This window comes from Cydia pomonella, chromosome 8, assembly GCF_033807575.1.
Source record: "Cydia pomonella isolate Wapato2018A chromosome 8, ilCydPomo1, whole genome shotgun sequence".
Lineage (NCBI taxonomy): Eukaryota > Metazoa > Arthropoda > Insecta > Lepidoptera > Tortricidae > Cydia > Cydia pomonella.
The window spans coordinates 4,600,082-4,742,039 of NC_084710.1; the positions used below are offsets into that span (position 1 = coordinate 4,600,082).

General features: G+C 36.9%; 10 protein-coding genes across 11 annotated transcripts; 4 read left to right on the forward strand and 6 right to left on the reverse strand.

The window, feature by feature from the left end:
- Window positions 1–17,700: 17,700 nt before the first annotated feature.
- LOC133520408 (uncharacterized) lies at window positions 17,701–18,590 on the reverse strand. The gene has a single exon (XM_061854801.1). It carries the CDS (start codon window positions 18,527–18,529, stop codon window positions 17,792–17,794), a length of 738 nt encoding a protein of 245 aa, XP_061710785.1. The 5' UTR covers window positions 18,530–18,590; the 3' UTR covers window positions 17,701–17,791.
- Window positions 18,591–20,085: 1,495 nt separating this feature from the next.
- LOC133520272 (dnaJ homolog subfamily C member 9) lies at window positions 20,086–24,487 on the forward strand. Its single transcript, XM_061854648.1, has 5 exons — window positions 20,086–20,289; window positions 20,367–20,636; window positions 21,610–21,737; window positions 22,282–22,423; window positions 23,531–24,487. Exons 1-5 carry the CDS (start codon window positions 20,199–20,201, stop codon window positions 23,704–23,706), a joined length of 807 nt encoding a protein of 268 aa, XP_061710632.1. The 5' UTR covers window positions 20,086–20,198; the 3' UTR covers window positions 23,707–24,487.
- Window positions 24,438–34,115, reverse strand: LOC133520265 (26S proteasome non-ATPase regulatory subunit 5). Its single transcript, XM_061854641.1, has 7 exons — window positions 33,810–34,115; window positions 31,504–31,648; window positions 29,962–30,183; window positions 28,641–28,893; window positions 27,494–27,682; window positions 25,364–25,678; window positions 24,438–24,707 (listed from the first exon to the last, which is right to left on the reverse strand). The coding sequence occupies exons 1-7, from the start codon at window positions 33,992–33,994 to the stop codon at window positions 24,511–24,513; spliced, it is 1,506 nt and encodes a 501-aa protein (XP_061710625.1). The 5' UTR covers window positions 33,995–34,115; the 3' UTR covers window positions 24,438–24,510.
- A 793-nt stretch (window positions 34,116–34,908) lies between these two features.
- LOC133520271 (zinc finger protein 830) lies at window positions 34,909–41,631 on the reverse strand. The gene is made up of 4 exons (XM_061854647.1): window positions 40,895–41,631; window positions 40,166–40,293; window positions 35,624–35,793; window positions 34,909–35,080 (listed from the first exon to the last, which is right to left on the reverse strand). The coding sequence occupies exons 1-4, from the start codon at window positions 41,361–41,363 to the stop codon at window positions 34,936–34,938; spliced, it is 912 nt and encodes a 303-aa protein (XP_061710631.1). The 5' UTR covers window positions 41,364–41,631; the 3' UTR covers window positions 34,909–34,935.
- LOC133520270 (ATP-dependent (S)-NAD(P)H-hydrate dehydratase) lies at window positions 35,869–40,110 on the forward strand. 2 transcript variants are annotated; one of them, XM_061854646.1, is made up of 2 exons: window positions 35,869–36,256; window positions 39,046–40,110. In XM_061854646.1, the coding sequence occupies exons 1-2, from the start codon at window positions 36,149–36,151 to the stop codon at window positions 39,784–39,786; spliced, it is 849 nt and encodes a 282-aa protein (XP_061710630.1). In that variant the 5' UTR covers window positions 35,869–36,148; the 3' UTR covers window positions 39,787–40,110. The 2 variants fall into 2 exon arrangements, with proteins under 2 accessions (XP_061710630.1, XP_061710629.1); XM_061854645.1 differs by having other exon boundaries at window positions 35,884–36,489.
- Window positions 41,632–41,997: 366 nt separating the features above from the next.
- LOC133520261 (uncharacterized) lies at window positions 41,998–59,173 on the forward strand. The gene is made up of 14 exons (XM_061854637.1): window positions 41,998–42,376; window positions 42,564–42,768; window positions 43,186–43,382; window positions 44,361–44,613; window positions 47,033–47,207; window positions 48,090–48,229; window positions 48,512–49,058; window positions 50,170–50,348; window positions 51,813–52,090; window positions 53,692–55,585; window positions 56,159–56,406; window positions 56,748–56,844; window positions 57,479–57,648; window positions 57,963–59,173. The coding sequence occupies exons 1-14, from the start codon at window positions 42,249–42,251 to the stop codon at window positions 58,129–58,131; spliced, it is 4,680 nt and encodes a 1,559-aa protein (XP_061710621.1). The 5' UTR covers window positions 41,998–42,248; the 3' UTR covers window positions 58,132–59,173.
- Window positions 59,033–60,429, reverse strand: LOC133520268 (tRNA (guanine-N(7)-)-methyltransferase non-catalytic subunit wuho). The gene has a single exon (XM_061854644.1). It carries the CDS (start codon window positions 60,321–60,323, stop codon window positions 59,196–59,198), a length of 1,128 nt encoding a protein of 375 aa, XP_061710628.1. The 5' UTR covers window positions 60,324–60,429; the 3' UTR covers window positions 59,033–59,195.
- Window positions 60,430–60,588: 159 nt separating this feature from the next.
- On the forward strand, window positions 60,589–62,690 carry LOC133520274 (signal recognition particle 19 kDa protein). The gene is made up of 4 exons (XM_061854650.1): window positions 60,589–60,750; window positions 60,832–61,009; window positions 61,764–61,903; window positions 62,555–62,690. Exons 1-4 carry the CDS (start codon window positions 60,695–60,697, stop codon window positions 62,622–62,624), a joined length of 444 nt encoding a protein of 147 aa, XP_061710634.1. The 5' UTR covers window positions 60,589–60,694; the 3' UTR covers window positions 62,625–62,690.
- Window positions 62,640–77,953, reverse strand: LOC133520263 (uncharacterized). Its single transcript, XM_061854638.1, has 8 exons — window positions 77,820–77,953; window positions 72,649–72,741; window positions 71,674–71,769; window positions 70,607–70,693; window positions 68,006–68,101; window positions 65,159–65,260; window positions 64,957–65,025; window positions 62,640–64,615 (listed from the first exon to the last, which is right to left on the reverse strand). The coding sequence occupies exons 1-8, from the start codon at window positions 77,872–77,874 to the stop codon at window positions 63,441–63,443; spliced, it is 1,773 nt and encodes a 590-aa protein (XP_061710622.1). The 5' UTR covers window positions 77,875–77,953; the 3' UTR covers window positions 62,640–63,440.
- A 37,799-nt stretch (window positions 77,954–115,752) lies between these two features.
- Window positions 115,753–119,197, reverse strand: LOC133520409 (uncharacterized). Its single transcript, XM_061854802.1, has 2 exons — window positions 116,672–119,197; window positions 115,753–115,961 (listed from the first exon to the last, which is right to left on the reverse strand). Exons 1-2 carry the CDS (start codon window positions 117,074–117,076, stop codon window positions 115,929–115,931), a joined length of 438 nt encoding a protein of 145 aa, XP_061710786.1. The 5' UTR covers window positions 117,077–119,197; the 3' UTR covers window positions 115,753–115,928.
- Window positions 119,198–141,958: the final 22,761 nt, after the last annotated feature.

A 141,958-nucleotide genomic window follows, 5' to 3' on the forward strand; every position in this document is an offset into this window, starting at 1 on the left:
CGGATCAAATAACGATTCATAAGTAACGGCTTAACAAAAAGTGATGTCTTTAATATAGAACAACTAAGACCGTAAAATATATAGTTTTGAACGTGAATTTTAGAAATTTATCTACGTTTGGAAAGGTTATCTGGGATGTCAGATACTTTTGGCGCGTTGTTTCATCGGCTACTGTTAATGCTGACTGTACATACAACGGCCTGATTCGAAGAATGAGATACGATAACGATAAGTTCAGTCTGGTTTAGATAAGTTCTCATTTAGATATCGTTTGTATGTCATCTAATTGACAGAAGCAGCTCGATTCGGGCAACCAATGGCACTTTGACGTTAGAAAATGACATTGCAATGGGGCAGACGCCGCAGAGGGGCATACGGGCTTTAGGGTGTACCTGTACCTGCCTACGCCCATATTCAAGCTTGTCAATTCAGTGAAATCTAGAACAGTGGTATCCGCAAGTATAATCAAAAGAGAATGTGCAAACGTGGAGGAAACTGGAGACGACGAGTGCAATGAAGCAAAGAGTCTCCTACTGATTTCAGTCACATGGGCTGCCCAAGAAAGGGCGATACATGATAATGCCTAAATTACTGATGGTAAAAGAGAAAAGAATGTGTGATCCATCCAAGATTATTCAGGCATTGTCACTTCAGACAACTTGGAGATGAGGTGAGGACTCCCAATCAAAATTGTCTGTGATTTTTTCGCGTAAACCATAAGGCCAAATGATGATGCCCAATCGCGGATGGAGTCAATATCCCGGTTAATTTGGCTTATTAAAGATACCTTCTATGTTCTGAGGTCTCAAACTATCTATGCTGGCCGTAGAGTAGATTTGCAAATCATTTACATTTAGATCTAAGTGAATCAGTAAACAATCAAAAACCGTTTCCAATCGTGACAAGGAAGTCGAACATTGGAAATCTGTTTTTTGGGTTTTCCAAGCGCAAGTTTACTTTTTAGTTAGTTATTCTCTAAAATATCGCAGGAAATACCAATTAGATTAGGCAGTGACGCAGGGTTGTCGGAATCGGAACCATGTGATGAGCAAATGAAACGAGTCATTGTCATGTGAGTGCGACAGTGCTGAACTATGGACGTCGTACCATTGCCATGAGGTAATGGGATGATGTTTAACTGTAACAAGGCTTTAACACGTGGCTTAAGCTAGGACTTTGTAGTGGGAGATGCGTTATATCTAGGAGTTATCGTTAGGTATTTGATTCAATCTAAGACTAAGTCTGACTCGGTCGGTATAAAGTGCTCTCAAAAACAAGAATCAGTAAATCAAAATTCACAAATGAAACTATTTGGATTTTGGTTGATGCATAGTCTCGAGTCCAGTTAATACATAAAGTATACACTCATGCCATTGTCATTTAAAATTTGTAGCTTATTTTTGGATTCTGAACAAAATATAGGTATAGGGAGTATTGAGATCCTCGTTATCGACATTTTCAGTGACGTCCAATTCCGTAGCCACCAGGAAGGAAAGGCTGCGCTGGCATCCGAAAAACTCGGTGTCCGATAAAGCGAGGCGATATTTACTCCGGGGCAAAGACTGCTGCTATATAAATCGCAAGTCAGACCCCATATGGAGTATTGCTGTCATCTTTGAGCAGGAGCACCTGCATGCCATTGACTCAATCCAAAGGCGCGCTGTACGAATCGTCGACGATCCCAAACTTACAAGCGGTATTGAACCTTTAAGTCTAAGGAGAGACTTTGCCTCCTTGTGTGTGTTCTAACGCTTGTACAATGGGTTGTGCTCTGAAGAATTGTTTGACATAATGCCAACGGCCGCTTTCACCGCGCCGTGCTATCACCGCACCGCTCGCCGTCGGCAGAGTGTTCTTCCTCACACCCTAGAACCTAAATGGTCGCGTACTGTGCGGTTTAAGAGGAATTTCCTCCCGCGGACTCTTCGGCTGTGGAATGAGCTCCTTGCCGAGATTTTCCCGAGGGGCTACGATATGGGGTTCTTCAAAAAAGGAGGGTACGTAAAGGGTTGGCATCGCGCAATATCTCTGGTGTTGCATGCGTACATAGGTTACGGTGACTGCTGACCATCAGGCGGGCCGTATGCTTGTTTGCCACCAATGTAGTATTCAAAAAAATCGCCTAATCCCTTCGCTTTAGTAGATTCCTTAACACATTTTGAAACTAATAACAATATACTGGAACCAAGTAAGCAAATAACAGTTAAAAATTAACAATCTAAAAACGGCTAAGACTTTAGGACTCTTAGGTTAGTTATTTGAGCAAGAGACTAATATTCATACCAAGCAACTTTATCAGCGATTCAGCACAAAAAAAAAACAGTTGCTAAGGTACTTGTATCTCTTACAGTAATTAATACGTTTCTAGCAAACTTGTATCTGCAGTGATGCGTCACGGCCGCAGAAGGAAACGCGACACCCAGCGGCGTGTAATTAGACATCGATGTCGCCGATCGACACTGAAGATTAAAGAGGACGTTATCGCTGTCATGTTGTTATACATTACCCTTTGTGAAGCTCAATTAGCAATTTGGATGGTAGTATAATTTTAAGGCGTATATTATTTTTGCCAACGTGATTATGCTAGAAGTCTGGCTAATGAAAGTAAAGACTAGAAAAAAGCGGCAAATATGAAAAAATCGCAACCTGGTAATACTAAATCCATAGCAATGACAAGTACTTGTATAAAGTGACAGCTTGCTTTATATGAACAATTGTTGCCATATAAAGAAGTTTTGCTTTTTTCTAGTCTTTACTTTCATTAGTTTTAGCAGTGGTACTAAGCTCACTTCATTGACAGTAGGTTTCTTCTAGCCTTTAATTAAGAAAGAACAAAATTAATTTATTCGTAAGCACCAACACAGAAGAGAAAATTATACAAAACAGAAAAACATAGGTACCTAAGACAAAGTACTTCCACCGCTGATTTTCCTATGAAATCATCCGGTGAAACAATCACGACAGCGGCGGCATCATGGTTCCATTTTTATCACTTGTCACTATGCCCGCCACTTTCGCACTTACATACTTGTTAGAACGGGACAGGTATGGAGACAAATGATAAAGAGCCGACCATCTTAGCCCTACAGGTAACAAAAATAATCGACACAAAAGAAAATAGACATGCAATACGCAGAAATAAATTTACATACATATAGGTATGATGATAGGAGTAAATACTTACATATAGAAAAAATACTATAATTCAGTTCGTTTTAGTATTGGAAGTGAAATTAACTAAGTATGAAATGGTGCTGTTTTGTCGTCGGCTATAGGTACATTTTTTACTTGCATTAAATGTTTACTTAGGTATTTTCTTGATTTATTTGATATTTAGTGATTTAACAATTATAATTTTTTTTTGTATTTAACGTAAATTGTAACGTAATAATGGTTAATGTTTTTTTTAAATATATTATACTATCGTGCGATATAGTCTACATTATTTTACTTCCTATATTTAATCCAAAAATCCATGGGGCTTGACAGAATATAATATGGCTAATTTCACAAAAATATATATTATTGTTTAACCACTTTTTCAAAGCTAACAGACCAAGAGACACATAAGAGAGTTATGTAGGACTATCGTATTTCTATTTCCTTTATCTTACGTGCGCTAAACATGATAACTGTATATAATATGGGTAATTTCACAAAAATATATATCTTACAAAGTTTAAAGAGAGGTATGGGCATTGTGAATGTCATCTCGCTTTGTGTGGTAGGGCACAGCACAGCGGATGTCATTCCAGATCTAGAGCAGAGCCCAACTGGGGAAGTAGCTCCACCTTACAGAGAACCGCGGCCAAATAACACTAGACCCTACTCATAGTGTTGTGTTCCTGCCGGTGAGTAAGGTTGCCAGAGCTCAACGAGGGAGGGGGGGGGGGTTTAGGGTCGGCAACGCATTTGCAAGCGTACATAGGCTACGGAGACTGCTTACCATCGGGCCGCATACTTGTTTGCCACCGACGTAGTATACAAAAAAAAGCTGACAGATCGAGAGGCACATAGAGAGTTAGGTAGGTACTACGAGTATCACAGTTCTATTTCCTTTACCTCACGTGCGCTAAACATGCTAATTCTTGTTGCAACTAGCTAATTTAATCCCTAATTCTTATCTCTCGACGCACGGGCCAAAAATCTACCTCACAACCTTATCTGTCGATTTGGTCGTGTGAAACGCAAAGTCTGGGGCGACGTACCGTTCCATTCGCACCCTTTTGTTCAGGCTCGATAGGCCGGTTCGCATCATTTGAGTTCCAAGTAGTCCCGATAAGGTTGTGTGAATGCCTGGGCAGGTTCGGAGGTTCCCACTGTTTTATCTACCTATGTGCGATAAGAGTTTACAAAAGAAATTGCGTCCATGGGCCATGCGTGCTGGTTAAAAGCAAGGAGTACTTACTTAGGAGTAGGTACACAAATAATAGGGTTGTTTCCAATTTTTTGAAACGCTTGTATTACGTTCTATATTAACTAAAAGTTGCCCTAAAATTCAACTTTTATACTAAAAACGGCTTTAAATATATTAAATTAACAAAATATATTTTGACAGATGCTTTCGCGCCCAAAACGCTCTTTGAAAATTGTGTGACGTCACAGTTTACGGCTTGACACATAACTACATACATACGTAGAAGATACAAACTGTCAACTGACATTTGTCATTTGTTGTTTAGCGCCTTACTTTCAACAGCGTCAATCCGAGAGTTGTGACGTCATCAGAATCTTCAATGACGTTTCGAGTTTGGTCACGTGACGTGTGCCAAAGGATATATTAAATTCAATATTTACAAAAATATGGTCATTACAGGTCCCTTAAAAGTAGTTTAACATGTTCTTATAATCCAAAAGAATTTATTAGAATACAATTCTGCCCTAAGATTTGTAGATGGAAACAACCCTATTTTATAAACTGCACTCCGGTCCGTCACATATACACATGCACACCAATCTAACTTTTACTTATTTTCCGCTTCCTAATGTTTTTGTTCTGAAATGTTTTTCTTATGTTTTGTTTTTATTACTAGGGTCCAACTGAAAACCAGCGTTGCAGTACATTTACTGCAACTTTATGCTGAGTCGAGCCCCTTTTTACATCACGCTGTTTATATGTCAGTCAACGCATCTTAGTATACCTATAAATTGTTTTCATAGTTCTAAGATTTCATGTTCAAATGTACCACTGTTATATTTGTGATGTTAAATAAAACTTTCTATGACTTACGTGAAGTAGATTTAGAAGTAAATTTATAATACGCATGTAATTTATTTATTTTTTCAACAGAATGAAAAACTAGTAGAGTTTACTATTTTAGTTTTTACTCGACTGCCGAAGGAGGATGGTTTTATTTTTATAACAGAGAAATCTCAAAACATGGTGCACGTATCCAAACGTAAACAAACCAAATCCAAACCTTATGTATAAAACAAGGAATAATACAAAGTACATACTTGTGGTACTCGTAGGTATTACTAGTTAGACACAGAATTGCTCACGTCCGGTGAGTAAGGTTGCCAGAGCTCAACGAGGATGCGGAGTGTTATGGTCGGCAACGCGCATGTAACTCCTCCGGAGTTGTAGAAGTATATAGGCTACGGAGACTGCTTACCATCACGCGGGCCGTAGGCTTGCTTGCCACCGACGTAGTATAAGAAAATGCCTTCAGGGTGCGTAGCCAACATGCCAATCGTTAACGCTCCGTAGTGAACGAAACGCAACTGTCACTGCTGCACTAATATGTGATAGAGAGAGATGACTACGCTACGCAGCATATACGATTGGCACGTTGGCTAAGCACCCAGATATTCATTTATTTCGTGCCAAAACACTCCATAAATTGATCGAAGTGACGCGTTGTCACTAGATATTGCATCACATTTCATTTCATCACATCTCAAGTGTGATGTGATGTTATGTTAATAGCGTCCGTGGTCCCGTTGTACCCCACCAGGACTACCGGAAGAAAACAAACAAGCATTGCATACTATGACTTACGAGCTGATTATACGTTCCCGCATTTATTATACTGGATGTTAGTCTTCGCAATGCGTACAAATTATCCTCAAGAAGCACTTCTGTTATGTAAATGAGTCATAAATCCTCTAAAACAATCCCTTTCTAGGTCAAAATTGAAAGAACCTTCGCGTTGTTTTGTTCGAGAAAGTAAATTAATGAAATGGGTATCTTGACCTCTTCCGTGACTAGATGCGCTCGCCTTGCGTCGGTATTGAACTTCGTGTCCACGTGTTATGACTGGTATTCACTTTTGAAGTGCGCAGTGTTTTAGCATATTGAATGCTGGATTCAGACACAAAGGGACATTATTGATTTTCATTGAAACGTTTCTGTTTGTAAGCTGAATTAAAGTAGACAAAAGTGTTCCTTTGTTAGAAGTAGCATTGTTTGATTGCATGCTTTCTGGAATAGGCGATAGTTGACTTAGTGTTAAAGTTAGTTTTTTTTACTTGCACTCATGTGCAAGCACAATTTTTTGCGATGTCAAAAAACCGTACAGAAATCTCTTGCTTTAAAACCTGTCAAGGCATTCGGCAGTCAGACATATCGCAACAAAAAAAGAAGATGTATAATTAAACTAATGTCTGCTCGCAACTTCGTTAGTCCAATATGTCCATCCCCGGGCCTCAAAATGTATCTATACCAAATTTCATCTAAATCGGTTCAGCGATATAAGCGTGATAAGATAACAGACAGACAGAGCTACTTTCGCATCTATAATAATGTAAAGAAAGTCTCAAGTAGGTAATTACATTAAGTCTCTTTATCTTTCCTTCTGAAGAAATCCTAGCACCCATTTATTTTTATTGCCTTTTTGTTAGGCAAAGTACAAAGTTGAGGAGGAAGTGGCTACGCAACTTTTATTGCAGAGGACGGCGCCTGTGGAAACAATTGAAAACGTACTAGTTCCCACAAGCTAACCCAATAATTATTACCCTAACTACATGTTCATTCATAACTTTACTGGCGTCAAGGAAAGGGAACTTTACAGTTCCATAATCATTGACTACGTTAAGGCCTGGACATTTGAATATTTTTGTTTATTTTGTGACTAATCTGAAATGCAGGTAAAGGCCGCATCTCTCTAGTCTGGAAGATAATAATATGAATGGTCAAAGGAGAACAGTTATGTATGGAATACGTAGTAGACATATAGTTATTTTGTAGCCGATTCAATAGACATCTTTTAAGTAAGCATGTGCCATCATAGACTGCATCGGCATCGGCACCATCAGGTGAGATTAAATTGCAGTCTATTACCTTTTTCCAATAAATAAAATAAATCAACTGCTTATCGATTTTTTCTCATAATTCAACCATAAATAATAGTTAACAATGAAAAGTTAAAAGAATTGTAAAGTACTTTTACCTACCTATTAATGCTGCTCGTTCAAACCGATTCAAAGTAGAACAAACAGGCTTTCGTGTGAATGAATATCCAATGAACATAAGACGTTTCGCCATCAGTGGAAGGGTTTCGCTCTGTTTTCTGAAAGGTGATGGCAGCGAGCGCCTGGCAAATCCATGTTATCTGAGATGCGTCACGTACCATAGGACATTAACACATTGTTTAATAGTTGCGTACACACTACACCTGACCGCAACCTGACTCATTTGCTGCTTTACTAGAAAAAAGCGGAAAGTTGTTAAGTAGATAAAAATAAATTTAATTTCTATTTACAATGAGGTATTATGAGAGTTTTTGTAATCGCATTGTCACGAAACAAAAGATCGGCCATTCGACACTTCGAGTACAAAGGACACAAAGAAAGAGCAATAAAGGAATAAAACGTTAATAGTTCGCGGTAAAAGTGCAATTAGCACATGGTTTGTAGAGTGATATGGCATGATTTTCACAAATTACTACTTACCGCCTTTGCTATACAACCACCCTCTTAATGTTTTGGTCTATAAATAGTATTAGAGCAAGATTCCAGAGCCGCCAGACTTACTTATTTTCTCATGAATAAAATGTATGGGATAATATAGTGTTAATACGTACTTTTAATGTCTACATACAGCTATATCAGCCCAACGGCTAGTTGTCCGGTACAAGGTGCTAAAGGTAGGTAAAAATATGACTAACTTTTCTTAAATTCTCATGGCTGATTTTAATGTATGTTTTCTAAAATATTATTAATAATTGATAATCAACATTGCCAGACCATTTCCGCCGGCGGTAACTATACCAGACGCTATGTTTACTAACATTTAGCACTTTGTACCGGACAAATGACAGTCTGGCCAATATAGCCAGTATGCAGACATTAAAAGTACAATACTAACACTATATTATCTCATACATTTTATTCATGAGAAAATAAGTAAGCTCTGGCGGCTCTGGGATCTTGGACTTTATAGGTATATAATAGTATACAGGACGGCAAAAAGGTTAGGTAGTAGGTACAGTCATAAAAAATATTAGCTTAGCAACAAATATGTATGCAGGGGTGCTAATCTAATTGTTTTGCTGACTGTAACAAAGTTCATAGATCTTGACGCGCGTCATTCTTAAACAAATTCCTAGATACCTGGTAATAGGTGTTCGTATCAACATAGGTATGTTTACCCAATGCTGTGTGTATTTAAAACTTACAATGTCATAGCCAAATATACCGTTTTCCTGCTAGCGTAACTAGTAACTATCTAGTCTATCTACATCCTACATCACTTACCTACTTGCATCGTTAAGGTATTTATGTAAGATAATTGCGGTAATTTCGAAAGCTGGTAATTTTGTAAATTAAAAATATCTCCTAAATTTAAAGCACTTTCTTCTGTAGGAGCAGTGGGAAAGTTGGTAATCGTTGCAGTAGTGTAAGTGTTGTCAAGGTATGAATTTCTAGTTTAGAAGAAATCTGCGATTTTATAAAATACTCCTGTTGGCGCAACACAAATACTCCTACGAAGACCGGTTGACGACACATGACGACACACACATACGTCACGGCTCCTTGCTCCGTGTACCTACATTAGACTGCACCGTACAGCCGAAGCGGCTAAACATATTTTATATATTATCAAAAATACATCAACGATACTGTATATAGTTATTAAGTTAATAAAAAAATACGATAGTACTATCCTGGAGTTCTTCATTCTTCATCAGAAGAGCTTAATTTGAGGAGTATATCGAACAACTCCATTGCACCTTCGTTTGTAGCAGGTATCTTGAAAAAAGGAAACTCATTAAAAATGTATTCAACTGCAAATTATTTAGTTTGTTTATTATTGTGTAGTGCAGTGTTGGCCGTAACGTTCATGCAATTGACTATTAACCATTACAAATTGAACCCTAAACTGTAACTGTCCGTTACAGTTTACGGTTCGATTTTTAATCGTTTATTATAGTACACGGTCTGTGACACTGGTGTGATGTATTTCTATTTGTCCCCGCCGGGCACATATGGGAATAGGTTAATAGGTTTGAATTATTCCCATCTGTGCCCGCCACCTGTATTGTATGGTGGCTGTCACGTGGGGTGGGACAAATGAGAATACATCATTTTGGTCCATATGTACAGTCAGCATCAATAGTAGCGGATGAAACAACGCGCCAAAAGTCCCATCCCAGATAACTTTTCCTAATATAAATTTCTAAAATTCACGTTCAAAACTATATTTTTTACGGTCTTAGTTATTCTGTATTAAAGACATTACTTTTTGTTAAGCCGTTACAGAATTTTGATGCTGACTGTACGTATGTATGCAAAAAAATGTTTAATAATTTGATTCGCAGTTCAATCTGAAAAATCCGATAGTCATAATTATTATGATTTTATGACGTATGGTACTAATATCAACACAGTTAACATCTAGACCATAGATCTATTGTGGTTATGACAGTTGTGCCTTTCTGGAGACCGTTCTCTGTTTACTATTGGGAATATTTTCGAGCGAGAACGTTCCGCATATAAAACAGAGGACGTTCTCGAGAAATAAGGTCTACGAATTATCCAATTGTCAACAAAAAAAATTGCCGAATGGGAATAAGAACTAGGAGAGTTTCGGCACAAATCTAGTTCATAGTCGTCCAATTGAGAAAAAAACAAGCCGAAACCTTAACCCATTTCGCGCCACAGTTACAAAACTGGTCGCTCCCGAGGGACCCTAAAACCAACTTAGTTGAGTTATTCGGAACCGTGATGGCGTGTCCGGGCTCGCTTTATGGAAGGGTAAACAGTTTAAAACACTACAGAGCCGATGTTGGCCTAGCACTCTCCTCCATTAGGCCGCAGCCGACACCTCGGGCTTCCAACGATGTTTGCTCGGTGGTACCGTGACACTCGCCCAGTTGGAAGTTTACTTTGGCTACCCAAATCGGATTGGAAATTTAATACGTTTTAGGTGCCGTAAGTTTTTGCGGGAATGACAATAAGTTTTTTTTTTTTTTTTCATAAACCCGACTACAAAAAACTTAAGTATACCTAGCCTACTAGCTGTTATTGATTTTTAACTCTAATTAGAAGAGTGTGGCTATGACCAGTTCGTCACTGAAATAAACGCTATCGAGAACGTAACTTACTGTCTATGCATCTCGCTCGTACTCGCATATAAGTGCGAGCGAGATGTATAGAAAGTAAATTACGTTCTCGATAGCGTACGAGTATATGTCAGTTTTGACACTGTCAGTGACTCATGGTACAGGTACTTAAATAATTGGAATAGGTACTCGTAATTAATTGTATTCTAATTTTATAGAATAGCGTGCTTTCTTAAGCATAAAATAAAGAGAGTTTACCAAGCTAAGTTGGCAGCGATATTGATAGCGCAGACGGTGCAAGTATTAAGTAAACGTCATAATTTTATAGAAGTTTGATGTTTGAAAGAACACTTGCACCTTCTGGGCTATCAAATCGCTGCCAAATTATCTTGATCTGACAATATTTCTTTATGCTGCCGTACCATCGGTAAATTGTTTTTTTTTTTTTTAAAGGTTATGCTTCAGTTATTTAATTAATTGTTTTTTAAGCTTAAAATAAATTTTAAAGTGGAAAAATTACAGTCTTGGGTGAGACTTGAACTCACGGCCTCTGGACATGGCCGTGAGTTCAAGTTTAATTTTTTTTATAAGGTTAATAGGATCGTTCGCAGACGTTTCTGCTTATTAAAAATTTATTGTTTTTTATTTGCAATTTAATAATAATGTGTCATTATGCAAAATTTCCACTTAATAAATATGGGAAACATCTCGTGCGTTTCGAAAATTCCCGTTTCCAAAATGATGTCCTATGAATATTTCCTGATATTTCCGAGAAGTTTTTCAACTTTTTTGAAACTTGCTGATATAGTAATGTCAACTGATACACCACTTCATAAGCCACACGACACCTCGTGATAAGGTGACAACAGGAACCTATACTATCGGTTATTGAGGGTTTTCATATTCATAACCGTTTCATAACAAGAAATTAGACTTTGAATCGTGCTCTAGGCTGGGTAGGTACCTACTTATAGCGCTTGTAACACTGGATCAGGTACACTACTTAATGTATCTACGGTATTCTGAATTAAATTATGGATATGATTTTATTTCAAATTAAATTTTAAAAGTATGGTTTCCATACGTTTCTGGATATAAATTTTAGAAGTGCAGCGTAAATACAAAGTTGCAATAACTCCTCGCTTAGATATCTCCCATTAACTGCGTATAATTTAATATTCTACTTGAGTCCATTAGGTACACTCAATAAATGCGATATCAATGTGGTAAACAAAAATAACTATGTATCAACAAAAACCATTAGATAGATTAGATAGATAGATAGATAGATAAATCATTTATTTGGCAGCTGCAAAAACACACAATATAAAGTTTAAATCGTCATAAAGAACACAAATTATTACAGGAACAAAATAAAAATGGCACAAAAGAAAATTGAGACAACAAAATAGGAATAATTAATAAACAATACAATAAAATAAAAGTACCTACCTACATACTGTGTGCATTGCAGCGGGACAAAAAGGTCACGGCTCAGTGATACTCTTCACTCTTTCGAGTAAAGCACTGGTTTTCTTCTCTGGGAACCCAGGTCACAACAGATGTACATTAAATAAAATGAGGGTATGTGTGTGTTACATGTTTTAATTACGTAATAAATATGTAAGTATATTTATATATATATATATATATATATATATATATATAATACTGAGATAATAGATAAGTCGGCAAGGGTGTGCACAGGGTGTGAACATTAGTTCCCAAATATATAACATATATATATAATATTACATATATACATATATGTAATATTAGCAAACACATTGGTTAAGGATTTTCTGATCTAACCACATTTCTGCACTTAATATATTGCCAATATACTTATATAATTTGGCCGAAAGCTTAGGCCCTAGTCATCTCGTCAGTTAGGTCCGTCCAAGCCATACTCAGGAGCAATCAAACTTGTAACCAAGACACCAAATTTCAATAGATAATAGTAGCGAGTTCTCCAAAAAATCGACAATTTTTATTTAATAATAATGGACACCTTCTTTATGCCACGTTCAAGGCGTCAAGCTACGACTTGAAGAATAAGATCGCTCCAGTATGCCCAACAGCAAATATCGACGCACCATCTCAATAGGTAGGTATAAGTAATGATAGTTGGGTATCGGGGCTATAACCGCGAAAAATCGAAGTTCGTCAATTGCGGGCATTTTTGTCTCTGTCACTCTAATTACGTCTTAGTGAGAGTAAAAGAGAAAAATACCCGTAATTTGCGAATTTCGGTTTTCGCGGTAGGCCCCAGGCCGCGTAGCCAACGTTACAATCGTTAACGCTCCGTAGCGTAGCGTAGTCATCTCTCTCTATCACTCTTTCATATTAGTGCGACTGTGACAGTTGCGTTTCGTTCGTCACGGAGCGTGAACGATAGGCACGTTGGCTACGCGGGCAGGTGAATTTTTCGACTTGGAGACCGATTCCGATTTATCAATTTGTCATGGTTTGGATCCTGTTTTGATACGGCCTTTATTATCGTCTTGGCTAATGCTGCGCATCTCAAGCAGACTTACATAGTATTTCACATGCACCAATCAGCGGCAGCAATCTTTAAGGTCTTATCAAAACGGAAACAAATTTTTAATTAGAACCGGCCTGTTATACTGAGGGAGCGGAAAAAAATCACCAAAAGCTTGACTATGACTACACACGCTATTGGGTCTTGGAATAAAGCTCATATAAATGTTAAGAAATGTCAAGCAAGTAACTTTGGACCCGGATACGTCCTTAAACTACGTCCCAAGAGAGGTATGGGCATTGTGAATGTCATCTCGCTTTGTGTGGTAGGGTACAGCACAGCGGATGTCATTCCAGATTTAGAACAGAGCCCAACTCGGGAAGTATATATTACCTCCACCTTACAGAAAACCGCAGCCAAAACACTAGACCCTACTCATAGTGTTGTGTTCCTGCCGATGAGTAAGGTTGCCAGAGCTCAACGAGGGTGCGGAGCTGCGGAGTGATAGGGTCGGCAACGCGCATGTAACTCTTCTGGAGTTGCAGGCGTACATAGGTTACGGAGACTGCTTACCATCGGGTCGTATGCTTGTTTGCCACCGACGTAGTATGAAAAAATTAAAAAAAATCTAACAAATATGTATAACTTTTTTTGGATAGCTACTTATCTAGATAGATTAGATTAGGTACGTGTATCTTGTTTTATGTGAGTTTTTTTTTTTGTAATAGGCTGCAAACGAGCAGACGAGCCGCCTGATGGGAAGCAGTCATCGCCGCCCATGGACATAAGCAACATATATAGATTCTAATAGGACCACAACTTGCGAATCCTACTTAGATTTGTTTTAAATGTATTTCAGTCTTTAGTTTGGAAGTTGCATAAAGAAGTCAAACCAGTTCTCATGCGTTGCCCTCTAATTGATAAATTGGAATCTTATTAAAGTCCGTCTGAATAGCCTGGGTCATTCCGATCGCCGTCGAGAATAACGCTCAAGCGAGCCAGTAACCACGATATTTATTAAGCATACTTGATTAGGATCTTCATGTCGCGATACATTAGTTTAACAGAGATTAGACTTGCCTGGGCTCGTGCCAATTGGAATACATACCCTGATTTGGAGCTCGATGTTTACAAATACGTTCGCGCTGACTCTTTCGATTCTATAAAATTGATGGTTTAGATGAAGGAGACGGAAAATTCGAGATATCAGTATGTATTCCCCGTGAGTGTTATTTAGTAGTCCCCTGATTCGATAGGGTTATTCTCAGTAGTGGCTATTATGGTGATACCACGTAGAATTCATCTTTCGATACCAAATAACTTAGTGCTTACATAATAACTTCAGAACATTAATTTTGTTTGATAACAGACAATAATAGTAAAGTTATCATAAAACCCTTTTACTTGCAATAAAAAGTAGAGTAAGTATTTTTTTATTGTGTTTTAAGATTGCTATAAGTACTCCGTTTTGTAACATCATTAGCAGTGGTAATGATAATGATCTTTTTCTTTCTAAATATTTTAGATTCGAAGAATGATTAACACATGTTTCAGATCTTGGAAAGACCTTTAAAAGATCGATAACTAAACGACATGTCAAAATTGACGTTTATTTCGATTCCTCTGTGATGCCAATAAGATCTATCTACGATATTTCTAACGTCAAAGTGACATTGGTTGCATCGAGCTGCTTCTGTCAATTATACGACATACAAACTATATCTAAATGAGAACTTATCTAAACCAGAACTTATCTTTATCGTATCTCATTCTTCGAATTAGGCCGTAGGGTTCCTTTGATACCTAATATTGCGGTACAATAATATGTATATGTAAACAACACTATATAGTTAAGTGCATAAATAGTTACTCAGATTTAATTTTGGAGGAAAAAATTTCTAATCTGAAAAAACGGACTATAAAATGATTAATTCAAGTACTATCAGATATCAAACGCTCAACAGTTTGCAAGTAAAAATCAGAAGACCGAAATTGTAATCGAATTCAAACCTAATTTCAGAGATATTTAATATGTACCTATTTCATTTCCCCTTTTCTAAACTGAAGCCCATGTCCAAGAATCTATACGATTCTTCCGATACAAACATAAAATTATAGGAACAATTAAAAAATAAAATTAATAAAATTCCTGGAAACTACTGGGAATAACCCTCCAAACACGATCGCAAGCGCATCAGGCGCGCTCATGACATGACGTCACCGTCGGAGCCTCCAATCAGCGGGCGGAGAGTGCCGAGCGCACACGAGCGGGCCGGCGCGGAGCAATAAAAAGCTCGGGAGCATTCGAAGCGCGTGCCTCGACGTGTGTGGTCCTCTGCGGCGGCCCTCCTCAGTTTCTGATTTATTGAGTCCGATTTTCTCACTCTTTATCGGCCAATTTGTATGGTGAAAATGTTTAGATTTAATTAATGAGTGTTAAGGTACGATAAGTAGTCAGTTTGTATTATGGTCATTTTATAATATTAAATAAGTATTAAGTTATTTGTTTGTTATTGAGTACCATGTTGTTTCTAAAGGTATAAATACAGTCGCACTCAGATATATCGAAGCGACGAATGTGCGAAAAAATATCTGAACAATAGAGGAGTGTTCAATTATTTGTGAGCACCTTGGCCGCCCCGATGTATCTGATGGCGACTGTCCACTTCTGTATTGACTGTATCTTAGCTGAGTTTTACCTGTTATTTGTATTGTACTGTATTGGATCTCGATTTCGTAGCTCTTTATTTTCTCAATACATTATTATATAAGCAATACAAATGAAAAAGATGTAAGACTACCTACTTAAAAGCAAAACATTTAATAAAGTAATTTGGCTTGTTCATTTTATACGTTTTATTAATTAGCTATCTTTAAACTATAACAGGTAGGCTATTTAGCTATTTCTCTGTTTTTAGAGTTTCATAGTAAAATAGGAACCCTTATAGTTCGCCATGTCCGTCGGGTCTGTCTGTTCGAGTTCGCTTCAACCCTACAGTGTGGGATATCGTTGGATAGGTCTTTCAAAACGAATAAGGGTCTTCAACAAATATTTTTATAAAGTGAATATGTTCGGAAATAATCGCTCAAAATAATAAAATAATTTAATGTTTTTTCGGTATGTGATTTGCTCTTTGCCTCGTCCGTTTATTTTGTTTTCACGTAGGTATTAGATATGAAAAGTTGACTGTTTTACTCGGGTGAAAGGCAGCAAACATAATTTCATCCCTTTGTTAACAATCTTCTCCAAGCTCCAGTTGAGCCTATTGTGAAGGAAGGATATCTACAGAACGCTATGCTCTTGGCCAGTTTAATTTAGTATTATTAATGTTATTATACAGTCTCGTTTTTACCTAATTATTATTATTGCCTCATTTATTCCTTAATAAATTAAAATACAAAACAATTCGTAAAACCTTTTGAAATACCTACATGACATAATTAAGATTTGGTAGGTAGGTACTAGTTTTGCGGGTGTATTCCCGTCTGTCCCCGCTGGACACAGATGGGAATAGGCGCTACATACAAATCAATTTGCCCGCCTTTTGTATGACGTTGGTCACGTGGGGCGGGCATAAATAGGAATACATCGTTTTGCGTAGATATAAGTACCTAGTACTTTAAATTATGTTTGTACTCGTAGTTACAAGTTGCTGCGTATTAGGTAATGTGCCTTCAAAATACTTACAGCTGATAAATCTTGTCTTCCTGGTTATCAAGTAAAGTTGTGTTCTTCGTGGTAGGGTCCTTAGAGCTCCAAATCACGTAGAAGGTACAGTTATGAATCACTAGCCACACATTAGCACAGCATTTTCTCATCCAAGCTGTCAACACCACAAATCTTTAGTCACATGCCACTTTAGGGAATTAGCAAGCAAGCGGTCAAGCACTCACTAGTGCCGAATTTGCGAGCAGTCAAAGCCGGTGACTGTTTAACGGTAATACGCCATGCCTGCCACCATTGCGATTGAACAAATAAATTATAGATATATTTCAGTAACATAAACGTAACTTTCTACCTCCAATATGCAGTAGCCAAGCCAAGATCGAATTAGGAACTTTTAACGTCAACTTACTAAAGCCTGACCAGTAATATATGATCAATTGATCACACGCCATATTGCAGAATTTCATTGGAACTACATTTTTCATACTAATCGGAACTGTCACCCTATACAAGATAAAAAAGCGCCCTCTTGACAATGATCATATATTTCTGATCGGGCTTTAAGTAGACAGACATTAGGCCTTCCAAGGAGCAAGGAATTCAAAAACGACCGGTATTGCGCTCCACCAAGTACTCTTCCAAACGATTTTATGTGATCTATACCTTCCTTGGGGCCAGTCTACAGACCAGTAGACATGTGGGATATGGGTAAGGTATAACCGCATATAGTTTGAATATTATTTGCTCCACAAATTTTATTTATCAGGTAAAATAATTATTAATGTCATTATTGATATAAAAATTGTTAGGTATCTGCCTCTATATCAATAATATACAGAGACGATCGATCGATTATGATTAGTGGTAGGCCTTCTGTTATATAACAAGCAAAAGAAACCGTCCGATCCGTGAAGGGGATCTTCGAAAATGAATCGAAACATGTCGAGCATCTTTTCAACTTAATAATACGTGAGTGACCCGTTTTAAAATAATTTTAATATGTTCAAGTCTCGCGGGAGTTTTATACTAAATAAAGGACAACAGTATTCGTTATCAAAGCAGTAATATTAAAATAATAATTTGAAATCAGGAACTAACAATTCGTATCTATGTATTCGTATCTAAAGGGCACTCGGTCTAAACAACGTTTTCGTTATCCACTTTCAAGGAATTTACGTCACTTCCCGATGTTGCTTTCAACTCGGGATATCTCGGCATCAATACAAAGTTATTAGCATCATAAGTATTGTCTTCCACAGTATTCTTCCACTGATTGACAATCATCTTCAGAGGTTCCAAGCACTGCAGGCTTTGCTTTACTCTCAACAATTCAATGTTGCACTGATTCTCAACCTCAAGAAGTTTTAACTTAAAAGCCTTCGCCAACATCTGCTTTCTTATGGCATTCTTCTTTTCCATCTGGGCCATGTTAAGAGTAGTCTGATACTTTTGTAATTGCTTTTCGTACTCTATGAGATTCTCATCATAGTTTAATTTAGCATCAACACACGTCACATATGGGTTTGAACTGTCTTTGAAACTTTCCTGTAGACTTTGGGAAGTCGAGACGCCGTCATGTGTGTTTGAATAAGCAGGTTTGGTATCTTCAACTACTGGACTATGGGTAATTTTACTCTCCATTTCTAATTTTGACTTCTCTTCGCTGAGCTCAAATTTTAGTGACTCTATTATGCTTCGGCATTGGGCAATGCGTTCTTTAATTTTTGTCTCGTCGTCAGCTTGAGATGCTGACTCTTGATCATCTTTGATTACTTGAGCTTCGACTTCTTTCGCATCCTGCTTATTGGCTTCGTTTATTTTTGAGGGAATATGTTGAGATATGTTGTCTCCTGAGGCTAAATTAGACGAGTCCATTTTAAATAAATAAAATTAAGTAAATTTTTTCACAAAGTGACAATTAGATGTCAGTAGCAGTAATTGAATAGAACGTAGTGATTATATGCTCTTTGTAATTGATGTCAAGGACCTTGTGGTGTTAAAACTTACGACGGCAATCAACGAGAATCAACAGCCAGTGCAAAGTTCTCTATAATCTATTGAGTCATAATTAATTTAATTGAATATTTCGGAAATCATGGACGTACTTTTTTTTTTTTTTTTTTTTTTTTTTTTTTTTGGACGTACTTTGAATAAGTATCTATCAGTGGAAATACCTAATAAGTCGTACCTATAAAAAGTTTTATTAAAAAGGTATGATATGTTTTTTTTTTTTTGTTTTTAATAAGGTATGTTTAGAGAATCGGACTCATTCTGGCTTAGACCTTCAAGTTTTGAAAAATCTGTGTTGCAATGTTATATGTATTGGGTCGCGACATATTGAGGCAATATTCTTCAGTAGCATTTGATTTCGGAGGTAACTTGCCTCCCTTAAAAGTGTTCGCCTTAGAAGAGGCTTATATCGACCCCGTCGATTTATTTGCCAATATATCACCTAAATTCCACCCGGTTGCAGTGAAATCTCGCAGATATGCGCCTCAAAAAAAGTTCATCGAAGATGAAATTAAGAAACTTCTAGCTGACGGAATCATTGAAGAGAGCAATTCGCCATGGCGCGCCAAGTCCTCCTGACAGGCGGCGCTGTTGGAAGCCGGTGTTGCTCGAAGGGCGGCGCGCATCACAAAAAACGTATGTGTATAGACTACTCGCAAACTGTAAACAAGTTTGTGCTTATCCTCTTCCTAACATCGAAGACGTTAAAGGTTTCGAACTTCAAAGTATTCAGCAAAATCGATCTATATTTTTTGGCCTATCACCAAATTCCTGAAAATAAGCCCTTAACAGCGTTTGAAGCAGCTGGCAATTTATATCAATTTCGTCGTATCCCGTTCGGGGTGACGAACGGTGTTGCATGTTTCCAAAGAGTTATAGATTCAATAATCCGGAAAACAAATATTGATGGAATCTTTCCTTATTTGGACGATATAACTGTATGTGGGAAAGATAAAAAGATCACGACGAAAATCTAAATAATTTTTTAAGTCTCAGAGGCCTGAGAAACAAAGAAAAGAGTCAGTTCGCTTTAACCGATATCAGTATTCTTGGACATAATACAAATAACGGAATTGTAACACCCGATCCAGACCGACTACGTCAGCTCCTCGATTTCCCATATTTTTCCCTACTTATTCTGTGCCGAAGTTTTCGACAGAGGGGTAGGCTCTTAAAGGCGACTCCAGTTGTTAAATCCTCCAAAGTCTGCACCAGTCTGCACCCGCACAAATTCGACCGCGGAGGTACAAAATGCAAAATTTATTTCTAATCGTGGCATCCAACATTACAACTAAGATCAGGCTGACCAACATAACAAAAAAATCAGCATCAACCATAGACAAACGCTGTTTGAGACAATATCCAAAGCGTTGAAAATACGTACAATCGTAGGTAGGTTTTACAAAGAAATGTCATTTCAATGTCAATGTCACAATCGATAGTTTTCCGAATTTTTCGTTCCGTTGGCGCGTAAATTTCTTTGTTATTTGATAGCCCTAGTCTGCATTTGATTTATATAATCTAATAACACAAAATGGGTCTTTTGGAGTTGTGTGAAAAATATTTCGAAACCAAAAATCTATACGAAGTTCTTGGAATCAATGAAAAAGCTACGGATAAAGAAGGTAAGTTGATAGTCTAGTAAATAACCCTAAGCATAATACCGGAATATTGTTTTACTGAACCTGTTGTTTATTTACAGTTAAAAAAGCGTATCACAAGTTATCTCTCAAAGTGCACCCGGATCGTGTTGGTGAAAAAGATAAGCTAGAAGCTACTGAGAAATTTAAAGTACTCGGAGGTGTTCATGCAATCCTTAGTGACTCACAGAAGAGAGCCACCTACGACGAGACGAAATGCGTTGATGATGATGATGATGTAGTAGTTGACCGCGACTGGACAGTATACTGGAGACTGTTGTTCAAAAAAATAACAGAGGATGACATTATTGCCTATGAAAAGGAATACATCGGTGAGTTGTTAATAGGACTCATTGGTTTAACACATTCAGTGCCAGCGCGACCTAGCCGCTACGAGTGTAGCCGATAACATGATATAATGTGTATGTAGCAAAAAGCGCCTATAAACAGGTTGCTGGTAGTAAATGTGTTTGAACAGTTTCAGTGTAATATAAACAAGGCATGATGATGATGTAACATCATGTCAAGATCCTCAGCATTGAGGGACCGACTGAAGAAGAAGAAACAAGGCACATACATGGCACCATGAAAGTGGCAATTAATTCTCATCTTGCTGTATTTGTTTACTTTCTCATTACTGACAACTCAACTGAGATTTTGTTATTTTATGCTAATTTGGCCCTTCCTCTATATCACGAGACCATTACATAACATTTACAGCTCGAAATATGAGAAGAAACCTTTTAAAAAATTCTTTAATTTGGAACACTACTGCTGGAGTAAGAAGTTGTTGATTCTTATACAACAGCCCCCAGGATGGTGTAATAATTAATAATATTTTTTTGCAATGACTGCCAAGTCCAAGCATAGGATCCTCAAATCATCATGCAATAGGACAGTGATCTTTAACCTTTTGAACACCAAGAATACTTAAAGGTGTCACTACTGTGGGCATGACTGCTCACAGCTCCAAGGACACCTATAGGTGTTATGGCAGACATTGTCAAAGTAACCTTCACACTTTTGAATAAGGTTTACATTAGCTCTCTTGTGCTTGGGATCTTGGCGTTTGAGTGATGTTTGTCTTTATGACATAGCATTCTAAGGATTAAACTTTTTGAGCCTGGCCTTTGGCTATCCTGCTTCCTTTTCAGGGGCATTTGCATGTTTCCTTTTTCAGGCCATAAGTAAGGGCTTTTATGCTGTAGTTTAGAAACAAAAAAAAAAGACTCCAAAATTAAGACTGACATTTGCAGATTTCTTCTCAGTAAGCTAATACTCAATATTTCTTTAATTTATTTTCAGGATCTGAAGAGGAACGCAATGATCTTAAAGTAGCTTATTTAGCGGGTAAAGGTGACATGGACTATATTGTTGATCAAGTGCAGTTTGCCAGAAGCGAGCATGAAGATAGACTTAAGGGCATCTTGAAAGTGAGTAAAAATCCTTGGTCTGACTGCTAACTGACCTTTCCTCCTTGAAAGAAAACTATGACTATCATATATTTTCCAGGATTCTACAGGTTTTCTTATGCAATTCACTGTTTTGAATTGTTTTCTCTAAAAATAACTTACTAGATACATCACCAACATCAAGAGCTCAGTTTAACTTTGGGAGTATAAAGAAAGGTCATCAATGAACTCCAATATATACACATTGGCATTTTCCTCACCTGAAATTGTGTGTGTAACACCACTGTACTGGCCCCATTCTTATTGGCCGTAAGGCCTGTCCTTAGATATATGTCAATGGCTTCAAAGTAATCTTTGCAACAAATTCATATAAACAATACTACCCAAGTTGTTATAAGTGCCTTAGTCTGAGGCAAACCAATCAATAAATATGTAAAATATTTAAAATTGAACATGTAACCCTTAAAAATGTCTTCAGTAACTATGCCAGCTGTGCCTAGTACACTTGTAAGTGTTATGAATTGACTCGTCACAGGGAATTCTAGCAACACTCAATTTGTTCCAGGATATGATTGACAAAGGAGACATTCCAGCGTATAAAAAATTCACTCATGAGCCAGAGAAAAAACGCCAAAGGAGGATTGCAAAAGAAAACCGAGAAGCATTGGAGGCTGAAGAATTGAAAAAAGAATTGGGAGTTGGTTCAGGTGAGACTTCACATATAGACGGTCAAACAAGTTTGTCAGTCGAAAAAGGCACGAAATTAAAATTTTCTATAGGACAATAACTCTTCGCACCAATTTTTTTTAAATTGTCCGCTGTTTTCTACTGACGGAAATGGCTTGACACATTATGAGTATACATACATTTTTTTCGCTGAATTAGACAGAAGACATACAATGTCAATACGAAATCGCGATCCACCAATAGTCAGGTTACGCCTAATCAAGCAGGTTCACACAGAACAAGCCGCCTCACCTGAAAATTGCCGCACACACAACGCAACAGGACAGTCAACGCAGATATTGGGTTCAGCAGCGCCATCTAGTGAACAGAAGTTATTTTGAAGCAGGTCTGAATAGTGGGGAAGAATGCTAGCGACCCCACGATGCTCCCCGAACCGGCAGGAGGGTCTAACGCCGCAGAGGGTTTAGTGGGTAGTCTTCTCTCCCCTTTCTGATCAGAAAGGTGCGAGAGCTGTGAGTCCCACATACCCCCACTATAGGCCAACACCCCACGGCCTGGGGATGATGCGTAAAAGCATTCCCTCTGCGTCAAAAAAAAAAAAAAAAAAAAAGGTCTGAATAGTGGAGGATCGCTATTTTGTATAGATATTGTCCATCATCTTGTTTTATTAGTTGATGATAGGATATACCGAGATAGACGGACAGGTTCTTCAAATCACATACTTATTCTTAAACACGTCCACTGGACCCAGGCTTCCTCAAGAATGTTTGAATACCCCTGTGCCATGGCAAAGGGGTATTCAAAGATTGTCTCAAGAGTGATAAGTGTGATAACAGAAGCATCTTCTAGTCAAAAATAATTCTAATGACCAGACCGGCTAGCATGACTCGCGTTCTCGCGCGCAACTCCGTACTTGAAGCTTGCGAGAACGCAAGTCATGCTGGAGTGGTGAGATTGGTAGCGCCACTATAAACGCCGCTTTTATAGGAATTTGACCGATTATGTGAAGGGGGACGACTTTCTTCCAGGCTTCCATATTTTGTCGCTTGCCAAATCGGTGCAGCTGCTAGCTTGACAGACTCTATAAGTCTACATTCGGAGTATTAGACGTATTAGTCTACTTTCAGGTCCCAATAGTCTGGAACTCATGATAAAACAAAAGCAGCAAGCACGAGCTCAACAGATGGACTCGTTAATTGATAGTTTGGCAGCTAAATATGGTGGCGGAAATAAGCCAAAGGCTACGAAGAGGAAAGCCGCCACTAAAATTGAAAATGCTGCGAAGAATAAGAAAAGAAAGTAAGATGCAACGGGATTGGCGTAAGGCCGTATTTACACACGCGGAGTGTGGCGTTGGATTTAGGCAGCGCAAGGCGCACTAAACGTATGGCGATGTAGGAGCATTCTTGTGTAGCTATGAGCGTCCTACTGCATCCAAGAAGAATGCAAAACACATGGTAGCACGTAGAACTGAAATTTGAGATATTGAAATATGACCTTAAATTACTTTATTCACTATTTGCCGTCTCACCGGGGCAAACTTCAAACTCTGATAGATATAAATGTCAGATTTTGGTATATAAAGAAAAGGTATTAGGTGGGTCCACACTCGCTCAGGCGAGGAAAACGCGCGACGTCTCGGACGCACGTCCACACTGGCCGTTTTGTGCGCGAGGAAATTGGCTCGCGCGTATGCTCGCTCTGTGTGGACCCGCCTAATAAGGTAGATATTTCCGAAGAATGTGGATTTATCCGAGACATCCGAGTTTGAAGTTAAGCAACTCTATTTATCCTCACTGTTTGCTGATTGTCTCATAGAGAGTGAAGTAGGTAATTCAAGGTCATATTTCCTTGCCTCATCTTTATGTCCTACTTGCAAGAGACAGTGTTTTATCTTCTACGCATCGCAAATGGCCACACAAGTCGCAACGCGCCGCGTATGCAAAAACTAGGCCTAAAATTTAATTGTGATGATGTGTCAGTTCAATTTTATTATTGATTAGTACTAAGTAAATTATTGTAATAAATACTGCCTAATTTTATAATGTGTTTAATGAACAATAAAACCTTTTCTTTGAAAAAAACATTATTTTGAATCCTCAAAAGTTTAATCTCCCTCCTCAGTGGCGACTTGCATTTCGGTTTCGGGATAAAATGGACCTTGTTGCACATATACTTGCAGTCTTAAAATAATACTATCATCAAACGCAAGTGAATTAGAAAGTCTTCTAATGATGTCATATTTTACTTCTTTCAACTCCTTTGGGTAAGTCACTGAACGGTCCAGTAGATATTCAATAAATCCTGTAAAAAAAATTTTGAAGTTACAGAAATAAGTACGTCTTGGACATATTAATGAATCACGCACAGAGCGCAACGGAATCGATGAATAGTTTATTTAAAATTTGATGTATTCTGTGTATTCGTTACTTTTTAGGGTTCCGTAGCCAAATGGCAAAAACCGGAACCCTTATAGATTCGTCATGTCCGTCTGTCTGTCCGTTTATTACAAAGCTGAGTCATTGATCTGAATCATCAATAGGGAGTATTACTGCAATATTCTGCCGCCGGAGAGCAGCACTATTACATATTCTTAACCATAGTCACCATAGAGTAACTTATACATTCTATCCCTTAAACAGTTTTTTGAGAAATTTTCGCTATTATATTGATGCATCAAGGCGGTTTGTTTACACAGGCGTACCCTACCGCGTATCGCGAAAATCGATTTATCTGCCTCTTTATCGCTCTATTATGCAGGAGTGATAGAGAGGCAGATAACAAACTTCGGTTTTCGTGTTTCGCGGTGGGTCCTCAGTAATCCTGTTAAAGTCGTGTATCATGAGAGTGTATATTGTCAATGGGATGGGATTGTGAACCGAAGTCAATGCCGATGAGGCTCGTGAAGTCGTGGGCAGTTACTAGTTTAGATATATGGGAAGTTAGAACTAAAACAATACCTGCAGTCCTTGCTACCAACTCTTCACCCCACTGATGTTGGCACACCGCATCCAACAGTGTAAAAGCAGCCGACCTTATATCCGGGAACGGATTTTTACATAACTCCAACAACGTAACCATAGGTGACTGGCTCAAAGTCCTGAACCATTCTCTCGTCATGAGAGTGACTCTATGGTCAATGGGACGGGGCAATGGGGAGCCGAAGTCTACTCCGATGAGGCTCGCGAAGCAATGGAGGGCGCGGACTTTGATCTCGGTTGAGGCGTTTCGGATTAGCTGCGCGACGGCGTTGACGCCTTGGGTGTACTGGCTACCTGTAATAAAATAAAATCAATAATTTGCAGGTGAAAGAGAAGGTGACAAGAATTTAGTATTAAGAGGATTCCTACAGACAAGCGTATTTTGTAAAATGCTTCCTTTTACATTCAAGATTGCGACGTAACTATTAGTATTTGTTCAAATCTAGCCATAAGCGCATGTTCTTTATTTATACCTGCAGTCGTTTACTATTTCATTTTCCATTGGTGTGAAAGAGATAGAATAAAGAGCAAGGGTTATAGTATAGTACACTACTACTGTGCATATTAGTACATTACGATACAAGTGCGAAAAATAGGAAATTCGAAACGAGTGGCGATAAATTAAAACACGACCGAAGGGAGTGTTTTAAATCGACACGAGTTGCGAATTACCTATTCGCACATGTATCGTACAACGTTTTACAGTACATATGGCCCTTTAAATGTTCGACACAGTAACGTAATATGCTACTTCTCGCACTAGTGCTATAAAGTAGCCCCATATGTACTGTAATAGTACATTACGATACAAGTGCGAAAAATAGGAAATTCGAAACGAGTGGCGATAAATTAAAACACGACCGAAGGGAGTGTTTTAAATCGACACGAGTTGCGAATTACGTATTCGCACATGTATCGTACAACGTTTTACAGTACATATGGCCCTTTAAATGTTCGACACAGTAACGTAATATGCTACTTCTCGCACTAGTGCTATAAAGTAGCCCCATATGTACTGTAAAATCTTTATTCTATCTTACATCTAATACCACTTTTAAAGTTTTATTTTATTAACAGTGCCCATATAATATAACACTAAAATTAATGTTGCTTGAAATTATATTGAAAACTATCTTGTCTGCATTGAAACGTGCGTCGCGTTGCCGACGCTCGCGTACCGAGCGTCAACGCCATTTATCGAGCGTTATTTCGTGAAATCGGAAAACCAAAACGCTCTAAGGAATAAGAGCTCTTAAGTACTTATTTTCAACGTAAGTACAGTTGCCATCGGATATATCGGAGCGGCCAAGGCGCTCACAAATATCTAAACACCTCGGCGCGAGCGGGCGGGCGCTCCCATATGTCCCATATGGCGACTGTACAACAGTGTCTTTAGGTGGCAGGTGACAATTGGTTGCTTATACCATAGAGAAATAAGTATAAGCATAGAGTGCCCACTCCATACATCAGTTTTTTTCCAAACTAGCGTCAAGTAGCGAAATGATTAGTACAGCTACTTGACACTAGATGTCACGAGAGTCGCGACTGAGGAAAAGGGCTTAACAATTTACAACTAATATTACATGCAGAAAGTGTTGAAAATAGAGCTCCGGTTATAATATTGGCTGAAAATTGTTGAGCATTAGACTTCTCGTTCGTCGCGACATCTATTGTCAAGTAGCAGTACTGATAAATCCGCTACTTGACGCTAGATGTCGACTACGAAAATAATAAGCTTACTTTTTTTCTCTATCCTTATGCTTATTCTGCTATTTGTACTAAACAGGTTGTACTAGCATGCAAGAATCTCAAAATAACTGTATATCTAAGTATATGTATATATATTAAAATTTTGGATTCAAAGTGCTACTAACCCGTCGTCGTGTACTTAAGTGATAACACGTGTTTTCCGCTTTGTAGCGAAAAACTACGAACAGGGAACCGGCCTAGCGGGCGCTGGCAGTGAATGTGTTCAAATTTTTGTATAGGGATAGACACTTAAATTTGCTTAATTAATGTAAGAACTTGAAGAAAGAATTGGTAACTGACGTTACAGTCTCGTGGAATTACCCTTACTATTTTTTTTGCGATGTCTGTGTTAATACGTACCCAAAGCAGCCAAACACAGTTTTCCCTCAATAGTCGACCCAATGAAACCTAACGTATCCAACGCTATGGGCAAGGTGGCTTGGTCCTGGCTTGCGAACGTGTCAAACATCAGGTTCAGTAGTACAGGGTATTTCGTGAATATTTCCTGGGGGTACTTGTGGGCGATAGTACCGAAGAATTTCATGTAGCCTGAAAAATAAGATATTGTCATAAAATTATACTACTCGTAACTCCTCGTTACGTTACGCAGTGTTACTAAAACTCAAGGGAGTAGCCAGCCAATGAACTGAAGGGGGGGGGGGGGGGGGGGGAGTTAATATAACCGGAGGCGTAGGGGGGGGGGGCAGAGGCTGCATACATTGTATGTAAAATTTGAGATTCAGGGGCGGAGGGGGGCAGCCGCAACTTCATTACCAATCACCTGCCATAAGGTAAGATTGATACATAGGTACATTGATTAAGATGCGTAAAATCTAAGACAATTACGTGCTTCGAATTTGACATGTAAACGAGATGCCGCTGTACAGCTCGATACATTTTGCGTATGGAGTGTGGAATTAAGAGGATTGGCATCTCTTATGGTAGAACTGTTGCAAAAGTGTCCAGCTGTCAGCTATAAATAATAGTTCCAAATCTAGAGTAGCTAAGAACCAAGGCGTTATTGACGGAGTGAATTGCGCTGTCTATCATTTGATTTTTTGTTCAAGTACTCTAGGTATTGTAGCGCCATCTATTTAAAGTTTTTTGATGACACTTTTTGGTACATGGAGATTCCGTTCCTTATCTCCACCTTCCGTAATTTTGCGGTAACTCTTAATTGTCAAAAGTTGACGTTTGACAATTCAGTGACCGCAAAATATATGGCGCAGTACAGCGCCATCTAGTTTTGGGTGTCAACTTAAGGGGCGCGTTTTTTCTTAATTTTTTCTTAGACTTTACCTCTCTATTGTGGTAGTATATCAGTGAAAGAATAAGGATCAAAGTCAAATGGCGTTCTAAAAGTTTTAATCATGTGTCGAAAGATGGCAGTAAATTTACTGTGTCTACAACGTTTTCTTAGACAGTCCACCTCGATTTCAAAATCCCTTTGTATTTAGGTAGATAGACTGCATTTATTTTACCAAGTCAATATTAAAACAGCTCTTACCTGGTGTAAGTAACGCGCTCAGAGGATTATTAGGAAGTGCAGCCACCAAGTCGCTGACTCTCTTCAACACCCCCGTTTTCACAAAATGGCTGATCCCATGCGGCGCGACCGCGAGACGGGACATCAACTCTAGTATGTTCAACTGGTAGAGGACATCATCTGTTTCTAACTCGGAGACCATTACATCGAAGTATTGGTGGTCGGCGCATAGTTTGAGCAACTCTGGTGACTTTGAAGCGACGTTGACAACCACCTGTAATTATTAAATTTGTTTAGGCGCTGTGAGTTCAGGGCGCCGCTCGGTAAGGACAGCCGTGCGGGCCCGGGATTGCGGATATCATTGTTATTAAATTATTATTTTTCAGTATTTTTTTACCTTTTGAACGCTTTCTCTCTCGCATCAAAATGTGGCATACACGCGAACATCTCAACTAGTGAGAAACGAATTTAAACCTTATCTGTCAACAGTAAAATGCTTTGACAGCGTCTGCCATGACCTCCTTAGTGGTCGTTTGGTGGGCACGACAGCACACGACCTCTTTAGTGGCTCTTGGCGTTCAAAGGGTTAACAAAATAGTAATTGATGAATGAATAGCTCATATCATGCTCTTTATGACATTTAATGAGTATGAATGAGAGCGAAGGCGCCGCTCGTAATAAACGAAATGAAGTAAGGGTGCATGTTACAAAAGACAAAGAAAAGGTATAATCTTCTTTAGAATAACCTAGCGCATCGCAGGAAGTCTATACATATATTAATGTGATAATCAGACATAGGAATCCGCGGGGCAAAATTGTTTAACAAGTAGGGAGTTCCTGTATCGATAAACTCAACTATCGATGCTAGTTACTAGTGATTACAAGGGTTTGCTTGTAAAAATATGTTTTTATTAAGAGTAAAAAAATAATTAAATAACAACTCAATATACTCTTCTTTGTTTTTAAGACAAGACAATTTTATAATTTTACTCATCCCAATTCCCGAAAGTATGGAACAAATTCTGGTCGTTTACTTTAACAATAGTAAATGGGGCATTCACGAAGAAAACAATTGGGATGAGTAAAATTATAAAATTGCCTTGTCTTGTCTTAAAAACGAAGAAGAGTATATTGAGTTATTATTCAATTATTATTAATATATAGAACTAGCATCGATAGTTGAGTTTATCGATACAGGAACTCTCTACTTGTCAAACAATTTTGCCCCACGGATTCCTATGTCTGGTGATAATAGTACATAGGACCAGCTTAAAATGAATACTTTTATTTACCAGAATCCATATTCTAAAACAGCATGTAACTGAAATGTGTGTGAAATTACCTCAAACGCATTACATTTAGAGCTGCTATCATACTCAAGTGCAATTTTCATTTCTTCCAAGACTTTCGGGTAAGCTTCATAGGGCAGGTTAGACGTAACAAGGATGGCTTTGTTGGTAATAGCCACATCTTTGTCTAGCACCTGCTGTGCTACTGCCACAAACACGTCAATGTACTGTGGAACGGGAAGTAGTGAAGGGTCAGATATTACCACTTTTGTCACCTGGAAAATACAAGTTATGCATTAGTTTCTTGAGGACCAAAGGTATCATATTTATTGCAGGGAAAGGTGAGATGTGTACCTTACATTGTTTTGTTTAATATTTGTTAGAAACAGTAGAATCCGGTGATTGCTGTAATCTGGGCCACAGAGGATTTGAAATAGAGGTGGATTGTCAAAGTAAACTTTGTAGCCACAGTAAATTTACTGCCATGCGCCATCTACTAGAGCATAGGCCAAAGGTTGTGGCACTTATGGCGCCATCGCTCGAAAAAATGCCGCCATACCTTTGGCATTATGGTCTAGTTACTAGACTCTAGTAGATGGTGCCACCTTTTGATATTTCCTTAATAAATTTAACACATATCAGATATCAGTGAAAGAAGAGGAAAGGATCAAAGTCAAATGGCGTTCTAAAAGTTATAATCATGTGCCCAAAGATGGCAGTGTTTTACTAGTACTTAGTATTATTTTTAATTTAGTAGTAATTAGTATAGTAATTTACTGTGCCTACGAAGTTTACTTTGACAATCCACCTCTATTTCTAAATTCTCTTTGTCTGGACGACTCGGATGTTTTTCACATTCATTTTGTATGGGCTATGACTGCTATGAGTACTATGACATAACAAACTGACTCATGCGTTTAATACGAAAACGTCAGTCAACAAAAACAGAATACCTACATCACATTTGTTATGCCACGTTGAATATCCAGATGTTCTCATGTGCAGGTAGCATTTCTCAACTTCTGTCAAATGTTTTTTGGCAAATGTTCAAAATAGTAATATTGGCATAAATGACCAAGTAACATTGGACCTATGGCACTTAAGACCATTGTGAGTTTGCTGTGATAATGATTCAAACAAAGTATTTTTTATTTTTACATTTTTTAAGCTTATGAAGCTTATCGCGAGGGCTACAGCTCACAGAGCCATTAAGTATTATATGTGTAGTGATAAAAAATCATGGGTTCATATCTGGGTTGTACTACATAAGTATGTTGAGCAGAAAAAATTGTTCTCGGAATTCGGGCAGGCTCTTTATCACACACAGACAAGAGGTTAATACTCATGAGCAGGAGTCTCCAATCTTTTTGGCTTAAAGGGCCACGGCAAGATCTTAGGCTCCCTCGCTTCGCTTTCATATGCAGTATTGCATGGCATTAGGTCCTCTGTTTATTTTCCAGAGGCCATAGTTTTGGCGACTGTGCGCCTTTAATATGTTTGTTTGTGGGTCCGTGGGCCACAGTTCATTACACTTTAGCTGTGCAAGACAGGAAGAAGGGAACTAAACTAAGGAAGGTACTAAACTGTAACTTTACCTCATCAACTGCAATCTGACGAACGCAGCTCTTTTCATGTCTCAACATGAACATAAAATGGCCTGTGTAATTTCTGATGATGCCGCCAAGCTCAAACTTCTCACAGCACAGTTTCAGCACTTCACATGTTAAGTGGAATTGGGTCCTGAAAATATTCATGTGTAATAAAACATTACAAAATTTTACTTACATACAGTTAGTTCAAAATAATGTCATAATTATTATACACAGTGGGCACAGGTAAAACCTGATAGATTTTAATCATGCATTCCTGAGGTTATAAGGAGCAAAAAATTTTATATGAATTTTGGTCAAATTTGGCACACAACATGTTGTATACACATTTTACATCTTGGTGGAAAAAAAAATTACAACGCATAAGTATAGTTTTTTTTAATTCACAAACAAACATTGCGAGTATCCTTTAAAACTTTAAGGTATATCTAAACGAAGTCACATAGTGGGGCATCAGGCATCACAGCTAAAAAGCCGTTTTTCAGCAAGTTATTATAAACACAAATTTTCACAAGAATTAAGGGATAATGATATCTCTAAAACAAGACCGATTTCAAAACACTTTTAATAGTATAATATTTTATACTTTATAAAGTATATAATATGTTTTAAATAAAAAAACAGATACAAATTATTAAAACTTATTAAATTAATAAAGCTTGTTAATTTAAAAAAACACTTTTTATGACATTTTAGTCTCTTAAATCAGGTAAAGAATACACCTTTAATATCTGCCGTGTTTCACAAGCCTATGGTGTATAATAATAACTCATATGAGTTACAGTTTTTACACAATTTAATGTCAGATCCAGTAGACATTTGGAGTACTTCCATAACTTCATTGGCTAACATGGAGCTGACCTGATGTTGCAGTTGGAAAGTAAGCACAAGAACTCATCAAAGGAAAAACACAAACACATTGAGTTTAGGCCAATTAGAAAGGTCTCGAGGAGCACTTTATAGACATGCAAATCGGAAGAAGTGCAGTTAGCAAGAACAGGCAGTGTCATGTCACCACTAAAATAGGGTATGATTTCAGGATTATTAAATTAAATAGTCATTTTGATTACATTTATTTATACATTAGACTTAGAATTAGAATAAAATTACTTTCACTCATAGGTTCGGTATGTAGATTTTAAGGAACTAATGGTTGTTTTGGTATGTTTACTTGATTCTTCGCAAACCCAAAAGAAGGGGAGTTTTTGTATTTGGTAAGTAAGTACTACCCCCTGTCCCATGTAAGTATATACAAATTCGTACAAAACATTCATTCGTACAAATTCGTAAGAATGCTACAGAGCTAGCATGAGTTGCATTCCCGCGCCTCAAGTATCTGTTCTTAGCTATTGCATACCGGTTTGGGGCGGGGCTACAAAGATAAAATTTCTTGAACTAGAGAGAGCTCAGAGGTCACTACTAAAGGTGATGTACTCTAAGCCCTTTAGATTTCCCACTAAAGATCTTTACGAGGTCTGTGATTTGTTGTCAGTTAGAAGACTTTACATTTTAAATGCAGTCCTAAAACGCCACAAAACATTAACTTATAAAATTAACACTAATAATATTAATAAACGGAAAAAACCAAATGCAATCTCTGCGCCACAAACTAAATCAGTTTTTGCTAAAAGACAATATGAGTTTCGATCAGCTAAAGTATATAATAAAATTAATAGCGATATTGACATTTATTCATGCGTGTATAGAGAGTGTAAGAACAAAGTATGTAACTGGCTAAAAAACCTGACTTATAATGAAATTGAAGAGATGTTAAATTAATATAATATATTCACACACACACACACACACACACACACATACAGACAGACACACACACACACACACACACACACACATATACACACACAGACACACACGAAAAGATAATTGTTGTACATTCTACCTTAAAAATATATATACATAAGTTGTTGCAGTTGTTATAATTCTATTGTTTTGTTTTTATTAAGTAAAATGCTAAAATGCAATATCATCGAAAGATAATATATGTACCTATACGAACATGTTATATTGTAAGCAAAACATCCTGTGGAAGAGCGGTGTTCTCTTAACACAAGTATCTTAAATACTTACAAAGAGGCACCAGCACAGCTACTGTATACCAAATCATAGTTACTGAATAAAAGTATTTTTATTTTTATTTTATTTATTTTTATTTTTAAGTATCGACTCGCGCCCAAGAACGCAACTCATGCTCGCCGGTCAGGTTTGGTTGAAACAAAGATTTAACATGACCTAACTAACAAAAACAATGTTGTAAAATAGTAACTTACTTGTCTGGCACATTAAGACACTGAACTATTTCTTTGATTCCAACATCTCTAATCACGGCTGAAATTTCATTGGCAGGCTTCAACGAAAGTAAGTTTTTAATGTCATTTAGGGCAGCCGGTCGAGATTCATCACGGTGCAAGCTATTTAGAAACTGACGGTATTGATCTGCGTCTGAGATAACCATTTTGGTACCTTTTTAAGTTAAGTAGTAGAATAAATAAAAAATTAAACGCTAAAAGAAATAAACAAAATTGTCAACACACTTCAATTCACCGCGGCCTAGTGATGTACGAATATAAAATAAAATCGATGTTATAAAATGTCAAATCATTATTTCATGCCATAAATCAGGTAACCGGCAATATAATGGTAATAAAATAGTATTAACTAAAGCCTTTAATAATATCCAGTAAAATAATCAATAAACTGCAAAATAATGTTTATGAAATCACTCGATACAAATCGTGATTGCATGTGCAACACTAGAAGGTACAAATATGTCAAGTCATTAATGCTATATCTACATAGGTGTAACTAAACGTCCAATTCCTTGAAACAAGTTAACATAGTATATCGACCGAGTAGTAGTAAGGTCTTTATGAACTATTACGCGCATAAGCGCGAGCGTGACTTGCAAATCTAAATTTGGTTTTGAAAGTCCGGCAGCACTAAACACAGTAGAGCTGTCCAGAAGAGTTGTATTTAGTAACAGTTAGTAATTAAATATTCATGAAGTAACTTTATGAAATATTTTTGTCAAACATTTTGTTATTTACTGGTCCACAAGTGGCCCCATGATGTGCATGAATAGAAAATCATCTGATCATGTCTCCAGAATCTTAAAATGTTCTGAGCAAGCTAAGTAGGAAGTAGTAATAGGAATTCTAACTTGCTACATCCATCGCGCTGAGTATGTGCTATTTATTTGAGGTCTGTTTTTACAAGTGTAAACCGGTAACAGGCCCTACCGCGAAATGTTAAATTTCTTTGTCGCTCGAATATGCAAGAGCAGTTTTTCGCGTTAGTTCCTAGTTATCGCTTTAGACTTGTAAAATTATTAACAAATTGCATTTTTAAATTCAAATGAAACATAAGGTGTATTTTCATAATATAAATGTATTATCATTAACTGTATGCTTTCTTAGCTCGCCAATCCAAAAATTCGTCAATATCACCTTCATCATTTGAATCTTCTTCATTTTCACTTTGTTGTTCTGTATCTAATTTGTTTTTCTTTGTTTCCTCTTTCTTCAATTCTAGTTCTAAGACCCTGCAAAAATAGGAAATATATGATTATATACTTCTCAGCATGGCGTATTGCCAATCGCAACCTAGAAAATCCCAGGAAGAATTTGTTCCCACTCAAACCTTTTATTAGACGCATACGAACAATATTATGGCGGTTGTAAGAGCACAGTAATCCTAAAAAAATCCTAAATTTATAAATTATAATTACCGGTAATATCCGTACGTAACAAATACGAGGCACAAAATACTAGCCGGTAATCTCCGGCCTCTGTAGATAGAGGGGTGCATTTTTTCGACAGTTTGGAAGAAGACAGAGTAAAGCGACCAAAAAAGAAAATTAGCCTTGTTAGAATTACTAAGACCATATAAATTAAATAAACATAACAAAACGACAAACAACTACCGGGATTACTGGCCTACTTGCGTCAAATCACGTCACTCTTCCTATAAATAACTAACCATCGCGGGCGATGTTGCTAACTGCTGTAAAGTAAGTAAAGGAGCGCGCTTGCCAATGCAAGTATTATTTTCCCAGGAAAAGTATAACTACAAAATAAGTACGTACCTGTTCCAATTTCTCATCTGCTCTTCTATTTCATCAATCTGTCTTTCCGCCGTGGCTTCTTCTTGTTCCCCAGCTATTATTTCAGCTGAAGCAGTAGCTTGTTCCTTTATTTCTTTTTGAAACTTTTCCCATTCCTCTTCTACTGGGTCCTTGTACTCAATATTTCGGACCTGAAATAAATATGAGAAGCGATTTATTACGTCAGTGTACCTTACAGCATTATCTTGTCCAGTATAAACGTTCCGATAGGCAATCTAATTGATCAATAACAATTTGTACTCTATGTTTATATAATATTGAATAAAAAGACATTTAGATAAGGAAAAAGCATGTAATAAATTACGGTTCGGTCACACGGACGCGGATCTGCGGGCTGCAACGGTGAGCAAACGGGACATCGCTATATAATGTTCATAGCGCTATCTCGCGCACACAGCGGTTCCGCTTCCGTGTGACCGAAGCCTTGACATAAAACGTAGTGATTATAATATATGCTCTTTGCTTATAAAGTCGATTTTGTTAACTATGGTAGTACCCGAACGATCCCTACCATTGTCATTTGTGAAAACGTCAAATGTTGTCAAAACCTTATCATCATTATTTTTATTAAAAATTATTATAAACATCGTTTTGGTATGTTGATATCGAGTCATATTTTATCAAAAAAGTTATATAATTGGTGTTTAAAAGTTAATAGTTGTCGATACAAAGCCACAATGAATGAATCACTGTTGAAATCGGTAAAGGCTTGTATACCAACGTTAGACGGTGGTAAACACAAGGGGCAGGCCGGTAGGATAGGAATAGTTGGAGGATCCTTAGAATACACGGGAGCGCCTTATTTTGCTGGGATAAGTGCTTTGAAAGTGAGTTTGGTCTATTATATATTATGGTTTGAATTATGTACACTTAGCCCACATTTTAACACACCATGTAGGTAAGGTAATTCCACAGGTAATTCATATTTTATGGAACTTATCGCAAGTATCTGAAAGTACTCTGGACTTTGGCCTAATTTTTAGACTCTACAGATGATTCTGAAGACATAATATACCTAATGGAAGTCACTATAATGTCCTTAGATTTATTAGTTTGTTCTGTAGATAATTTGAGAGCACACTATTTGCCAACAAAATATCTTCAGTTGGCGAAAATGTACATATAATTTAGCAGTTTAGTACTCTAATTTAGCAAGCAATTTCCGTTAGTATAAAAAAAGGTGGCAAATTTGAAAAATGTAGGTGCGAAGTTCTTCCATACACAATTTAAATTTCACACTTTTTCTCCTTACAAAATGGATTTGCCACAGTATAGTTTAAAGTATTTTTTTAATAATAAAAATATAAATACAGTGGAAACTCCATATAGCGTAACTCTATGTAACGAAAAACTCGGTATAACGTAGAAAGTACGTGGTTTTGTTTGGTTTACATTGTTATTCCTATATTTGAACACTCTACATAACGTATCTGCCACTCTCTTTAACGAAGTAATTCGAGTAGCTTGGTAACGAAGTTTTTAAATCTATCCGTGCGGCGGAGATGGCCGCATGTCCTTAAAACTCACACGATGGTCCCAAAACGTAGATAATAAATAATTAAATGAGACCTGAGAGCCTAATTACTGTGATTGTCAAATTAAGCGGGAAGATGCAACGGGTAAAATAAAAAACCCGTTACAGCTTTTACTCCCACCGTTACCTGAAAAATGCCCTATATAAGAGATATCATCAACCAGATTCACTTCAATCTGAACATTGTGCTTCTATAACGACAACTGCAATAAGACACAAATCGCTGAATATGGCTACCAAAAGGAAATCATTGTGTTGTGTTGATGAAAAAGTTCTTTTTAGGGTTCCGTAGCCAAATGGCAAAAAACGGAACCCTTATAGATTCGTCATGTCCGTCTGTCTGTCCGATTCTGTCACAGCCACTTTTTTCCGAAACTATAAGAGCTGTACTGTTCAAACTTGGTAAGTAGATGTATTCTATGAACCGCATTAGGATGTTTACACAAAAATAGAAAAAAAACAATAAATTTTGGGGGTTCCCCATACTTAGAACTGAAACTCAAAAAATCTTTTTTCATCAAACCCATACGTGTGGGGTATCTATGGATAGGTCTTCAAAAATGATATTGAGGTTTCTAATATCATTTTTTTTCTAAAATGAATAGTTTGCGCGAGAGACACTTCCCAAGTGGTAAAATGTGGGTCCCCCCCCCCCGTAACTTCTAAAATAACAGAATGAAAAATCTAAAAAAAATATATGATATACATTGCCATGTAAACTTCCACCGAAAATTGGTTTTGAACGAGATCTAGTAAGTAGTTTTTTTTTAATACGTCATGAAATTAAAAAAAAAAATTTTTTTTCATCATACCCATACGTGTGGGGTATCTATGGATAGGTCTTCAAAAATGATATTAATGTTTCTAATATATTGTTTTTCTAAACCGAATAGTTTGCGTGAGAGAACCTTCCAAAGTGAAAAAAAGTGTGTCCCCCCCCTGTAACTTCTAAAATAACAGAATGAAAAATCTAAAAAAAATATATGATATACATTGCCATGTAAACTTCCACCGAAAATTGGTTTGAACGAGATCTAGTAAGTAGTTTTTTTTTAATACGTCATGAAATTAAAAAAATTTTTTTTTTTTCATCATACCCATACGTGTGGGGTATCTATGGATAGGTCTTCAAAAATGATATTAATGTTTCTAATATATTTTTTTTCTAAACTGAATAGTTTGCGTGAGAGAACCTTCCAAAGTGAAAAAAAGTGTGTCCCCCCCCCTGTAACTTCTAAAATAACAGAATGAAAAATCTAAAAAAAAAATATGATATACATTACCATGCAAACTTCCACCGAAAATTGTTTTGAACGAGATCTAGTGAGTAGTTTTTTTTTTAATACGTCATAAAATTTAAAAAAAAATTTTTTCATCAAACATATACGTGTAAGGTATCTATGGATAGGTCTTCAAAAATGATATTTAGGTTCCTAATATCATTTTTTTCTAAACTGAATAGTTTGCGCGAGAGACACTTCCAAAGTGGTAAAATGTGTGTCCAAAGTGGTAAAATGTTGAACAAGATCTAGTAAGAAGATTTTTTTTTTAATACGTCTTAAATTGTACGGAACCCTTCATGCGCGAGTCCGACTCGCACTTGGCCGCTTTTTTTATAAGAAATTCTACTTGATATACTTATCCCTCGTTTATTAGTTACTCGGATACGTCATCTCTCTATATAACGAACACTCTTTATAGCGTACAAAAGTATCTGGTCCCTTGAAATTCGTTATATGGAGTTTCCACTGTATATATTAAAAATACCCAGATATTTTTTTAAGTTTTTGAGTGTTTGACCTTTGATAAGCCCTGTTTCATGCAACAATTGTTAATTGAAAATTTACAGGTTGGAGCTGATTTGGTGCACGTGTTTTGTGCATCATCAGCAGCAAGCGTCATTAAATCATACAGCCCAGAACTAATAGTACATCCATTACTGGACCATCCTAATGCTACCGCACAAATTTCTCCATGGCTGGAAAGACTTCATGCCTTAGTAATCGGTCCAGGACTGGGACGAGACACTGAAACCTTTAATGTTGTCACAGATTTGATCAAAATTATAAAAGAGAAGAAGATACCCTTAGTTATAGATGCAGATGGACTGTTTCTAGTAACTAGCAAACCGGAAGTTATTAAAGATTTCTCATCACCTGTTATATTAACTCCTAATAAAATAGAATTTGAAAGACTATGCAGCAGCCTTGGCGGGGCTTCAGAGTTACGAACCCTTGGGGAAAATGTAACGGTTTTCAAGAAAGGAGAAGAGGATCAAGTTTATTCTTCACTTCTGGAAGCCGAGTGGAAGTCAAATGTTTACGGATCTAACCGAAGATGCGGTGGACAAGGGGATGTTTTATCAGGATCAATTGCCACATTTTTAAACTGGACTTTGAGTAATAAGGATAAGATTGAGATTGGTTTGGCTGCTGATCCTCGGACAGCAGCATCCTTGGCCTGCTATTCAGCATCAATTCTTGTAAGGTTATGTAATGAGAAGGCTTTTAAAGTCAAAGGCAGAAGTATGCTGGCTGGTGATATGATTGAATACATCCATGAATCTTTTGAAGAGTTATATGGACAATAATATTTTAGGCATGCAAGTACAGTAGATGTCAAAGACGTGTATTCATTTTCCTCTTTATTACAATGGAGTAAGGTACAAAAATGTAAACTTATTACTTTGACGACTGTACCATCAAGTTCAGATTTGAATATTGTTTTTTATATTTAATATGGGTGCAACATAGATTGGGTGCAGGCATCTTATCTTTTAGTTTTAAGAATACAAGAAATATTTTCGCTATGTTTTTTTTAAAGCATTTATAAACCAAAAGGTTATGGTATTGTTTTTTATTTTAGTAATTTTATAACTGAAATATAAAATAATAAAAAACAATGTAATGCATAATGTGTAGTAATTTTTTGTTTCAATGGATATCTGCCATGGATGAAATTAATATTACCTTGGCATCCAAGATAGGGTCATCAAAAAATCCTTCCGGTATAGGTGCCTCTGGTACAGGTAGAGTTTTATCTTTGCCACTGGAATCTTTGAGTTTCCTACTGGATCCAGCTTTCTCATTCTCATCATCTTTAACATAAAAAATATCATGATGTTACAAAGCACTGATGAGGTCATGAGCTCCAACTTTACTAATAATTAAAATTAATACAAGCATTAAAAAGTGGGTCATGTTCATGAGATACATACTTATAATAACTGGTTTTTTAACTGACTTTTAAAAAGGAGGAGTTTATTAGTATACAAAAATATCTGATGCACAATCATATTTGTATAGTCACATCCGTAAACATCGCTACAAAAAATGTGCCAAAAATATGTATATACCACCTTAATATATGGGCAATACAGTCATGTATACATATTATTGGCACTTTTATTGTATCAATATTTTCAGACGTGACAATACATGTTTGTCATATATTTAAGTGTGCTTCATTGTAAAAGGCACACATGTAGGTAACTACTAGGTAAAATCTATGAATCTAAAAAAAGGGATTCATGTTTTTCTAATCCTTTTGGATTTCATTGGATGATTCTTGGTCATTTTTTTCCAAAACTGAACTGGCCCAAAACATTTTAATGCTTAGCATGTAGCATAAAACCAACAATGTTTGTTTGAAATAATGTACTAGTCTTAAGTGACCTGTAGTATAATATTTGTTACTACCTCCATTTACTGTTGACTGCACTAAATCCAGATTCAAAGGTGCCCTTTTAATCTCCTCATTGTGATAAGAAATTACGTTAGGCACATTACTCTTCGGTAACTGCACAGGTTTAACATCACTGGCATTTTTCAGGATGCTTTTCAATTTTTTCTCCGGTGGAGCATCTGATGGTGGAACACCTAACCTCTTGACTTTTTTAGCATCTGTGAAATCGTTAGTGATTTTCTTTAACTCTTTAGCTTTCTCCACGTTTTCTCTGTGCTGTTTACTATTAAGATGCACTGGCCATACTGCTTCTGAACGGACTACAGAAGAGCATAGTAAGCACATCAGCTGGCCTAAGTTATTATATTTGGCCAGTGGATTATCTATCTTTGTAGCCTTGACATCTTTCTTCTTGCGTTCTGCCATGAGCCGCCGCATTTCTTCTTGGGCCTTCTTCTTCTCCATTTGCGCGCGGAGCGACATGGTGAACACGTGTGCTACAATATGTAATGCTGGACCTTCTAACGCTCGCTTTTCGTTTTGTCCCTTTCTAAATTCTCTTCGTTATTTAGAACTCTGGAATACTCTTGAGTTACTGCTAAAACTATGCAGAGCATGAATACAATATCCAAATAAATACATTTGACAACAGTGGTATGTCAAATTGTCATGTCAAGATTGACAGTCGGACATATAGATACAACATATATCAGCGTCTTAATGAGTATCTCAAATAGTACATTAAAGTAATATTCACCTCAAAAACAAAAATGTATTAAAGAAAACTGGGCATAGTAAAAATCATGCACAGAAATGCAAAATATAGTGAATTTAAAAATGTTAAACTGCGTAACAAAGATTTTTTACATTTAAGCGGCTTTATGATCAAATACATACTCAAATCAAATAAAAAATGATAAATTTATAAATAACAAATTGTTAATCCATAAACATGCTAAATTATATGAGAATTATCGGTAAATCTTAGTTTTTTTCGTCATAATATCAAAAAATCTAACCTATTTTAAAAACTTTGGTTTTAACGGACATATTTTTTATGAAATTTGAATGCTACCATAGATATAAAACTTCTATGCGATTTTGGCAATTTAGTGCTTCTTCAGTTGGTAGCAGTTACCAAGATTTTTCTGATTTTGAAAGCTAAAATTTAGTAATTGTAGTTAATTTCGCCGCAAAATATATTTTAATATTAAGTTTAAGTATACATTCTTCATGAGTACGGTATTGTAAATATCAATCGTACGCTTCAAGCCCTAAAATTCGGTGTTCCGATATCACGTATTTGTCGCGAAGTGTGGTGTGTTTATTCCCGATGCTGTGATACTTCAGCTGTATTTTGGCTCTAAAATGGACATCGACGTTAGCAAGGAGAATATCCAGCCGTTGAGAGGCGGCAGAAACTTGGCACAGCTGGGTACGGCGTTGCAGGCTCAATCAGATGTTGATGCCCAGAGGCAGTTGCAGTTGCAAAAAGAGTAAGCTTTTAACATGCTTTTCAAACATATGAGCTGTTCGTTTGGTAGTTTAAATGAGTATATAACGCATTTCTCTATTGTACAGGTTTCAGGAACTGTATTGCTTTTATTTTAGACTTAAGACAATACAGGATTTATTCAGGAATATTTCTTCAGATTGAATGTTTAATAAACAATTGTTTTCTAGGGAGCATGAGGCTGCTATCAGGAACTATCAGGGGCCTGACCCTCTGGATCCATGGTTCAATTACATACAATGGGTAGAACAGTGCTACCCAAAACATGGTCATGAGGGCCATATTGACAAGTTGATCAAAGATTGCTTATTATTGTTTGAGAAGGATGAAAGGTATTATCAAGACAGGAGGCTTGTTAAACTGTGGATCAAATATGTAAGTACTGTCTATTAATGCCATTACTTCAACTTTTTTTACATTTATGTTGGTTCTCTAGACTGTGTCAATCATATATTCATTGTTTATCCTTCTTTTGATGATGATCAGTTTGTAAACCTTATTTTAGAGACTATATAAGTCTTACAATGCTCAGTTCAGTGCTTGCTAGAATTCTGTTCTGTACTTTAATACTTTAAACTGTGAAGATTGAAAATCGAAAATAAGTGGTAACAGAAGTTTCACAATATACATTCTATGGTATTCTATGTTTTTTGCAAAGGCTATTTGAGTTGACATAAATTTTGAATCTTTATAACTAGACCGCAAGATCAATATTTCATTGGATTATTTTGTTAAATCACTTGACTCAAACATAATTAGGTTTCCAACATTAAAAACCATTTCACCTTTTAGGTTGACTGTCTTTCTAACCCCTTGGAGATATACCAAAGACTCTACAACACAGGCATAGGAGTAGAATGCTCAGAATTCTACCGAGCCTGGGCCTGCTACTGCGAGGAGTCTGGAGACTTCAAGAAAGCTAACCAGGTGTACATGTTAGGGCTCCAGGCTAAAGCGCAGCCTCTGGATGAGCTTGAACAGGCCCATATGTCAGTAGCATTTTATATACTTTATATACATAACATACACAACTTAGCTCATCCTATTGCTAGTATAAATTAGTCTTTATAAAACCATGGAAATTACATTTTAAATTTGATTTGTTCCCTAATCAAATTAATTATTATATATTTGATTTGCGTTTTTATGAATTTACATTAGTATACTATAAAAGGTATAAGATTTCTATAGTGCTGGGCTTGAGCCCTTGGTCACTTTCATTGTATATGAAATCTACTTTAGTTTACCATTTAAATTCTTGATAATCCAATCCAATTTTAACCATAATTATAACAATAAACTTTAGTGTGCCAAGTTGTTCATTTCAGGAATTTCTTGACATTGCATCATTTATGAGTTTATTGACTTGATATTACATGAACAGTAGTTTTTATTGCTGTCTAAGCAACAGACATTTGGCAAGTTAGTAATGATTATTGACCTACATTTTTTGGTTAATAATTTATGTAATGTGATGAGTTCATTTCCATTATATGAAATTCAATAAAATTACTTAGTTCAAAACAGAAAATGATGATAATGTTAAAACCTACAGTTCTTCAAATCATAAATTAGTAATACATTGATTTTGGTTATATTCTACATTTCTAATACAAAGACTTAGTCTTGTAAAGGGTTTTTGGGACATAATTATTTACTGAGGTGTGTGTTGTTTCCTGTATGTGTCAATATTCCCCAAAAAAGCTGTCTCACATGTAACATGTCGCGCAATTCAGCTGGTTCAGTATAGATGTGCCTTGGCTAAAGTATTGTGATAGCGAACATGTGTTTGCCACATCCAAAGCATGTACACAAACCTAGTAGCAATTTCTTCACGAGTTTACTTATTCTGTATCATCTGTATGGCATACTTGTTGTGCTTATCCATTGGTTGATTTTTATAGAGAAGTCTTTTGAACTAAGGGAACAATTGAGAACAAGAATACTAGTATAACTTTTAATTTTAGGAACTTCCAACTAGTCTTCGCACAAAGAATGCTCCATGACGACTCACCAACAAAAAGGAAGGCAGCATCAGCTCTTGCCGAGACCAGAATGGCACTCACTTCCCTCAAATCGTTCAAGCGACGGAATATAGCCAATGTTCCTATTCAGAGAGTGGGGGATAGCATAAGGAGTGTAGTACCTGGAGTGGTCCGGCAACAGCAGGGCTATGACTCTAGGATGCCTAATTCTAATGTCATGGTCAGCGTTTATGAGGTAAGTGGTTGTTTTAGTTCTTTATTTTTCTAGTCATACTTCCAAACGTGGTAGTATTGGTAGGAACTCGATTCTTTTAAGTCTAAATTTGAAAATCTTGATTCTTTTTACAAGATGGTGGTCTTCCAAATCTAAAGTCCCGAGTCAAGTCTTTTACTGATTCTTTTTTAAGTGCAACAATTTTTAAGGTTTTATCTAAATATTAGCAGCAATATCTATAATCCATGAATTTTAACCCTTAAAAAAATGAGTTCTCTAAACTTTGACTTACAACTAGTCTCAAAGCAGAGGATTCCAAAGGTTTCTGGTCTTAACCAACACTACACTACACGTAGTGTAGTGTGCTGCAGTGATACAATCAAGACCCTTTAGAGCCTAGACCAGGCTTTATATGCTGTGAGATTGCTAATAGTCAGATGTTAGCTAGGAATGTTCCTCTAGGTATATGACGGAACAACTAGAGAGTGACCTTCACTTGACCTTTGTGCTCATTTTATAGAGGTAATAACAAGTAGCGTAGTTCCCAATTCCCATAGCGGTGGTTAACAGCAGAGCTCTAGGATGCCTAATTCAGTCATTGTTAGTGTACAAGGTTTGTGCTTATTTCAATTTTCTACCCTCAAGAAGTAGGGGATAGCCTAAAGCAGCTGTCCAACCAGCGGCGACCAGTGACTAACGGGTAGCGATGTTTTCTGATCATCAGTAGTTTTAACAGGCAGCCGATTGTCAATCACTATATATTCGCACTAGATATAAATCTATAAGTTCTTGAGCGCGAAAATAGTCGAATGACAGTCACTTTGTTGCCGCCGGTCTAATAACAGCCTAAGAAGTTTCTAAAGCTGTAACTGCAGGGCTCCGACTTTTTAGAATGCCTACATCTTATGTCGTAGTTAGCATTTAAAGTTCATAATTCATAATTCATAATAATTTATTTGCGAAAAAAGGAGTTACAATAGTTGGTACATTATATTTTCAAGCAAGTCCATCCTCTTAGCCGTCCATACACAGCATGCAAATCTTACTAACTAGCCTAAATATGAAATATTTTATTTACAATTATACCTAAAACAACAACATAATTTAATAAATAATTTACAACGCCTTCAACACGAATTAAAAAATAAAATAAAGAAGGGGGTGCATAACCATATAAAATTTTAATTGAAATGTAATGTCAAATATAAATAATAAACTAATAACTAGAAACAATAATTTGATGTCAATTTTTATTAGATTTACTTTAATTTATGTTGTCTAAAAGAAACGTCCCTACATTATAGTACTGTTTTTTCCGCAACAGTTCTGCTACATTTTTTCGAAAGCTATTAAAAGGTAGCCGTTGAATTACTGGCGGCAACTTGTTAAAAATTTTTATACACATTATATAGCACTGCTTTGAGAAAAATGAAGTCCTTGGAATGTAATCGTGTGCCAGTCTTTCGGGGTTTCTAGTGTTTCGAGGGTATACTTCTTTAGCCGTCTTAAAAAGATACATGTGTTTTTTAACAAAGACGCAAACCTCTAAAATATATAAACAAGGCAGGGGTAATATATTTAGTTTTATAAAAATGGGTTTACATGATTCGTCTGGGGCCACACCAAACATTGCCCTCACACATTTCTTTTGGGCTATGAACGCCCTTTCAAAGTTTGTACAGTTACCCCACAGAATAAGTCCATATCTTAGTTGAGAGCTAACATAACCATGGTAAGCAGCCAAAGTCGCTTCCATGGTGGCAGTGCGTCTTAACCTACTTAACACATACACAAATCTATGGACTTTGCTACAAACGCTTTCAATTTGAGAATCCCAATTTAAAGAGGAATCAAGTTTTAAACCTAAAAATGTAACGCCATTCACTTCATTAATTATTTCTTGAGTTGAACCTTTCTATAGTTGAACCTTTTTCACCTTTATCTGACCTTAAAGCTGGCAGAATGCTTTTCTCAGGGCCGGATTTAGGGGAGGGCAACCGGGGCTACTGCCCCGGGCCTTCACAAAAGAGGCCCGGGGCCCCCCCTTAATAGAGAATTCGGTAAATTTACCATTTTATTTGGAAAAAATTTGGGGCCAGGGGGCGTCCACTCCTTTATTGCCCGAGGCCTCCAGACCTCTAAATCCGGCATTGGCTATTCTGGTAATGCATTCATACATCAATGGCTGAAAATCTGCCCAAATAGATGAGCTGATTACACTCGCGTGCTTTTAGACTACCAATTTAACAATCTGGCCTTTCAATCTGGGGGCGTTTAGGAATAAAGGGGATTGATATGTGCTGTGCTATCTAAAAAGTTTATCAACGTTTTGTAAGATTTCACAAACATTATAAGGGTATTTTTCTCAGTCACTCTGAGTGAGACTAAGCGTATACTTTATTTTATTGAATCTTATTTTTATTCTTTTATTTTCAATAAGGATGCCCCATCTACCTCGCATTCCGCCGTCCCAATGGCTGACAATCCAGGTCCAGCCTCCATAGTCCAGTCGTGTGGTAATGTAGAGAACGAAAAAGAAGTTGGGATTTGGACCAATGCCAAAACCAAAATGGTACACACCAATGTTGTGCCACATCAGCCTTTGCCTTTTACTCGTAAGTACAAATTTGTTTTGGCTACTATAATGTGCATTGACGCGCACAACTGAACTCACAACTGATCCCATATCAGATACTTTAACTCTGATGACTTGACACATTCAGTGCTAGAGAGAGCTACGCGCTACGAGCGTAGCCGATAACATGCGGAAAGTATGTAGCGAAAAGCGACTACGAACAGAAAACCGCTGAACGGCGGGTCGCTGGCAGTGAATGCAAGTTGATGTATATACTAAAAAGGTGTACTTTTGTATACTAAATTAAATTTACAGTACATATGGGGCTACTTTATAGCACTAGTGCGAGAAGTAGCATATTACGTTACTGTGTCGAACATTTAAAGGGCCATATGTACTGTAAAACGTTGTACGATACATGTGCGAATAGGTAATTCGCAACTCGTGTCGATTTAAAACACTCCCTTCGGTCGTGTTTTAATTTATCGCCACTCGTTTCGAATTTCCTATTTTTCGCACTTGTATCGTAATGTACTATTCTCACTAGGCGGGTCCACACAGAGCGAGCAGACGCGCTTGAGTTTTCCTCGCTTGAGTGCGCCGCCTCGGAGGCACGTCTACACTGGACGGTTTGAGCGCAAGGAAATTGCCTCGCGCGTATGATCGCTCTATGTGGACCCGGCTACTGACAAACAATACCTGTGCCATAATTACTGTTCAGAGCAGTCGGGAGGAGCCTGAACATTTGAGTGATATTTCAATGGCATGGCTTTGGTTCATTATAAATTAGATCAGGCACTTATTGTTGGACCAATAACCTAGATATATTGATTTTACTGATCTTATTAAGTATTACGTAATTGTAGGAATTGTTTATCTGTAAATTGCTCTCACCATAAAATTTATCTTTGTTTTCAAACAGCTTACGTAGATGAAGAAGATGTCCTGAAACTTCCAGCCAACCATATGCCTTATTGTGTAGACGACCTGACGTTTACCGTACCTTTGAATGTACCTGATCCCGTCGACCCCACGAAAATTCCGTGCTATAATAAGTCTCAGGTATGTAACATTATCTTTGATAAACGTTCGTGCTTTAGACGCTACCTTATTTAATATACTACTTTGTAATGAAATAAATGACTAAAAGTAAGTCCTGTATCAGTTCTTTGTAATTCCGATTGTCTGATAATTTCGAAAATGGTCTTTAAAACCATGTCATGGGTGATTTTTGGGGTTACCCGTATACACTTTACTCTTTCGCCATTTCTAAAGTTTAATTCGTTTTACAATATCTACTAACGCAGTATTTTTTGCAAATCTATTTATATTTTTTTAATTTAGGTATACGTAGATGACACTGAATACAGTTTAGAAGAAATTAGATCAAGAAAATACAACTTAGAAAGAAAGTCCAAAGCGGTCTTCGACGAAACCGCGGTAGAAGAGCAACGAAACGCTAGCAAAATAAATGAAACTTTGGCTCAGTGCAGTGCACTTGAGACCTTAGCCAACTGCGCTTTAGACGCTGAGCAGGACCACTTAGGTCAGCTCATGCCTCTTACCATGCCGACCATACAAAATGTTACCAAGGTAACTAATATGCACTCACCTGGAGAACCTAAAGTCTTGGTGAACCTAGACTCGAAAGAACTAAGTCAACTGTCAAACAAGAACGAAGAAAACCAGAGACCGGAGAAACAAGACAAGCCGACTGCTTCTAATAATAACTATGGGAATGAGAATGCTTGTGGTAACTATGGGAAGAATAATTTGATGGAGGAGTTTAATAGGAGTTTGTTGGGGAATTTGCCTGATGACTCGATCACTAATGTCACCATGAATACGAAGGAGGCGCGGTGGGAGCTAAGGAATATTTTTAATGATAATGGTATGAATTTAATTGCAAGCTTTTATTAAAAATTAACAAACGAATTATCACCTTATTGGTGCCTATGCAATATACACCGTGGGCTGGTCTGACCCGACAGCTTTTAACCACACATTCCTGAGGCCATAAGGGGCAAATAATGTTATATGAGTTTTGGTAAAAAATAATGCGGAAAAAAAACATTTTGAGCACACGACACGTTATTTCTGTTTACATCAGAACAAATAAGTATTTACAGATAAAAATTGCGAGGTTCCTTTAAAACTAACGTTTCTCAACTTTAATGTCTGAACTAATGACATAAGAATGGGAGTACAGCGGTGTCACGCACACGAATTCGAGCCAATCGAGCCAATATATGATGACCGGTTTGGCCTAGTGGGTAGTGACCCTGCCTACGAAGCTGATGGTCCCGGGGTCAAATCCTGGTAAGGGCATTTATTCGTGTGATGAGCATGGATATTTGTTCCTGAGTCATGGGTGTTTTCTATGTATTTAAGTATTTATATATCTATATATTATATATATCGTTGTCTAAGTACCCTCAACACAAGCCTTATTGAGCTTACTGTGGGACTTAGTCAATTTGTGTAATAATGTCCTATAATATTTAAAAAAATATATTATATATTAAAAAAAATATATGCCAATGATCTAAACCAAGTCACATAGTGGCAGCTTTGCAACCAAAAAAGCGTTTTTCACTAAGTTATTACAGAAACAATTTTTCAAAAGAATTGTCATTATGTCATTAAACAAGACGATTTCAGAAAACTTTGTACGACATTTTAGTCTCTAAATGCGGTCAAGAATACACCTTTAAAATCTGTCGGGTTTTATCAGCCCACGGCGCATTGTATACAATACCTTGATGGATGATTATATTGATGATGGCGCAAGGTGATAATTTCGAACTCTATAATAGAAACATACAATTGAATTTGGACTAGTGAAACGGTATCGCTGATTCATTCATTGCAAGAAAAGTACAATCATCTGTAACAATAATAACAAAATTTTTTTTGGAGCAATTTTTAGTAGAGTGGACTAGAGACTCAAAAAACTCGCAAATTAACTTTGTACCATTATTTGATTTTGATATTTATTTTAGAACCATCCATGGTGCAACCAGCTGTGCAACAATTCGACGTATCCAACATGAAGTTCGACATACACGAGGACAGATCTATGACGATGGCCCTCGCTAAGAAGAAACAAGACACGGGGGCTCACACCGTGCCTCAGGACAAGGAGAACGCGAACAAGTTTAACAGCCCCGATGCACGGAATGTAAGTTAATGATAATGATTTAGTTCTTAGGGTCCGTTGTACCAAACTGTCACGCAAATTTTTTATCTATGGGAAGTTGCATACTTCACTGCTGGTGGTCGATGATTAGTCCGCTAAATGTGGCTGGTATAACTGCCCCTTAGTCTCCGATTTACAGCGTCACCGTTTACCGGCACCTATCATCGGTTAAAATATCAATCCTTGTACAGTCAGCGTCAAATACTTCGTAGCAGTCAAAGTAGCCAAATAGTTCGGTACACCATATATTTAGTATGGTGTACCGAACTATTTGGCCACTTTGACTGCTACGAAGTATTTGACGCTGACTGTAACATTAGCCCAAATATCTAAACTTGCAAATCAAACTCCATACGGATTATTACGCGAAACTCTGCGTAGGCCACCACTACCACAATCCATCACAATTTGAGGGTCTACCGCGAAACAAGACAATCGAAATTTTGTTATCTAACCTCTCTATCACTCTTGCATATTCGAGCGCTAAAGAGGCAGATAACTCAATTTCGATTTTCGCGTTTCTCGGTAGGCCCTTTGTAAACAAACCGCCTTGATGCATCAATGTCATATTTTATTATATGTGAAAACTTGTCAAAAAACAGTTTAAGGCATAGTATACAGGATGACCTTAGCCGTTGGACAAACCCTGAAATCCCACGTAGGGTTACTTCTCAGGAATGCTCTGACGTTAATATTTTTTTAATTAGAACAAAAGATAATAATATATTTTTTTCGAACAAAAGTTATTTGCAGTAATCGGCAAGAAAAAGAAACACACTGTGTTAATCTTTGGCAGTGTTTTTGACAATTTGTTCGAAATATTTGATAATGATGACATTTTTCAAAAGTCAGAAGCTTATTAGTGTCATAAATAAAAAATATTATCAAAAAGGTTGAAGAAGGTTCTATACTATTCTTTGAGGATATTACCTTAGGAGCTACTAACACATACAGGCTGCTCTAAAGTAAAAATTGGTAATTTGTTAATTTCTTCGAAACCGCTACACCGGCTGTTATGATACTTTGTACACTGGTTCTAAATACCCTAATGCATATGTACATTTCGGCTTTGTCCAATGGCTAGCGACACACTGTATATAAGTTACTCTATCGTTTACGATAGGTGCTAGTGCTGGAGGAGATATTTAAGACGTTTGCAACTTGCCTACCTATGCTATGCATGGTGACAAAGAAATTTTATTTGCTTCATCTTGTAGTTTAGGGGATCTTTGCATTCTACAGAAATAATATTCTGCTAATATGATGCGAGTATAACTGACGCTATGTCACCTAGCTAAGACTCAACCTCAGCCTCCGAGGTTCTTAGTCCGATGCACCGTCGCGATGGCTCACCAAACGAATACTTTCTCGATAAGTTACGGAAATATTTAAAGGTAAAGTTTAATTTTGCGTAAAGAAGATAAAGGATCTATTATATTTTTTCAGACGGAAAAAAACATGTATTTCGAAGAAACCCAATTCACTCAAGCATTCAATTTTGACGTAAAAGACGCTAGTACGCCAAACATTTCCCAGTTCAAAAAACCAAACAACATAGACCCTACCAACAAATCTAACGTCCCCAAGTTCCATATGGATGAAAGTACGATAGAGCTGCAGAGTGGTATTGGCAAAAGGGATGACTCGCGGCAGATGGAACATGCTACGGTGGACACGCAGGGCGCCCTTTCAGTTATAATGGAGGCTACGAGGGAATCTAACAGGTAAATATTCATTTAATTTTACTGTCCATTATTTAAGACACGAGAACACCCTGTGGACTAGATGAGATTTTTAGTGTTCCGTGCAAAACTTTGTTCACGGAACACTTATGGAATTTGGTTTTGCAAATCGGTTATATGCGATTTTTTTTTAACACGAAATCTACACCATTAACCCCCTCATTCATAAACGTCTACTAAAGTTAACAAGCCGCTAATAATCGTTTGTCCTTTTCCATCATACCAATACGTCGGAAAGGAACAAACGATTATTAGCGGCTTGTCAACTTTAGTAGACTATGAATAAGGGGGTAAGACTTTACTTGTTTATTGATCTGTCATCATCACTCATTTGTTACATATTTAACGAAATAGAAATAATTCGCTCATCTTTACTTTATTTGTTAATTTACTTGGCTCGATTTTATGGCTGTGATTATAAATAAGTAAATAATGAATATTATAGGACATTATTACACAGATTGACTAAGTCCCACAGTAAGCTCAATAAGGCTTGTGTTGTGGGTACTTAGACAACGATATATATTATATATACATATTTTTAAATACTTAAATAAATAGAAAGCACCCATGGCTCGGGAACAAATATCCATGTTCATCACAGGAATAAATGCCCTTACCAGGATTTGAACCCGGGACCATCGGCTTAATAGGCAGGGTCACTGTCACCAGACAGGTCATTGATATATCCCAAGAAAACCTGATGTGTAGCAATATCCCGAAAAATCTCCAGAGTTGTCTTAATTTTGTGCATTGTGAGAAGACGTGCTTAACCTTTCATATTACGGATCATGGATCCACGTTAGGTATTGAGCTTTTTCATTCAATACTTACTGCATGGATCCACGTACGAGAGGTTAATAACTACATAAAATATACCAATTAGGTATGTCAATCAAAGCGAATAGCCTTCACTGCTCTTCTATTTCTAGAAATTGAGTTCACGGCACTTTGGGCCACTTGCCAATAAAAATGTGTCATATGTGATAGAATTTCATTTAAATTTATGAGATGACTCTATAACATTCAAGTATATCCATCGGTGATCTTTTGAAGATTTTGAAATGTACACACAATACAAATATGCAATTACGTACACATCTATTGTTGATACCAATAACATATACATGAATGTGTTTTGTTAGATCAAGGTCGTATATCACTTTGTTGAGAAATAATAATTTATTTTTGTACTCTATGAAATAAGGACATGAATATATAAATAAATATATAAATATTATAGGGACATTCTTACACAAATTGACTAAGTCCCTCCGTAAGCCAAGAAGGCTTGTATTGTGGGTACTCAGACAACGATATATACAATATACAGATACTTAAATACATAGAAAAAAAAACATCCATGACTCAGGAACAAATATCTGTGCTCATCACACCAATAAATGCCCTTATCAGAATTCAAACCCAGAAAAAAAATTGGTTAATTAATTAAAAAAAAATTGCATGTACAAGATTGCTTGCTGAGAGTTGTTTATAACAATGTCACATATTTATTTTATAATTACTTTTGTCAATTCTATAATGAATACAACTAATATGAAATATCATTTTCACACTTTTAGTAAATCAGGCTCCAGTACGTCGAGTCAATCTACAAGAAATAACTACACCAATTACACAACGCCATTCGATTCTATGTACCATAACGACCAAGGCCCACCAACGGCTTCCAAAAGGAATTCTATATCTACGCAACCACGATTAGCCAACGGGCATTTTGCAAGCAGAACCTACCCGCAGAAGCGAGAGGAGGCCAAAGCCCAGCCTTCACCAGCGGCACCATATTTGTCCCATGACCACCAATACCAGAAGCCAGCACAACAAAACTTCAACGGCTACACTCCACAAAGACCAGCCGCCCCGCAAGTGAACCCATATCAACAATACGGCTACCAACAAGGATACCCAAACAACCAAATCCAACCTCAGCAGGGCTATTCAAGCCCTAATCCAAACGTTTACAACAGTCCGCAACACGCGGGCGTTCAGAGCCCTCATCAGATGAGCCCTTCAGTCCCTCCCGGTTTTCAAAGCCCGACTTATCAATACCAAAACCCAACACAACCCATGATGAGCCCCCAACAAGTATACGCCGGCCGACAAGATTATTACGGACAGGAGAGACATGTCTACGCCAATCAACAGCAACCTGCTCCCTTCCAGAGCCCGCCCCATCAAGCCCAGTACCAAAACAACCCTTATTACCAGAGAACTAGTCAAGTGAGTCAAGTCCCTCCTTCATCCAATCAAAGCTATAACCAACAAAATTATCACGGAATGCACAATCAATACGGCAACGCGAACATGTATCAACAGAATCAAAACTACCAGATGCAGAATTCCTACCGGCAATCACAGAAACAAATAGAGAACGGACAAACTGGCTACGGAGCACCAAATCAACCGTTCCAAATTTATCAAAGCCCTCAACCTCAACGTGCTGCTCACAATAGCAATAATATGAGCCATGAGAGTATTCCTGAGACGCAAGTGAAACAAAGCGCCCATGAACAAAATGCTATGAATAAAGTCAGTCCTCCTAAACCCCCAGTGCCCCACAAGAGTCCTACATCAGCTTTAAGAAACGTCCGACACGATCAACCAAATGTCAAACTCGGACAGAATTCCCCTGACATCGGATTCTCAAACCAGTTCCTCAATTTCATATCTAACAGGAATGAACCGAAAGATAATGCCAACACGCCTAAATTTACAAACAGTCCAAATATATCTCAGAAAATGCATAAAAACCTTTACGTTTCGAGTCCTGAGCAGGCTCAGATTCCTCCTTCCTCTGGGCTTTCGGACTCTGACAGCAAAGATGGTTTAACAGCGCAGACGGGTACACCAATTCAATCGGCGAAGGTTTCACACGCTATTGAGAAACAGAAGGATATATCAAAACGGCAGCTTGACTTCGAGCAGAGAGTCGAATTACAATCTGAAGATAGCAGAGACTCTTTGAGCAAGGAAAGCAGAATCTCTTCAGTATATTCCAGACAGTCAGACTTCCAATCCGATGGATACGGAATGGATGTCGACAGTGAAAACTCAATGGAGTGTGCGGCGTATAAATCTACGCATTCGATCTCCTTAGTAGAAACCAGTGACATACCCAGACCGGCGGACATTGAGTTCCCAGATGTAATAGATCCATTTAACAAAAAGATGCTAACTTCATTGTTAGACTATGTTAAGTTCCCTAATAAAACGCACGCTGAAGGTTACAATGAGGTCCGATCAGTACCCAAGTTGCAAGTAGCGACGACGGTAGGAGTTGGAAACAATAGATTCGCTGTCGAAAAGCAACTCGGTAAAGGCAATTATGGCGCCGTGTTTTTGTGTCTAGATGTACATAGCAACCGATCTGTGGCCGTGAAATATCAGAAACCTGCCAGGCCTTGGGAGTTTTATATCTGCCAGGAAATCAAAGCGAGGATAAAGGATCCGTTCATGGTAATATATTTAATCTGTTAATTTAAAAACAACACTTGGTCTTATTCGTCCAAATATTAATCCATATTTCATCAATTTTCTTTGAAATATATATGCAGAGTTGTACTTTTGCAAATGAAGTGGTCGCTCATCATGGGCCGACTTTGATAGAACAAAGTGTGGAGTGTCATTATAAATATATATTAGATATTTACACACTTATTTGCCTGACCCGACTTCTAACTTAGCTTTACGAGAATATTTGTGACCGCGGCCGGCAAAACGTCCACTTTGTCGCTTGCCATAAGGACGAGATTTGTATCTTTATACGAATAAGCTCTCAAGGCGTCCACATTTATTGAGCTGAGTAAATAAAATAGACAATTAGGACTTGTCAAGTTTTTTCAAAATTTCCAGTTGATTTCGAATTTCAAGAAGGCTTGTCTCACTATTGCTTAGAGATGCTATGAGATCAATGGGCTCCTTATCTTAAGATGTTTGCGCAAATACGGCCAAGTGTATTGCCTAAGAATTCAAAATGGTTATTTATAATATTTATTGCGTAATGGTCGTTAATTCCCTGTTTAATTTCAGCTTCCAGGCTACATGGACATCACAACAGCATTCATCGGAGACAACGCCAGTCTATTTGTGTCCGAATACTCAAAGTACGGCTCCCTGTTGGACGTCGCCAACAAAATCCGAATGGCTACCTCAAAGTGTATTAACGAATTTATCGTCTTCCTGCTGACTGCGGAAATGTTGTCAATAGTTCATTACTTGCATAAAGCTCAAATTATCCATGCTGATATAAAACCGGATAATTTCTTGTTGATGAAAATGTAAGTAAAATATGATATTAAATTAGATGTGTCGCCCGTAGTAGAGCCCTTATAGGGAACTAATTTATACATTGTCTATAGATGCTACTGGGTGACTGGCAAATCTTTATATTGTAAAATCCAATAAGAAATCGTGTAATTTTTGTATGACCGTTGGACACTTTTTTTAAACATGTTTTCTTAATATGCTATTAATTGCGTTAAAGTTTACAATTATTTTGACGACGTTCATGCACGGCTTTTGAAAAATGTAATCACAATCAGTGTTTTTTCCTTTCGGAATTATTAAAATAAATTTTGTTACAATATACAAGAAGTATTCATTAAAATAATTCTTTCAGACCTTCGCAAGAATGGAGGACCCCGTCCCTGCAGCTGATTGATCTGGGCTGCTCCATCGACATGTCCTTGTTCCCAGACGGAACAACTTTTAGAGAAGTAAGTCCCATTTACTTACTGGTTTAGCACAAAAAGTTAACATTTCTAGGGTATAACCACGGACGCGATATCTGTTCAGCAGCATCAGCAATGACAATCAAAACCCAATTCGAAATTTAAAATGTCAAGGTCGTTTTTTGGCTGTCAAATCTAGATCCCTGGGTCTAGTCAGTAATTGTGAAAAGCAGACGAAGACGGGATATTTTGCGGATTTTGTAGGCCTTTCCATAATAAGAAAATAGTAGGAGGGGATGTTTTATTTACAGATAAAACTCTTTTATCGTTAACAATTTGCTGGTATTAGGGTTCCGTACCCAAAGGGTCAAACGGGACCCTATTACTGAGACACCGCTGTCCGTCCGTCACCAGGCTGTATCTCATGAACTGCTATAACAACAAATACTAAAAACTATAAAATAAATATTTCTTTCCAATCTCGAGGTTCTCATCCAATCACCGAAATTAAGCAACGTCGGGCGGGGTCAGTACTTGGATGGGTGACCGTTTTTATAGATGATGGTACGGAACCCTTCCTGTGCGAGTCCGACTCGCACTTAGCCGATTTTTATATATATATTATGAGCACATAGTGCTCAAGTTTGAAATTTAATTACACTGTACCTACCCTTTACAGCTCATAGCCACAGAAGGCTTCACATGTACTGAGATGAGAGAAGGGAAACCTTGGACTTACCAGACAGACCTGTACTGCCTTGCCGGGACTATTCACGTCATATTGATGGGCAGCTATATGAAGGTAGCAAATCGACTAGGCCAGTGGAATATAGAGAAGAAATTGCCTCGGTAAGTATTGATCTATGACATCTATGTTTAGATCTAAATATTACGCAAAACTCTGCATAGAGAGCGCCACTAACAGACAGGTCCTACTGCAAAAAACAAAAATCGAAATTTCGCTATCTGACTCTCAATCACTTTTGCATATTTAAGCAATAGAGAAGCAGATAACCAGATAATCCAAACAAACCGCCAGGATGCATCAATGTCATATGAAAAGTGCTGCTCTCTGACGGCAGTCCATTGCAGTAATACCTTGCATGAAGCTAATTGTAATTTATCCGTATTTGGCAGAGATTTATATTAATTCCTTTTTTTAGATACATGAAGAATTTATGGGACAAAATATTCACGACACTGCTTAATGTCCCAGACTGTAACAATTTGCCGGACCTCATGGAACTGAAGGATGACATAGACAAACTATTAAAGTCAACTGATGTTTGCTCCCAGCTGCGTACCTTTGCTAATGTGCTTAAGTCTAGGTAAATGCAAATGGTTTAGATTGTATTTATTGCATTTAGATATTATGGCAATTGTAAAAAATATGATATAATTAATTAAATATACAAACTATGTTTAAGTTTTAAATTGTCATGAACTTTCATCAGGCCTTAGAATGTCAAGATACAAAGATGCTGTGCTTAGCATGACAAGATCTTTTATTCAGATGATAAAATAACCGAACAAGTATTCAAATATACATGGTATTGTGTTAAGTGCAGAATAATAAGTCATTCTTTCAATATTTATTGGCCAGAGAAATAAACAGTTTACTCATAACTTAGGAGTTGGCAGCAAGAAGTATTAATAATAATAATGCAGCCTATATACGTCCCACTGCTGGGCACAGGCCTCTTCTCATGTTCGAGAAGGCTTAGGCTATAGTCCCCAAGTGGGTTGGGGATGGGGACTTCACATGCACCATTTAATTTCTTTCTGGATGTATGCAGGTTTCCTCATGATGTATTAATCCTCATTATCTTAAAATTATACTCGGCATACACAAGTAGTCACAAAAATTGACAGGTTAAGTAGATAGCACTGTATGGCCCACTACATTATGTAATAAGTAACAATCTGGGTACCACAAAATCATTATGTACAATTAAATTTGGGGCTACAATATTTTGCACTACTACTATGCTTGTTGTATTCCTTTGTTTTTGGTGCTACTCTCTAAGTAAATAAATGTGCTTTTGCTGCCAACTCCTAATTTACATTAGGCAAACAGCAGTCACAGTTGCTGGTGAAATATATCACTCGTCTATTAAAAAAGCAATAAGTATTATATCAGACCTAATTACTTATGTCCTTGTTGTGTTTAGTTAAATTGTGATATTGTCATTTCATTGTTTTCCTAGTATAAAAAATGAAAAAAAAAAACTGCTTAGATATTAACTCGTTAGCTTTATTAATAATGACTGTTCCAACATTACTTATGTTTCAATTATTTTTGTATAAAATGTGCACTTCACATTTCTGTTTGACTGTACCTACTGAAAATAATAAACTTATCTGGTTGAACTGATATTTGACTGTTTTGTACTTATTCATGAAATGGATTTTTCCAATCTTTGTTTTTTCCTTTCTTGGTATTCTTGAACATTGTCAAATTTCCTTTTATACAATAACTTGATAGATTCATTGTTATCTCTCATCTCAATACTTGTATCATCTTTTTCAAACATCTTTATTACTTTATCTGATTGAATATTTATCTTATTGTCCTTATATTCTATTTTTAAAGGTTGAACTGTGCATTCCACATCATCATAGACATACAAAGATGATTTGTATAATTTGATTGCAGCCGGGAATCTCTCTACTGTAATTCTTTCTAAAAGTTTATGATTTAATTGATTATTATTTGATTCTAACCTGTATGCTAGTAAAGTATTACATGTATGAACAGCCACTACCAACAAACTGGAGTTTTCATCCAAACGAGAGATTGTGTAGTGAACTATAGGCAATTTATCCACTTCAATTTCATCATCATTCATGACTTTAACAAAGTTCTCCAGCAGCTGAGCATCCTTTATGTCATCATTGGTGTCTATGGTGTGGGCTAGCTTTCCATTTGAATAGTCCCAACACTTTATAGTTCCATCGCCTGAAGTGCTTGTCAAGTAATTTTCATCATGTGGTAGAATTTCAATATGTTTCACAAACTCCTTGTGGCCCAAACAGTATGTTTGAATGTTGTAAGTATTAGGGTAACAAGAAACCTTGATTTTCTCATCTCTGTCACTGGTTATGATATATTTACCATCAATTGTTTGTAAAACATCCAGCAGTAAGCTTAAGTGTCCCAATAGTTTTGTGCCGCTATCGTTAGGGTTATTGATATTGTATATGAGAACATCCCCCGTTTTATCAGCTACTAATAAATGTTCATTGTTTGAGGTGAATCTTATTTTGCTAGCACTTCTTGGAAGTGTAAAACTTTTGTAGTTGCTCCATTGAGGCAATTCAAACACTGTTAACTGCTTTGAAATTGCAGATACTGCCGCCAAGTACTTACAGTCAGAGGAAATAACAATATCAGATATGGAATCGTTTTCCAGAGGTTTACTTATTGGAATACTGACGCAGTCGTGCTTTGCAAAGTCGAATCGGTCAATGCGCAATCCTTTGGTGACAGCAACGTAGTTATCACTTACTGCTATACTACTCATCTTTTATTATTTGCCGTTAATATTATTAAAATATAAATAACAAATTTCTTTAAAATAAATTAGGCTGCCGTTCACATTCACACGTGTGGCATAACATGTCAAATATTTGACAGTGACATAACATAAATAAAGTACCGAATATACGCGCGGTACGCGGAACTTTGAAACGGCCTCCATCATTATATAGATGTTTGACGGTTTCCACAAGGTCTTGAACAAACTCAAATCTTTACTATTTCTATTTCTACAGGTTATCTTTTTGACGTTGACAAGTGATTTTATTGAGAAATAACACCATTCTACTGAGCATACGTGTATGTTTATTATTTCATGTGCTTTGGCTATAATCGAAATTATTAATCAAAGCTACCATGGCTGCAATGATAACTTCTTGGAACCCAGAAAAAAAACACAGTGAAGTCGAAAGGTAAGGTTGCAGAAGTTATTATGTGTTTTGACCAAATGAGGATTTCTTGGGTGTATTTAACCGAGATGTGGTATTTTACAGGTGGATTTGTATTTACCCTGCATATCTGAATAGTAAGAAGACTTTGGCGCAAGGTCGCAGGCTACCGAAGACCTCTTGTGTCGAGAATCCCACTCACCAGGAGATTAGGGACGTACTCGTAGCGACGGGGTTGCCTGTGGGTGTGGAAAACAAGTTATACCCACGGGAGCAAAGCAAGGTTAGTAACAATATTACCTAAGTAAAAGTTTTATTGTAAAACTAAGAGTCATACATAGGATGAGATATGTGTTTGTTACCTTTTATTTCTATATGTGATTCTCTCTGATGTCTGGCTCTTAACATATTCTGACAATAAATTTCTCTGTGTACAAAATTCAGCTTTATTGTGTTTCCAATACAAGATTGATACAAATTTTGAAACCAAAATGCACAAAAGTACATACATTTCTGAGATATGTAAGTTTTGCAGTAGTTATATTATAAACTTGTTAATTATACATTAGTAAAATGATGACAAAGACAGTCTTGCTGTTTTCCATATTAACTTGAGTAACCTAAGAGCACCTACACCACTACTTTGACAAGTATGAGTCCCATTTATATGCCATCGGAAAGTTTACAAAATAAAATTGACAAACAAACTCAACTTATCGGTAAATTCTCAATATGTTTTGTATAGGAATCCAAATTTACTATTTTTAATATGAACATTTCCTAAATTCCGAGATTTTTTCTAACGTTTTGGTGACTCCCCGTCACTAGCGCATGTGTAAGTTTGACTACACTTAAAAGTATGACAATCTTCTTCTTCTTTTCATCCTGTTACCCCCTGCTGGGGTGTAGGGCTCGAACCATTTTCTTCCACTGACTCCGGTCCTGGGCAGCTTGGGTAACCTCCTCCCAAAGTTGGGTAAAGTATGACAATAATAGGATAAAATCCTTTTTAAAAACAATAAATCTGCAATTTTCAGGAAATGCTGTTCAGAGGCAGAATAAGGGTTCAAATAAAGAATGATGACGGAACGCCACTCAAAACTGAGTTCCAGACCAGGGAATCCGTCATGAAGTATATCGGAGAATCAATACCTAAACTGAAGACCCGCCAAAACAGGTATGGTATTCTATATGTCTGGTAATCTCTAAAAACATAAGATAAGAAGTATTTAACTTGACATTAAACTGTGTAACTAACTAGCCTCATCTCAGCATAATGCTGGGAATTTCCACCACTGATTTTCTAAAGTTTGTAAATTGTATGTATGTGTAGTAAAATCAGTCGTCAAATGAATATCTTTGAGAAATAAAGAAACAGAAATTGATATCCAAATTTCTGTTACTGATTTAATTAAAACACTTAGAAAAAAGTAAACTGATTACACTGCAAAAAAGACTCATCAGAGATGAGCAAGGTAACAGAGTGGTGTGTGGAGAATAATGTACCTGTAACAATTCATGTGCCAGTAGTACTGTAACCTCACTACCTCACTTATCACTCACTAATGCTCATTATTTTATTTTACTTTAATGTGTTGGTTCTAGTACATCTAACATCTGATCTGTTCATCTAAAATGGTGATTTATGAGTATTTTGTCTTCTTTCTGAATATATTTAACCGATAGTCGTTTTATTCCGAAAATGGACTCGAATAAGTTGAATAAGTTTTAGGAATTATCCAACATTCTGAAGTATGGTGAAATTACTTCTATATCTTTTATTAATTTAATCCTTAAACATAAAAGTGACAATTTGTTTTAATTGCAGGCCCGCCGACCAGCAGCCACAGGCGCAACAAGTCACCAACAAGAGTAAGGGGAAGAAGGGCCGCCGATAATAACATAGACATACATTATATATTATTCATATTATTATTTCTTATTATATAAAACAAAACAGAAAATGTCTTTATTTTACCATACAATGCTTAGGAAACTTACTAAATACAAATCCTAGAGGTAATTTGGCCAGATCGCCGTCAACGGGCAATGTGCCCAAAAGGCTAACTGTACTTCCTCGCTGAATAGACGTGCCTCGGCTGAGGCGGCGCGCTCTGGTGCGGAAAACGCGCGGCCGCCACGGCCGAGGCACGTCTACACTGGCCGTTTTGTGCGCGAGGAAATTGCCTCGCGTGTATGCTCGCTCTATGTGGACCCGCCTAATGGCCATACTTATTCGCTGTGCGAAGTAGTGTCCAGCCTTCTGGTCGCCAAGTCTATATTAGTCGCGCCGCCTTTTCTTTATACAGCAGGCGTTATGTTTAGAAAATCGCCACGTTAAATAAGGTTAAACGTCCCATGCTCGACATGCTATTGCCCAATAGTTGATACCCTGTTCCCAATTATATTCCTAATGATGTAAGTTTGATAATGCCTTGTACAATTGTACATACTGGGACACTTCACTTCTTCTCCCATCCTTCACCATCTTCACTTCACCCCATCAAATATTCGTGTTGCTGTCTCCGGCGAAGTGGATTGTATGAAATGTGCGTCACAATACCTACTTGTTCTTGCAAGGCAAAACAAGATGTCGACCCACTCCTGGATAGATGCCTCGTATGCTTAGGAAACTTGTATGATAGTCTTAGACTTTTTTCTCACTCAACTTAACCTAGGAATCATTCAAAGTAAATGATCACTAAGAATACCTACTAATTAGGACTAATTCGGATCGATTTTTCGGTAAGCTTATTCCTACCATTAATATCCCTAGCCACGCTATATCCATCGAAAATAGCCACAACGTGGTTATCTTGGGTACGTTGTTTCAGAAAATTAGGGTCGAGGATATCATTGATCGGTATCAATCCTTGAATGACTTGACGAAGTTTTTGATCTTCTGTGGTAGCTGTGCCATTTCCGCCAATCCCTCGTTCAGTACTGGTGTGATGGTGTGCGACATCGACGAAGCTTTCTTCACTAGATTTTTGGGCCGGTACGGGTTCTGCGTCAACAATAAAGACTTTATCGGGTAGTCTTGGTAATCTTCGGACGTCTCTTGGTATCTGTAGCGTTTCCCCTCTAATTTGGAGCGTAGCTTTTGAGTCAGTGTCATCTCTTCTGACGAAGCTGTGGGTTGAGGTTTCTGTTTCCTCTTCTGTTTTGTTGTCGTTTCGATATCGGGTAGTTCCGGTTCCATATCCATCGCGGCATTTATCGATTCGTGTAGGGCTACAGGAATCTTCCTCATTAGATGGTGAATAGGTTTGGTTTCGTCCACTGGGATTATGTTCATCACTTCCATTATACCGGGCGATATGTCTCTCAGTGTCTCCGTGAAATGGGGTGCTGCTTCTCTCACTGACTCCATTAGCGTCTCTCCGATCGCTGCTGGTATTTCTTGCAGATGGTAATGGTATGTCCGTATCTGGTCGGAGAGTGTAGACGTCACTAAAGGGAGTAGTATAGGTTGTGGTGTCGGGAGTCTCAGTCGTGGGATCCTCGGTGTCAGGGGTCTCCGGGGGGACAGTAGTGGGAGCAACAACTGTCTTTTTCTGCGGCTTAGATTCTGAGGATGCAAGATCGGCGTCTTTTCCTGATAGCTTTGGATTACGTGTTGGTTTTCTACGGCGGACGGGCTCGAGAGATTCGCTAGAGTCTGGGGAAAGAATCCCATCCACAAGTAAACCAATCCGCTTAATAAGCGGTATGTACCGGTGATTGAATACTGCATTTTCATCAGCTTCTCGCTTCGTTGATTGGTTTCTACGCTTGTGACGAGGCGTGAAGGAGTATTTGATTTTTTTTGGTTTCAGAGGAGACCCTATTTCGAACCTCTTTCTGAATTTCAGAGGTGATATTGTCCTGGCCAGTGAGAATATATTTTCTGTAAAGAGGAACTTTTGTTATTACCGTGAAATAGCAGTGAAACAACAGTGAAACAGCAGTGAAGTTTTTGATTGGAAATACATTAGCAACTCCAGGGCGATAGCTGATGGCATCTGGGGGCGAGGCGATCAGCGATTTTGGAGAAGTGCCCAGGGGCCAGGTGGCCTTATCAGTCTTTTTTCACTGGGTACGAGGTTACGAGTTCGTAAACCTTAGGTACTATAGTGAAAAAAAAAACTAGCAGTCACCTGGTAACTGCAGCTACCGCGACCTACAGATACCGCTCGGATAAACCAAGAGTGATGGAGATAATTATTTAATTTCGTCGATGATACTTGCCTGCTGACTCGAAGGGTTTATGAGATAAAGTTGGTAGAAATTTGCCAGGATGCAACCGAAGCCCCCCACCTGAAAGAAAATATAAGGTGTATTTACTTAAAAGGTATAAGTTTCATTACATCCGTCTCAGTTACGAGAGTGACAGTCTATGTTTAAAAAAAAATGCAGTTTTTAAATATATTCTACTTTTACTCAAACGTACCCCGTGTCTTCGATAAAAGGCTTTCTATCCTGTGCTTGGCGGAAGATTTTTCTGTAGCGAATAAATCTTTCAGGGAAAATATTTTTCCTCGCGGTTTTTTAGCTGAAAAACAAAATTACTCGAAATTATTTCGTATTAAACTAGTTCGTCGAAAAACACAGATACCTAGGTTAAATAAGACACTCATTCTTATTTGGCTCGCTGGGACGCTAATCTAACCTCAGGAGATAATAAAAATTCAGCTCCTAATTGCATAAGTTACAAGTCCCTGTAGGTTAGTAATTAATCAGTAACTAAACATGCTTCCTTTTGTAAGGACACCCACGCTCGCCAGACTAAAAATAAATTCCGGCGGCAGGCGTTCCTAATAAAAGTAAAAATAAAAATAACAAGTAAAATTTTGAGAGAAAATACGTAAGTACCTATTGAATTGGAATAGTATTGCAGTCATATTTACTCGCGTACCTAACGTAGAACCAATGGTGCGAGCCACGACAGTTGAATTAGATGGGGATTGAATTGGTCGTTTCTGAATGTATTTGGGTTTGATGTCCTTAATCTGATAATTTATTGGAAATTCTCGAAGAATTTTACTTAAACTTGTAACTAATAACGGTCCACGCAATGAACAGATATTACGCAGATATTGTGAATGATCAGGGGTCCAGGATGTTTGAAAAAAAAATGGATCATCATATTTCAGAATTCGATTGAAGTTAGCTATAATAAAACAGCGCTACAATCACACATGCTTGACTGTATCATCTTTGATCTGCATACATCAGCAAATTTAATTTCGAACAAGATTCAATACGTACACACCACATCGAGTACTGCTGTCACCTTTGGGCAGGAGCACCTGGATGCCAGCTTGGAGCCTTTGACTCAGTCCAAAGGCGCGCTGTACGAATACTTAGTCGACGATCCCAAACTCACAAGCGGCATTAAACCTTTAGTCTAAGGAGAGACTTTGCCTGCTCGTGTGTGTTCTACTGCTTGTACAATGGGCTGTGCTCTGAAGAATTGTTTGACATGATGTCAACGGCCACTTTCTATCACCGTACCGCTCGCCATCGGTCTACCCTAGAGCCTAAAGGATCGCGCACTGTGCGTTTTAAGAGGAATTTCCTCCCGCGCACGCTCCGGCTCTGGAATGAGCTCCCTGTTAAGGTTTTCCCGAGGGTCTACAGTATCGGGTTCTTCAAAAAAGGAGTGTACAGGTATTTAAAGGGTTGGCAACACGCATGTAACACCTCTGAAGTTGCAGGCGTCCATAGGCTACGGTGACTGCATGCTTACCATCAGGCAGTTCGTATGTTTGTTTGCCACCGACGTGGTATTAAAATAAGTATTCAATACTTCCGACGGTTTAATGCTCCCGGACTCCCGTATATTATCAAAGAGAACTTGAAATAGAGGTGTATTGTTAAAGAAAACTTTGTAGCGACGTAAATTTACTATCTTGCGACACATAATTAAAACTTTTAGAACGCCATTTGACTTCGATATTTATTCTTTCACTGATATGTGTTCCATTTGTTAAATATCAAAATAAAGTGGCGCCATCTTACCGCGCACTACCATCGCCACCTACATCGCTCGAAACGATGCTGCTATCCTTTGGCCTTTGATATATTAGATGGCGCCACTTTTTGATATTTAATAAATTGAACACATACTCGTATCAGAGAAAGAATAAGGATCAAAGTGAAATGGCGTTCTAAAATTTTTAATTATGTGTCGTAAGATGGCTGTAAATTTACGTCGCTACGAAGTTTTCTTTGACAATACACGTCTATTTCAAATTATTTTTGATATCTAGGTACCTTAATACCCACAACAATGAAGCGGAAATATTACGTGTAATCATTTTACTAAACCTCTGCAATCCATATTTTAGCACGGTAAGCGGTAAAATAAATAGGTAGGTATCTACAGCGTTGCTAAACAACAGCTACGCCGGAAGAGGAATTAATTTATGCACAATATTAATTTGGTTCTCAGTTTGTTGTCTGCGCCAAGCACTTGGCCCCCTGAACGGTTACGGTTTGTTTATTTACTGAATGTTGCTTGCCTGATAATTTGGGCATATTGCATTCGATAGTTCGAGTTTTGAATCGAGGAAGTACTTTTTAGAGATTGGGTTGTATACAATTAATAATTATTATATTGTAAAATAACCTTTAATTATGAAACCTAACCAAAACAAGTGTTTTTTTTAACCGAAGTTTGTTGATAGCTATTCAGGAACAAATCATGCTGTCCCTTTCTAATGTATGACACTACCCTTTTCGGCTATTTAGGGTCGTCAAAATGCAAGTCAGTATTTTATCTGTGGTCGTGCACGCATAGGGACGTCAAGTTGTGCCAACCCTATACTTATTGCTCGGAGCAATGCTGAGCGGAACGGAGCCGGGAATGCCCGAAAGGAGGAGTGTCGCTCCATGGGTTCACACATTAAACTTGTTAATAAGGTGTCTACCTACCTTTTTTCTATTATTTGTCTTGCAATTATTGTTATAATTGTCATAAAACTCGTTAGAGGTAATAAAAAAAATATCCTAGATTTACATTAAGTTATTCCAGAGGTTATTATATCTACATCTACATTCTATAGGTACCTATATCTATCCTGTCGCAGGACATTTTTTGCTAAGAGCGACAGAGTAAGTTGTTACTTCCCTGTCACTCTTAGCAGAAAGGTAGCCAAAAAGTATACGGCGTCTGAAACCTAATAAGAATTAAAGTACTTAATAAAAACTTTAGAAATATATTTTTACTGAAGTAATATTTTCTTGAAGTTATCGAAATACAACAAAAGCACCCTTTGTATTTTTACTAACTTACCGAATATTTTGGCGAAACGTGTTTTTTCCAAATATTGTCGTGATTCTGATGGCGAACTTTCTTTTGTGGAAAAGGGCTTTGTCGAGAGCGCTACACCTAATGAATAAAGAAAACAAGTTGAATAAATATAACTACATATTATTATGTAATATTAGGTACAGTCAAAAGATTTAATATATGGCCCATTTCGTAATTTGTCATGCGACAATAGTATGAGGTCTCTATAGACTTATAAATAATAATGGGAAACCATTAGCCTACATTTTTTGTTACTATGTTAATCATCATTAGGGTAAGTCCAAGGTAGTTGGTCATAGGAGAAAAATGACCCATTGAATTGACTAGTAGCCTTACCACGACTGCCTTAGCAGTGTCAAACCGACTTATTCGCTAACGTCTGCGTAACTCAATTTCAATACATCTCGCTCGCACTAATATGCTAGTACGAGCGAAATGCGTAGGAAGTAAGTTGCACACGCTAGCGAATATGTCAGTGTCAAATTGGTGGTAGCTGTATGTAGATGTCACTGTTTTACTCAGAGGTTTTATGCTTTTATGTTTAATGCTTTGGCAAAATAATAGAAATACTAAGTGCAGTGCTTTTTATGGATACCAGGTCACATGCGGACATAAATAAATAAATAAATATTATAGGACATTATTACACAAATTGACTAAGTCCCACAGTAAGCTCAATAAGGCTTGTGTTGAGGGTACTTAGACAACGATATATATAATATATAAATATTTATAAATACTTAAATACATAGAAAACATCCATGACTCACGAACAAATATCCATGCTCATCACACGAATTAATGCCCTTACCAGGATTTGAACCCGGGACCATCAGCTTCGTAGGCAGGGTCACTACCACTACCCACTAGGCCAAACCGGACATCTCGCGAAATATTGTAAAATAAAATAATAATTGTATGTAAAATAAAATCCTCATCCTTGGCTTCTCAATGATGACTAAAAAAACCTATTCTGGTAAGGACAATTTTATTAGAATTGTAATTTTTTGTAGTAATTTCTCAAAGTTTAAGTTAAAAGTTAGGTACTTTTCCGGCAAAATAGATTCATACCCGATAAAGTACCTACTTTATCGCTAATGTGGGTAATGCTAGTATACCTAGGTTCTTAACATCTCCTGGTTCCAGGCTATAAAAACAAATGCAATGACCACTAACAACACCATACCGATCTACTTTAATGCCGACTGTACATTTAACTATTGTATCTGAATATTAACCGGAATTTAATGACACTCGTGCAACGGCACTATTACAGGCCCCTGGAGAGTTGTCGGTGTTGGTAAAACTCGTAAAATATGAGTATTTGTGCAATTTCTAAAAGCGCTGCTATGGACTGCATCTTCACTTGGACTTATTTTAATAACAGATTTATTTATTTATTTATTTATTTATTTATTTAATCTTTATTGCACAAAAGAAAACCTTATAGTACAAAAGGCGGACTTAATGCCATGAGGCATTCTCTACCAGTCAACCTTTGATGACTTTGGTTACAGATGTTAGTACCTAACAGCGCTGGTGGCCTAGCGGTAAGAGCGTGCGACTTGCAATCCGGGTCTAATCGCGGGTTCAAACCCCGGCTCGTACCAATGAGTTTTTCGGAACTTATGTACGAAATATCATTTGATATTTACCAATCGCTTATGGGTGAAGGAAAACATCGTGAGGAAACCGGACAAATCCCAATAAGGCCTAGTTTACCCTTTGGGTTGGAAGGTCAGATGACAGTCGCTTTCGTAAAAACTAGTGCCTACGCCAATTCTCGGGATTAGTTGCCAAGCGGACCCCAGGCTCCCATGAGCCGTGGCAAAATGCCGGGACAACGCGAGGAAGAAGAAGAACAGATGTTAGTACCTATGCTGATCATCATTAGGGTAAGTCCAAGGTAGTTGGCCATAAGAGAGAAATGGTCTATCAAATTAATTCAATTGTGCAATTTCTAAAAGTGCTACTATGGATAACTGCAGAATCACTTTTAATAACATTGGTCATTTTACGAAAAAGTAACGCGAGACATGAGTTGGATTCATGTCAAGAATAGAAAAAAAATGCAATAAAATGGTGACTCGAGTTACTTTTATCCTGGAATGTACGGTCTGATGATATACAGTGTGTCAAATATTTTAGCAGTAGCAGTCTTGGAGGATTTAAGAACTCGAGACGCCTTGTTTGTAATTTTCTGTACAATACAGTCTGCCGATTTTTGCGGGGGAGGGGCACGTCAAATGTATGACTATGTATAGTCCATACAATACATATGAAGATGGGCCGAGGTTTTCGATAGAGGGGTAAGCTCTTAAAGGCAACTCCGGTTGTTAATCCTCCAAGGTAGTAGTAGAATAAAACAAATGCACTCATGATTTTTTGGATCGATGGTTAATGTAAGAAAAATACGAAATGATTTATATGATACATGATTCTCTCTGCTGTCTATTGCTCCAGTGACAACTTGACAAGAGATTTGCTAAAAGCAATTGAGATTTAACTCAAACAGGGGTGCAGTAAATCCGAGAGTTTTCGAGTATCCGTGAAAACAGTTATGGTTTGATAGCTATACATTACCTGATTTAGTATTCTGAGACTTCTTTTCCTGTTTACGTTCTGCAGCAATAAGTTCATTCAGTGACACGGTCTTTGTGCGCTTCGTTGCTGAGAAAAGAAAAAGAAAAGAAAAGGTATATCCCAAAACTTATTTAAAAGATATAGATCGTGCCATTCAAGAAGACGTGTGCCTTAATTCGTCTATTGTCATGTTATTAAAGATTTTTTTGTGTTCGTGGATGACACGAACTAATACATAGTTAAAGCCCGACCAGAAATATATGATCATTGTCAAGAGGGCGCTGTTATTTTCATGTATAGGGTGACAGTTCAATTTAGTATGAAAAATTAAGTTCCAATTTTTTTTTTTTTTTTTTTTTTTTTTTTTTTTTTTTTTTTTTTTTTTTCCAATTAAATTCCGCAATATGGCGCGTGGCCAACGTAGGCCACGCAGGGTAATCTAAAACACGCAGTTATGCGTAAGAGGGAGCAAGCGATATTTCTATCTTATTCAACTGCATAGCTGCGTCCCTTAGATTGGTCTACGTTGGCCCAATATGACTGTAGGTACTCGGCATTAAACATATCCTATACCTCTTGCGTCGAATGATGATCCCTATGATTGTTCCTTCAATTCTCTTTTGGAATGGCTTCTTCTTCTTTCCATCCTGTTACCCTCCGTTGGGGTGTAGGGCTCGAATCATTTTCTTCCACTGATTCCGGTCCTGGGCAGCTTGGGTAACCTCCTCCCATCCTATCCCCATTACACCCAACTCTTGCTCCACGGAACGGCTCCAAGTAAATTTAGGGCGGCCATGTTTCCATTTGCCGGGCATCTTCCAGGTCAGGGCCACTTTGGAAAGGTGGGTTCGGAATGGCTTAGTTAAAAAAAAAAAGTGCTAAACTTCCAAAAAATATTTGCACAAGCAATTGTACCAAAATAAACTGTCCTAGGGATCATCATTCGATGCGCTAGGTATACATAGTACCTAAAAGGTGATTTAAAAAAAATAGGCTAAAAAATGGCGCAGTAAATTTCAACGATTTCGGGTATCGGTCAGAATGAAGAAAGTTTTGTTACACCATACCTGATTTGGTAATTTTAGATGTATTTTGCCGATGCTGTTGTTTACTTTCTGCAGCAATAAGTTCATTGAGTGACACGGTCTTCACGCGCTTGGTTGCTGTGAAAATAAAAGATAAATGTACTTATATGCTAATGTCTAAGGGCTTACGAAAAACGAACATTCATCAGGTATCTTCCAAACATATATATAATCCGTATAAGAAAAATAAAGTCTAAGAAAAAAAAACGTGCCTCGAAAAATCAAGAAAAAATTATGCTCGAATAAATGGGGATATGGATATACCTACACTCGAGTAGATGGGGATACCGTTTGATATTTGACACATATCAGTGAAAGAACTCGGGTGAAATGCCATATGTCATTGTGAGAGTTTTAGTCCTGTGTCGAAAGATGGCAATAAATTTTGTTGACTACAAAATTTACTTTGACAATACGCCTCTACATTAGTCTATACTCAATGTTATTCTCTTTGCTACTCCTCTGGAGCGCTGGTAGTCTAGCGGTGAGAGCGTGCGACTTTGAATACGGAGGTTGCGGGTTCAAACCCCGGCTCGTACCAATGAGTTTTTCGGAACTTATGTAAATACGATCTTTAAAATTTACCACTAACTTTTCTTCAGTGAACGAGAACATCGTGAGGCAACCGGATTAATCCCGATAAGGCCTAATTTTTCCTCTGGATTAGAAGGTCAGATGGCAGTAGCTTTCGTAAAAACTAGTATCTACGCCAATTCTTGGGATTAGTTGTCAAGCGGACCCCAGGCTCTCACGAGCCGTGGCAAAAAGTCGGAACAACGCGAGGAACATGATGATAAGCGACAGAGAAGAAATAGATGAACGAGTGAAATATATTGTTCTCAGCAGGCCTTCTGATTTTTTTAAATTCAAACCAACATTTATTCCTATAAGTCCTATAACCCTTCAACCCCTATATCCCCAAAACTTAGGTAAGTACATACAATATGTTGGACTTACCTGAGTTACCTTCGGGTTTAGTATGTTGCTCCTGCTTTTGTTTGCTCTCAGCGGCGATAAGCTCATTCAGCGAGACGGGCTTAGCTACTAAGTCTGCGGACAAAAAGTTAACTCTTTATTTAAAAGGTTTAGGAGATAATGTTGAGCTAGATCGAAATTGCGGATTTATATTTATCTTAGGGCTCATTTTTTTCGTTATTGGTTAAGAGTACTTTTTTTCTGACTGCACGATGGAGAGTTATATCGTTGGGTATGTTTAAATAGGTCCAAAGGTTCCATATCATGTTTTCTTGACCAAACAAATGATGTGCCAACCGACAGGTTATATTAGTGAGGGCCTGCCGCGAAAAACGAGAATCGATTTTTCATTATTTGCCTCTCTGTCGAAGAAATTTCGCCTTCGCGGTAGGGCCTCTGGCCTCTGGGGGCCTACCGCGAAATCCGAAATTCGCAAATTGCGGGGATCTTTCTCTTTTACTCTTCGTAAGACGTAATCAGAGTGACACAGAAAAAAGCCCGCAATTGACGAATTTCGATTTTCCCGGTAGCCGCCCTGGTTCCAATTCGAACCAAAAGTAACATGGTGGTCTATGTTTCTTCGGATTTGGTATATCTAATGACTTTTGTTTTAAGCGATTGCAGCGCCATCTGCGTCAAGCTCTGTATTTATTCCGATTCTATAACTTTTCGCTTCCCACGCTCGTAAACTTCGTCTTTATGTAGTGTGTTGATAAATGGTGGGGCGTTTACTTTGTGTCAATTAGTAGAGAGGCGTTCTTTTTTGTATCGACTAGTGGAGTAGCTTTCATTTTTAGGGTTCCGCAGTCAACTAGGAACCCTCATTGTTTCACCATGCCCGTGTGTCTCTCCGAGGCTTCGCTCCTAGGGCAAAACAGAGTTTCTCGAATGTGGGTGCAATGAGAAAAATATTCCAGAAAACATAATAACTAAGTATATGCAATTCCGGACATTGACAACATTATTTACATGTTGAAATTGGAAGAAATTTATTTATTGAACGCTATATGCAAGTTTACAGTACTAGACCAAAGCACTTAAAATACATATTAATTATACATAAATACATATTAATTAAGCCTTATTATGTTACACCTATTATATTATTTACGTTGCATAAAACGTCTCAACCAAATACATCAACGTCTATTGCTTTTTACTAATTATTTTCAATTTTACACGCATTATCTAATCCAAGTACCTTGTATGTATGTAAAAATATGGCTTTAAATTGAATTCTGTGTTCTTTGATAGTATCATATTGATGAATATGCTTATTACTCTTGTGGCTAATATTTTATATCTAATACACGTACAATATGGAAATGGAATCGTGACAGCATGTTGGTTACACGCTAGACACTAGCCAGTAGATTGGGCTAAAAATACGATAGCATCTCTTGGGAACAGGGTATGTACGTAAATAATATATCACTATATATGACAAAATTCTAACACATTATACTTAAATTTTACTTCGTATTTAATTTTATTCTCATTTAAAAAATCATGATTTGCTTTCTATATAATTTATTTATTTATCATAATTATAGAATATTTTAATATAATATATGGAACCTATAATGGAACAAGCACCAGTAATGGGATGGTATAGACAAATCCTGTAAAACAAGTATTTCCCATCAGTTTTTAAACGCTGACAACATTTTACCATAAATAAGAGCCAAAGAGCTGCTTAAGTTTAATTTTTCATGGATATTTGTTAGTTTGAAAATGAATGACGCCATACATCCCATGACTGGAGCAATAAACCATAGTTTTAATTGGTTAATAATAATGATACCAATTGCAGTAGCTTTTATTAAATACATAGAAAACATAGAGGACGAATTAGACATTCAACTTTTAAAGCATAAAGCGGTAGAAATTTTACAGATGTCGGTGAAATATCAAAAATACTCCAAATTTTCTCTTAAATGTCCCATGATTGGTGCCGTTAACTTATACAAAAAAGAATATGACTAAAGTAAAGAAACATATCTATATACATATATTTACAAATAATAAAAATGGGGGCTAGCTCGTCGCCCGATGGTAAGGTGCCCAGAAGGCTGGTGACATTACCGCGCTGTATGGCGATGCCAATTCGCTGGGCAAGGAAAGAACCAACGAAGTAAGTAAATTGATAATATCTATGATACTTCTAAACTACGTGGGTAGTTTTATAGGTAGGTTTCCAATATTTTGCTTGATATTCAACTTGTTGTACTAACTTTTTGCAGTAAGTTTATTTTAGTAAATAAACTACTTTATACATACTAATATTTGGACCAGATCTTGTTGTTACTTACCTACATTACAACAAACTTTGGTCTTATTCGTGAAAAAACGGATCCTATGACATTAAAAAAATAAACGCAAGTAGCCCATTAATTTAAAGGCATTTTCTTCCTTTAACCTTCAGGTTCCAGAAATAAAGTAATAAAAGTAAGACCCAGATACTAATTCTATATTCATCTCATTGCTAGGAGCCATCGGGAATGCCGGAGTGGGGTTCGTGAATGCTATTCACGTTTCAAGAATTCGGCCCGATATTAACTTACAAAATATGATTAGACATTTTTTTGCATTTAGGTATTGCTTTTACTTAATTGATACTACTTAATCTATGTATACAACCCAGGCAAAAGGGTTCTTCGATAAGAAGTAGACATATAAGTTTTAAATTTTAAACACGCTCGCACCAAACTAACTAAGCGGGTCCATATTGGGTTGCATACAAGTTTAAGTCATATCTTTGATACGCGATACGCATAACAACTTGTGTCATAATCATCATTACGCATGCAAATGAAAAGTCATACTATATTGTGTCATATATTTTTAGCCATAATATTTGATGATATACATAGCAGTTGACATATATTTTTTGTGCATACCTAACGAACTTAACCTAAAATTTTATGCGAATTAAATTGATGACTAAAAATTATGACATAACTCATTTATGACAAAAACCCAGTTATGCTCAGGAATAATTCTGACTAAAGATTTTTATGACTTACAATTTTATGCATAAAGTGTTATGAAGGCATCGGCGTTTTTATCGCATGGTAAGACTAATAGCGAGCAATGGAGTCGACATTAGCAATAAAATTGAACTACTAGACTTATGACAATTAAAAATATGACAAAAGTTGTTATGCGACCAGAGGGAGTCTCTAATTAACCGCATGAAAAATGTTAAAGGGTTGTGCATACCAGGGGGCCTACCGTGAAAACCGAAATTCGCTAATTGCGGGGATATTTCTCTTTTACTCTAGTAATTAGAGTGACAGAGAAAAATGCCCGCAATTGACGAACTTAAATTTTCGCGAAAAACTAGGTTCATTGGTTTTTCTTTTTTACAAAATTTGCAAAACAAAAAAAAAAAACAAAAAGCGAAACGGTTAAACCTAGAAATTAGAATATATTATGCTGAAGCGATCGACATCAAAATCAAAGTGATTTGTTAATATTTAGTGGAAATCGTTTTCTCCCGAAATGGAATTTCATAGAAAAATTACCGTTATTTCGTCAGATTGAAAAAGATATTCTCCCCTCTTAATTAAAGCGTTAAGAGGGAAGAATATCTTTTAGCTGAGCAAAAACCAGTAGCAAACGTACCTACCAAGGTACCCTACAAAATGAACAAAAAAAAAACAACTAGAGTAAGGACTGGAATACCCACAACAGAAACAAAAGCACAAAAATACGCGTACAAAAGGCTAACTTACCCCTTTGCGGGATATTTACCGTTTCAAAGTTTCCGGACTTCCTATTTATGTTAAGGCGAAATAGGTTCAAAGGAGTCCTGCAGAAGGTAAAATGGAGCTTTGAAATTTTTGCTTCCTTTTAGGAAAACTGCAGAAGATGAGATTGTTTTTTTCGTGTCAATTCCGAGATGTATTCAGCATCAAAACACACACACTCAGAATAAATAAAAGTACTACCGTACGGAAATAACACTTCCTACAAAACCGAAGTTTGACAGCGATTCAGGGACAAAACAAGCTGTCCCTTTCTAATGTAAAGCACTATCCCTTTCGGCTATTTAGGGTTGTCGAAATTCAAGCCATAATCTGATCTGTGGTCGTGCACCCTAATAATTGCTCGAAGCAATGCTGAGCCGAACGGAGCCGAGAATGACCGAAAGGAGGAGTGTCGCCCCACTGTCAAAAGTAACGTATCAGACTATGCGCCAAAAGTAGGTATGTTACATTCTCTGAATAGTTTACAAAAAAAGATTGTCTCTTTATACACTTTTTTTAAAGTTCGTTAATTTTAAGGTTGCATTCCTGAGCTTAAATTAAGCAACTTTCTCAAAGAACTGGTGTTCTAATTAACTCCATTTTGGAGAAAATCAATGATACGAGCGTGTACATTTGCCTGAGGGCCTGTTTACATACCTATTTATTATTGTTTAGTATGAGTATGTCATAGGTTTCAATTGTTTGGTAGACTTAAATATAATGTCCGCGTGTTACAACAACGCTATTAATTACTTTTACGAAAAAAAAAAACACTACAGTCAGCTGCAGAGAGAGAGGTGACCTCCCCTGACTAGACTAGACTAATTGTATGCAGAGATGACCCCATCTCTCTCTGTAGCTGACTGTACCTACTTAGGTAGTCATGCCCCGAAGCCCGAAGTTAACGGATTTAAAAAAAAACACCATGTATACAATAGTTAAATTGTTCCAGATATTTTTGAGCGCGAACTCTCGAAATAGGTATCAGTAATCAATCAGTAATCATTTATTGCTTTCATAGGTAAAATCTATTTGTAAAAGCAGTCGTGGGTGGTACGTAGATACTTTTGGCGCATTGTTCCATACGCTACTATTGAAACACACTAGAGTTCGTCTAAGCTAACTCTACACAGACTTTGAAGTGATAAAGTGTGGACATATCACTCTGAACAGTATGAACCTCATAGGCGGTACCGTCGTGGAGTTTCTTAAGTTATGTCTGTTTTTATTGTATTCAATCCTTTATTTGATGATGATTGGTGTTAAACAGTGTGTAGTGGTCAAAAACCGTGAGCTCAAACTTCGGTTATGCTGTATAGGGCAGAAAAAAAAACTAAAACATGACTCAAAATTCTATTAGGTCAGCTCTTGCACAGACAGAGGTAAATATGCTGTACTCACGCGTTACGATGACACAATTAATAACCACGTAGAGTTGCCATCTCCGGATTTCCATTTTCAAACATTTTTGCACCGATCACTCCCCGACCCCACTGGTAACGTTGCAACCCGTCTCTCTTCTGACGTTTCGTTTAATTGTTGACAAAAGTTACAAATCAGCAATTTAATCATTACGTGTTCTCTGTCGGCGGTTGACGGTATTACCATTTGCACGAGTTGAAGTTTTCGGGAAAACCAGTGAAATGTGACCTCGAGATTGGTAATTCCTTTTAATTCTACACAAGAATATCTATTTACAGAGACTAAGTTATTAAGAATGAAACGGTATTGCATATTCTCTTTTTCCAAGAGAAAGCTGTGTCGTTTCTATTGCTCAATATATACGTGAAGTCCAATGTTGTTTCGAGTACATCTGTACATCTAGATCGCTTGCTAGTTCGGACGAGTTTCACACTTGCTCGTTTTCGCTAAGCTATTGGAATATTACCCCTGTTTTAGCATTCGCCTAACTTTGTAAGTAGAAATTGTCACGTAGTTATGCATTGTTTGTTTTGCCGTAATTTACATTTCCGTCTGATTCATGTAGGTCAGGGTGAAGTTTAATAAATTTGCTTACTCTGACATATGTGTTTGTTTTCTTGGTGTAATGTATTTATAGGTATATCGTCGTTCGTTACTTATTTGATAACTAAGCTGCAATGTGGTAACTTCGAATGAGTTATTTTGAAACTGGTAAAGTCAAACCAAGATAAGTCAGCAGCGATTTTGATAGCCCAGACCGGGAGTACGGGTTATTTTAAACGTCAAACTTTAATGAAATTATGACGTGCAAGCTAAATTGGACCCACTTTCCGGTTTCCGATTAAGCTGAAATAATGTATATATATGTAAGTCGGATGACAATTCAGTACTATGGTACCATCGAGCTGATCTGATGATGGAGACAGTAAGTAGTCATGGGAACTTTGTGATAAAACAACGCAACTTAATTGTGTTTGGGCTTTTTAGAATTTTCTCGATGAGTTTTAGTTGCCTGATGTGGAAAAAAGTATACTCAGCGATAAAAGCTAGTACAAAAAATGAAATTTTTGCCAAAAATTTATAATGATTTAGTAGATTATAGTAGAGTTAGAAGTTACCTCAATGCACCCTACGAATGTGCTGTTGGATAGATTGCAAATTTGCGAAATTTAAACAGGAAACTTCTCTAATTTTTGTATACAGATTAAAAACTATCCATTTCGAACATAAAATTTGGTAAAATTTGTTTTCCTGTTTAACGAAGGACGTAGAATGGACTACCTTTTTCGAACTACAGTTAGTACAGCCAATTTTTAGAATAAAATTCGTTTACCAAGCAAAGCTTAGTGTTTGAAGTAGCTATTTTTCTTATTATTCCTGTAATATTAAAAAAAAAAAACAAATTGACGCTAGAATATTACAGACGATTGTTTCCAGCTTGTGCACAATTTTTATTCTAGCGGGGCACGTACGGGCCGATGCTTGCATGCGGAAAATTCGTACAAGATTTTTTTTTTCATTTCGTTAAAGCAAAAACGCTCGTATCGAGGGGCTCATAAATGTTTTATGACTTTAATACATTTTATACCACGAGCACGCGCGTCATTTAAGCTAATATTTCAACTTCTTAAACTGCCTAACACTGTCGGTAATTTAACGCTGGCAATAAATTATCACATAAAATAGTAGTTAATGGCACTTTTATATCAAATGTTTCGATAAATAATAAAATAAGGGCAGTAAAACAAAGGAGTCGCTGGGCTCGGGCTATCGTTAAAATATTACGATCGCCCGATATCAGGGGATGAAATCTTTAATCGCACGTCAGAGTTTTACGCAGAAGTTCGGGGAGGTCTGTGGCGACTCGGCGAATAGATAAGCCGGCGTTATTCCCTAACTAACCATTACAACTATTTCCTGTAATTCGTAACAAGTATGCGTAATCAGGGGTCTGATTCTACTGGTTAGAATCAGGTGAACATACGGTCTTTCGCTTGGGATTGGAGTGGTAGTAACATGAACCCCGAACGACTTTCGGACAGCTAAATCATATGCCGTAAAACCAATCGAGCAGACCGTATGTGGGGCTCGCTGCTCAATTACCTATCTATTTTAAAATGGAATCCTAAGATATTTTTCATTAACTTTGAGCTAGCTTGGCTTCTCAGGAATTAAATTCTAGGGAAATTCCAAGTCCCTTGGAGCGCTTGGATTTTCAACCCCGGATTCTTCAATGACTTGTACCTACTTATTCCTTCTAATATTTTAAATGTGAAATAACTTTGTCTATCTGCCTGTTACTTCTTAGTGCTTTTGGTATGGAGATAGTTTTAGATCTACGGATGATCATAGGGTAGTTTTCTTCAATAATTATCACCATCATACCATGCAGACGAAGTTGTGGGCTGACGCCAGTACCTAAGGAAATGACAAGAATGGATGATAAAAAAAAAGTAAAACAATAATCATGCGTATTTATAAATTAAGCTCATGTACAAATTAACTCCTACAATTAGGATGGTAGGAGTTAAAATATTATTTAAATAAGTTCTTTATAGGTAGATTATAGATAGGTAGTTATGTTTAAATTTATCTGCAACAATTTGATTTTGATTGAACTAATCAGCATCAAAAGAATCGCAACAGACTAGGTATATCTCCATACTTAGAACAATTATGACCTTTTTCAGATATAGCTAATTTCTTGCGACATCATACACGACTATCATATACTTTTCTACACGACGTAATGTGTCGATCTTTGGACGACTACGTAGACGTGTTTGGCCAACAGTGGTATTTCACTCAGTTGTTCGGGCGCGCTAGGTTCACGAGTACGACTGTTCCGAGCAGTCGTTAAGGCACAATTTAATTAGCGAGAAATAGAACCCGTTATACGACTCATGCGTTAGATAGGGACAACTAGTTACGCTGTCAAACATAGAGTACTGGGTCAAAAATGTTCGCGAAACGGGGCGTCTATTCTGTGGATATTATAAAAGTTATGGTTTTTAAGGCTTTCACCATACAACTTTTATTCAAGAAGCAAAAGGTTTTAACATGCCTTTAGATCGTGTCATTCACGAAGACGCTCGCCTTGACTCGTATAGGTAATGTCATGTTATTAAAGGTTATGTCATGTTATTATTTGACAAATTTGTGCGTTATATATAAGTAAGAAAATTATGAATACCAACTTCTTCCACTTGACTCCATCCAACGTCGGGCAGTTCGTATTGTTGGTGACACCGATCTCACAGTCGGTTTGGAACCTCTCAGTCTTCGGAGAGACGTTCGCTCTCTGTGCCTGTTCTAACGTCTGTACAATGGGGAATGTTCTGAAGAGCTTTTTAAATTGGTGCCCCCGTCGCGTTTTTATCACCGCACCTCCCGCCAAAGAAACAAAGTTCATCCTCACTTTCTCGATACGTGGCAAACCAAGAACATGCGGGCATCTCGCTCGTTTTTGGCCAGAACGTGCAAGTTGTGGAATGAGCTACCTTCTGAGGTGTTTCTCTTGCGCTATGACATGGGGTTCTTCAAGAAGCAGGTATTTAGGGTTCTCAAAGGTTGACTCCTCCGATGTTGCTTATGTCCATGGGCGGCGATGACTGCTTTCCATCAGGCGGCTCGTCCGCTCGTTTGCAGCCAATAACATAAAAAAAATGCTTTACAGTCCGTTTATTTTATGATGTGCAGGAAATAAACGACATAAACTTAGGTAACTCATACTATTAGTAAAAAAGTTTTGTTGTTTTGCGTCAGTGAACGCGGGTGCACACGAACTAATACCGTTCAAATCCAATAGCACCCAATACGTCAAAACGTATTCGAGAATTTACCAATTTTCAATATCGCGGAACGATGTCATTGACAAGCGAGTCAATATACGCAACGGTATAGAAGGAAATGAATCCCATAAGTCGTGGCAACATAGTGACCAGTTCGTTATAGTATATGACAGACCCGGCCATCTCGTCCCGCGTTACGATCGTCCGATTTGCGTACAAACAAAATTGCAACCGACGTAAACGGAAAAACTAGATCCGGCAGACGTAGGGTTGCCATATGGCAGGATTTATCCTGACATGCCAGGATTTTTGGCCCTTTGTCAGGGTCTTGGCGCGTGTCAGGGTTTAGTACTCTAAACTAACCTCTACATTAAGCTACCTTTTGGGCAGAGGAAAGGGAAGGTTATGTTGTAGCTACAGCATATAGTGGCGGGATAGGGGGCTAATCAAGTGGCCCACGAAAGGTAAATAAGGATAAGAATAAGGGATTTAATTATAGGTGACACAGCTCAGGTAAGAAAGCACATTTTATGTAGATATTTCATAGCAATCAGTCAGATTTATATATTATATATTATCATTTCTTTTATTTTATTTTCTTTTCCTTTTGTAAGAATTCGATATTTTTTCTGAAAGTACGTATTTGTAATTTTAAGTTTTTAGTTATTAAGGTTAACTCGCTATACCTTATTCAGGCCATTTAGGGTCCATGTTGTGACAATTCAATTTAAGATAACATCTGTATGTACCATACTTAGAATGCCATAAATAAATGAAATAAATATGTGATTTCATGATACATATATATTTTTAAATCAAATTTCTATAAAGAAATTACTTACTGTTTGTAATTACATGAACTCTAAAGTAAAACGTTGTGTTTTTTATTGTTTAATGCATGTTAATTGTAAGTTGTAATTTTTTGAAAATATGTGTCCTGCCGAGTTTCTTGCCGGTCCCTATTGAGTAGATTAGAGCAGAGTAGAGAGCGTTTATTCGTGGCAAAATAAAAAAGAAAACAGCAAAATAAAATAATAAATATCATAGGACATTATTACACAAATTGACTAAGTCCCAACCGTAAGCTCAATAAGGCTTGTGTTGAGGGTAATTAGACAACGATATAATGTATAAATATTTATAAATACTTATACCCAGGAACAAATATCCATGTTCAGCACACAAATAAATGCCCTTCCCAGGATTTGAACCCGGGACCGTCAGCTTCGTAGGCAGGATCACTACCCGCTAGGCCAAACCGGTCGTACAACAACAAGTAACATATAAGCCACGAAATGGTCCCGACTCAAGCATTGTGCTAGCCTGGCTGGGGTCTTCCGTCGGGGCCATGACCGTGTATAGCATGAAGCGCAACACAATATTTACATTAAATATTTAAAAAAAATTACACATCATAAGATACATCACATACAAATATGAAAGTAAAGAAGTAACTTTACACAACGAATTTATGGAATATACATGAAAAGAATCGTAGCGATAAATCTAAAAATCGTGAACGCTACTATTGGGATCGTCTCCTTCAATTGAGGCGGGATTTAAATCTCGGGTCAGAGCCGGTCTAGATAGCTTTATTTGACGTTCATAAGCGCAACATATTAATTTTTTTTTTTTTACAAACTTAAAATTACTTAACTAACGTAAAGCCCGTCCTGTGACATGCCTTGTCCAAAAGTCCCCATCACACTCGCAGCGTTGCCACGCTGTATGGCGATGGAGACCTGTTGGACAAGCCATTAATAATATAATATGCCTACTTAAATAATAAACTATCTTTATCTTTAATGATTTTATACTTTATCATAGTAATGGTAAATCGTGAACAATATGATACCATATGATATCATATCATATCATATCATATCATATCATGACTATAATATAAAAGCAACTGCATACATTCAATCTCATCCGTTTATACACCTACACTGTTTTATTGTGACTATAAACGACTCGGACGTTCGAGTCATGACCGTCCAGGAAATATCAGTATTTTAGATGTCCGGACTTTTGCCAGGATATTTCATTTTTTCATATGGCGACCCTAGACAGACGGAGCGAAGTAGATATAAAATGTGGACTCGCCAGAAGTCATCTCCTGCGGAAATTTGTGCTCCCCGCGGTTACTCGTATCATCTGTCGTATACACTACCTATAGATATACATGTAAGTAGACTGAATAGTCGTAAATAGTGTATTTGATGCACCAGGACTCGGGCTTAGCAACATAACCAATTAACCATACATAAAGCCTAATTTAGAGCAGGATGTAATTTCGGTCTAGGATTAAACACGAGCCGTAATGATTTGCTTTCAACCTTACCTTACTGCAGCTGATAATTAATATCGCATAAATTACGCAATAAATTTGCATCGTGGTTCGTTATCGAGGAAACACATACTATGCTTAATGCAGTGCTTGATTGGGTAAAGTCAGTAAGCAAAGTAGCTAAGTAGTAGGCATGATGTTTAAAATGATCTGAACCTATAGGTTCTTCAAAAAAGGAGTGTACAGATTTTTAAAGGGTTGGCAACGCGCATGTAACACCTCTGGAGTTGCAGGCGTCCATAGGCTACGGTGACTGCTTACCATCAGGCGGGCCGTATGCTTGCTTGCCACCGTCGTGGTATAAAAAAAAAACTTGTGAAACACTATCATTGCAAGAGAGCTTGTGTAGATAGTTTTGGATACCTCGTCTGCTGATTATACTTTGGCTTTATATATCTAGTACATTTGAACTACTGTATGTAATAATGTAATAAATAATGGTAGATTCTGTTTTTTTATTAATGTCCCCATACAGACGTGATTGCGTATCATTTTATCAATACACCAAGAACAATGTATCCACATAAATGGAAATCCTTTCTAATATCCGGAAAGACCCGTATGATTAAATAATAACATGTTACAAAGAATATGTCCATAACATAAAATCAAATGACACATCAAAAATAAATCTGAACGGTAAACAATTCGAACACAAATCACACACAAGGCGAAGCTCAAAGGCCGATATTGCCAGCCAATTGCGATTATATCTATTCGGCATCCATAGCTACTCGTACTTTTAGCCGGTAGCGATCTGAGCGGCCGCGGCAGGAGGTTTTATAAGGCATAAACCCTGAGATAGCGGCAGTAAAACTTGGAACTGAGGCAATATGCCAGCTCCCTATTGCGGGTCCTGCTTTGTTTTAAAACGACTAGGCGGCTACATTGTCGATACAGTACTCGCACCCCATCCGCGAATACAATCATCGTAAACAGGAACCCCCACACTGTTACTGAGTTTTGTCGCCACATGTGAACAGCCCACGCCAAACAAAAATTCTTCGTACATAAAGCTATTGCTACCTACACTTAGCTGAGTAGGTAATTAAGCTCCTACACAAACTAAATGGACTAGTATATATATTGATATGTATCTATACATGATAGGTATATCTATCGAAAATAGAGCTACTTAAGGACAGTATTTTGTTCGTAATATTTTGATGCCACAAATATGATATCATAACTTTTTATAGCAAAGCCAAATAGTGTCATCAGTTTCCCGAATGGTCCCAAAGAAGTATCACTCTATTACGGCGGAATAATACCGTCTCGCCCAAATCCGTTTATCGCTACAGTGGTAAGACCCTCCAGAGGCGGTTCAGCCTGTTTAGATACATTGCACTCGATATACTTTACTCAACCGGGGAGTTTCGGCTCCCTTTGCACAATTTTGTACGGCCGTTTCGACAACATAAAAACAAATAAATTTTGTACAACAAATTCAAGGGAACTGTTGTTGCGGGAATAATGAGATGTTTGCGCTATTCAAAAACACAGTGTTTGTATAGAGTAAGAACGAGATGTAGAAAAGTTGGTTCATATTTTAGAGACACATAACTCTTTGGTCCGCCCTCCTGAAGGTTAATGTAAAAGCGATTCCATGTATTTCCATTCAGCGCCTGAAGCGCTATTCCATATACATGTTTCACGGGTCGGGACATCACGAATTTGTAGTACTACCGGCTGAATTGCTATCATAGTAGATCAATTGATTACTACAATTAAGATGGTATCTCGATGTAACTTACATAATATATGTGTAATAGTAAAATATCATTTACAGTACATATGGTGCTACTTTACCGCACTAGTGCGAAAATTAGCATATTACTTTACTATGTCGAACATTTAAAGGGCCATATGTACTGTAAAACGTTGTACGATACATGTGCGAATAGGTAATTCGCGACTCGTGTCGATTTAAAACACTCCCTTCGGTCGTGTTTTAATTTATCGCCACTTGTTTCGAATTTCCTATTTTTCGCACTTGTATCGTAATGTACTATTATAGTTCTTATTTATCATAGTCGTTTTTACAAAAGCGGCCATACGGTTTATGTCACGGGCTGTTATTAAAACAGGGTGAATATTTTCCGTATCAATTGTATTCCATGCCAAACCAAATCACGGCCAGAGGACCAATAAAAACAAAATATATCAAGCGCCTAACATAATTCAAAGTACAAAAAAGAATAGAATAAACTATCGCGAAATCTAGATTCTACCGTGTATCGGTGGAAGTATAAATCGACGTTATACGAAGCGTGACGACAGCGATACTAACTCCCGACGATGGACGGTCGTAAATTCAGGAAGTAACCGACCACCAGCGGACGCCGGGCCTTCGGATTTGCGTACAAATAAAATGGGCACTTTAACAACCGGAAAATAAAATGCTGACCCATTCAGAGCGCAACGATACTGCCAAAATGGATGATATTTTACGCTGATTAAAAATGCTGGAGTCAGTTTAATTAACTCTATTTTTTGCGATTTTGTAATGAAATATGAAAGCCTATTACGTACGAGTAAGTCTCGATTAAGTACCAACTTCTGAGAGTAGGGACTTAGGGAGCACTTGCGTTAACATAAAGCCCTCTAGTAGGTAAAGGATATTAATATGGCCCTATAAAAATTATAGTACTTTCTTAAGTAAATTTTACCATAATTCTAGCCGATATTTATAGCTACAAGCCTCTCTTGCAGGAATAAACCCTTTGGAGTTTTATTTTTCTAGTTATTTTCCTAGCTAATGGACCAAAGGCATCTACACTAAGTGATATTCAAACGAAAGTTTTTTTTTTATAAGTAGGTATGACGGTAACGCAATTTAAATTAATTACACGCAGAAATATATGGTAGTGTTGCAGGTGTCCATGGGCGGCGGTAATCGCTTACCATAAGGTGATCCGTCTGCTCGTTTGCCTCCTCTACCATAAAAAATAAAAATAAAGACAATGCCTAAGCATTATGAAGTTGATACATAATATAACTGAGCAATCTAGAATTTATCATCTTCAATTAGGATAATGTCCTTACCAACGCGTAACAAGTATTTTTCGATTTCCAGCAAAAAATATGTACCTCTTTGTCCTGATCGGTCGCATAATACGCAATTTTAATAAACATTGCCAATAACGTATTTTAAATGTTAAAGCTACAAATAATACCATTATTCAAAGCGCTGTTTTAATCGCATAGTATTAGCAGGTATATTGGGGTGTGTAGGTATGTATACTAAATTAATATCTGCCTCCGTGTAAAGGCACTTAGGTACATAATACTCAGATGACAGGGACCGCAATACCTGTACCCCACTAGGGCACTCTTGTACTAGCAAACAAAGATGGGCCCACAATAGGAGGTTCTTTCATTGTCTCTGTTCTCATTTTGATTTACCATGCCTTTGTAGCGTTAACCAACCTGAAATTGTGTATTAAGAAAGCCGCTATCTAACGTAATAAATTCACACGTATATTTTAATGGAAACAATGTAGGTAAATTGCATTTTTAGATATGAATCACGCTTTTCATGCCAGAATACTTAATTGTTGTTAAATTTACGAGATAACTAGAGCGGGTTTTATAAGACTAGTATTAAACCAGAAGTAGGTGCCATGTAAGATTGTGTGAGCAGCGCCATCCGCGCAGTGCCTTATCTTTCGGTTTATGGGTTCTAACATCGGTTCACGAGGCATGAATAGACCATTACAATCTTCTTAAGGCAGCACTCACCTGTTTTTATTTAAATAAACGTCACCTTAACTTGAAATAACGAGTTCGATGGGTTCTTTCTCACGTCGCTTATGAAAATTGGATAGAACATCACTATCGACGGCTTTTAAGATAATGCAGAGTGCCGGATAATTCTGTAAGGTTAATAAAGTATGATTTTTTATATAGGTTTAATACATTAATATTGCTATGAAATAGGTTGAAAGTCACTACCTGGAGAAAGGTCCCCCACTCCCCCAATCAGGATCTCCACAGTGATCTATTGTGCGCTGCTACCTTACCAGGGGTGTTGTATCAAAAACCTTTCTACCCCAACGCCTATCTAATCTATGAAGAATGTGCTCCACAAACTATCAATGAAGTCCGGAACTCTTTGAATTATATCGACGGCATTGGTTCCTTGCATATCACATTTCTATTTCAGCACTTAGGGAAACTCTGAGCATTGTTAGCCTCATTCTACTACGGGCCCTTTAGCCTCATTTTACTACGGGCCCTTTGGGGCAGTTTTGATTCCTCTCATGCGGCTCGACCTCATCTCAGTGCCATATAGGGTTTCTGTTCGAGAATTCTCGAGGCGGGAAATCTCGAGGAATTTGTCCTTTGCCGAGGCGGGGAAAACAAAATGCCTCGAGAACTCGAGAAATAAATCTCTTGCTATAGTAAAAATTAAGCAAACACGCGTATAACACATGATGTGCCTATAGTGGTAGTTAAATAAATGTAAACAATGTTTTTTTTTTTAATATTTTCAGACACTTAAACATTTATTAGTTAACCAACCAAATATTAAACTGCCTTAATCTGACCCCTATCGTTCTGGCATCAACAGATTTTCATATAATGTAACTTTTGAACTACTATCCTCAAATGCTTCCTTTCGCATTAGAAAAAGGTAAACAATTTTGACGCGTCTTTTATTAAAAACGTTAAAAATAATAGTAATTACTTATGAAAGCAAAATAATGTAAGTAATCGTATATGATTTATAATTGTTCCATATTGCCTCGACTTATTTTTCAAACGTGTTTTTCAATAAAAAGACACGTCATTAGATCGCTTATCTAATTTCTTATGCTAAAAGACGAATTACAGGGCCATGTAATAATAAATATTACGAAACTAATTTACTCTTAATATATTATTGTTACGCTGAGTAAGTATATTATGTAGTAAATCTTCTGTCACATCGAGTTAAATTAATTCACTTGAATATTCTTGCCTAATAAAACACCATATTGTGATTTGTATACATTTTGTTAAATACCTAAAGAAATACTCTATAGCATATTACATCGCCGGCGCGCAAACCTGCACCTATAGTTTATTTTTGGGTTTTTGAATTTTTGATTTTTAAGTGCAATTGGCTACTTGATAGTTTTTTGTGCATAATGTCAAACGATCTTGATTTTCCTGAGGATCAAATGTCTATAGGACTTATGGTAATTAAGCAACATAACCGCCAGAAATGAGACTTAAAGTCTGACGCTCGCACTCGACGATTGAAACGCCTCTAACAAAATGATAATGTGATGTGACGTCACATTATACATATAAGTCTGTCCTAAATGTATGGAAAATCAAAAAAATTACCATTTTGACCCTAAAATATTTCTGTGTATAGTTCTCATACAATTTATTTTTCACAAAATATAAGGAATAGAACGGTACCATTATCTTTTTTATTTTTGAAAGACAAAAAAAAAAAAAATTTTTTTAGACTTTGGAGTCTTGTATTTTTTATAATCTCAATATATTTTTTTTTAATTCCACTTTTTTATAATGGATAGCTCATTTTCTATCCATTTAACTATTTTTTAAAATAATATTCCACATGTATCAAGTAACCAATTTATGGTAATTAAAAATTTACCATCGACTCTCACCTACGACTCCTATGCATCCAATTTGTATTAAAGCAAAAAAAAATTAAAATAACATTATCTATTTTGAGACTTTCAAAATTTCTCGAGATACTCGAGAAACTCGAGAAATCCTGCTCGAGAATTCCCGTGCCTCGAGAAATAAAAAAGGTCGAGAAACTAGAAACCCTAGATGACATCAATTCACCGGTACAGTGTGTGTTGGAATTGGAAATCTTCGTCTGCACTTGCAATCCGCGAAGCTTTTTTTAGTTTAGTCTACTTAGCAGATCATTTCTGTAACGAAGAGTTTTTAACTAGTCCAATCATGTCGAACCCTCTCATTTATTTGGCACGCACGTTTCAATAGGTCGTTGTAGGCATGTGCGCTTGCAGGGTATTACTTGAACTTTTCTAGCGGTGGCGAGTCGATAGCAGAACTACTGGACCAGTCTTATACTGATTTCGAGATCCCTAATATTCCTACTTGTCATACCGCTCTCCTTGATGAAAAAAGCTCGGTTATTCTAAAGTCGAGCATAGGCTTGAGTACGACTAGCTCGAGTTCGAGTCAGTTTCAACCAGTCACCGCGTCGCGTATCGTGCGTAGTGTGGGCATATGGGGGACAAGTGGGGTGACATTACAAATTCTTGGAGTTCTTGTGCAGATGAGGCTTGAGTCACACCATAATAGGGATTTTAATACTGCTGTGATTTAGCATGCCAGCCGAACATCTGGATACACCTCTACCAAGGAAGTGGTTTGGCCGAGAGTTGTCAAGTTCTAGTCTTGTGTCGGCCAGCTACTTGACACGGAGTGGATCAGTCCACGAAACCTTGCTGTCAGAGCAAGTTTTCGTTCGTTCCGTCCCACACCACTAGGTACTGAAACGTCATCCATATAAACTCGCGGAATTCAAGAGCGCTAGGCAAACGAAGTCCCAACATTTGATACTCTTGCTTGCTAAACATATACCTGAGCAAGCGCTAACTAATGAAGCAGTGTACAGCACTAAGACATCTTACCACTTTGACGGAGCGGTCGACTCTCTGAGCACTTTGAACAACGCCCCAGCGCGTACAGCCGCTTAATATTTCACGTGCGACTGGGGCCGGAATGCGAACGGAACAATTTGCCAATAATCCTATCCCAGAGCAATAACTGAGGTGGCGGCCACCAGAAATGGGTGTTATTGCCCATGAATGATTTCTACGCAACTCATAAGACGTTGCCGGATTCCCTTTGTGTCTGCTGGTAAACGGTGCTTTATATGTGTTGTAGGTGGTCTAACACGTTCGCCTATGAATTTAAGCCTTTACACTCCCGTATCCCAAATAATATTGGAAACTAGTACGTAGTACGTACGTCCTGCTTGAAATCTAGCATGAGCGAGAATTTGAATTCATTTATGAATCAGTCAATGCTATTACAGCTTGCTGTTAGAATCTTACACCCTGTCATTATTATTTAAGACACCTTGAAGCACCGGTTTAGAGTAGAGTTGAACCTTGAGTTCCCTTTCCACGGACTTTGCCTCAGACTGACTGGGCTGAATGCAGCTGAAAATTTAATGCTGCCCCGACGGACGGAGACAGAAATAGAATATTTAACTAATCGGTGTTCGCGGTCTATAACTGGAATTAGTTGTGTCGATTAATGACTTATTGAGACAAAAAGTGTTTTACTTCATTTATTGAGATTATATTTGAACGATTACATTTGCTTAATTGTTTTTTTAGAACGTTATAAGTATTGACCTGTGTATCTACTTAGGATAACGTCAATCTATGACCTCTAACTTGGACTTTACTGCAGGTCAATTTCCGTATTTTACTAACTCTTAGTCTATCCACAAATTCTGCATTTGGTTAATTGTGTGTGTCTAAACGACTTCAAGTTTCATTTTATTAGTTGAAGTAGTTAAAAACTACGCATCAAAACGAAAGCTAAAATCTTGATAAGTATTAAGTAATACGAAAAAACAAAAACTTATTTTTATTTATTAAAGTTCTAAGACGCAACGAAGCGTATATTCCGGATTTCCGGAAGTCGGTATCAAATGTAATTTAACAAAAAACCATCCTTTATAGAATTATTCAAAATAAATTCGAATTAACATTAAAACAGACTTAAAAATTATTCAAGGACAAGTATTATTTTACCTTTTCATTTTCATTAAAGACCATTTCATACAACTCATGATGATGTAAACCTGTTATCCCTCATTAGGGACATAGGGCTCGCAGAAGAACTACAACTCATACACAATGTTTACAAAATACGTTATTAACCACCTCTATAAATATTCTTACCTTATCTCTATGGATATGGAACCCTTATATATCATCTATTCTTACCACTATGGAACCCTCTGTAAATGAGACACAAATTGATTTATACCTGGCTAAGTGAAACCCTGGAAACAAACAAGTTTGTCTCACTTAAAGAGGTATTCCACTTGAATACTTCTTTAAGTGAGATAAACTTGTTCGTCTCTTGATGTCCTACTTATCCAAGTTTCACTGCGTAAATAGCTAATGTTTATTAATTACCTAAGTTTACTAGGTACTTAATAATGGTCACGGGTCGGTAAATTTTTTGAAGAAGAGCCATCCGCTGTAGAAATCGCCAGTTTTCGGAACCGCAAATAACCACAACAATGTTATGGCTATTTGCGGTTCCGAATGGTGCAAGGAGAATTACCTATCAGTAAACTCAAAAAAGACCGACACAATCCTCTTCACACAGAAACGAAAACTGGGTGCATACGAAATGCCAACCCTTTTTGGCACAAGACTGACACTTTCAAAGGATGTAAAATAGGTACCTAGGCATAATCCGGGATGATAAACTGAACTGGAACAAATACCTAAGAAAATAAACTAAACAAAACAACATTAGCCTTTTGGCAATGCCGGAGGATGGTGGGCAAAAGATGGGGACTTGCTCCTCATATCATACTGTGGTTGTACAAAATGGTAATAATGCCAATGATCAGCTACGGCGCGGTTGTATGATGGCCCCGCACCCAGCTAATCACGTCAATAGACAAACTAAACAAAACAAAAAGACTAGCATGTGTGGCTGCGACGGGCTGTATGAAAACTACTCCGACTGCGGCGCTAGAAATAATGCTAGGACTCCTGCCATTATACATATATATATACAAAAAGAAGCGGCTGCCACGGCTCTTCGATTGAAAAATCTAAACCTATGGATATCTTTCAGCTTAGCACATAAGAAGATCTATGAAAATATGACTATGCTATATCATTAACAGAAGACCCGAGAGCAGGACTAAATCAATCAAACCTAAGAATATTTACAGATAGCTCAAAAACAAATAAAGGGACAGGATGCGGTGTCTTCTCGGAGGACCTGAACATACGCATCTCAAAACCTCTGGGCAACCATAACACGGTTTCCAAGCTGAATGTGTAGGAATAGTAGAAGCTTGCAATGCTATAGCAAGACGGCAAATACTAATACAAGGTGAGGCAGTATTTTACACCTAGGCAGCTGCTCGATCTTTACCAAGCACAAGTCCGATCGTGTGTAGAATACTGTTCACATCTGTGGAATGGTTCAGCCAAATACCAGCTTGAGGCGCTCGAGTCAGTCGAGAGGAGAGCCAAGAGAATTATTAATGACGACGATTTGACGAATGCTCGACTTCAAAGTCTGGAGCATCGTCGCAAGGTTGCCAGCCTAACGATCTTTTATAGGATACATTTCGGAGAGTGTGCTGAGGAATTGCACAACCTTATTCCTCCGTCCCCATTTCACCATCGGACTACCAGACAATCGGCACTTCGGCATCGCTTCATGGTAGGTATTCCACAAATACGCACGAAGCGTTTCGCTTCAACATTCCTTATGCGAACTGCCAAGGAGTGGAATGCCCTGCCCGAGTCTGTGTTTCCGTATGAGTACAATCTGAATCTCTTGAAGGCTAGAGTAAATAAGTATCTCATAGGTAAGCGTGTTCCACCGTAGACCGCATCATCACTTACCATCAGGTGTGATCGTGGTTAAACGCCTGCCTATCCTCCATAAAAAATAATAATAAAAAATAATAATAATAATACTGTCAGACAGTAAATCAGTACTACAAGCGCTATGTAGCGACAAACGTAATGTTATCGAAGCCTCACTGAAGTGAGCAAAGAAGGCAACAAAGTAACCGTTCAATGGATAAATGGGCATAGTGGATCAAGAGGAAACGATGCAGCGGATGAACTGGCCTGGAAAGATTCAGAAACACCGCTATATGGACCCGAGCCCATCATACCCCTACCAATATCTTACATACACAACCAGCTATAGATCTACATCACAGACAACTCCACAATAAGTACTGGAAGGAAATGGATACATGCAGGCAGACCAAATATATTTTACCGGAACCAAACTACAAACTCACCAAAATACTACTGAAAACACCCAGACACCAACTACGTAATATAGTAGGATTAATTACAGGACACAACACACTAAACAAACACCTACACAATATGTGTAAAACAGACAGCCCCATGTGCAGAGCGTGCATGGAAGAAGTGGAAACATTACAACTAAACATTTTCTTCTAGACTGCAAACAGGTAGAAGTATACAGGAACAAATAACTAGGGACTCCGTGCATACTAAAGGAGGCAGTTAGCAACCTGAAAACCTTGCTAGGCTGGGGTGGTTAGAGTAGCGCTACCTCAATTTCACGCAAAATAGGCACAATGGATGTCGATTTGCGGAAAATGCCCAGAAGCACTAACTAACTAACTAGCCACAACAATTTCTGTAAATACCAAAAATGTTTATTTTAATAAAGTTAACCAGGAATTTAATAGTCTAGGTCAGGGGTCGGCAAATTTTGAAGAAAAACTATCCGTTGTAGAAATGTCATATTTAATGATTTAAGAACTCTGATGTTAATTTTTCGGATGGCTTGAGCCACAATTATATCCCCAAAGAGCCGCTACAGCTCGCGAGCCGAGGTTTTCTGAGCTTTGGTCTAGGTATAGGTTAGAAAAAGCAAAGAAGATTTAAGGACACAATAACACGTCTCTATAGGATAATATGTAATATATAATATAGTTAACGTAAGTTGTTTTAGTAAGTACCTGGGAGTTATATTTATATTTATGTTGTATGCAGTTCATTTTCTATCTGATACATTAGATCTATACATTAGATATATTTGTACCTATAAGTACTTATTTCAGTTAACATTATTTATGACTACTATGAATCTCCAGCTCTTTTTGTTGCCTTGTTCTTTTGTTGCAGTACATCTTTTGTATTGCCTATTTAGTTTGGTTTCTGAATAAATAAAAAACATAAAAAACAACCGGCACTACTACTTACATTTAAACGGCATACAGGCTATCAAAACTACTCACTATATTCAGATAAATTAGTAGACTTACACTCACAGTAAATGAATCGGCGTCTCCCTAAGCCATGTAAAATAATGAAGCATATGAGGGAAATAGCTCATAATCATGTTTCTGCGCATATATTTGGGTTTGATGTCCGTAATAAAACATCTGACAAATTGTAAGAAATTCTCGAAATATTTTACCTTAACTTGTAATCATACCTACATTCATAGCTCAGTCGCTTGCCATGGCTAGGTACGCGAGTGGGAATTTCATCCGTGAGGTAATTTTTTTTTGTTTCAGTTTTGATTTGTTACTACTATTATTTCTGTAATAAGGCCTATCTACTGACTGACCAATTATTACAATTGCTAATTAAATACATGCTCTAATTGGATGGGAAATGTATTGGTTCATTGATTCACACACGCTAACGCATAATCTAATGTGCAACAGGGCAACGCCGTGCAGATTGAATACACGTACAAACAGGAATTGAATCGATACAAACCAGATACGGACCGTCTTAGTTGTCGCTGATTATCGATCTAGAACACTTGGGCATTGTCTTAATTCGACAAAATACAATACATACTTAACTGGTAACGGTTAAAAAAATGTGTAAAAGAGTTTTCCCGTTTTACGAGTTTCTGGCCGTACGTTTCGAGTTTTGGGTCACTCTCACCTCTATCTAATATGTAAGAAACCGTGCACCGTGCAGAGAGGTGGAAGATTGACGAGCAGACAACGTAAATACCTAGCTATGCTAGTTCTGTAAGCAAACACGTGTCGAAAAAGCGTTCATAATCCCCGAATCTTACTGAATTTGTCTATTTTGAGAGAGTTGATTCACTTATTTTTAGATCTCCAAGGTAAAGCCAACCAAAAAGCCCCGGCTTACCCAGACCTTTCTCGGTCTGCCTTTCAACATGACTATCTAAAAATACAGATAGCCGTTGTGCTCGTAAGTTTCGCTATACCTACAAGTAAACTGAATCTTACCAAAAATATTTTCATGTAAAATGTTGCCAAGACAAAACCAAGGTTCGCCACATCTTAGTCAACATATGTGACTTGGCCGTTTTGTTACTATACAAGAACTATTATATAACAGAAAAGTAATGAACAGTGAATATATTTTTCACGTTTCGCCCATGGCAGCAAAACGGCCAAGCCACATATTTTTACTAAGGTGTAGAGTTTGTGAAGTTAGGGCTTGTAGAGTTAAAATCTTGGCTTTACATGAGATCTGATAACTTTTTGGCTAGAGAACTATGCAATTGAAACGTTTTATGTTGAATAGGTCCACAATTGAAATCATATCCTGAGAATTTTGTTTGTCTGGGATACTCCAAACCCAAGTTATGAGGGTTCAAAAAAATGACGAAGCGCTTCGAGAAAAGGTAAATAGTGCACTTGCGCTTTGCTTGGCTCATCTTGGCGGGGGCACTACCGTACCCCCAGATTCATAATTCCTTTCACAAAAAAACAATAGCTAATTTAAACTCAACAAAAATCGGAACTTATATATCCTGTTCTATGTTTTTTTCGCATAAACTTGTTAAAAAAAGGTATGCGTAGCATCGAACATATTTAGTACTTGTTTCTTACCTATTTCGAAAGTTCCTGCTAAAGTATACAAAAGCAGGATCAAGTAACAAATTTGCCAGTTGTTTACCAAATTGTTCAATAGCACAAGATTTCCTTTTGAATGTGGAATACTGAAATTATTGGCATGATGTGGGGTTCGGTGGTAAACATACTTCGGTGCGTGTTCCGCTTCTCGATGAGTCGGCCAAGTTGCTGGGCTGTGAATTCCTTTTGCGTACAAAACTCAGGAGTCTCCAATGCTCAAAAACCAGTGTAATCTGTGGCCTCGAGACACGTTTAATCTACTAGTGATCTGACAACGCGCTTATACTGGTTCTCTTGATCGTCTGACTCCCCTGAAATCTTCGAGCAACTATATTAATACTCGTGCATGGTAAGAACAAGTCAAGTTAAGCCGCAAGTCTTGCAGGAGATGACGTCATGGAGTTTAATACGTGAAACGTGCTAAATTGGTGTTTCAACTTCATTAACGGTTTTAAATTGTACCTAGTTTGCGGACAGATATATTAGGTTTGTGTAAATTTTGATAAAGACTTCGCATACAACGGAATCTTTAGTAAAATTTAACTACAAATTTCTTGTAACAATTGGGTATTTTACAAGTAAAAAGCCTCTTATGGATGAGGGTAGTGCACGACCGGTCGTTGTGAAGATTCTTGTGAGAAGACTATACAGGTAACAGACGTACATAGTACATCTTTATAAGATTATTCCCCAGTAGTCCTAGTCCTAGTACGATGATAGAGACAGCCGGAAGGTGGCATTAGGACTAATTAAATAACCAAATCGATTTTTTATTCTTTTCAATCACTCATGTCCGTATTTTGTCTAGAGTGTTGCATCTCTTTCTCAATCAAAAGTGATGCAGCCATATTTTGTGCCAATACAACCGCTAAGACTGTTGTCTGCGCTACGTAAAATGCAGTCGGTGATAAAAGCTTGTGAAGAGGAAAGTAAACAACTCCTGATGAACCCATTTTAGCTTGTGATCGGTATTAGCTTGCGTTTCCTCTCTTAAAATTGCTCCCTTGAAAAATATTTAAAAATACCGTAGCCAACTAGGAACTTTAATCATTTCGCCTGGAAGTAAAAAGGGGACTACGTTTGCGTGGAAAAAAGGCCACTGTCCTTATAAAATTAAAGTTATGTATGGATTTTATGTTATTAAATGTTATATATGCACATATCTTAAACTCTCATTAGTTAGTGCATGTAACTGGAAAAAATCAAGCATTCGTGTGATGCTTTTATGAAACTCACATCGTTTGTTTCATAAACCCACACTCGTATTTTAATACGACACGTATACTACTAAACCAGACGACTTAATTCACACTAAAATGGTACCCGTGCTTACGAACTTGTCACCACTGTTCTAGGCAACCTACATCTGCAAACAAATTACTAATCAAGTTAGTTCGTACCGTTCGCGAATTGGGTTGTACGAGTACTCTGGGGTAACGTGAGATTACAAGATGGCACTTTGGGGCTTTAATTAATATTCTATGTAGCTATTATGTGGGACAATAGAATAGTGACTGGTTTAAATCTGATTATGTAATTATGGTAAATAGGTACGTGAATATTTGCATACAAGGAATTCATGGAATCCGAATTTGTATCCATATAGGCAGAGTTCTTATTGTAACATAAATTATCTTAATATGTTGTTGTATTCTGTTTCCTGTAAGTATGATAGATGGGTCGATTTTTAATTTGACGTCGATTGTTTTTCGTTAAATTTCGATAAAAATCAGTAATAGTTCCTTATATTGTACATGTGGAATTTCATCGTACCTATTGTCCTACAAAATCTTCCCCTGAGTTACGAAAACGTATTGAATTTTCGTAATTTAACAAGAAATTACATACATTATTTGACCTGATTTGGGATTTCGTGTTTATTCCCCCAGAATAAGGACCTCTTACAACTTGTCAAACTCTGAAGAAAAAAAATAGATAACGAATTAAAAAACGGCCCATTTAGTCGACGATGCCATAAAACTTAGTGCCATATCTAAAGTTGTATTTATTAATTAACTAGTGCCAATGGCAAGTTACGTGATTGGGTAACTAGGCACACCCTTTCCAAACAATGCTAGTTATTAAACCAACAAAAACCTAGTTTCTGCGGAACAATTATTAAAAAAAGAAACGCAAACCACCTTTGTCATAGAAAACACTACGCGGAATAGTTCCAGTTGGGGAAAAACTCCAAGTAGTACACAGAATTAGTGTCCACTGAATTTTATATGTTGACTTTTATCTTAATTTGCTATTCGGATAATTTTGATAATCATTTTATGACTCTTCAAAAAAGCTTAACGTCCATTAAGTATTTCATGTCTAAATTAGCATTAACCTTCAACGTATGGTTCCTGAAACAAAAATATAATGAACAAACACTCTTTACATTGCAGCACAATTACAAGGATTAATCGTATGGAAACAATGTGAAGTACTATGTACAGCCCGTCGCGCGACGCGGCGGTGGCGTCGTTACCCGAAAGTGAAAATTTATCCGGCGATATCAAAAGCGCTTTTATCTCGCGAGATGACGTAACATTATCGCAATATCCGTGCGTCGTCGACTGTCCCGTGCCCTGAGAATATCAAGAAGATATATTTTCACGGAACAATGCCTCCCCGGTATCTCAATTTTCATTTCCCCTCGGCGGGACATCCGGTGTGATTTGTAGCGCGAGATAATATACAAAACGGAGGCTTCGCGGCCCGCCTGAACGGAGTCAGCGGAAAATCTAGCCCTATATCTTTATCTCGGATACTTTAACTGGTTATATTTTCTTTATCGAATATTGCGGTGATCCGCGCCCGCTTTTGTATAAAGTGGCCATAGTTATGGGGAAGGCGGTCTTGTTGAGGCTATTTGCGCCGAAACATCAAGTGTCTGCGTATATTCCTTTATTTCATGCCACGGGCCACAGACAGTGAATAAACAACTACTTGAAATTGTATGGAAATAAGCGTATTAGGTTTCATGTTGTTTAGCGAAGGAATTCGCCTTTATTTTAATGCAACGATATTGCTTATTTTGCTTTAAATCCTGGCACTAACAAGAGCAGAAAAGTAACTAGCTGTATCCGGTTAGTGCCTAAACCAATTTGAAATAAAATCGAAGAAATTGAAATAAAAGAATTCATTAAACCCCCTTAAAAAAATCTGTCTCTTTTCATTGTTTATTGTCATAGATCCTGAATTGAAATGGTGCCGGCATTGAAAACGAAACTCTCAATCCATAATTACGTAAAATGCACATTCATATGTAAATGTCAATGTCAATAACTATCACTGGTTCCAACCTACATCACAGTCCGAAAAAATACCGGTGGCGCAAGAAACTCAGTAATTTACAAGAGAAGAAATATTGTATTGAAGTCTTACTCTGGCAAAACCAATTTTATTTCGCTAATCCATTCATTTCTGAAAACACGATATCGTGTTTTTAGTACTGAACAAGTGTAAAGCCACGCATGGTTCAAAGCGTTGCCATTTTATATCATAAACCAACTTGTTGAATTTCAGCATATTTCATCTCACCCCCGAAAAGTTGTTTTAAAATTCATATTTACACATCTATATTACACGGGAGCCAACTGAAACGACTCGTAAAACGTCTACAAAGGTAGTTCTGTCAAGCCATAAACACAGCAATAAAGTTTAGTAGCCACTTATGGGTGCGCTCCAACCCTCATACTTTCCCCTACAAGGATAGTCTTTCTCTTCTCTAATTTATCGTTAGTTCATCCGACAAAATAACGCGGAATACAACTACAACGCAGTTAGGGCGACACAAATTAAAGGTAGGCCGATTGAATTTACTAAGCCTGCCTAAAAACCTGTCAAACAGGAAAATTGTTTTCTTTCATAGCAATTTAATTACTGGAATAATCAATTTTCAATCCCATTGAACAAAACACTACTTTTTTTCTGAATATAAAAACAATTTACTTTTCCCTGAACAACATTTCTGTTGTAGTGACGGGTGAAATGACTTTGTAATTAAGTACGAAACGCTATCCTCGCTGCCTTCGTTTATTTTCTCAGAAGTTGTATCAATTTTGTCGGAAAAAGTTAGGTCAAGCGGTATATTGGAATTAGGTAAGTCAGTAAAAGTGTGGCAGACGGAGCTTGCGTGATTCATTCGATTCTGCGTAAGAATTATATTAGGTGACTAACGAAATAAACAAGAATAGGACAGGATAATCCGGACAATTTCCTTACTCAATCTCCTACCAAGCAATAAAAGTATTGGTTAATGGGCCAGCCGTCTATATAGGATTGATAGTATGTACTTACCACAAATTCAATCACATTACTTCCAGTCCATGTTGAAATTTAGAAGCCTCGTTGCTTTACTGAAGTCGTTTTGCCGACTAAACATTTTCTGAAATTGAAGCCTGTCGTGTTGAGATCAATCTTTGATCTAAAAGTAGATTCGAAAATATACTCAATGAATATTGCTGTGCGGAAAATGAAGATACAGTCAGTATTAGGTCGTAATCGTATTGGTTGGTTCATACTTCGATAATAATAACTCTTAGGTACCTGTATCGACAAATAAAAACAGATTACATTTCAATTAGATTAAGACAACTGAATGCAGGCTGAATGAAGTTGCAAAGAGAATGCTATAAATACTTTAGGCATTTGTAAGAATTTAATTGGTACACAAACTAGACAAAGTGAAACTAGTTAAGTGAGACATAAGTCTGGAAGTGCATATTCCCCGTACTTGGCGAGTAGCACGCTAGAAGTATGTTGTTCAGGCGAGGCAGGGTAACCAAAGCATACTTAGAAAGTTAGGTTCAAAAGTTAAAAAGGTTAAAACAGAATAACGCACATTGGAGGATCTTAAATATCACACATATATAAGTTGTAAATAAATTTTTAATAGCACATTGTTACTTGTATAATTTAAGTACGTAAAAAAGCAAATAAATGTCGATTTATCGAAAAAATTGTATTTTTCAATTAACTCCTTCTTTGTAGAATACAAAATAATGATAATTCAGTGATAATAATTCAATTCAAATCATTTTCATCAATGTTTTCTTATAACGTTTTCACGCAAGCTTATCGTCCGCAAACCAACTTTATAGACAACCAATATTTTTTCAAATTTTTATTATTACGAGTATAATAGTTAGGAGAATTTAAAATGTTGTACCTATCTAATCTGTTTTTCGCATCAAATTTTTACAATAATAAAAAAATATAAAAAAGACGAACGTAGGAACGTAGCTATGGTTAATATACCTACATTAAATTATGTGAAATATTTTCCATAATGTCAAAATCCAGAGAGGAAAATGGGGACAACGTTTGTATGTAGAAGCAGCCGTCTCCTTTCCTCCGTTCGCTAAGCGATCTTAACTTTGACCCTTCGTCACAGTGACAATTAACGTTTGGCGTCTGTGTTGCTCCGTCTATTCTATTTAAAACGAACTTACACTTTCCACGGACCTTTTAAACTTTGCCTTTGTACGACCTTAATAATGTTTAGGCCTTATTGATCATTCTCAGTGGACTGTATGGGCAGTCAACATACCAAAGGAAGGTCACAACGAACAAGGCAATAAAAATAATGCAGTCTTAAAGGTCTTACGGCCCGATGCGAATGATTAAGACACGATTACGATCTTGGTAAGATCGATAACTAAACGATATGTCAAAATTTACGTTTATTTCGATTCCGCTGTGATCCCAATAAGATCTATCTACGATATTTCTAACGTCAAAGTGACATTGGTTGCCCGAATCGAGCTAGCTGCTTCTATCAATTATACGACATACAAACGATATCTAAATGAGAACTTATCTAAAGTCTAAACCAGAACTAATCGTTTTCGTATCTCATTCTTTGAATCGGTCCGTTAATGAACCTCACGTCCATTAACTGGGTAGAATATTGTTCACCAGCTGTGCGGGCTCTAAGGCTGCTGAACTCGCTTCTATCATGGGCACCAGAATAATGATGAAATGATTGACGAAAGTCGCTTGTGATCTGAATTTATGAATTATGAGTTTTATGAATTGTGCTATGGTTGGCTCGACTGTAATGCTGTATATATTGTGTTTGCAATAAAATAAAATAAATAAATAAAATGTCTTTTTAAAATCAGATTAAACTTTTATGAAATTATCAGAGCTGTGAGTAGTCATTCTCCGATGGAACAGAAGTAGCAGTCTAACTACGATAATGCGACGGCGGCAGCAATTAGGTATATGTATAAAAATACTGTTATTGTCGCATTGCATTCGATCTAGGGTTTCATCTTGGTCAGTATAAGAAAAGCGGCCAAGTGCGAGTCGGACTCGCGCATGAAGGGTTCCGTACAATTTAAGACGTATTAAAAAAAATCTTCTTACTAGATCTTGTTCAACATTTTACCACTTTGGACACACATTTTACCACTTTGGAAGTGTCTCTCGCGCAAACTATTCAGTTTAGAAAAAAATGATATTAGGAACCTAAATATCATTTTTGAAGACCTATCCATAGATACCCCACACGTATATGTTTGATGAATTTTTTTTTTAAATTTTATGACGTATTAAAAAAAAAAAACTACTCACTAGATCTCGTTCAAACCAATTTTCAGTGGAAGTTTGCATGGTAATGTATATCATATATTTTTTTTAGATTTTTCATTCTGTTATTTTAAAAGTTACAGGGGGGGGGACACACTTTTTTTCACTTTGGAAGGTTCTGTCGCGCAAACTATTCAGTTTAGAAAAAAATGATATTAGAAACCTTAATATCATTTTTGAAGACCTATCCATAGATACCCCACACGTATGGGTATGATGAAAAAAAATTTTTTTTTAAATTTCATGACGTATTAAAAAAAAACTACTTACTAGATCTCGTTCAAACCAATTTTCGCTGGAAGTTTACATGGCAATGTATATCATATATTTTTTTTAGATTTTTCATTCTGTTATTTTAGAAGTTACGGGGGGGGGGGACACACATTTTACCACTTTGGAAGTGTCTCTCGCGCAAACTATTCATTTTAGAAAAAAATTATATTAGAAACCTCAATATCATTTTTGAAGACCTATCCATAGATACCCCACACGTATGGGTTTGATGAAAAAAGATTTTTTGAGTTTCAGTTCTAAGTATGGGGAACCCCCAAAATTTATTGTTTTTTTTCTATTTTTGTGTGAAAATCTTAATGCGGTTCATAGAATACATCCAGTTACTAAGTTTGAACAGTATAGCTCTTATAGTTTCGGACATGACGAATCTATAAGGGTTCCGTTTTTTGCCATTTGGCTACGGAACCCTAAAAATGGACATACACCACATCCAACATCGCACTCTCACATTGATTCAAATAGGCTCATTTTTTATTTGCCAAATTTTCATTCGTAATTTTTTATAGAGATGCAACGAATAGTGGCTTGCTGCTTGCCGAATACCGAATATCCAGCGGAGTCATCGGCCGAATAGCCGAATATTCGGCTAAAAGTTTTACCTAAAATGAAGTAAATTCGAAAGCGCGCGTGCGTGCGCTGCGCAATTTGCAATTTGTTTCTCGCTGTAGGCAGTCTTTGATAGAAATTGCGCTGCACGCAGTGCGTATTGAATTGCGGACATTGCGGTGCATTAGTTTTCGGTGTGTGTGTAAAAAAAAATTGGATTATTTTTTAAAGGTATGCTGATCTTAATAATTGATTACTTAAAGTTTGTTACTTTTTTTACCCCTTTACCCATTATCGTGTTAACGTACTATTCAGTATCCGGCCGAATACCATACCACTATTCAGTTTTCGCCGAATAGTGAATTTGTGGTCGAATAGGCCGGATACCGAATAGTGGCCGAATATTCTTTGCATCTCTAATTTTTTCAAAAACAATCAGAAGATCAGTTTTTTTACGAAGTCGAAATACTTCCTTGATCTTTGTTTTAAACGCAAAATACAAAAAAAAACTTACAAGTAACATACAGCTAGAAAAATTTACACACAAAACCATCATAACATCGAAATAAACTACGAGCACACTACTAAATAAACTACCTTATTCTAAAAGACCTCCGCGAGCTGTACCGGGTGCAAAGGTGTCCATCACACTTGCCGCTTTACCACGTTGGATAGCGATGGCCAACCTTTAAACCAGGCACAAACCCGAATTTAAATTAGCCTTTTATTTGATGTTTTTATTTATATTTTAGGTGTATTCGAACAAATGAAAATTAGACAGGATATCAATAGTTTTCCCGTTTTCAAGACATATGGTGAAATAAAGTTAACAAGCTTGTTACTCATGATAACTATGATAAGACTTAAGTGCTCCTACATTTCGCGCTAACATTTTAATATGTTATGCGCTCTTAAACCTCTTTAAGAGGTTAAGTGGCTTTTAATTAGCAGCCATGAAGAAATTCCTCGGGAACGAAAATTACCTACCTCGTTTAATTGTGGTATTAGCTACTTAAAGCTAAGAAAGAAAAAGAATAGGTATTGCAACTGCAAGATTTGGAAAACTAACTTTGTTATTGAGCTAACGTAGGTATATGTAGATGTTGAGATAGCTACCATAAGATTGAGACATAACTAAATACTGACATATCGAATTAAACAAGGTTATGTTGTTTTTTAACCCCCTTATTCATAAAACTTTAGATATAAATTGGTTAAATTATGTTTTATCCTTTTCTTGCAAATTGATGTCAAAATGACAAAAGATTCATAGTTAATTCAGGCTTGTAATGCGTTTATGAATAACGCCATAAGTAATTATATTCAATTTTACAAGTGTAAGGCTATAAGGCTTAAAGGCTTTAAGATAAAACTATTATAATATAGCTTGGTATGAGTCGCTTGTCATGTCATAGAAGCGCCTTGGCCTAGCAGTAAGAGCGTGTGACTTGCAATCCGGAGGTCGCGGGTTCAAACCCCGGCTCGTACCAATGAGTTTTTCGGTACTTATGTACGAAATATCATTTGATATTCACCCTTTTCGGTGAAGAAAAACATCGCGAGGAAACCGGACTAAACCCACCTAGGTGTTATTGACGGAGTGAAGTGCACTGTCTATGATTTGAATTTTTTCTTCAAATATTCTAGGTATTGTAGCACCACCTAATTAAGGTTTTTTGACGGACACTTTTTGGTACATGGAGATTGTATTCCTTACCTCCACCTTCCATACTCTGAGTAGGATGGTCAGATGGCAGTCGCTTTCGTAAAACTAGTGCCAACGCCAATTCTCGGGATTAGTTGCCAAGCGGATCCTAGACTCCTCCCATGAGCCTTGGCAAATTGCCGGGACAACGCGTGGAAGATGATGAGTCGTTTGTCAGTGGAGCAAAGAGATCATACTGTCTTTTTCTTAAGAATTATAACCCAAAAATGACTGGTTGTATTGTTATTTTTATTCTACTGTTACTAATAATATTTGTCTGTCAGACTATATTTTATACATAGATAACGTCAACGCCTGAAGGGGTAATGGATGAGCCAGATTCTTTTCTATTTCTAAATCGCTGCGAAGACCTATTTAAATAGCTAGTAGGTAGATTTACTGTCTTCCGGCTCTACTAAAAACTAGTTTTTGCAGCAGAAATAAAAATGTCCTAAGGAAGCGAGGTCGCGAGGACAGCACAATACACTCAGCTAAGAGGTAGCCTTTTTCCCATGCGGTCAAGCACTAAATCAATTAGTATGGCACAAGCTCGCAGACGTCTGACGTGGCAAATTCAATTTATATTCAGATCTCTCTGAAATAGAATTGAAACTTGGATTGCGGCAGGTGGAGGTGGACAAATGCGGGCAGGATTACCCGTAATAGAAACCAGACCGGTGTGTCTCGGGGGAATACTGCACAATACCTGTGCCGCGGTATGTTTGAAACAAGGGAAAAGAGGCAACAACATGCGTTGCTTTAATTAATGTTAGGAATTTGATTACTGTTTACTGTATTGTATTATTTGGTACAAGTATGAATTGAATTATAGTTTACGCTTTTTTTGAGTACAATAGCAGTTCTATTCGCTGTCATTTTTTTAAACAAATCGTAGGTTATTACTAAAGTGAGTTAGTATTAAAGTTTTATGTGTTTGTAAAGGTATCGATCAGATTCAAACTACACCCGCATTACTGCAGTAGTTTTGCCAGTGTATTTTTACCATACTTTATGTCTTTTTTTACTAGAGCAGGCCAAAATGGTTTGCTGAATTTTGACGTATGTAGATACTTACTCAAAGTGTCATCAGATTGTGTCAGTTGTGAAAGTAAAATTAAGTAACAAGCAATTTAAATAATATTCAATTAAAATGCAAATTCTAACTATAGACGGCTTAAGTAAAAGTTAAACATACCTACCCATCACTTGCGCATAATAAGTTTTGAAGTTCAGTACTTGAATTACGATACTACTCAAACTAGGTCTGATAGAGCCCCGTCTCGGATCGAAGATAATTACTCAAATTGCACCAGACAGTTGAGATGGGTGTTGCTAGAATTAGGATTATCGTTTCTTACTATATAACAACCAGTGAACATTCCGTTTTAGTTAAGTTGTATAAATGATGAGAATGATAATGGAGTGGAGAGAGGGTGGACCATCAGCCATTTAATATCCACATCAAATTATGCACTTGGACAACCAATACACGAGACACCTTCTGACACATGACTCATACAATTTGTTAGTATATAATTAATAAAGTATACATAAAGGGCTGCAGGAAACATGCATCTCACAGTAGTGCTTCAAGTATAAACAGTCGAACCTGTCCGCTGCTGAGCGCAGGATGGGCATAGCTACTATTAAAACACTATAATAAATAATAATAATCAGTAAAGGTGCTCATTGTACATTGGTTTGATAAAGTGTTATATAACATTATGAATCTTCTGTAGCATAACATTTTATCACAAACTGCAACAAAAGTTACGCATTGTTATCATGTTATGTACTTAACGTTGTATAATTGATAATTTTATCCAACAAATTACAACACAACACTGTAACAAATTGTAACTTTTGTTGTAAAATGTTTTATAACATTATGATATGTTATAAGCGCTCCCACACAGAACACTTGAGAAAAATTGTTACAATTTGTGATAAAGTTATAAAACAATTGTCATACAACATCTATTTTGTTGTACAACATGTTATGCATTTTTGAACAGTATGGGAGCATTTCATACATGTAACAATTTGTAACAAATGCTATAAAATGTTAGTGAATGTTATCGCTGTAACGTTATATAACTCTTTGTAGCACCAATGTGGGTGCTTAAGGTCAGGTGGTGTAAGAGAAACTCTGGGACAAAAGAAACACTTGTAGGAAATCTTCAGAGTCGGACCACGCTCAGTTTTCATTCCATCAGGTACGACAATTATGGAACTTACAGGGATATGAATGCATTCTTATTTAATAGTTTGTGCGTGCAAAGACTGCAAAGTTAACGTGATCAGAGTACGGTTTTGCCCAGAGCAACATAAACTATGTTTACCGCCCACGTGACCTTAAATTGAGATCTAAAAACAAATCTCGAACACATTACTATAACTTAAATTCTACACTAAAACTCTGTGGACATTTTGGAAACATCGCCGTAATTTTGATACTAGCAAAAAGAGATCGTATCTGGTCTACTTTTTCTATTAGAATATGACGTTTTGTATTCGGAAGTGAATTCCCACAGCTGTATTCCGTTCGCTTATAAAACACAGGCGAGCGTTTGTTTTGGGCGTACCAGTAAAGGCGTGACCTGAAATACTATGTAGATATAACATTTATATCTCGTGGTTACGCCAGATACATTCTTGCATTACGGGCTTGTTATCGGGCACCCAATAGTCGTAGAATTATGGTTTTTGGACGTATGGAGAATCTAGAGAGTTCGGAAAGTTTCGGACTTTTGCTTCCCTAGGACTCTGCCCGTGGCCACCACACCACACCACAATAAAAAAAAAATATTTCATACTAAAGGTCCATGTATGTATGTATGTATATACTTTATTGTCCATAGAAATAAAAACACGAAAAACACAGTTACAGAGTAAATTAAATACAACAAAGGCGAACTTATCCCTGTATGGGATCTCTTCCAGTTAACCTCCATACATGGTTAGTAAACATTAAAAACAAATCTTATTACTAGTGTTAGCACAATATAAAAACTATATAGAACTAAAACTAAAACCTAATCAGTGGCCGCATGCAGTCTGCCAACGATTGAGCATGGGGCCATTTTCGCGTTCCATAAACACGATCAGAATGCTGTTGGGGCTGCCGCGAAGGCGACGCATCAGTGAGGCTCACCTCTTGCGCATTATCGCCGCAAAGCTGTCAATTTGTGCCTCCGCAAACATACCAGAGGCACTACAAAATCGCGCGGCAACCCCATCAACACCCGGAACGCGTTATTATATTGGACACGGTCCACAGGCTGCATGTATAGAATGACTGACAGTATGCTTTGAAAAGTGTAATTTGTGCGGTACTTGAACTTAGTGACAAAGTTTAAGGGGACATCGTAGAGTGTCACTAACGGTACAGTCGGATAACTTTTTCTACCAGTCTTAAAAATCATCACTTCGCTCTTTTTGACATTATACCTGAGTCCATGGGCCACATCATAGGATTCGCATATTTTTATCAGCCTTCTCATTGCATCGATTGAAGGGCCGAGCAGCACCATGTCATCAGCGTAACTAAAGTTGTTGGCGGCAACTCCGTCAATGTGACATCCGGCATAGGTACTGCTCAGCTCCTCGATGAGTTGGTTGACATACAAATTAAACAGTTTGGGGGAAGACAGCCCACCCTGTCTCACCCCACACATTAAGTTATATTTATTCGAAATTGTGTTACCCCATCTTACAACATTATTTTGATGTAAATACCAATATTTAAACAAAGCTATCACTTCCCTAGGTACTTCCGTAGGCTCATTTCGTAATTTGGCCCATGGCCTTGAATTAAAGACGCGAAGATATCGGGCTTGATTGCTTGATACCTATCTGAGCCGGCTACAAAGTAAGCGTTCACCTTCGCTCGGGAAGCAAATAGGATAAGCAGACAGTCTCTGCGGTACCTACGTCCAACTTCAGGTACACGACACGACGGCCGCTCCCGCCGCAGCACTTGCTAACTTTTTGCAATTTCCTTAGAAAAACTTCTGTGAGAATGGTAATATCTTAGCATGTATTAGTCTTTTACATTTGTTAGCAGATTGTATTAGGTTTTCATATGAAATAATTCAAAATACATCCCACGTTGTTTGATGTTGGCAGTGTTGACCGAAACGTTAAAGCAATTAAAAATTATTGGCCATTAACCATTGTAAATTGAACCGTAACCGTAACGCACGATTACAGTTTACGGTTCAATTTGTAATGGTTAATGGTTAATTGCAATTAACGTTCGGCCAACACTGAATGTTGGAGTCTCTCATTGGCCACGTCGGGATATATCTTAAATTAATTATAAGTCCGCGATATTATCCGCTTAAATAGTTTTATTTCAAAAAAAATTAACTCTTCCGTATCAACCAATAGATACATATATGTAAAAAACGTTGGAATAATTAGATTACTTAGATTAAATATTGTTGTGTGAATACTTATGAACAACATTACTGGCCACAAAAGCAAGAAGGCAGGTGCAGCAGCTGAGGCTGATCCTAAGTTCAAGCACGGCAAATACGCCAACCGAGGACCAGCGTATGACTTTCTTCCGTTTGCTGTCGATATGGCTGAGCCATGGTGCGCCGAGGCCAAGAAGCTGGTTAGGAAGATTTGGCGCTAGTTGAGGGACAAAGGCTGCGACTCCCGGGCTGGATCTTATCTGGTCCAACAAATATTCTTAGCCACTCAGCGTGGCAGCCGCCGGCATATTGGAACGTTTAGGACAGGTAGGGAACAGTTCGAGGCTTAAAAGTAAATATTTGACGGGGCTAGTTTGTGGAGTATTTTTCATTTTTTCTGCAAGAAATAATAATCTAGTATAAAACCCTTCACTGCCTGCCAGTAAATAACCAGTTGATCCACTAGTTGGTAATACATCGCTATAATCCCGGCTACAAGCGGATTACTGCGTCCTAAAAGATTACCCATGCCGCGATGCGATAATGCCCTCCTAATTAAATAGGTATTTAGATGCATATTACTATGCTCATTCGTTCCATTACTCCCAGACATTTATATTAGGTATTTAATTTTACCAAAAACTATAATTAGATTAGAGAGAGAGAGAGAGAGAGAGAGAGAGAGAGAGAGACCTAGGGTAAGCCGAGGCTAATCGGATCAAATTAATAAATTTAAAATGTCTGTTGATATTTAAAATATTGCCTATGGTCTGGCGTCGTATGAGGAGCGCCAGTAGGTGCAATTATAGTGAGTCAGTGCAATATTTCAAATATCAACGGATTTTTCACCTTGATCACTTTTACTCGGTCTACCCTCCTCTTTATCCCTTGGACAATTCTCTAATGGTGGTTTAGGGTTGCAATTAAGTACGAGGAAGAGGATACTAAGAAAGGAAGGGGGTTTGGTTCATTCTGACTACTTTATCGTCGTTGTCGACTACATCTGTATGAAGTCGTAGACAGACGCTAGTATATGTTTATGCATTATAATCATTCAACAAAGGTACAGTCAGCAAAACTATTAGCTTAGCACCCCTGCACACAAGAATGTTCTCATTTAATAGTATAGCTAACTGTACCTTTTGTTTGAAAACTATACAAATTGTGAAGGAAAGCACATTAGCGTTGCAATTAGGTGTAAAGTCTCTCTGTACGATGAGTCGCAGATTACGCAGGTGATTTTAACAGATAAACCACTCTAAAACAAGACGTTACCGAATTAATATTGTTAAGTATTTCATTCCTGTGCAAAAGGAATTCCTACGCATCATTAGATTTGGTTTTCTTAATCATCGGCTGCAAAAGTGCATGGCAACTTTATGAATGAATTCTATTTATAAATGCGTCCATGCAATTTTGCAGCTCGATGTAAAAAATCTTTTCTATTTCAAGTCCGTTTAATGACTAAGACAACCAAATCTAAAGATGCGTAGGATTCAATGGCGTTTAAATTTTAACAATTTTATTCTGTATGTAAATATTGCCTGAATCAATAGGCACGTTGGGATAATTTTAGACACATATATTTCTTCGAATCTGATCTTGAAACTCCGCTTCGTTGATCTGGATAATAGAAAGATTCGTTATTTATTTCACTGAATTGCCGATGGCTTGTTGGCACGAATGGAACGATAAAAAAGGACATTTTCTTAATTTTTAGGGTTCCATACCTCAAAAGGGAAAAAACAGAACCCTTATCACTTTGTTGTCCATCTGTGTGTCTGTCGGTCAATATTCGTTATTTCGGGAACGCGTGGAGGTATCGAGTTGAAATTAAAACCATATACAGTTCCTTGAAGCTGTTAAAAAAGTTGTCCTGCTGTTTGTCCTAGAACTATGAAATTTGTTAAGAAGTAATTTAATGAAAATCTTTTTGGTGATTTTTAAAACTTGTTATAATATGTACCTACAAATTTGTATGGATCCCTCGGTGGGTGAGTCCGACTCGAACTAGTCTGGTTTTTGAAATAAAAATTTAAAAATGAGAAGAGTGTGTGTGAGAGAGAGAGAGAGAGAGAGAGAGAGGGAGATGTCGTGACTCCTGAATACTATCACTCTACCAACAGAACTACCGAGACTTACATGTCTGATGATGAATTTTCCATCATATCCTTAATTTATTTATTTAATACACTTCTTAGTGAGGTGCTTAGCGATATCTAATGTAAGAAATCTTCTTCATTTACATACCGACATAGACCTGTGAAATTGTTAGGTCGATTCTAAATTTTAAAATGTAACATGATTTTCTTTTGTTTTGATACGACTGTGACACGAACCGCAGTTCAACTTGTGCGCACCAACACGTACGAGCGAGATACTTTACTAAATGACTCGCAGTGCCAAGAAGCGCGTACGGTCAAGCGGTCGTATCATATCAATACCATAACAGACTTTTAAATCCGAAATCCGAATACTGCTTTTGGTTTGCAAAATAGTGAATATCTGCTGTTCATGGTTTAATCTAAACAGTGATAATGGATGTTAGTGGAGATGAACGCTATGCGAGGTGGGAAGAGGACCTCGCCTGAGAAGTTTTAGACTAGCGATAGTATTCCAGTCGCTTGCTAAACGAACGTTGGATCGAACCAGTGGTTCACCCCTCCGGCCGCGTTGTCCGACTGTTTCGTCCGACATGTCGGAGGAAAGGGTTTTAATTCCTCGCTGTCCAATCACTCGCACTATAAAGAAATTAGTTGAACGATCGAACCACGACTAATTCCCAAATTCCACAGTTCGATCATCGAATCACGAGGAATTCTAAAATTCCATTTAGTTCGATCGCCGAATCGTGAAGAACTTTAAAATTCCACTTAGTTTGACTATAGAGCTACGAGAAAATGGTTATTTGAAACCCGTTTTTTAAAAGACCTATCCAACGATACCCAACACTATTGGGTCAAAGCAAAACATTAAAAAAAACATTTTATATGGGAGGTTTTTTTTAAGTTTTTATTTTACCGTTCTGTTGCCATGCCTGATTTATTTATCCATGCCAAATGGCAGCTTTCTATCACTAATGACCACGGAGCAAAGCCGAGGACGGACGGACAGACGGCCATGGCGAAACCATAAGGATTTCTAGGTAACTACGAAACCCTAAAAAAGAATTAGATACAACTTGCTAAGTAGTACGTAGTAAGTAAGTAAGTTTCACTACCTTCCCTAATTTTTATGTCAAATTTTGATGATTTTAATTGTTTTTAGAAAAACGTCTGAAGTTACAACAAAACTACCAATGATTTTTTACCTACATAAGCCTACTTGACTATTACAGGTATATCTATCCCTTTTCCTAAAAAGGAAAGAGGATGGGTACGGTTGAAGTTTTGTAACCTGTACGACATATTTACGTCGAATAGACTCAAGTGCCGTGCGTGTACGTTCCTTTCCTTGACTGACTTTAATTGTAAAGGATCTTATAACCAAAAAATATTTTGATCTACATAGTTCAATTCTTCTTCACTCGGTAATGAGAATGCGTTGCTAGCTTACAGGAACTTCGTCAAACTACAAGTTCATTTAATGTAATGTAGGTATCAACTGTGACGCAGGACAGAGTTGTTCTAATAGGTTAATGCAATGTTTCTGTTTAGTACTAGACCTTAATGCAGAAAGTTCTGTATATATAATGTGGATGTTTCTGGGCTGTTTGTATCAATAACCCGCCAAATGTCACTGTGGAAATCACCCCCTCGTAAGTAGTATGTTCTAAAAGTTAAATTACATTTTTGATAAATATTTACAACATAATTTTGTACAAAAACCCTAGATTATAGTAGTTTATGCGACTGCTACATAATGAAAGGGATTAAAACACAAGTGTGGGTTTAAGAAACGAACGAAGTGAGTTTCTTAAAAGGACCATACTAGTGTTTCAATGCCTAACTATGTAGAGTTACATGCACTATTTTATCTACATACATATTATAAACTTTCTATGATATGTTCACTAACCCAAATTACAGCCGCAGAACTCGCGGATATGTGGCGGCGTCGCCGAAATATCTTTATGGCTCATTTTAAACGAAACTTTTGCCATAGTTACTTTAAAAACAATAAAACAAACTCATTTTATACTTACCTAAAACTAATTAAAAGGTAAACTGTACGTCAAATGGCGGTATGTCACGCATTCGTAGCTTTTTTTTTAAAATTCAGAGACAAACTAGGGTCGGGGGTCTATTTCCGTATTGTTCAATACAAACTAACATGCGAGATTTGTCAAAATTGTATACAATTTACATTTCATGTCAAAAAAAAAGGCATCTCGACTGATATTAGAATAGAGGTCAAATCGATTTGTTTTTTTTCAGAGATGTTCGAAATTTGAATGTCATTACCAAATCGATTTTGATGTACTTAAGTACTTAACCCTTCAACCTTAATCATTTTCCATAAGAATTCCATTTCCATATTCCCGCTTATTTTTTTTTATTCGTATGGTATACTCCCATTACATCCGTGGAAGTTGAAAAATCTTTTAGTCAATAAAAGTGGATTTTTTCAAAGACTCAAAGCAGTTTCCCGTCCGAATTTATGTAAAAAAATTGATAGATTACTTCGAGAATCATGTAAAAAAAAACCTGTATGGTGATTTTATTGTGCGATGGCCATTTGGAGGGCAATCTCGGTATATTTGTGTATACATTACTACTTACTTACTTTTAAATATAAAGTATGTAGGTAATTTTTTTTATACCACGACGGTGGCAAACAAGCATACGGCCCGCCTGATGGTAAGCAGTCACCGCAGCCTATGGACGCCTGCAACTCCTGAGGTGTTACATGCGCGTTGCCGATCCTTTAAAAACCTGTACACTCCTTTTTTGAAGAACCCCATACTGTAGACCCTACTGTAAATTGATAGTTTCGTAATTCTTGTTCATTTACTTATTTTCAAACATGTCACATTTGTTTAAGACATTATTATGACAGTTATAAGATATCGATAATACAATATATCGATAAACTAAATATCGGAAGGAAGTCTCTTGCGTTGCCTTGTTCATGGAAAAAAAATCTCTAGGTATATTTATTGTATAGGTATGTGTAGATAAAAATATTTGGTAATAGCCTGGTTAGGTACCCGTACGAGTAGGTAAAATAGGTATTCCATCAAAGCCAAATATGATACCTATCAGCGGGACAACGTAATCATGTTAATGGAATAACTACATTCCTATAATAAATTTGCTGGTTAATTTTGCCTAATGGGCAATCATTACTTTGTACCTGAACTTATTTACATCGCTATAGTGTAACACAATTGTTTACTGAATTAAAATAGAATACGTAGATCGAGGTGGAATCATTGAAAATTTGACTGTTAAATATTGACTGATGAGGCGTTAGAACCAACTGCATGAACCCAACGGCCCAACGCATCATCGAAATAGATTATATTAATTAGTTTTAGGTATTTATTGTTTTGTTTATATTGTACAGTAACTTATATATATAGATAGATAAATAACAATTGTTGTATGTACTAACACTATATACGAGTTTTTTGCTCGAAATAAAATGATTTCAGTTCAATTCAATTCAATTTCTTTATTTCTTAATTAAATTTTTGTATACACTAATAAAACGCATTAGTTCCATTATTTTCAAAACTGAAAGTACTAGAATATAAACATGATTTCATATTAGCAACACACACTCGTACTTGAGCGCAGTAGTATTTCTCCAACATTTCCAAACATTCCAGATTTTCAAGTCTGCAGTATTTTATCCTTGTTAGATTTCTGAAAATTAAAAAATATATATATGAAAGAATAAAGGAAACAAAATAGGTACAAGCTTTTTTGTCTGATCTCCATGCAAATGTAAATTCCTCATTTTCCTATCTGGTTATTGACATTTTTTTTTACATAATTTGATGATGCCCGTACGTTTGACTTTTTTCGATTTTTTGATTATTGTAAGAATTAGGAGCGAAAAACAGATTTCATACAAGTTTTGTAAATACTCTTATAATAATTAAAAATCAAACGTAGGGGCATAGCTGTGGTTGATATATAACAAATAGTGTCTAAATATTTCCAATAATATGAATATCCACAGAGGAAAATTTGTATATTTGTACGGGTCCTCTTAAGAGTTATGTTTGTCCTAAGATACTGGAATAAGCTGTGGTTACCTATAATTGGACAAACATCTACCCTTAATGTTATGTAAGCTACGGATTATTTTTTCATGATCTTGTCTATTGGTGAACCTAAATAAATTAAAAAAAAGAGTCCGCTCAATCTAATTTTGTAGAGATTTGGTAGTAACAATGTACTTGATATTAGTGTTGGACGAAACCACTTAGACTCCATATAATTATTTTTCAGCAAAGGACACAACAATCTTTCATTTTGTAGAAACAAAATCTTAACTAGCATAGCTAAAATTATTAGTAACTCTTTAAAGACTTAAATATGTTTTAAATTGGCAACTTCATGCAATTTACCTGTATCACGCTCCGTTTACAGCAATCCGGGCAAAGCCAATCTCCAAGTGGCGGGATTGTGATCCCCACACACGAGAAATGGTACCATTGTAACGCGCATTGTGGCCCGTCGCACCCAATCATAGGCGACGAGATATTCCTCCCGCAGTAGCAGTACTCGGTCTCGCGCTCCGAGTAATACTGCGAGTCTTCTGACGACACTGACTCATTATCATCATCATCATCAATAGGTAGCACGTTGCATTGGTGATCGGCGTACACCCAACGCTTGAGGCCGCAGCTACACCAAACGCTCTCAGTACCATGCCGCCAATATAGGTGCTCCAACAGTTGCTTGTAGCCTTGGTAACATACTTGGCATTTAACGCATGGGTATATGGATGACAACAAAGCGTTTGTACTCATATCGGATAACTGGGACGGTACTGGGAAAGCACTGAGTTGGTTTCAATATTTATTATCTATAGGTTAATACTTTGCACCCGATCAGTCTTGCTTGTTTTTGACACACTGCTAAGCGAGAATTTCACGTATTGTCATATAAAGGAAAGTTCACGTTCGTAATATTTGGGTTTTATCTTCGAGGAAAACTCTAAACGATTTCAATATTTATTGTTAACTTTACTGATCACTCATTTGCTCGTGTTCAATGGAATACTGATATGAATTTGAGCTTACGGTGGGAAGTCATCGGTATTTATGAAATATTTTGACAATAACAAACTCATTTAAGTGGGGGTGCTCATTAAAATTTTGTCTTTTAATCCCATTAGTTAATGCCTCGGGTTAGGGTACATATTTATTTATGAGCGTTAATGACCTTTTATTAAATTACTGACAGATTTAACGTCATAATAATATGAGTGTGTGTGACACGCTATATCAGGGGCTCAGATCGACGTTCCTGTGTTGGAGCATTCCACGAGCTGTCCCGCACGGACGCATTTTATTTTTTGTGTTGCGACTTTTTTGTCGGCGTTTAAAGTAGGCGATTGGTTTCTATGTATATTTTTGACCATAAGTCACAGAAAAGGAAACTCTTGTACCTTCAAACCTTGATAAAATTCGCGTTTGTACGGGACAAAGGTAGACTATTTCATGGAATGCTCCTCCTCCACAGCTAAATAAATGATACGATTCTTTTGTTATTGATGTTATGAATATTTATTTATCGCGTACAATAAAGTGTTTACTTACTTACTCAATAAATCGACGGGAGATTGAATGTGGAACAAAAAATTTAATAGATAATTTAATGTCCGTGCTCTATAAATAGATATAAGTGAGTAGTACGTGACCACAACTACGTAGTTTACTACACTCTAAGTCTATTTAACGTAAAAATGCAATTTATAAAATTTCCTAGAAGCACTAACAGGTCCTTCGGGATAGTTTTCTTATTGAAGATCTTTGTTATTAGTTTGGTACTATTAGGTTAGTACTGATCAAGGTTATTATATCCCGGGGGTGTTACATTCCAGCGCCATTAATTTAGTTCCACATTTTTCTTCTCTCCTCCTCAAATTATTTAAGTTTTAGTATAAAGTTTTGGTATTAGCATAAGTACTATAAACATCATTATATTTATTATTATTTAAGTCTCAGGTCTGGAATTTTTTTGTAAAAATTTTACACAACACCTATTTCTCTCTCTCTATCTCTTATTTTGAATAGAATCGAAAACAACAAATTATCACTAACTGACTTTGGCAAGTGTGTCGCGGAAATTCATTACGAGGGTTTGCTTGGTTTGATTGCGTCACTTTCGTCACTCATATTAAGAAAAAATGTGTAACACGAATGGTAGAATAAAGATAGCTATAGCAAACCACCAAGTGAATTGGCAGCATAAAAAAGGTATAAACAAAATATATGTATCGTTCTTGGGGCTCAAGCAAACCCATTGCCATTTGGCGCCGTGCTCAGCACAGAATATTGTTTAATTTTCCCAAAACCTGCAAAGTTAAAGCACCACTTAGTCTACTTTTTATCTCGCTCCGGAGGGAAAAGATAAAACCGCGGGATCGAGGCGGAAGTCGGAAAACGCTTACTTAATGAAACATATCCAGAGAGAGCTTCATATTTTGTTTGGTCTGTTTCTGTAGGTATTATGTTGTTTCCGAGTAAAGAGTATTCAGAGAACCAACCAATGAATACGTTCAGTTAATCCTTTTCGTTGCCATTGAAATTATTCAGAATCGTCTTATCGAATATCAGGAAATATTACAATAGTTTTGTGATGACAACACAATTATATATACTAGGATTTTCCATATAGGTATGTAATCAGGGTAGTTTTGCACTGAAATAGGGTGTACATAAACTACGAGTATTGCCACCGTGCGAAGTGTATGGTGGGGGTAAGTAAAACGATCGCAGCGCATATAAGGTGGTAAAAATTGGCACAAACGGATGTTAGCGTCTTTAGCATTTCGTACTGGCTCGAAACGGAACTTTAATTTATGATTACTTCTGAAATAGTAATTTCAATTGTAATCTGTATGAAATGCTTAATATAACTCACGTATTTAATTTGATTTTATTACTGTATCCGTGTAAAAAGTTTTACAAACACCACATATTACGTGACATTTTTGTAAAAGATAAGAATGGTTATTCTTAAAAGATAGACATACACCACTGCGGATTTTTTTGTAGGTAGATAATTCCTACATACATTATGTTGTTATAAATTATTTACACTCTTAATTTAAATTAAGTTTAGATCGATTTAAGTCAATATGGAGCCACATAAAACCCGGTAAACATAATTAATCAATAGTCAATTTGTTAACGAGGGCTTAATAGGCAAATGTCAATAAAATATCGCTTGGGGAAACGTTTGCTGAGGCACATTCAGACGTATAAAAACCCTATAAATATCATAATTAACGAATCATCGCTATACATTGCGTGTAACACTGTAAGCAATTCTTAGTATGTTATTTTTTCAAATATATGATTATATATATTTTGAGCATTTTGTAAGATCGCGATTCTGTGAAACTGTCATTAGGATAAACATTTCTTAACGGTTTCTTAACCTTTTCGACGCCAACAATGTATATGTCACCGTCAACCGCATGTCTAACGCCAATGACGGATGAATCCGTCACAGACCACAGAGCAACATAGACCTACGTGCATATGCATAAATGCAACTTCGGTGACGTGGCGTCCGAGTACCAGCTTTTGTGTTTGAGACGGCGTCAAAGGCGTGATTTGTAGGCAAATCATTTTAAGTCGTCTTTTTTTAAAGATTTACAATTAATAATTAATAATAGAATGCAAAACAAATACGTTAATAAGTTTCCATTTTACTAAGTCTTTGATTTGACTCGGTTCTGCGAGTATTGGAACGGCCATTCGAACGTCAAAAAAAGAAGAAAAAAAAGAAAGAGAGATTAAAATTCGGGAGCGTTGGATTGTGAGGATTTTTAGATAACTATCGATTATCGATGAAAATTATTTATGTTAATTGTTCATATAATATAGTAGCATATTTGTTAAATAATGACGGTGTTTGTATTGAGCTCCAACTACGGCTATTCCAGAGACCTAACCTTACAAATTCAAGAGATTAATAAATTAAAACACTAGCGAATTGAGTTTGTGAAAATATTACGAGTATGTATACAATGATGTACATATTTATCGAAACAAAATATTTACTTCCTTTTTTTTGTGGAATAAAAATCAACCCGCGCCTTTATTTATCAGTACGAGCAGGATGCACTGAGTTTGGTATTGGGATCACATTTTAAAAATCTAAATGTGCCTGATTGTAACATAATCCCTCTTTTTCCGCGGTCTTGATGGATAGTTAGGTTTCGTGTTAAATAATCCTTCATAGTGAAAGCTTCGTTATAAAATTTCATAGAACTTCATCAAGTAATTTCCTGGTAAAGTCAAATACAACGCAAATACAATAAAATTTTATTGAGTGCCCACGCGGAACTAAGCAAAACATAAAACTACAGCTTATCAAAATCTCATCGATATCTGTGTTAAATTACGAGTATATGATGTTTCGATATGTAGAAAAGTGATTTGCAAAATATAGGAAATTGAGTCCTTGTTAACGAATATAAGCTATTTATTTATAGTACCTATAACATGTAAATATTCCGGAATATAATATTTCGGAAATCAGGCATCTTTTCTGTAGACCATATAATGAAACGTACATCATATATCTTTTAAGGCACAAAAGATTTGAACATACAAATTGTCTACGACAAATAACGCTACATACATACATACATAATAATCACGCCTATTTCGCGGAGGGGTAGGCAGAGACCACGGATTTCCACTTGCTATGATCCTGACATACCTCTTTCGCTTCCTTCACTTTCATAACATTCCTCATACCCGCTCGCCGGTTTAGGGTGCTCTTGGCCTATCTTCAGGATTTCCCCGATTTAATCAGAGAAAGTCCGCCGAGGTCTACCCCTTCCAGTTCCCTCTTCGACTTGTCGCTTATACACTCTCTTTGTTAAACTTCTTTCACTCATTCTTTCCACACACAAATAACGCTAACTTATACTAAAAAAGTTTTAGACTCAATCCAGCGTCCGGTGTCCGCTAGTCTGCGATAGAACTGCATGATTTCACGAACGCACCTAACTGTTAAAGTTGAACATTTCTGAAAACTTTTTTTGGCTTGAATTTTAATCTGTTAAACAAAAGGGACTGTTTTTAGGGTTACGTACCCAAAGGGTAAAACGGGACCCTATTACTAAGACTCCGCTATCCATCCGTCTGTCTGTCTGTCACCAGGCTCTGTCTGTCTGTCTCACGAACCGTGATAGTTAGACAGTTGAAATTTTTTACAGATGATGTATGTCTGTTGCCGTTATAACAACAAATACTAAAAATAGAATAAAATAAATATTTAAGGGGGCTCCCATACAACAAACGTGATTTTTTTGCCGTTTTTATAGATAATGGTACGGAACCCTTCGTGCGCGAATCCGACTCGCACTTGGCCGGTTTTTTTAATACAGCGCAGGATTCGGTAGCTGATCACCGAATCCTTAGAAAAAGCCCATTTAAAAAGCAATATTCCCATTCTACTTATCTTCCTCGCGTTGTCTCGGCATTTTGCCACGGCTCATGAGAGCCTGGGGTCCGCTTGGGAACTAATGCGTAGAAATGGCGTAGGCACTAGTTTTTACGAAAGCTACTGCCATCTGTTATATATATCCTTCCAACCTCAAAGAAAAACTATGCCTTCGGCGCGCCGTCAACGCAAACACAGGGTATCGAAAATGGAGATCCAGACTTTCCGAAAGATGTAGCACGAATGACTATAGAATACTTCAGTCAAACTGAAAAATTAAATGACCGAGCGTTAGCAAAGGTATTTATTTTAGCTCGGGCAAAAACTTTTTCGTATGTTCCGAAGTTAATTCTCCTCTGCTGGTCGCATTTCTCAACCGTCTGTCGTTAAATTTTGTGGGTAAGTTCGGTAGTTAAATACATTTTTTCTGTCATTTCTTGTTTTAGAAAATGATGAAGATGAATAGTAGAAATTTGCATGTAGAACTTAAGTGCAGGAGGGTCTATGGCTTAAGACCATCGCGAGTTGACTATGATCATGACTCAACGATTCGAAGTAAGTATTTTTTATTTTGACATTTTTTTAAGTTTATGAAGCTTATCGCGTGGTCTACAGCTCACAGAGTGTTTAGCATAATGTTATTATGAAAATGAGTACATTAATTACAATTAGAATGTATGATAAAATAAAGATAACAAAAATAATAAACTAGACCTATCTATAAATAAAACAAAATTAAAAATACATCAATAAAATTGGGCCCCTTTGGCATGGTGCCGAGGATGCTGGCCGCGTTTCCCCTATATTGCAATATTAACGTTTCACATAGTTATATTGAGTGATTCACAACAATTCGAATTCGATTAAACAGGCCTAATAATTTTACCAGCCTTTATAACTTGTATCTGCTGCCGTTAAGAATTGCCTGCTTTGAATGGAGGCACTCTAGTTAAAAGAAGAAAAGATGCTTCACAAAGACCCTGTTACGCCCTTGCTAAGCTACATCTAGACTATTGTGGAGCTGAATACGTAAATTGATAGTCGTGTAGGAATAAAATATTCTTAAAGACTTGAACCTTTGTAGACTTAGGCTATTGTAGTAGCAATGCCGCCTGCGTACTTAGGTAACTACTCGTATTTTGTTAACATATTGTTTAAGAAGACATGCTTCGATTTGTTTTTTTTTATTTGCTCATCTTAATATAAAATTAATAAATTTCAACTTCAACTTCAACATTTATTCAGCAAATAAGCCACAAGGGCACTTTTACACGTCAACATGGAATTTACATACAAACAAAAACAAGCACATCAACAATTAAGTATAAAATACAATTCATTGAAAGTATTAATGCAAACTACTTAAAGTATTATTGTTTAAAGAAAAAGTAAGTGAATTATTATTATTATTTAGAGATGTATAAAGTCTCTAAATGTCGAATTACAAAAAATAACGAACATAATAATAATACTAATAGCAGGGCAGCTTGTGGCGAGCTGTTGGGGAGTAACGACCCCACGGACCCGAGTACTCCCGAGAGTCGGTCAGGGTCTCCGTCTCCGGCGTGTCTTCGTCGGTCGGAGTGGACCCCAAGGGGACCCGCAGGACTCTCAGCTCTGGCTTGCCTTCATTGGCCGTCCAGAGAGGAGTCGTTAGAGCTAAATGCTCCAGGGGTGGAAGTGAAAACTTGCATAAGACGCGAGTTGGCACAGTGGCTGTTATCAGCCACTGGGTAGAAAGCGGCGTACACCTCTCGACACCCCTGAGCCGCTCACACCGGTGTTGCTCCTGGTCGTCTTCACGACGGCATTTTCAGGGGCCCATCTAGTGGGCGGCGAGTCACCGCCTGCCTCGATAACTAGTGAAAACATTGTTATGGCAGGTGTCCGGACGTCTTTGCAATAACCCAGTCTCATTGTCCTCCCAAACTTCAATCCATAGACCGTTATACTGTTCACTTTACTACAATAGTCCCAATGCCTGTTGCGACCGGTTCATTGGTGTCTATTGTTGCGCCCGTGAACGGGTTCCAGCAGGCGTTCTACATGACATTAAAGCTCTCCAAGAGGCCTCTACGTGTTGGATCTATATCCCCATGCAAGCCTATCAAAAGACCGGGATTTATAGGCCCGTGAAATCCAAGGAGATACAATATAATACTAATAGGAACAAACAGATACAAAAATAAATTCTAAAATTATTTAGAGGTGTAAATATCTCTAAATGTCAGAACTAAATGACTTTTATCAAATTATCCTTAGAGATGTATAGAGTCTCTAAGAGTCAAAATTCCGTATAATTAAAACATTCATTAGGATAAAAGAAACATACAAGAACCGAGTGAGGTGTCTCACTGTAATTATACTCAAAAATAAAGTTAGCTTAAACAGACCAGTCTCCACAAATAATATAATAAATAAATTTAATTGAACATTTTTTCACAAATCGACCTAAACCACGGTTAACTCATATGGTTTGTGTTGAGGGTACTAAAGGACGATATACATATATAATATAGATATGTACGAGTATGATATGTATTATAAAATACTTATATAGAAAACATGCATAACTCAGAAACAAATATGTATTTGTGACACACACAAATAAATGCTTCGTAAAGCAGAGTCATTACGGACTAGTCTAAGAAGCTGCCAAATATTTAATAATAATAATAAAAAAAAAAATACTTTACAGTACATATGGTGCTACTTTACCCCACTTAGTGCGATAATTAGCACATTACGTAACTATATCGAAAATTTAAAAGTATGTATGTATTGTAAAACTATTATTCGCACTTGTATCGTATTACAGTACATATGGTGCTACTTTTCCGCGCGCGTGCGAGAATGAGCACTTTCCGTGCATATGTACACGCTTTAAAGAGCCATATGTACTGTAAATCGTTGTACGATACACGTGCAAATAGGTAATTCGCAACTCGTGTCGATTTCAAACACGCCCTTCGGTTGCGTTTTAATTTAACACCACTCGTTGCGAATTTCCTACTTTCTATTAGTATCGTAATAGTACATTACGAGTTGCGAATTACCTATTCGCACATGTATCGTACAACGTTTTACAGTACATATGGCCCTTTAAATGTTCGACCCAATAACGTAATATGCTAAATTTCGCACTAGTGCGCTAAAGTAGCACCATATATACTGTAAATAACTATTATTGCACACTATAAAATAAAAAGATACTACTTACAGAGAACTAATTAAAGTAGGTAACAGCGATCTCTATCATATATTTATATAAGAAACTTACGTAATATTTGTCGATAAAGGGAATCGTAGCAGTTAAATCACGAAGCTCCATGTCATCTAGGTTTGACGATTGATTTTAGTCAAAGCCCACAACTAAGGTCTAAATTACGTGTGCCTTTGACTTTCTGAGTCCTGTGAAGTCCCCAATTTGCATACCTAAGCCTGAAGTGGACAGGGTAATATATCCTAAGCCCTACACCTTTTTCTACAAAGAGGGAAAGCCTGTGCCCACCACACACGACAGACTTAGGTACCTATATAGATTGGTGATAACTTAATGAGGAGCAACCAAGAAGCACGGAAATTTGGCCCAGTTAATTAAATGTAAATATACTTTTTCTACTCGTTGACTGTAATGGTTGAATTAAGATTTCGTATACTAAACTATAATTGCATGCTTTTCATGTATGGGCTCCCACTCAGTTATAAGATTCATTTCAATAAGCTGTAGTCAACTATAAAAATATTGACCAATCACGTGTCACCGCGCTCCCTTAGAAAATACTAAAGGGCTCGGGGCGCAGGGCGCCGGGCGGGAGTCGTGCGTTTATGTCTACTGAGATACTTGCCAATTTTCATTCCTTTTTTAGGTTTTATACTCGACTAAAGAGCTCTCTATTATATCACGATTGTATAAAATACTATTATGGCGCTTCACTTTTTCTTTTTAAGTTCAGAAGCAAACTAACGATTTAAAGTAGGGAAATTCATGAAGCCCATGAAACTCCGGTTCCGCAGTTTCTTCTTTGTTGTATAATCATCAATTAGTTTAATTTTAAAATAATATTGCTATCAACAAACAGTTGAACTATTAGGTACTCACTAAAACTAGGCAAGCCAAGGCTTGTATAGGAGTAGCTAAGTTTATCTACAACGTAATAGAGGTATACACAGGACTTGCTAATAGTTAATGGATAATCTCTAGAAACAGCTTATAATGTTATAATCCTGCCCGATACTCGTCTTTATGCAATTGAATGCATTTCTATTGAATATTAATCTGGTAGTCTAGCTTTACTGTGATAAATACGTGTAATTTGTAAATGTGTCATTAGTGTGTGCTTTTTAATGAACGTGTATGGAAAGTTTTGATTTTAAAATAAGAGTTAGTTATTAGGTATATATTTCGATTTAATTTAGAGAGAAACAATTTACGTTTAATTCAATATCTATTCAGTGTATGTATATATGTTAATGCTTTGTTATTTCATAATTATAAGTATTTTGGTAAGTACTCTTGCAATGAATAACGTATTTGATCCGAATTTAATAAGATACTCGTATAAGGTTATACAATAGGTAGTTTCGTCAAAATACATTCGAAAATGCGCATTTACCTATAGATAGTGTACCATTTTGGGAGTCTTATAGAGGATCAAAGGGCAAAAGACTCTTATAAGGCTATGTTACTCTGTTACCCGTAAACTATGAGTATATGTATCCAAATATTCGTGACGATCCAAAAGGCAGTTCCAGAATGACGCTGACAGGACTTCAAACAAAGTCACTTTCGCCTGTTCCTATATTTTTAATGCCTACAAAGTTACCTAAATAGATCAATTAACACAAACAACGCAGATAAAACAACCAAAAAGAGACAAAGGTACAATTATTTTCTTATTGCAAAAGTTAATGAAGGAAATTGGAGAGTCTTTCTTTGCAATTTGTTCGTCCTGTTTCAATTACACGAAGCGAAAGAAATTATTTAAGTGAAAAATGTGAGAAATATCCGAACTCGGATTATTATTGTTTTGGTTTCTTTTTTACGAATTTAACATAATTAAGTGTCAAAGTTAGGATGGATCCATTTTGCTAATTACGCTGTAATTTCCGTTTTAATTTGGAGGATTACTGGTATGGATTTAGCTAATGCAGGAGCCGCTTTGACGTAACAACTAATTACAACTTGCAGTGCGGCGGCTACGATTGGCAAAAGTTAGGAAGTCATTTGTAGGACAATCGATCCATTTTTACAACAAAATACCTAGTTACATAACAGATTTACCATACCATATGTTTAAAAGAGTTATAAAAACCAATTTAACTAAGAAAGCCTACTATAAAGTATCAGATTATTTAACAGATAAAAATGTGTGGGAAGATTGTGATGTGACATTGTAACGTAAAGAGTAGATACTAAATCTGTATAAGTGTTAATTACTACATACTGATAAGTAACAATAATGTACATTGACGGACATAAGTGTATCTTGTATACCTATATGAGAAAATAAATAAATAAATAAATAAAAATAAAATTAAAAGAGGGAGTCTCCGAGATACAACTCAAAATACTAATCAGTCTATGAACTTTTGTTGTTGTTCACATAAAACTTTTTCTTTTAAAACCACTTCTGTCCAGAGAGCTCTTTATATCGAGACCGCGTAACTCAAGGCGGTGCCAAGAAATAAAGATTGGCAGCAAACGGCAGTTCACACATCTCTGAAATATCTAATCTGCCATCTTTGCAGTGAAGGAAAGTTCTTTAAGCTTTATTGTTGGCTTGGATTATGCGCTTCATAAGAAAGCAGTAAAAGCCAGCACATAAAACGTTTTTATTAATTTTATTTGTGGAGTGACATAAGGGCGATGTCATGGCCGACAGATATTATGACAATGAAAATTATTGTTTATTTATCTTTGTTTATTTTATGTATCTTTCCTTTTTTCTGTTACCTTCCGTGATTACTTCGCACTCGATGGTCTCATCGGAAGATCAGCGCTGGAAGTCGCCAGCAACATGCTGAGATGAGGCCATTTCGTGACACTTTACTCTCACTATGTTCTCTTTTATGTCTGTCTATTACTGTTTGTGTGTTTATGAATAAAACAAATTCTATTTCTATTTCTAAAATAGGAATAAAAAAATCGGTTGAGTTTCAGATTGCTTCTTTGTTGAATAAATGCTGTGATTTGGTCGCGGAGAGCTGCAGCACGCAGTCTGCGTCGGTCCGCCAGCGCGTGCTCCCGTTAAAGCTTCTCATTATGCAGCGAATCATGTCAAGTAATCTTGTAGGTTCAAAGTATTTAATATGTCTATTAATGCTTTAACTAGGAACCCAAGTCAAATAAAAGAGAAAAAAAAACACACACACAACATCTTTGAACCGCTCGACAATCCTCATTAATCTTGTTAAGCCCATTAAGCAACTCATTATTGCCCATACAATTATCTCCGTTTAATATGATTCCTTCTGACAAAACAAAACCATTATCTTGATTGTGATAATAAACCAACCGACAACAAATAAGAAAAAATAATCTCGCCGTAATATCGCTTCGGAAACGATAGGGCTATGGCACATTCAATGGGACTGTAAAAACTGTGCGCAAACGGCCCGCCTGACACGCCTCGACATTTGCCTGCACGAACGCGAATATATATATGCGTCTGACCTTATTCAATATCCTTTTTCCGAGCGAACAGTTTTATCGCCTTTGTTATTTCCACCCAATGAACACTAACCCCTTGAAAGGAATGATTGTGACGTGCACACAAAAACTTTTTACTTCTTAAGCTCGTAAATTCTGTAGAAAGTAACGTCCACATTCAGATTAATTTGCTTATAGGGACATGACTATTGTTATTTGCAATGAAACAATTACTTTTTATATTAGGATGTTTCGTTTTTATGGGTACGCTCAAACCAAATTAATAATGCTGGTGCGGGATTTTTACTGAACTGACAGAATTTTCGAAGATAGTTTCATAATTTATCTATTAGCGACGCATTATGGAGGTACATAAGTAGAATATCATCCGGGTTGTCTATCTTGTAAAAGGCTCATGTATGACGAAAATAAGTACCATAGTCCCTTTATACATAATGAAAAAATATTCTCTTAAGCTGATCGATTTCCAATTTGTATCTTTTGGAGTTTAAGCTATACTGTATTACATCTTCTGGTGATATATATCAAACGAGAAGAATGAGAAAATTTCCATTCTCTGCTTTTCATGTCTTGTACTGGAGGACAACTTTGACCATTAGCGATTTAAGGATCACCGTGGTGCTAGTAGGTATCTTAGAATAAGTCGTGACAACGTTTTTTTAAATATAAACTAAGGTGTGTTTATAGATTCACACATAATATGTACCTACATAGTGTGGAAGGTGGAGGTAAGGAATTAAATCTGTACCAAAAAGTGTCGTTAAAAAACCTTAAATACGTGGCGCTACAATACCTAGAATACTCGACAAAAAAGCGGCCAAGTGCGAGTCGGACTCGCCCATGAAGGGTTCCTTTATGACGTATTAAAAAAAACTACTTAACTACTAGATCTCGTTCAACATTTTACCACTTTGGACACACATTTTACCACTTTGGTAGTGTCTCTCGCGCAAACTATTCACTTTAGAAAAAAATTATATTAGGAACCTAAATATCATTTTTGAAGACCTATCCATAGATACCCCACACGTATGGGTTTGACGAAAAAATTTTTTTTTTTTAATTTTATGACGTATTAAAAAAAACTACTCACTAGATCTCGTTCAAACCAATTTTTGTTAGAAGTTTGCATCGTAATGTATATCATATATTTTTTTTAGATTTTTCATTCTGTTATTTTAGAAGTTACAGGGGGGGGGGGGGGACACTTTTTTTTACTTTGGGAGGTTCTCTCGCGCAAACTATTCAGTTTAGAAAAAAATGATATTAGAAACCTTAATATCATTTTTGAAGACCTATCCATAGATAACCCACATGTATGGGTATGTTGAAAAAAAATTTTTTTTTTTAATTTCATGACGTATTAAAAAAAAACTACTTACTAGATCTCGTTCAAACCAATTTTCGGTGGAAGTTTACATGGCAATGTATATCATATATTTTTTTTAGATTTTTCGTTCTGTTATTTTAGAAGTTACGGGGGGGGGGGGGGGGGGGACACATTTTACCACTTCGGAAGTGTCTCTCGCGCAAACTATTCATTTTAGAAAAAAATGATATTAGAAACCTCAATATCATTTTTGAAGACCTATCCATAGATACCCCACACGTATGGGTTTGATGAAAAAAGATTTTTTGAGTTTCAGTTCTAAGTATGGGGAACCCCCAAAATTTATTGTTTTTTTTCTATTTTTGTCTTGAAAATCTTAATGCGGTTCATAGAATACATCCACTTACTAAGTTTGAACAGTACAGCTCTTATAGTTTCGGAAAAAAGTGGCTGTGACAGAATCGGACAGACAGACGGACATGACGAATCTATAAGGGTTCCGTTTTTTGCCATTTGGCTACGGAACCCTAAAAATCAAATCATAGACAGCGCACTTCACTCCGTCAATAACGCCTAGGTTCGTTACTCTAGCGCTACTTTGGAGAGATTTGGAACTATTATTTATAGCTGACAGCTGGACACTTTTGCAACAGTTCTACCATAAGAGATTTCACTCCTTTTAAATCCATACTACATAGGTTAGTAAAATGTAGCAGAAGCATTAGTCATCAAAAAATTGGATCCATTCACACGCATACGTGACATTGCAACGAAGACTTAAATATTTTGTTCGCTATGCTACGTCTTGCTAGATCAGCGAACAAAGCACGTGCCAATAAATAACCGTAGTCAACCAACAATATTTTGGCAACTACATTCCAAAAATTTCAACTTTTTCTCCTTGGAAGTGCTTTAAACATGAAAATGGCATATTTAACGTTCAGCGGGATTTAATATGTCGTAAAATGTTATTTATACGACGTTTACCCTACGCGCTTCCGCGGCGGAGCGGCAGATTGCATTGGCATTCGATATTTTAAAACCGTTTGCTAACATTATTGACGCCATTAAATCTGAGGTTTCACAGACTCTTCAGCTGTACAGATTTAATCGAGGTATAAAGTAAATTATGTCGAGCAAATGTATTTTGGAAGATACTGCTGAAAAAAATACTGCTAACGCTGAGATGAATATTTTTGCATAATTTGGTTATTTCGTCCCTCTTCTTGCTAAGTGAAATAACATCATTTACTGTTTCTATGCTCTGATATCATTTTGTCCTTTCAATTTGTTTAACGGTTAAGTGTTAAATACGTAAGTAATAATAATTATAATCTAGCCTTTGGCCGCAAATTTGTCGGCATATAAGTCGATAAACTGCCCCTTTAACCCTTCGTCCTTATTACTCCCGCACTAAATTTCAACCCCGGATACACCCCTTAGGGAATACATTCCAGGATACAAGTGTACAACGTCTTATTCCAAGTCCCAAGCCAAATTTGTTCTACCGTTTTTGCGTGATTGCGGAACAAATATCCAAACAAACTTAAACATTAAAAATAAGTATGTTAACGGCACCAATCATGGGTCATTTATTTAAGAGAAAATTTGAAGTATTTTTCATATTTCACCGACATCTGTAAAATGTGTACCGCTTTATGCTTTAAAAATTGGGTTATTCGCGGACGGTCTAGAACGCAAAATGACTAGTGTAATATTTTACCTACATCGGTTATAGTCTACCGCTCTAACGGACTAAGTAGAACGCAAAATGCCCACATAATTTTTTCCGTTTTATCTTAACTTTATAGCGATGTCGACGGAGCCCCGCTTCCGCGGGGCTCCTATTCTGTACTGTTTGGGCTTCGGCCATTTGAAGATACCTAACGAACCTAACCTACCTATATAAAATGTTGTGGTCATTTTGCGTTCTAGACCGTTTGCGATGTAGACTAATAGCGATATAGACAAAATATTACAGTAGTTATTTTGCGTTCTAGACCATCCGCAAATGACCGTAAAAATTGAATGTCCAATTCGTCCTTTGTGTTTTATATGTATTGAATGCAAGCTACTGCAATTGGTTTCAATATTATTAACCAATTAAAACTATGGTTTTTTGCTTCAGTCATGGGATGTATGGTGCCATTAATTTTCAAACTAACAAATAACAATGAAAAATTAAACTTACTTAAGTGGTTTAAACTCTTTGGCTCTTGTTTATAGTAAAACGTTGCGGGCGATTAAAAACTGATGGTAAATACTGGTTTTACAGGATTTATCCATACCAGTAATGGTACTGGTGTCTGTTCCATTATAGGGGTGTTTACTATAAAAGATGAATGCTGTAGATATGTAGGTACTGTAATATTTACTGAAATATTAAAAGGCATTTACCCAATTCGTATGTTATACGTATATAGATTAGAAGAAATATTCTGTAATATAAGTTTCTAATAATGTATCCTCTATTACGTCTCAGATGAAATCTTTCCTGCCGGATCGAATGCGATATGAATACAGAATAACCAACCCATCCGAAAGCAGTCAAGCAACGAATTTCCATGAAGGAAATCTAAAGTGGAACGAAGTGATGGCAATGAATTGTGTACTCTTCAAGTTCCAAACAACTCTGCGAAGAATTCTCGGTGCCTGTAAGTACATACAAAGTGAGCAGCCGACTACAAAATAACTCAAACATAACAAATGCACTCAAGCTTTTACCGCGCGCCGTTTGACGTGGCTTCTATTTGTAAACAGGGGCTGGATAACGAACGAAAACGAACTTAGGTAATTCGATGTACATAAAAATGGTAACCGAATGACTGCCAGCTGGAAGTGTGCCTAGAAACACAGTGGCGCAGCAGGATGGCTTTTTCGTTGCGCGCTTATTTTCAGATAATCTGGCCACGCACGTACTGCTGCGAACCCTGACAAAGAGCTTTGCGATAAGACACTTGGATGGCCGTACTGGATGTTGAAACAGCACTTAAAAGCACTGTCATATTATATCCTAAGAGAGAGTGCCTTAATATTTGTTTAGTTCTCAGGCAAAGTGTATAATAGTAGGTCGATGGGAGGTAAAATAACTATGTTATAAATTTACTATTCATTAGAAGTATTAAGTCATCCAAAAAGTACCTATAACCTTTTGATTGTCAATATCAATCAGCTACATAATGTTAAACATACACACTCACGTCACGAACACAGTAAATTGCATTTTTTTTAAAGAAAACTTCCTACTAGATCTGACTGTTTAGTTTGCAGTCGAAGTAAAGACTCTGACCATATATATAAACAACTATATAATAACATAATACATAAAAGTTATTACAATTTAACTGCTGAGTACGTAAATTTCTAAGATCTACTTTAACGGATCACAGAATAGGAGTTGAGTTGTAAAAGTACACATACACATTCACACATTCACACACACACACACACACACACACACACACACACACACACACACACACACACACACAAACACTTACTCTTAAAATCTAATTTAATAGTGTTACCTATTGTTATAAAATATTATAGATCCTTAATTGTAATAACACAATTGAATCGGGTCTGAAATTGTATACTTATTGTAAATTGTAATAGTAAATAATAATCAGATTTGTAAATTGTATATTAATTAAGTTAAGTACAGTTTGTTGTTTTTACCCTATTTCCTAATGGAAGAGCGGGGTCTCCCGACACAAGTATTGTTATACTTAATGGGAGATTCCAGCCCTTTATGTTATGGGTATTATAAGTTAAGCCAAATAAAACTATTTGTATTTGTATTTGTATTGTTGTATTTGTAAAAGTGTCAAATCAGTAGGTACCGTCATACAGTCCAAGGCGTTGTTGATATACGTTGACACTTAAACATTGAGGAATTCTAAAGACGAATAAGGTCTTAATCTTAACTTATGGTAAAGAATCAAATACAATTTTTCTAAAATATTTCAGTATTTAGTAAAAACTGTCAATGGGGGATTTAATCGAAATTTACATAAAATTCAACCGACAAACCTTTATTTATTTCTGACGACCAGTTTGGCCTAGTGGGTAGTGACCCTGCCTACGAAGTCGATGGTTCAAATCCTGGTAAGGGCATTTATTCGTGTGATGAGCATGGATATTTGTTCCTGAGTCATGGGTGTTTTCTATGTATTTAAGTATTTATAAATATTTATATATTATATATATCGTTGTCTAAGTACCCTCAACACAAGCCTTATTGAGCTTACTGTGGGACTTAGTCAATTTGTGTAATAATGTCCTATAATATTTATTTATTTATTTATTTGTTTTTGAAATATTAAAATTTCTTGTTTATTTTCCCAGTAGGCATATTACAAGTTTTAATACGCATTTGCCTAACAGAATTATATAATATAGTTTGATTTATGGATCCGCTGACATGTAATTATAAGCGTCATTTTGCAGCATTACGTAACATCGCACGAGGAAACGTCGATTAGGCTCGTATTTGCCATCGAAAATCTGATCACGTCTGTGCTATCGCAGCTCATTCGATTCTCATTTATTACGACATAATATGCTTTGTATACGTGTACATTTTTATTTATATCTTCGAAGTGCTAGGCAAAAGTGTGACAAATAATAATATAATTTCTAATTACCTATTAAATATCGCGTTACTATTAAACCCCGTTCGTTAGTCCTCGAATTGTGATGTTATGCGCTGCGCCATTTTGTACAATTTACCGGCGATATTGCAAGTTTTAGGAAGTTATCGTATTTGTGTGAGTGACGTTGTAATTAAAGTATCTAACCTAAAAAATAACAGTGAAAATACTTCCACTGTTCTTAAAACCAGCCCATGTTACATAGATGTCAGCATAGTTTCATCTTTAATTTGTCAATATAATATGTATCATGTTTATTAAACAAAAACAGAAGTCTAAAACCAAACCATGACCTAAATCTGTGGATTACGCGCAGGTTTCGGCAAAGCCAACAATGTAACTACAACAACAATATAACTACATATTATCTACAAGATATTTAGGTGACCTTTACATTAGGCTAATAGTTTCTAGCTTACGGTGAACCGTCTTACAGTGCTGTCCGTTATCTAGGTAAACCAAAGCGTTCGTAATATGAAACAAGGAATGTTGCTGACAAGGAGAGCCTAATGTTATAATGCCCGTAGGTAATAATAATATCCAACAAGTACTTAGGAAATATTGGTTTGTAAAAATAAAATTTTGTTACGCAGTTACATTACATGAATTGGGTTAATAAATGTTATTTTCAAACATCGAACATGGAACAAGCAGTCAGAGCACAAGGGGCGTTTGCACTAGTAAAATTAGATGCCAATTTGATATCAATAATCATCTTTGCATCGCTCGCATCGCAGTTACATTTGACTAATGCTCGAAACCGGTTTTTTAAAATACCGGTTTATTTCGATTTTCCTCCGAAATTTTATAAGAACGCGAACGTTTTAAGAACTTTATTGTAACCTAAATAAACCGGTTATTCGACGAGCGATGCAGTGGCCGGTCGGCCTGGGGGTGTGTCACGTAGACATAGACACCGACTTAGGAAACGGTTTTTATTGTTCTAAACCGGTTAATTTGACAAGAACTGTTCTCGTAAAAACCGGTTTGAAGAGTTTTTTTTTGCCCCAAGGACATAATAACGATTTGGAAATTGAACCGGTTTCCGAGCCGTACATATTTTAATATTACACGGCGCGTAACTGATATAAAATTAGTATTATATCATACGTTGCTGAACATGGCTCACGGAAAGTCTCACGGCGCCATCATGCAAATACGATGCGGCGCACGCACCTATAAAAACGGTCATTACGACGTCATCACCGTAACACATGACTGGCATATGCACGTGCCTATATAAGGTAATAGATACTTCCCTTCCCTGAGAGCCCTCAAATCCCTTTTTCATACATCGTAAACGGAGCATTTTAGCATTAACCTTTAGAAATACCACTTAAGTATCCGAATACGAATCAAAAATGCTTTAAGATGCTCTCATCGTTACGATTTTACGATGCTGCAATTTTTACCATTATAACTAAACCTGCGTCTATGATGTCGTATGTAGCTATATGATAAATATTTTACTGCAAATTGCTTCTATGCTGTATGAAATAAAGATCGCTTTTATGATGGGTGAACCACATCTTGCTTATTGATACACAGAAACTGATTTCCTGTGAAAGCGGTACACAGTCGGACGCGCTGAAGTGTCGTGATTGCAAAATCAAACATCTATTCAGCAACGATTCGCTAGCACTCACACCCTATAATCTATCTTAAAATTTCTAACAAACATTTGATTTCCAGTTAAGCTTAGTATTAAATTGTTTTAGTGCTTACTTAGCTTTGTATTAGTCAAACAGATCGATAATGTATGCAAATAATAGTATATTGTGCAACGAGCGGGGTAAAATTTTACAAACGAGAGTCATAATTTCACGCAGACTGGAGTGAATTAAAGACTCGAGTTTGCAATATTTGCGAATAGAAAACAAAATTTCAATCGAAATAATTCTTAAATACGGTGCTGTTTCAAACATTCGCCCGCCGTATTGTCATTTGTTGACGTTCAGCCGCAATTGAAACTTGTGTAAAAATATTTTGAACGGCTATGAAATTAATCAAATTGAATATGTTTTAAACATACACAAAAATAATAATTCATAAACGTTTCAAATTTTTCAAAGTAAAACTATGCACTTGCAGAGGCTGGGCTACCAAAAACGTTGCCAACTTAGCTTTGTCTGACTTTACATTGTTCGTATGAATTAGTGACATAATTTAAAAAAAGCTACTTTTTTTTCACAATCCAGTACTCCTGCGGTAAAAATATAGGCTTTTGCCCTTCAGTACACCTGCATAAAATAAGATCTTTTTCGAGCAAGTGTGATAAAAATATATTTCCAACAGCTAACGTACACAACAAATATTTCCATTTTGATTATATTTCCATTGAAAAAGATGTTAATTTATTCAAGCCGGACCAGGCAACAGTGTTCACAGGTACGTTTTCTGATATAGCAAGCTTTTATTTTGCCTGCGTCATCGGTATGGGAAAGATGAAAATCCAGGAAAAGCCTTCAGGGGCGCATGAATTAGCATATTTATTAGTATCATCCACGCAGTCCGCTGCGCGACGGATTTGTTATCGATACTGATTTGCGCAGCGTCACATTAAAATAATCTCAAGCAATTATTGATAATATCTTAAACGCAATTCTGAAGACAACGATAAATGAAACATCTTTCAGCAGTGTATTAAGTAATAAATATCTAGACGAATACCTATTAAACAATCCCCAAACCTATACAAACAAGAGCTTTGTCGTGCACGCCTATCGTTTATAATCTTGTCAGTGCCCGGAGCTAGGTGTCCGAGAAGGCAGCCAGTTTAAAGACATCCCATTTAAGTTCTTATTTTTCCGCTCTAGATAGCATTCATCTTATACCTTTAATGAGTTTTATGTTGCGGTTATACTACAGTATATATTTTTGATATAAACGCAAACTTAAACTAGACGTAAAACGATTCTGAAACATTTTTTAAATTTAGTCTTTAACTACCAGAGCTTAATAAATTTTTTAAAGTATTTCGTACATTATAGGCACTTATGGCGTCACGTCATTAAAATGCGACGTTTTGAGTTAAACAAAATAGTGATACATTGCTAGCTGAATTTTTTTATATGGAAAAATAAAAGTCGTCTGTTTTTTTAAATAAAACCTATGAAAGTGTGTTCATTAAAACCTAAACTAACTACCCTTTCGTTATGCGGTCGTATCTAAAATAAATGCTGTATATTTATAATTAAAAGCTTAAAGTAAGAGATGCGGCTTTGAAACCGGAGGGCTGCGGCTTTTGAGTTTTTTTAGAACTTATGTACGAAATCTCATTTGAAAATTAGCAGTTAATATTTTGTTCCTCCTCATTTCCATGTTCTTCCTAAAGGAGCAATGAGTACCTACATCCCACCATTTCCTAAAGATAAAAGACTGCGAATCTTTATAATTAAGTTAAATTTTAATTAAAACTCTTACTTCAAAGTTGATAGAACGTACGAGTAGATAAACTTGTGCAGAGAATGTATCGGGGTAGCCTCAGCAAAGCAACCAAGATGGCGGGTGCGTTTGTTCAGTGAGCTATTAACGCACGGCGCGCCACTTCACACTCATAGCACAGCTTGTCAATGTATACGAGCTAGAATGTAGGTGCCTAAAGGTTACACATTGATTACTGGTCTGGCCTAGTCGGTAGTGACAGTGACCCTGTCTATGAAGCCGATGGTCCCGGGCTTTCAATCCCGGTAAGGGCATTTATTTGTGTGATAAACACTGATATTTGTTCCTGAGTGATGGGTGTTTTCTATGTATATAAGTATGTATTTATCTATATACGTACGTATATCGTCGCCTAGTACCCATAGTACAAGCTTTGCTTATAATAGTTAGGGGCTAGGTCGATTTGTGTAAGATCGTCCCCAATTTTTATTATTTATAAATTATTATTTATTGCGAGTTCATACATTTGCTAAAATACGCACGTGACAAAAAATCCCCATATATCGATTATGTGCTGCAAGTTGCGACAGCTGATATCCTATAACTAGCCTCCGATAGACATATCCGTACTTATAATATTGATTTTTCTACTGAACCTTGTTTTTTTGAAAAAAAAAAAACTATTTTCGACCTAAGATAATATTTTAAAGATGTTATACCTATACAATTAAATCCTTGCACAAATTATCAACTCCCGATGACAATGTTCGATCAACAATCGAACCGAGATAATCACCCGAAAATAACTTTTCCGTCAGGTTTTGTTCGTGACATTTTGCCTTCATTCCTGCATGTAATGAACGAATATATTCTCGTAAACCGCATTTATTACACGGGTATTTTTTCGCTGTCTCGTAAATACTGCGCCGGGGTTGGTGTAAAACAATACAGCCGGTTCTAGAGCGTTACGTGTCCTGACTGCTGAGGCTCCCCGCCACGTCTCTCTCAAAGCAGACACATCTTTTTTCCGCAGCATAGGATACAGTTAATTAATTTATTTTATCCCACTTCCTACGTTTTGTGTTTCGGGATTTGTTTTGTATAGTGATGCCGTTTTTTTGCTTTATAATTACGTAGCTTGGTCGAAATGATTTCACCAAAGAGATGAATGAGATGCGGAATAACTTACCAAATATTATTTAACTGGTTCTTTTCTGATTGAGCGTACACTGCGGGGCGGCACTAACATGATTTAGTTTGACTTTAATTGTAGGGATCTCTTTATTACTGTTAATATTCTTCTTTTTTGCATGCTAATTTTCTTTTTTGACATTGATATGTCAAGTATATTTCTTTTTGAACCTTACCGAATTTGGAATACCCGTCATCCTCTCAAGGAGGTTAGAACATAGGTTATGAACAGGGTTTTTAATTGTGACGAAAACAGATGAGGTTATAATTTTCAGTTGTGACTCAAATTTGTTGGTAGAGTCTGTTCGGGAAGAGAAGAGTCGTAGAATGTATTGGTACATTTTACGGTTCTTCTCTTTCCGCACAGCACTCTAGCGTCGTAGTCCATAAATGGGTCAATTTAATTGTTGTGTTGTGTTGATTTTTTTCCAATCCATGTTTAAAGACGGAGGTTTTATTTGTATTTTTATGAACTTAACCGGAACTTAAGTGCCTGTAATTAAGTTTTAAAATTACCTCCGATGTTTCGAGGACATCATTCTTCCCGAGGTCTTGAAGAAAGAGAGGTTAAAGTTTTTCGAACTACCTACTACCGCACTTGGTCTTGTTTATCAACTAGAACGTTTTGTAAACTAAGATATATCTTTTTGTTATTTAAAAAAGTGTTCGGTTAGGTAGGTACGAATGTTTCACCAATTTCACCCTAGCATTTTATTGTCAAGCGAAGTTTGTTTGCAGACAAGTTGAATTATTAGAACTGATTCATACTGGCCATGTTGTCTATGTTTTTAGAGTTTTTATAAATTGTCTATCATTGTATTTGAAATATAGAACTCTGTGACCAACGGTATTTCAGAAATGGCCTCGAAAATAAAAGTACAAAAATAAAATAAATATTCGTTTTCCTTCATATCAATATGCCAGTAGCAGGACAATGTTTTTTTTCTTGATTATGTCTGAGCATCTTTCTAATAATAGGCCTAGACGGCGTAGTACTCTGTACAATCTCGTAACTCTCCAACAAGAACAAACGATTCTGTACGTTGGTACATATTCATGTAAGTACTGTGTAAACAAACCTTGTTTAAAGTAAGGGTTGTAAATGGCTATCATGTCGTCGCTTTCACGTCGCTGCTATGTTGCCTGAATAAACATCATGCAATTAAAATGAAATCAGAGCCAACGCGAGTCGAGTTTCTTTGTGTTTAGGGGATAATTGAGTTTTGCTAATGCTTTCAAATAACTAGTTGTTCAAAAAATCAAGAGCGTGCACGTGGTTTCGTTATGTTTTAGATAATCTAGGTGGACTATTCTACATTTCCAGCTATAAACCAGCAATAAAGAAGATTATAGTCGCGAATTACTTACATAATTATATTAATATTTTCATATACTGTACTCCGGCGTTTTCTGCTAATTTATCTTCCTTATAAAAATAATTCTTCCCTAATTACCACTGTGTTACCAGTTTCCAAGTTTACCATAAGAAACACTACTGCGTTTTCATATAAAAGCGTTTGTTTCATGTCCAAGTCTGACACTAAGTTTAGTTTAGTATTGACTTATAAGTTGTATTCGAAAAACTGGCAATAACGTCTTCTTCTCTTCTTTTTTGCACCATTTCCTACTGTTAGACCTCTTTTTTTAAATTTGTAAGCCTAATGAAAAAAACAACTTCTTTCTACGTAGTCAATGGGGTCTAGCCAAGATGAAAATTGCTGATAGAAAATGCCAAACGATACTTAAGTAATGTATGGAAATAGTCACGTGGCTATTCGTAGCATCTCTCACGCCGATACATTTATCTTTCCGCTTGGCATTAGTCAATTAACAAAACAATTACAAGCAAGAATTGTACATTCTGAACTATATAAAGGATGATATTGTTGTCATATCATTTAAATCTACACTCCGAAATACATCGACTCGGAGGAAAATCAAACAGCGCAGCGTGTCCACCTCAATCGAAATCGATTTCAACTTCAGAAAACTCGGGCACCACTAAACCAGCGCGCCGAAATACCGGTTAAAATAACGTTCTCGCGGCTACGAACCGTTACAGACGCATTCGAGATTTAGGATCTTAACTTGATTCGACGTTTGGGCACATCTAAACTATGGAAACGGCAGAAGAAATAGTTTACATGCACAGCATGTCCCGTCATCGTACAGCTCAAATCATTTGACTAAATATTTTGATTTACATTAAGGTACAGCTGTTCAAAGATTGCATATACTCGAGAAATTGGGACGGGAACCGCCGTGATTGGAAGGCCTAGATGTAATGGCGCCACGTATGCTTATTTATGACGGCAGTTTGACTCCGGCCTCGTCCATGTGACATCTATTTCAGTTTATATAATTCCATCATCGCATTATGTTGTTAGTCGAATTTATATTCGGTCAAATTTTGGTCAAAGTACCGTCGCTGGGTGAGGAAATTCCATACGATAGGACTTGGCTATTTTATATGCAATATTATTAAGTATTCTGTCCCACTTATTTCATTTCAAATATATTACAAGGTTCAATGTTTGAGTTTGGAATGAAAGCTTAAGTGGACCTACATACACAATTACAAAATGCAAAGTGAGTGGGGGTTAATTGGAATGAGCTTGTGTTTGTATGCAGGGTCTCGTCGGCGTCGAAAATGATCCCGTTTGACTCAAAAGCATAATGATTTCCGTGAGAATAGGTTTAGCGGGAACTGCTTTTGATGTAAATAAAACTAATAAATACTGCCGAAAACAAGATTTTATTTAGAATTCTTGATATGTTTTAGTTACTGAAAAATACACTTTAAAAACTGATTAATTTAATAATCGAAGTGAGCTTTATAAAGGGTTAACAACAGAAATGAACGCATGATCGAATCTAAATCGCAATTCGAAGCGGTAACACCGAATGAGCTCCCAAGTAGCATTCGGGGTTCTATATGAGATGTCTAGTCGTTCACATGTACTCCACAAGCTGTGTAAGTCAGCTGTATAAG

Excerpts from the sequence above, each read along its gene's own strand:
- LOC133520408 (XM_061854801.1), bottom strand. The coding sequence starts at position 18,529 with ATGGACTCGTCTAATTTAGCCTCAGGAGACAACATATCTCAACATATT.
- LOC133520272 (XM_061854648.1), top strand. The coding sequence starts at position 20,199 with ATGGGTCTTTTGGAGTTGTGTGAAAAATATTTCGAAACCAAAAATCTA. Across the intron at positions 20,290-20,366 it reads AAAAGCTACGGATAAAGAAG|TTAAAAAAGCGTATCACAAG; the intron begins GTAAGTTGATAG and ends GTTTATTTACAG. Across the intron at positions 21,738-22,281 it reads GACTTAAGGGCATCTTGAAA|GATATGATTGACAAAGGAGA; the intron begins GTGAGTAAAAAT and ends AATTTGTTCCAG.
- LOC133520265 (XM_061854641.1), bottom strand. The coding sequence starts at position 33,994 with ATGGTTATCTCAGACGCAGATCAATACCGTCAGTTTCTAAATAGCTTG. Across the intron at positions 30,184-31,503 it reads GTCAGATTGCAGTTGATGAG|GTGACAAAAGTGGTAATATC; the intron begins GTAAAGTTACAG and ends TGTATTTTCCAG. Across the intron at positions 28,894-29,961 it reads CTAAATGTAATGCGTTTGAG|GTGGTTGTCAACGTCGCTTC; the intron begins GTAATTTCACAC and ends TAATAATTACAG.
- LOC133520270 (XM_061854645.1), top strand. The coding sequence starts at position 36,115 with ATGCTCTTTGCTTATAAAGTCGATTTTGTTAACTATGGTAGTACCCGA. Across the intron at positions 36,490-39,045 it reads CTGGGATAAGTGCTTTGAAA|GTTGGAGCTGATTTGGTGCA; the intron begins GTGAGTTTGGTC and ends GAAAATTTACAG.
- LOC133520271 (XM_061854647.1), bottom strand. The coding sequence starts at position 41,363 with ATGTCGCTCCGCGCGCAAATGGAGAAGAAGAAGGCCCAAGAAGAAATG. Across the intron at positions 40,294-40,894 it reads GCAGTCAACAGTAAATGGAG|ATGATGAGAATGAGAAAGCT; the intron begins GTAGTAACAAAT and ends TTTATGTTAAAG. Across the intron at positions 35,794-40,165 it reads ACCCTATCTTGGATGCCAAG|GTCCGAAATATTGAGTACAA; the intron begins GTAATATTAATT and ends TATTTATTTCAG.
- LOC133520261 (XM_061854637.1), top strand. The coding sequence starts at position 42,249 with ATGGACATCGACGTTAGCAAGGAGAATATCCAGCCGTTGAGAGGCGGC. Across the intron at positions 43,383-44,360 it reads GAGCTTGAACAGGCCCATAT|GAACTTCCAACTAGTCTTCG; the intron begins GTCAGTAGCATT and ends TTTTAATTTTAG. Across the intron at positions 44,614-47,032 it reads TCATGGTCAGCGTTTATGAG|GATGCCCCATCTACCTCGCA; the intron begins GTAAGTGGTTGT and ends ATTTTCAATAAG.
- LOC133520268 (XM_061854644.1), bottom strand. The coding sequence starts at position 60,323 with ATGAGTAGTATAGCAGTAAGTGATAACTACGTTGCTGTCACCAAAGGA.
- LOC133520274 (XM_061854650.1), top strand. The coding sequence starts at position 60,695 with ATGGCTGCAATGATAACTTCTTGGAACCCAGAAAAAAAACACAGTGAA. Across the intron at positions 60,751-60,831 it reads AAACACAGTGAAGTCGAAAG|GTGGATTTGTATTTACCCTG; the intron begins GTAAGGTTGCAG and ends GGTATTTTACAG. Across the intron at positions 61,904-62,554 it reads CTGAAGACCCGCCAAAACAG|GCCCGCCGACCAGCAGCCAC; the intron begins GTATGGTATTCT and ends TTTTAATTGCAG.
- LOC133520263 (XM_061854638.1), bottom strand. The coding sequence starts at position 77,874 with ATGGAAATCCGGAGATGGCAACTCTACGTGGTTATTAATTGTGTCATC. Across the intron at positions 70,694-71,673 it reads ATCTAAAATTACCAAATCAG|CAACGAAGCGCACAAAGACC; the intron begins GTATGGTGTAAC and ends TTCTTTTCTCAG. Across the intron at positions 65,026-65,158 it reads CCTTTTATCGAAGACACGGG|GTGGGGGGCTTCGGTTGCAT; the intron begins GTACGTTTGAGT and ends ATTTTCTTTCAG.
- LOC133520409 (XM_061854802.1), bottom strand. The coding sequence starts at position 117,076 with ATGAGTACAAACGCTTTGTTGTCATCCATATACCCATGCGTTAAATGC. Across the intron at positions 115,962-116,671 it reads GTAAACGGAGCGTGATACAG|AAATCTAACAAGGATAAAAT; the intron begins GTAAATTGCATG and ends TTTAATTTTCAG.